The following is a 140,462-nucleotide window of genomic DNA, read 5'->3' on the forward strand; positions in this document are numbered from 1 at the left end:
TACATATAGGAAACCCTGGTGGCGCAGTGGGTAAGTGCTACAGCTGCTAACCAAGAGGTCAGCAGTTCGAATCCACCAGGCACTCCTTGGAAACTCCATGGGGCAGTTCTACTTTGTCCTGTAGGGTCGCTATGAGTCGGAACCAACTCGACGGCACTGGGTTTGGTTTGGTTTTACATACATATAAAAAATACAGTTTTGTTTTGTGATATTTTGTTTTATTTTTGTGTACAAAATGAGATCATATTGTTCATTTAGTCTGGCAACATCTTTTAAGTTTATGTGTCTTGAAAACATTTTCAGATCTCCAAGTAAAAATCTCTCTTATTCTTTTGACTGCTGCATGATTACTCCATAGGAATGTATCATAACTTATTTAACAGTATCCCCAGGTACTGAGCAATTTTTAACTCTTAGCAGCAATGATGAAGTGAATATTCTTGTAAATGCCACTTTGTACATATGTGGGAGGTTTTATCCTAGTGTAGATACTTATTGTAACAAAAATTGCCAAGTATCTCTACAAAGCTGCCTGACCAATTTGCATTTCCTTTACTTTCTGCATTCTCACGTCACACATAAATAATCTCCATTTTTTAGTTATTTGCTCTGTAGTTGTAAAGAAGGAGCCCTGGTGGTGCAGCGGTTAAAGCGCTCAGCTGCTGACCAGAAGGTTGGCGGTTCTAACCCACCAGTCGCTCCACGAGGGAAAGATGGGGCGGTCTGCTTCCATAAAGATTTACAGCCTTGGAAATGCTGTGGGGTCGCTAGGAGTAGGAATCCACTCCGCCGCAGTGGGTTTTTTGTTTGGTTTGGCCTTTCTAAAGATGCTAAAAAAAAAAGAAAAAAAAAACCCTCATGTTTGTTTTAATTTGCATTTCCCGATTGCTGATAAGGATAAACTATTTTTCAAGTGTTTATTTTCCACTTGTGTTTCCCTTTTAGTGAATTGCTTGTCCTTGTCCTATGCCCTTTTGACTATTGTTTCGTATTTTTTCATGTATTGGCTTGTAAGAGTTCTTTATATATTCTAAAATTATGTATTATAATTTTTCATCTGTTTTCTATTACAAATATTTTCTCTTAATCTGTTCCTTAACCATCAACTTTGCTATGATTTTGGAACTTTGTAATTTGTATGTTTTTAAATAGGATATATATTTTAAGGACATCTGCATTTTTTGCACCTTTCTTAAAAGACTTTCCCCAACCCAGATTTGTAGATATATCCCCTCTTACTTTCTCCTGGAAACCCTGGTGGTGTAGTGGTTAGGTGCTACAGCTGCTAACCAAGAGGTTGGCAGTTCAGATCCCCCAGGTGCTCCTTGGAAACTCTATGGGGCAGTTCTACTCTGTCCTATAGGGTCGCTATGAGTCAGAATTGACTCGGTGGCAGTGGGCTTTACTTTCTCCGAGCCCTCTAGCAGTTTTAAAATTTCATTTAACTTTAATCTATCTCAAGTTCATTCTTGTGCATACTTTAATTTAAATAATTTACTTTTTTCCCCAATGGATAATATCTACTGAATAGTTCACACTTTCCACATTGATTTGAAATGCTACATTTATCATTTACTAAACTTCAATGTACGTATTGTTCTATTTCTAAACTCTTTATTGGGTTCAATCAGTAAATTGTTCCATTTGCCCGCTAATGTTAAAAAAAAAAAAAATTTTTTTAGGCTGTTTAAATTACTATAATTAATTAAAAAAATACATGCTTTAATACACGAAAGCTCAAATTTTCCTTTATTTAAAAAAAAAAAAACAGGTTTGTTTTCCAGGTGAAATTTTATATTTAGCCTGTCAAATTTCATAACATTTCCTGTTGGAATTATGATTTACATTGCTTTAAACTTATAAATATCTTATTACATTTTGTACAATACACATTTTTTTAACTACATGTTAAAAACAAAAAAAAAAACAGAGGTTTAATTCCCATCAAGAGAAAAATTTCTTTGCAATCTTGAAAACCAGGAAGTAGATTTTAAATTTAATGCATGAGGTAGTGGGAAATCTTAAGGAATGGGATGATGAGATGAAAAACTTGATTTTAAAAAGTTTCTGCTAAGTGCTTCAGAACCAAAAAACCAAACCTGTTACTGTCAAGTTGATTCCAACCATCGACTCCATAGGACAGCGTAAAACTGCCCCATACAGTTTCCAAGGAGCACTGAGTGAATTCGAACTGCTAACCCTTTGGTTAGCAGCCATGGTTCTTAACCACTGCACCACCAGGGTTTCCATTGCTTCAGAATCTTCCTAAAAGCAAGAGTTAGGTTAGAGTTAGGGTTAAGATAGGAACAGTCTTGCATTAGGGCAAATGGCGAAGAGACCTTGGCTAGTGTAGTGCCAAGGAGTCCAATGGGAAAAAGGCAAATGGAAAATATTCCCAAGGAAAAAATGGGCCAAAATCATACCCTTTTTTGAGGATTAAGGCCCTTAGGACTTACAGAGAAGTATCTTGGTTTCTTTGTCCTTGGATTAAGCAATAATCAGCAATGATTATTCCTATTTTTTTTTTTTTTTACTTTGTTTATATATCTTTGCTATGCCTGCTTTGTCTTCAGGAATATTGTAGGATTATAACACAATATTTTCTGACCTTGATCTTGAGCTGTTGCCTGGGGTTTTCACATATGGACAGTTTTTTGACCTGTTATAATATGTTTGGACAATAATGTGATTCATTAAAAAAAATAATAAAACCAGCCAGTATCATTTCTGTCATTGTTTTAAAATCATAGAACATCAAAATTAATCCTGACTATTTTATCACAGTGCTATGGATACTAACCAAAAGCCCAGCAGTTCGAATCCACCAGGTGCTCCTTGGAAACCCTGTGGGGCAGTTCTACTCTGTCCTATAGGATCGCTATGAGTTGGAATCCACTCGACAGCAATGGGTTTTGGTTTTATTTCATTACACAGAAGGTTTGGAATCATCCAGGATTATAGGTACTGGGGTCCTAAGGAAGTTTGTTTTCTAGATGATAGTAATCACCATCATCATCATCGTCATCCTTAGAACATTCGGCACGTGTGTACCAGGCACGTTGTAAAGTGCTTTGCACATACTATCTAATTTAATCCACTCTTCCCAGGAATATCTTCCCAGGAGATAGATACTACTAGTATTCCCATTTTACAGATGAAGAAACTGAGGTGACAAAAATTAAGTACCCTGCTTAAAGGCATGCTGCTGCTAAGTGACACAGTCACTATTTTGAACACAGCAGTTTGACTTCAAAGCCTAGGCTTTTAATGGTTATACCAAATGGCTAAATCAGCAGCGTCTTTTCTTAGATATGGAGGTCTTTAAGAAGTTGCTAGTTACCACTCACCCCTATCTGTTAGTTTATTAAAGAACCTGTTTTCTTTCCCTAGTGACATATTTGGAGCCATGGCGGCGCAGCGGTTACGAGTTCAGCTGCTATCCAAAAGACTGACTGTTCAAACCCACCAGCCACTCCTTGGAAACCTTATGGGGCAGTTCTTCACTGTCCTATAAGGTCACTGTGAGTCAGAATTGACTTGACAGCAACAGGTATGGTTTTTAGTGATATATTTAGGTGCATTAAAGACCCATATTTGTTGTCAGAGCTTTTATTTAAGTGAAAGAGAAAGCGACTTATCAGGTTTCAGACACTTCTTTGGAGTGTTCTAACTTCGTTTGTTCTCCCTGGAAATGTGCAAACATCCTGAATGTCTATGTGACTGAAGCTGCTGAAGTTAGAAGCATCTCTTACGTCGCTTCCCATTCTTCACCCTAATGCAGTCACTTAACTTTTCTGCAAACTCCATTCACTGCCATACTACGTTAGCACCCAACATCTGGTTGCCAAAGATAAAATCTGTTATTCTTCCCCTGTTTCAAGCTGCCTTATTTTTTATGCATTTGAGGTTTCAGTAACAGCTACTAAAAGTCAGTTTCTTTCTTGGTTCACATGAAGATGAAAATATTTGGAGAAAGCAGACCCCCACAAGTGATTTGCGGTTTTGAAATCATTCATGGTATTTGATGAAGTATAATTTTTAAGTTCAAATTGAAGACAGTTGCAACATGTCAGTCTAACCCAGAATGGTCTAGTATGGGGGTGCCACTGCTGCTCAATTTACTGGGTAATGACTTAAGAGCTCCTTAAGGGGCTCAGCTGCAGTCACCTATCTGCATTTACAGCAAAAGAACAAATCACTTCCTGGTCTGCTTTGCTGGAGGCACATCTGGAAATAAAATTGCATCTGGGCGAACATACAATTTAATTTAAATAAAGTGAGGAAATTACTGCGTTGAAGTTCTCACTTCCTTTTGGAGAAAATGTCTAGCAGTACTGACTTCAGAAATAAGGATCCCACAAGCCATCTGTGCTAAGAGCTGTTTAAATGTGAGCACTCAGAGTGGAATTCCACGCAGCCACCATCACAGGCAGCACCACCGGAGAAAAGCTCCTAGAATTTCTGTTTACAAGAGGGTGGGAAAGTTGTGAAACGGTCTGCTAATTGGATGTGAGGTCCTGATTTGATGAGCTTGCGTACATGCTTTTCCCTCCGGGGTTTATTTGCTGCAGGAGCGCAGAGACTCTGGAGACATCTCACTGCCTGAGGCAGCGTTTTCAGGCCAAGCTGTTATCCCACAAGTAAGGACCAACTAAGTCCAAGCTTTTGGAGTGTATCCCTTCTCTGGTCCTGCCCAGACAGAGAGATGCAAAGGGGAAGGGCTAAAAGTTCAGAATGCCGAATAAAAAAATAAGGAGCTACAACCCTTTCTACATAGGTTTGCATCCAGTTGAGTTGTTTATCTTTACTCAGCTCACTCACTAACTTGCTCACTTACTCACTCACTCATATACAGATTTTAAAGTCATGTTGGAAACATGGCTGAGTAAGTTAGAGGCAAATATAATGCCAACACTGGAAGCAAATTAGGGCCTGATACTAATCTAAGTGGAATCATTTGTTAGGAGAGTTTGCCTTCTCCCAGACAGAAATGAGGTAATGCTCATGTTTAAAGTCATAATGAAATGAAATGAGTGATAATTTCTCACAAGTCAAGACCAAGAGTTTATTAATGAGAATTCATTAATAAGACTGAATAACACAGCATCGTGTCTTCTAGATCATCTTTAGTACAATTACAAAAGTTAAACTGTTTATATAGGATGAAAAAGAAATGAATAATTCTGAATTATAATTCATTTCTCAGCTTACAGAATCCTAAATCTGAAAATTGATTTACATTCATTTATAATTCACTGGGTTTTATAATTCAGGAATATGTGTTTCCATTATATTCCCAACCAGAATCCAACCACGTTAAAAAAAAAGCAAAGTAGAAAGTGTAAACCAGGGGCTCAAGACTGGGCCTCAGCACTAACTGGTATCACATAAAGTATGCAGTTTTTTTTTTTCCCCGCACATTTCTTCTGTGACAAAGAGATAAGGTATCTGAGTGTTTTTCTTCTTTCAGGCAGCAGGACAAAACTTACCAGAATCACCTTTTTTTTTTTTTTTTAGGCCTATTGCCGGTGTTTGAAATGATGAAGTTATAGAAGTCTGGAGTCATTATTTTTTATCATAGAATAATTACACGATAGGATTAATGTGAAAAATCACATTTTTATTTTGTTAAAAATAACTAAGGTGTTAGTATCAATATATAAAAAAAAGACAGCAGAAAGAGCTTTTTTTCCCCATTTAGTGTTTATTTGGCCCGATATCTAGGCCCTCTTGACTTCTTATTTCTAGTTTCCTACTGCAAACACTAGAAGTCATCTTTTTATTCCATCAGAAAGTTGGCAGTCTCCTGGAATGGATCTAGTCCTGCCACCTGCTATTAGTAAGCTGTGGCAAGTTGTATTTTCAAAGGACAGCTGCAGCGTTCTCTCCCATCCCACACATTCCTCTAGAACTTTGCAGTTCCCCCTTTAAAAGAGGCAAAATCTAATTCCCTCCCTTTGAATCTAGGCAGGCTTGCGACTTACCTGAAAGCAACAAAATGTGGAAGAAGTGGTGCTGCATGACTTCTGAGGCTAGGTCATCTTCTGCCCTGTGAACTGGAATACTCATGCCAGAGCCCTGAGCTGCCCTATAAGAAGTCCAACTGCCTCAAGGCAGCCACGCTGTGAGGAAGCCCAAAGCGGCCATGTGGAGAGACCACACGTAGTCCTGAGACTACATGAAGAGACCAAGATGTTCAACCAGCTGCCAGCTGCTCCAGCCACCACTTTTCCAGTTCAGCCACTGTCTGCCCCTGCAGAAGCACTCTGAGCCATGACCACCCAGCTGAGCCCTTCCTTCCAAATAGCTCATCCACAGAAACCATAGAGATAATAAAATAATTGTGTGTTTTAAGTTACTAAATTTTGGAATGATTCGTTATTGTTACATCGCCATAGTAACTAGAGTGTAGATTAAAAATAAATAAGTAAAACTAGTTGCCATTGGGTCAACTCCGATTCATGGCCACCACATATGCATCAGAGTAGAACTGTGCTCACAGAGTTTTCAATGGCTTATTTTTGAAAGTAGATCCCTAGGCCATTCTTCCAAAGTACCTCTGGATAGATTTGAACTTCCAATCTTTCGGTTAGTAGCTGAGCGCTTAACTATTTACGCCATCCAGGGATCCTTAGAACACAGGTACAGGGAAGAACTTAAATTACAAATCAAAGCAGAACCCCTGCCTTCGAAGTTAACTGGCAGAAGAACTTCTGGGGCAGATCTATGGGAAGACAGCCACTCTTCTTGATGAATTTCCCATACCACCATTTATCATTAATTTGTTGAAAACTCTAGACCATAGCTTACAATATTAAGACGCTAGAATCCAAAAGGCTAGTTTTATTTTGTCTATAACTATCCCAGGTGAAATTGCAAAAGAGTTAAAGCAAGAAAGAAAGTGAAGTTATATAGCAAGTGGGTTAAAGTTACTCCTGTTGTTGTTGTTAGTTGCCGTTGAGTCAATTGCAACTCGTGGAGGCTCTAAGTGTGCAGGGTCGACCTGCTCCATAGAGTTTTCAAGGCTGTGATCTTTAGAAGCAGATTGCCAGGCCTTCCTTTTGAGGTGCCGCTGGGTGGGTTTGAATCACCAACCTTTCGGTTAGTAGTCCAGCACTTAACCATTTGCACCACCAAGGGACTCCAGAATTACTTTTTATCAATCAAAAATTTTCCTGAGCACTGTCTCTGGCAGGCGAGTTCTCTCCCCACTTTCTAAGTGGCAAACTTTAACAGAACTCCTACTGTGCTTCCAGGATTTCATGCTCCTCCTTGGGAAGGAGGGCTATGATTAAAGGATAAAACAGTCTAGGAGAAAACATTGGAATCACCCCTCCCTGAAGAGTAGTGTTTTCAATTCAGATGTATTAACTTGTGTCACTGAGTAGGCTGCTTTGTTAATAAAAGGGTCCTTCAAGGCTTGTCTTGTATGGGTTGTGTGTATGCTGTATCATGTAAGCAGCTCAGGGAGGAAATTTTCTTGGCTCCGGTATTCCTGTTGCTCCTGACAGCACCTACCACAGCTTTGCACGCAGGAAACAAGTGGTAAATATAATGTCCGAATGGGAACATTTCAAGGAATTAGCAATCCAGCCTTCTCCTTCAAGTGTTTACAAGACATAATAATGATATCCAACATAATCGTTGAGTACTTACTCTGTATCAGGCATGGCGTGAAATATTTAAAAGCCTTATCTCACTTAACCTTCACGATATTCACTGAACTGGTATTTGGAAAAAAAACCTGGTGTATGTGTGTGGGAGAGGATGACTACACTCAGACTTTTGGCTATCGCTCTTGAATTTTCTTTGCAGCTTCACGATGTAGTGAAGGCATGGGAAGAGACTGTTTTTTGTTTTTGTTTTTTCTATACAGTCTTACTGGGCACACAGTAGTCATGGGAGGGTATGGAAAACAGAACATAATACAGCAGGATCAAGCCTACCACAATAGCTATCAGAGCCAGCCTCACCTAAGACAGATAATATGGCAGTCATGTGGATGGAAGTGGAAAATGGGATGAAACGAAAGGAAGTGTTCTCTCCTCAAAGATGTCTTCCCAGATGATTTGGTTTAAAAGCCCCCACACCTCCCCCAGCCCCTGCAGGCCCTGCTCTCTGTCCCTTCATAATTTTCACTCTCACCCTCATTGTTTATTGTCGGGCTTGCACAACGGGCTTACATGCTCCGTGAGATCAGGGACAGCAGGGACTCTGCTGTGTCCCCAGTGCCTGGAACTGTGCCTGGCACAGTAAGTATTCGAAGAATATTTGTCAGATAACTTAAATGAATGCAAACAGACTTTAAGAATTGAAAAGGGGTAATTTGATGAGAGAACAGTTTAGGAGAAAAGAAAGGAGAAGCACACCCAAGTTAGGGACTGAAAGCAGACAGACGCTTGAGGGAACACATGAGATGAAACTAGACTATTCCCATCCCTCTGTCCCAAGTGTCATTTTTTAAACTGCAGTAAATATGACTTAGTAAAGGTTTTTTTTTAGTAAAGCCACAGGCACATGATCCAGGAACCTGCTGTTTCTAACCATCCAGGAAGCTTCAGTTTCAAAGCAACTTCGGCTGCCACAGAGGAGTTGTCTTCATTTTCCCTTCTGATTTAAAGACATCCTTAGGTGGTCCAAACAGTTAACACACTTGCTGCTGACTGAAAGGTCGGCAGTTTAAGTCCAACCAGAAGTGCCTCAGAAGAAAGCCCTGGCAAACTACTTCTGAAAAATCAGCCACTGAAAACCCCCATGGAGCACAGTTACACTCTGACACATGAGGTCACCATGAGTTGGAGTCAACTCCAGGGCAACTAGTTATAGATATTGCCTTTTCATTTTTATTGATTGCTTCCTAGGTTTGCAGAAAATGACCTGTTGGAAAATGGCCCAGGTTATTCCTTTCCATGTGCATTTACAAAGACCTACTGTATGCAAGGCAGGTGTTAGGCAGTGTCATAAAAGCCAAGGTAAATCAGATATAGGTACAGTCCTCAGAAAGAGCCATGGATCCTACCAGGCTGTACCATTTTCAGTGAACACCTGGACAATGTTTCTTTTCTGTAGAAGCAAGTGACAGTTTGGATTAAATCACTGAGTTTATTTTCACTCCTCTCACCAGCTGTATGGAAGCTTTCATGATATTCTTTAATGTCATAGAAATTTTCCCGTGGGTTGTGTTGGCCCGTCCCTTTCCTTCTCAAAGCAGAATGCAGGGGGGAAAAAGTATTAGGACATCTGATAAATGTGCCTGTGGGAAATGAAGACGTGTTCCTCCCATATCTGACTTTACCACCATGACAGTGTATGAGTCATTTCAAGGAGTCTCCAGATTACAGTCATTTTTTTTTTCTTTTTGAATTTCTGTCTTTACAAAGACAATTTTATAGTCCTGAATATCACATTAATTTGCTTGTTCATGCATTTATTAATTGAACATATATGTCTTGAGTAACTATTCTATGCCAATAATCCCCCACTCCGAAGGAGCCTAAAGTCTTGAAGGAATTTAGACATGCAAACCCACAATTTTAATACAAGAAGATATTTGGTTTAATAAAGATAGGTGTCAGCCTGGGGAAAGCAGAAGGAAGGAGCCTAAGTTGTGAGACTCAGGGAAGCCTTCACCAGAGAGGTAACAATTGGGCTGAGACCTGAAAAATGAGTAAGAGACGGCTGGCAGAAAAGTAAGAAGGCAAAGTGCACCCCAGGCATTTGGAAGGGTTAGGAAAGATGGTGATGCATACATGTCTCAGTGTAGCTGTAGTGGAAAAAAAAGAGGGAAGTGACAGAAGAAACTGGAGAGGAAGGTAGGAGTCTACTCATGGAAAGGCCTTGTATTTCATGAAAAAGAGTTTAGATATTTATCCTGGAGGGCATGTGAAATCACTAAAAAATTTTGAGCAAGGGAAAGATGTAATTAGTTTGTTTTATAAAGATCTTCTGGCACCATAATGAGGGCTGAATTAAAAATAAGGATGAGAGATGTAGGGGAAGGAGGAGGGACAAGGGACCAGTAAAGAGGCTGTTGAGATAACATAGGTGCTGTTGTTCTGACCTGAAGAAGTTTTGGTGGAAATGGAGAAGCAAGAGACAAACCTGAGAAATAGTTAGAAGGTGAAAGTTACAGGGCTAGATGTTGATTAGATGGGAATAGTCAAGGAAGAGGGGGATGACTAGAAAAAAACACTCAAATTGTCTTAGGCAGCTTGGCTTGTGATTACATTACCTACTGAGATGTGGCACGTATGAAAGTGGCTGCTGGTAGCATAACTTTTTTTCCTCGAATTTTGACAGTGAAGAAAAAATGTAGAATGGCATGTAACCAGAGGGGAATGAGAATCAAGGAAGGCTTTTTCAAATTTTCTTTCCCTTTTCTAAAATGGGAATTATAAGAGAGATATGCGGACGTCTTCAAGGTCAGGAGAAAAGCTCAAAGGGATGGAAGCTTGGTCCTGGAAGTGGTGGCAATGAGAAGAAGCTCAGAGCGCAGCTGGCTCAGAGCACAGAGCACAGAATGGCCTCAGGTTGGGGAGGGACACCTCCTGTTTGTTGGAGGCTGGAAGAGAATGGCTGTTGTTAGTTGTCATCAAGTCGATTCCCACGCATGACAACCCCATGTAAAACAGAACAAAATGTTACCGGATCCAGCACCATCCTCACAATTGCTGGTATGCTTGAGCCCATTATTAGAGCCATCTTGTCAATCTAACTCATAGAGGTTTTCCTTCATTTTGGCTAACGTTCCACTTTACCAAATATGATATCCTTTTCTAGAGATGGATCTTTCCTGATGACATGCCCAAAGCAAGCCAGACAGTCCCGCCATCCTTGCTTCTAAGGAGCATTCTGGCTGTACTTCCTCCAAGACTGATTTGTTCATTCTTCTGGCAACCCATGGTACATTCAGTATTCTTTACCAACACCGCAGTTCAAATGTATGAATTCTCCTTCAACTTTTTTTCATTGTCCAGGTTTCACATGCATATGTGGTGAACGAAAATACCATAACTTGGGTCAGGCACACCTCAGTCTTCAAAGCGACATCTTTGTTTTCTAACACTTTGAAAAGGTCTCACAGCACAGAGGGAGTATTACCAGGTAACCTCAATTGTGAAAGGCACAATCAGGCACCAGGCAAGGGGTAGGTGGAGGGTTGTGAAAGACTTGGGAGGCATGATGAAGTTTGGAAATTGCACAGTGAAGGAGAATTTATCAGAGACGAGGATGGATCTGTCAAGCTATTATACATTATTATAACACATTTTTTTCTAACTCTCCATGCCTAAATTCACAGTAAATATGTATTTTTTTCTTAAAGGATTCCAAATTTATATCTCTTCAGAATATGTTTTGGTCTCACTTTCTGCCAGAGACACCCCTACAATTATTCCCTCCACCACCAACACTCCCACCCACTGAATTTATTCTCCTATAACAGAGCAGGGTCTCAGGATTTAATGAACCTAAAAATCACTGAAGTCACTTGTTCAACTGACTTGTTGAAATAAACCTTAGCTCAGAAATTCTGGTCAAGTAGGTCAGGTGTTAAACAACCACCACAGATGATTTAGGCACAGATGGTCTAAGGACCCAAAATGAGAAGTGGAAGGAGGACTCGGGCAGCACTGGAGATTGTTCAAAATCATCAAACATGAGAACGTTTCAGAAACTTGTTTCCTCCACTAAAATGAAGAAGGGCCAGCAGGACTTCAAAGAAGTTTTTGAAGTAGGTTTGCAGATCTAAGCTACGTTTGGTAGAGGTAAAAGGCAAATTGGAATTGACAAGGAGAGATGACTCTCAGTCTAGTTGGGAGAACAGAGGTGTGAATAAGTTACTGTAACATATGGTCAGACATAATAGTTGCTTTGAACACAGTAGTTGCTGGAATGTGGGTACTGCCTTTAATGGCAGAGGGAGATGGGTGGAAACCATTTTAACTTATAACGATCAACTGAATTCTAACCACAGAGTGATATGTAACTACATATTATTATCGGGGAACCACAATATTGTAGTTGGTAATTGTTGGCTTGATAATGGTGTTATTTTCTACAGACTTATAAACACAGAAGAAAAGTAAAGATATCTATTCCTATACCAGGAGATGTACTAGAATGTTCACAGCATCATCGTTTATAATAAACTTCAGAACGACAACAGAATAAATGTCTATTTTTTTTTTTTTAGTTTTAACCATAGAATGGATAAATAAACTCTGGTATATTCAAATAATGGAATATGCTACAGAAATGAAATTATTGAAATACTCCTTCATTAAACAATATGATTACATCACAGGAATATAATATTGAGGGGGAAAAAGCAAGATATGGAAGAACATATATAGTGTGATCTTTACTATGAAAAGTACAAAGAAACACGCAACACCAACAGATGGTAAAGCTAGATAGAAATGTAAGAGAATGATAAAAATTCAATATAGCAACTATCAAGACAGAAGGAAATAAAGCTACCTTAAGGAGGGGCTCACAGGACTTTAAAGATAATGGTGACATTCTTTTTCTTAAACTGAATGGGGATACTGGGATTTGTTGAGCCATTATTCTCTAAAAATTACGGTATTTCATAAATGTGCTTATGTAGCCACTGAACACTCAATGAAATCAATTAAAAAGGGAAAATTATATATTTGGAGAATCTTCAAAAGAAGATATGGCATTTTCTTGGTTTTATTCACCTTGCATCTGGCCTGGACTGGACATGAATCAAGTTTAAAATCTGCCTTTACCAATGAACGCTATGCACAGCTTTTAGGAATAAACACAAACTTATCACAACTTAACTTCAATAAATTATTTTCATAGAAGCCAATGTTCATTTAATACTTACATTATATGCCCAGCTTGTTCCATACTTACTGGGGAGTCTTAGGCTATATGAAAATGTCTAATTGGAAAAAAAAAAAAAAAAAGTGGCTAGAATGATGTTAAATAGGAATTTAACATTTATCTTAATCACATCCTATGGGTATACGTACAATATTGAGTGCCTATTATATGTAAAAAAAAAAACCAGTTGCTGTCCTGTCAACTCCATCTCATGGCAGCCGCATGTGCATCAGAGCAGAACTGTGCTCCATAATGTTTTCAGTGGCTAATTTTTCAGATGCAGAATGCTGGGAGTTTCTGCCAAAGTACCTCTGGGTGGACTGAACCTCCAACCTTTCAATTTACAGCCAAACATATTAGCCATTTGCACCACCCACCAGTGGCAATCATTGAAAATCCGATGGAGCACGTTCTACTCTGACACAGGTAGGATCACTGGGAGTCAAAGTTGACTCAGCAGTGACTGGTATTACGTACAAGCACTGAGAATGCAACGTGAACCTGCTGAATAAAGAGAAAGATCATCTATATCTTCCTGGGGTGATCCAACGTGTTTTTTTAGAGAAGATGAAGGTTGAACTGAGCCTTGAAAAAATGAATTGAATTTAGCAAGAGGAAGAAGAGGTAGAAGGAAGGGACAAGGCATTCTGGGTGGAGAAGGATTTAAAGGCTCAAAGCTAAACCAAAAAAAATCAAACCCTTTGCCATCGAGTTGATTCTGCTGTAAACATTATTATGCAAGCATACTGCCACAACTTTCTCTCACAGAGCAGCTAGTGGGTTTGGACGACTGGCCTCTAACCAATCACTTAACCACTGTACCACCAGGGCACCTTACACACAAAGCTAAGAGACAGTAAATAGTTCAGCAGAACTAGACTACAGACATGTGGAAAATTGGTAGGATGTGAGAGGCTAAAGGGCATATGTACTAAACTGTGAAGTTTGACTTTACCCTGAAAGCTATGGGAAGCCCATTGAAGTACATCTACCACTCACTTATCAATTATCTCATTATCTAAAACCTCACATTTACGACAATGGTAAAAAATCTACCATCTGACTATTTTGCACATTAACCATGTACTTCTGGCAGTAATGAACGAATGCCACGTGCAAGGCAAGAGTAACGCTGGCTGTGATGGTTAAGGTTATATGTCAATTTGACTAGACCATGATTCTCAGTGGTTTGGCAGTTATGTAATGATGTAATTTGGCTGTATGTAACGACGGGATGTAGTCATCCTCCATTTTGTGATCTAATGTAGTCATCCTCCATTTTAGCATAACACCAATTTTCGCCTAATGACCTGGTCTGTAAGTCAACCACGTCAATAAGCGAAGAGTGAGTGTATTTAAGAAGAGTGGTGTCATGGTCAGACTTGTGTTCAAGAATAGTCACTGACATGAGTTTGCAATATGAACTGAAGGGTAATCACATTAGATGGAGATAGGGAGACTAATTTGAAGGTTTCAGCAGATAGGCAAGCACTTACACTATAGTCCCAGCTTGTCCCCTACTTAGTGGGGAGTATTAGGCTATATGGGAATGTTTAAGTGGAAAAAAAAATGTTGGCATGAAGTAAGGCACTGCCTGCAGGGATGGGAAAGGGAAGCAAATTGAAGAATCATTAAGGAGGTAGACTCTAGAGGACTTGGTAACTGACTGGATAAAGCGGCCATGGATACACAAGGAGCAGAAGGAGTCTTGAAGGATCCCAAGGTTTCTGGTAATGAAATTTAGAAAAATTATAGATAGATTCAATTTTGATTCCTTTTGATTAGCTGAAACCAGATGGCCAATAAGAAATTTAATGAATAGGGAATAATTGAAATACAGGCATTACTTTAGCAAATACTTGTTAAATACTGTCTTAGTTATCTAGAGTTGCTGTAACAGAAAAACCACGAGTGGATGGCTTTGACAAATAGAAATTAATCTCTCAGTCTAGGAGGCTAGAAGTCTGAATTCAGAACACCAGCTCCAGGGGAAGACTTTCTCACTCTGTCAGATCTGGGGGAGGATCCTTGTCATCAATCTTCTACTGGATGTAGGTGTTTCTCAGTACAGGGACCCCCAACCCAAAGGACGCACTCTGCTCCTGGCTTTTCTATCTTTGTGATAGAAGGTCCCTCTCCTCTCTGCTCGACTCTGTTTTATGACTCAAAAGTGATTAACTCAAGATACAACCTAACCCTGCAGATTGTGTGTTGCCTCATTAACATAACTGCCTCTAATTCTGCCTCATTAACATCACAGAGGTTAGGATTTACAACACATAGGATAATTGCATCAGATCACAAAACGGAGGACAACCACACTATAACGGGAAAGATCGCCTAGCCAAGTTGACACACAATTGTGGGGGGGGGATGAAATTCAATCCATAACAAGTACCTATTATCTGTCAAATAATATGGTGGTTGCCAGTAACAGAAAGATGAATAATGCATGGTTCTTGTCCTAACTAAAAAAACAAAAACTTCGAGTCTGAGGGGTGGTACACATCAGGTAAACACGATCATTAGGATACAATGAGATGCTAATGACACATGATAAAACCTGGTTGTGGTGAAACTGTAGTAGATGAATACTAAAGAATTTACATTCTCTGATCATCACAAATACTAATTAAATAAATAAACACTAAATAAAGTCCCTTTATAGGGACTGGCATGTTTTGAATACCCACTATGTGCCAGACTTGGTGAATGTGCTTTGTGTATATGATCTCCATAAAGGGCAAGATTCTAAAAAATTACTTTTAAATCAACTCAGTCTCCTTTCCCCCAAAAGATCTTAATGACCCCAACACTATTCTAATTAATTACATGGTGGCTTATTTGGAGTAGATTCATTTCTGTTTGACTACGCAATAGTACTTTTTCAGTATCCCCTTTGGCTATGATTAACCAAAATACACAATTACTTTAATGAACAACAAAAAAGAATAAAAGATAACCTTTTGCAAAGGTGCACATTTAGACTGCTAATTACAGCACCTAACTAACAATGTTCCCAGTGATGGATTTAGTTCTCACTTAACAAGATATAAGAAAACATTAACAGATTGCATACACAGTCCGTGCCTCTTTGTTCTCTTTAACAGACCCAGCTGAATATTAACTACCAACAGTGGTTTCACACATGAAGGAGCCTGGGGTCACTTGAAGCAGCAGGTTTGATCGGTGGACCTTACATGCATTCTCTTGGTCCCTCCAGAGGCCTGGCTAGTAGGTAAAATGGATACGTTTTTCAAGGACACACATTCTTTGCCTTTGCAGTTACATTCAGGGCTGCATGGCTGTTGGGGAGACGTAATGCATGGAGACGTACTGCCTCTGGGCTAAAAGACATTTTCTCTCTGAAATTTTCTCTGAGATCCTTTGACGACAGATGTTATGATTGCACCCTTGATCAGTGAAAAGGTTTGATGTTTTATACTTTACATACAGTCTCAGTCAATTCAGTGAAACAGCCTTTTATGAGGTGTGGAGACTGTCTGGTCCCAGGGGAGGCTATTTGGTCCCAGAGCTGTGTTCCATCTACCATTCCAGGCAGGCTGTTTTCTTCACATCAGTCAACGAAACTGCAAGTTTCTTTCTACATATGTCTAATATTTATAGGAGCCCTGGAAAAGGTGGTGTGCTGGTTTAAGCACTTGGCTACTAACCAAAAGGTCAGTGGTTCAAACCTACCCCTGCTCCTTGGGAGGAAGATATGGCAGTCTGCTTCTGTAAATATGTACAGCCTTGGAAGCCCTATGGGCAGTTCTACCCTGTCCTATAGGGCTGCTATGAGCTGGAATCGACTTGATGGCAGTGGATTTGTTTTGTTTTGTTTTTTCTGCAAACTCCAACATGCTGCATGTGAGATATGAGCAAAAGAATTCTGAATTTGGCTCTGCCACTTGCCATCTCTGTATCTTAGGCAAACTTCCCTCGCCTCCCTAAGTTTCAGCTTGTTTAGATGTAAAAGAGGAAATGATATGTTTTTCAGGGTTAAATTAGATAATACATTTAAAATGCTCTATAAATGTTAATAAGTTACCAAACAAATGTGATATACAGTGCGTTAGTAATATGTGTATCGCCAAGCATAATACTCATGTGAGTATAATCTTTTTCTTTTCATGATTATGAGCAATCAGTGAAGGCAGCCCCTCATGTCTTATACAACAAAGCTTTCAGAAAAGAAATTTCTGAAAAGGAAAAGTAGATTTGTTTTACATGATCTGTAGACTACTCATGACCTTACATATTTTTGATAATAAAAATGTCATGCTACCAGTTATCTATAGAAATTGTAGTGCTGAGAAAATCTATGATGTTTACCAAGAAGATATCTGCTATAACGTAAATTAGAGTTCATTTAAAGCATCTTCATTATAATTGGAACAAAAAAATATATAAAAAAGATTTTTATTATCTGCCAAAAGATAGGAAGAAAAAGAGGTTTAAAGAAGAGGAAAATATGAAATTAATATATTCAAAGCAATGGTCATCTACAAAATAAACTCCTGTTCATAAAATCACATCAGTGAAATGAAAAATATTTGTGAGCATAGTTGTTGTTGTTGCTAGGTGCTATCGAGTTGGTTCCGACTCATAGCGAGTTTATTCACAACAGAACAAAACACTGCCCAGTCCTGCTCCATCCTCACAGTTGTTGTTATGTTTGAGCCCATTGTTTCAGCCACTGGCACAGTGATGACATAATCCATCTTGCCCAGGGTGTTCCTCTTTTTCGCAGACCATCTACTTTACCAAGTATTATGTTCTTCTCCAGGGACTGGTCCCTCCTAATAACGTGTCCAAATCATGTGAGATGAAGTCTCGCCATACTCACCTCTAAAGATCATTCTGGCTGTACTTCTTCCAAGACAAATTTCCTTGTTCTTCTGGCAGTCTATGGTATGTATATTTAGTATTTTTCGTCAACACCATAATCCAAAGGCATCAATTCTTCTTTTGTCTTTCTTATTCATTTTCCAACTTTCACATGTGTATGAGGTAATTGAAAATACTATGGCTTGGGTCAGGCATGCTTTAGTTCTCAAAGTAACATCTTTGATTTTTAACACTTAAAAGAAATCTTTTGCTGCAGATTTGCCTAATGCAATGCGTCATTTGATTCTTGACTGGTGCCTCCATGGGCATTGACTGTGGTTCCAAGTAAAATGAAATCCTTGACAACTTCAATCTTTTCTTCGTTTATTGTAATGTTGCTTATGTTGAAATGTAATCCATACTGAAGGTTGTGGTCTTTGATATTCCTCAGTAAGTGTTTCAAGTCCTTCACTCTTCACTTTCAGCAAGCAAGGTTGTGTCATCTCCTATCTCAGGTTAATTCGTCTTCCTCTTGTCCTGGTGTCCCGTTCTTCTTCCTGTAGTCCGGTTTCCCAGATTGTTTGCTAATTATACAGATTGAACTAAGTATGGTGAAAGGGTACAACCCTGACACACACCTTTCCAGATTTTAAACCATGCAGTACCCCCTCGTTCTGTTCAAACGAGAGCCTCTCGGTCTATGTACAGGTTCCTCATGAGCACAATTAAGCGTTCTGGAATTTGCATTCTTTGCAGTGTTATCCATAATTTGTTATGATCCACACAGTCAAATGCCTTTGCATAGTCAGTAAAACATAGGTGAATATCTTTCTTGTATTCCCTGCTTTCAGCCAAGATCCATCTGACATGAGCAATGATATCCCTTGTTCCACATCCACTTCTGAATCTGGCTTGAAATTCCAGAAGTTCCCTGTCAATGTACTACTGCAAATGTTTTTTAATTATCTTCAGAATAATTTTACTTGCATGTGATATTAATGATATTCTTCAATAATTTCCAAATTCCACTGGATCATCTTTCTTTGGAATGGGCACAAATATTGGTCTCCTCCAGTTGGTGGGCCAGGTATCTGTCTTCCAAATTTCTTGGCATAGATGAGTGGGTGCTTCCAGCGCTGCATTTGTTTGTTGAAACATCTCAATAGGTATGCCATCAACTCCTGGAGCCTTGTTTTTCACCAGTGCGTTCAATGCAGCTTGGACTTCTTCCTTCAATAGCGTAAATTGTTGATCATATGCTATTCTCCTGAAATGGTTGAATGTCAACAAATTCTTTTTGGTAGAATGACTCTGTGTATTCTTTCCATGTTCTTTTGATGCTTCCTGCATCGTTCAATTTTTTGCCCATTGAAGCTTTCAATATTGGAATTCGAGCCTTGAATTTTTTCTTCAATTCTTTCAGCTTGAGAAATGCTGAGAGTGTTCTTCCCTTTTGGTTTTCTAACTCCAGGTCTTTGCACATTTCATCATAGTACTTTGCTTTGTCTTCTTGAGCCACTCTTTGAAATCTTCTGTTTAGTGCTTTTTCTTTGCCATTTCTTCCTTATGCTTTAGCTACTCTATGTTCAAGACAGAGTTTCAGAATCTCTTCTGACATCCATTTTGGTCTTTTCTTTCTGTCTTTTTAATGACCTTTTGCTTTCTTCACATATGATGTCCTTGTTCTTATCCCACAACTCATCTGGTCTTCGGTCATTAGTGATCAATGTGTCAAATCTGTTCTTGAGTTAGCCTCTAAATTCAGATGAGGTATACTCAAGGTGGTACTTTGAATCTTGTGGACTTGTTTTAATTTTCTTCAGCTTTACCTTGAACTTGCATAGGAGCAATTGATGGCAGTTCCACAATTCGCCCCTGGCCTTGTTCTGGTGATATTGAGTTTCTCCATAGTTTCTTTGTACAGATGTAGTCGATTTGATTCCTGTGTGTTCCATCTGACAAGATCCACATGTATAGTTGCCATTTATGTTGTTGAAAAAAGGTATTTCCAATGAATAAGTCGTTGGTCTTGCAAAATTCTATCATGCAATCTCTGATGTTGTTTCCATCACCAAGGCCATATTTTGCAACTACAGATTCTTCTTTGTTTCTAACTTCTGCATTCCAATCACCAGTAGTTTTCAATGTATCTTGATTGCATGTTTGATTAATTTCAGACTGCAGAAGTTGGTAAAAATCTTCAACTTCTTCAACGTTGGCATTAGTGATTGGTGAGAAAATTTGAATAATAGCTGTATCAACTGGCCTCCCTTGACTGTGTATGGATACTACCCTATCACTTACAGCCTTGTACTTCAGGATAGATCTTGAAATGTTATTTTTGACAATGAATGTAATGCTATTCCTCTTCAATTTGCCATTTCCAGCATAGTAGACCATATGGTTGTCCAGTTCACAATGGCCAATACCAGTCTATTTCAGCTCAGTAATGCCTAGCATATAGATCATCAAGTGTTCTGTTTCATTTTTAACAACTTACAATTTTCCTGGATTCATTTCCACATTCCGACTAATAATGGATGTTTGCAGCTGTTTCTTCACATTATGAGCCACACATTGTAGTTCCTCTGTAATATTTATTTGCTTTCTAAGAGTTCTTTTTTTTTTAATTGATAGACTACAGCACTATTAAAAATAAATGAAATTGCTTTTGAGAGGTCTAGGATCAAGCCTAAGGCACTAAGTCCAGAACCCCTCACCGATGAAACATCTACTTTATACAACTTGCTCTTTTTTCACCTGGGAAGTCAATGATCTTAGTGACAGAAATATAAAAGATATCATCCAGGGCTCGGAAGTCAAAGCAGCCAGCAGGATCTATTCCTCACCCAACTCCCATCCATATATTTTAGGGTTCAAAAATCCCACAACTACATATCTTCCATTTAACCAGATACTAGCAAAAAAAGGCTGTTCTTACCCAGTTCAGTATTTAATCATTTGGGCTGTATTCTTGCTCCAAATAAGAATATGCAACAGGAAGGTATGTGTGGGGAAATAATCCTGTATTGTCATGCTCCAAGGGGCATTTTTACGAAATCAGTTCATTTTAAAATCGCACAAGCTAATGCGGACACCAAAGGCTTGGCTGCTAGAAGGTTCCCTTAAGGACTGGTCTGCCAAGTGTTTCCTTGAAGAGCCAGTGGTTCTGTCTTGTTTTTTTTTTTTTGTTTTCTCTTAGTTATGTTACATTTTCTCTATGCAAATAATTTTGAATTGCCATTGTTGGTTTTTCCTACCCTGTAATCAATGAGCCCTGGTGGTGCAGTGGTTAAGAGCTCAGCAGCTAATCAAAAAGTCGGCAGTTCGAGTCCACCAGCTGCTCTCTGGGAACCCTATGAGGCAGGTCTACTTTGTCCTAGAGGATTGTCAGAATTCACTCGACAGCAATGGGTTTTGTTTTTTTTTTTTTAATCAGTGATTTTATAAAAAGGTGATAACAGCCATACTATGCCTATGATCTATCTTATTGCCCAACACTGTGGCGATCATCCTTTGCCTTTTAGAGCCCCTGAGTGATTCACCTGGTGAATGACAGCTGAAGTTATAGTGATATGTGGGTTCTGGAGACTGTAAGCTAAGGAAGATCCTCCCATTTTTTACTCATGTCATAGAACTACAGCACCCAACTTTCTTCCGAAAAGGTGGTATTTTCGAAATAGCCAGATTACACTGGTAAAATGCATAGGCTCTTGAAACACTGGTTTTTATTTTTAGACTAAGTATTTCTTCAAAGATTAGAGAAAAAGGGAGGGGCCTCTTTTTTTTTTTTTTTCTTCTCTTCCACCTACGATGCCTAGGTACCTAATGCTAAACTATTTGCAATGTGAAATCTTTCATTATTTTTTTTCCTGAAAATTTAATTCTCCAAGTTTTAAAGAGAAACATAAAGCTTTATGACAGATCATTTTTGTTGAAAATAAAGCATTGCACTGTGATGTAAAGTGACCAATGATACTACAATCAAATGTTCTTTATATTTTCAGTTAGGGATTGATTTCTTTCTAGGAGTAAAACTCTTGTCAAGTGAATGAATAACCATTCATGCACCCATTAATCCACTGCATATTTATTATGTTCTGTACCAAGCTTTGGATCGCCCCGCACAACTTGGGGTAGTGAGCGTATCCTGAGTGGTTTATGAATGGGTTGAGGTGAAGATGATGACTAATTAGGTAGGGATGGAGCTGACAATCTTTAGAGATACTGAATGCAAAATGAGGGCAACAATAAACATCAGAAAGGAGACCTGGTGGAAAAGTGGTTAAGTGCTCAGCTGCCAACCGAAAGGTCAGCAGTTCGAATCTACCAGCCTCTCTGTGGGAGAAAGATGTGGCAGTCTGCTTCCGTAAAGATTTACAGCTTTGACAACCCTATGGGGCAGTTCTACTCTGTCCTATAGGGTCATTATGAGTCAGAATTGACTCCACAGCAATGAGATTTTTTTTTTTAATAAACATCAGAAGATTTCAAAGAGAAGAACACAATTGGCTCTTTAATCTCCCATTCCTTTTCTACCTACCTACTACACCCCTAGTCTATCTTGCTTAGGAGGTGGCCTGATTTTCTAAAAATATCCTAGATAACCACTGAGTGTTTGTATGCTTTGGCAGATGCCTAATAGTCAAAATGATAAATGGCTAACGTTACAATAAAATGGTGACTACAACTGTTGTTCATAAAATTCCACACTGTGAAAGCAATCAACATGAAGCCAAATTTAGTTTTTCAGTTTATCCAAAAAAGAATGGTGTGTCTTTAGAGAGAACCTTTCACTTCATGGCTCCTCAGAGAGGAAGGAAAACACCGACCTCATATAAGCCCTTTCAGCTGAGTGTGGTTCTTGTTCTTCTCCACCGGATTGTTCAGATCATGCTCCTTCTCCCTGTATTTTCCCTGACTGAGGAAAGGAAGGTACTAAAGAATCATTAAAAGAAATACAGGGCAAATCAAAACCACAATGAGTTACCATTTCACTCCCACTAGAATTAAAAAAAAAAAAGCAGAAAATAACAGAAGTTGGCCAGAATGTGGGGAAACTGGAACCTTTACCCACTGCTGGTGGGAATGCAAAATGGTACAGCCATTGTGGAAAACGGTGTGCTGGTTCCTCAAAAAAAATTACAAATAGAGATACAATATGACCCAGAATTCCACTCCTAGGTATATACCCAAAAGACGTGAAAGCAGAGACTCAAATAGAGACTTTTACACCAGTGTTCATTGCAGCACTGTTCACAATTGTCAGAAGGTGGAAACAACCTAAATGCCCATAACAGGTGAATGGATAGACAAAATGTAGTACGTCAATACTACTCAGCCAGTAGGAGAAATGAAGTCTTGATACATGCTTGGATGGAGCTGGAAGAAAGACATTATGTTGAGTGAAATAAGTCAATCACAAAAGGACAAATATTTATGACCTCACTTATATAAAAAGTCAGGAAAAGACAAATGTATAGAGAACAAAATTTATTAGTGGTTACCAGGGCTGAGAGGGATAGGGAAGACAGGTGGTTAGCGGTGATGGAAATATCATGTTGATTAAGGGTCAGGTTGCACAGCCAATTATTATTGCTGTTGTACACCTGTAAAAAGTTGATTTGGCAAAAGGTGTGTGATAGATATATTCACAACAATGATTTAAAAAAAGAGTAGTTGCTGAGGCTGCTTATGTACAACCAAAAACCGCATAGGATTTGGTTCCTTGGTTTGGAGGTCATGGCTTCGTAGGACATCCCAGTTAATTGGTCTAATAGCAAGTTTAGTGCTCCTGTTCTACCTCCTAGTCTGAGCTCTTAAAAGCTTGCAAGCAGCCATCCAAGGCACAACAATTGGTCTTTATTCACCTGGACAGGAATAGAAGAAGGTTATGGAATGTGTGGCTCATTGCCTCCATAAACAACTGTCTCCTTCGCCAGGAGACCAGGAGAACTGGATGGTGACCAGCTACCGTTTCTGAACATTTTGATCAAAGATTCTGCGGAAGAATCCTAATCAAAAGGGGAGGAATGCAGGGAAGAATTTCAAATTCTCATGGATTCTAGACTTCCTGGAGCCATGAAGGTTAGATGAATCCCTGAAACTATTGCCCTGAGAGAATCTTTAAACCATAAACCAAAAATATACCCTGAAGTTTTCTTAAAAGCAAACAATAGTTTAGCTTAACTAGTAAAAAAAAAAAGTCTGCCTTGAGCATTATGTTCTTTTAAGAACTATCTATATGGGATCAAATTGATAATAGCAACTTGAAAGATTAGATAGGAACCTTAGGGAGCAGTGAATTTATGTTAATGGGGAAGGAACAACTCAGAAAAGGAGGCTGAGGATGGTTACACAACTCTAAGGATATAATCAATGTTACTAAATGGTACATGTAGAAACCTGTTGAGTTGGTGTATGTTCTGCTATGTCTATTCTCAACAACAACAAAATAAATAAAGCTTAAAAATTCATCAAAAAAAAAAAATGTAGTAAAGTCAGGGTTGATAACAGCATCCTGAGTGAAGGAGTAAACAAACCAAGCCTTCCAGCTCCATGGCTACCATGAATCCCATTGGTGGAAAGGGTGCCAGGTCAAAATGCTTGCATCTAAGTGTGGAAATAAACATCATGATAGTGGGATTTCGTGGATGTTATTTCATCCATGTGCTTGTTATAGGGCCATATCCAATTTTGTTTTTAATTCAAAAGCCTAGTATTTTAATATGTTCTGAGTCCAGTGTAAAAATAAGAATTGGGTGTTTTTAAGGTGTAATAGCTAAAAGCTAGTCGAATCTATTTACTTGAGGAAAAAAGTAAAGAAAAGCACTCCTCATACAGTGAGAGGTAATAAATTAGTCTACAGTGCACATTAGCACCTATAATCTCACCACCATCTTTTGACTCAGAAACAGGAACTGCAACACTGGAGAGAAGGAAAACTTATGGTAGCCCTCCCTTGCACAATGCCCAACTCCAATTGCCACCACATGTTCTGCATAAATGAGGTTTCATTCCTCTTGCCCCTTCGGCAAATATAATGTTGCCACACGCCCTTAAATGCGGAAGCTGAACATAATTCTATTTTAGAACCAAACAGGAGTGTGTATATACATGTGAATACTCGTGGGCGCAGGCGCCGATACCGCTCTGTTTTCTTTAGATGTCACAGAGCTGCCTGCAAAGGGCCTTGACAATCGACTACAATTTGCAGAAGAAAAAATGAAAGTTGTAAAAGAATAAGTGACTTCCCTTTGAATGTAGGATTTATCCTCATGGGATTTCCTGGTGGTACAGTGGTTAAGAGCTACAGCTGCTAACCAAAAGATTAACAGTTCGAATCCACCAGGTGCTCCTTGGAAACCCTACGGGGCAGTTCTACTCTGTCCTAGAGGGTCGCTATGAGTCCGAATTAATTGCACGGCAACGGGTTTTGTTTTTATTTACTGAACTATCCTGAATTTTAGAATACCATAATTTTGGTTGACCAGATGACTGCTAGAAAGTGGGTAGATGGCTATTTATGACTATTTCTATTGCAAACCAATTGAAAATTAGGAAGGAATAACTATTTGAAGATTCTAGCAGGTTCCAGAAAATACACATTACAATTAGAGAAAGCGGTTGTTTATTGGAATTTGTTTGTCAATGTCTTCTCCAAAATGCCAACGTTGGCTACAATTGCAGGCAATATCATTTTCAGAGAAAACAAACTCTCAGACAGCTTTTGACTATTACTCAAATCTTTAACTCGGTTTAAGTAGCTGTTGATGTTTATTCTTAAAGAAAAAAGAATGGAACGAGAAACCAACCCACGCTCCAAAAGTTAGCAAGTCGCTGTGTAGAGTGTTACTATCTTCAAATGAGTCCAAATTCTACCTATATCTTTCTTTGTTGAATTCTTCTTCCTTTTGTTTTGGGGCAATTCCTCTCAGGAAGAGATTTGGGGTGTTTGCATAACCCATGCACCATCTAGTGGCAAGAAATGGAAAACCCGACCTAGGGGGAAAAAAAGCAAAACACCCGAACATGACAGACAGCCCTTTTAAGAGAGGACAGCTGACAAAGCATAGTAGTACTTCACCTTTGAAATTATGTTTAATAAGATATAACATTTCTTCTGGAGAATCAAATAATCAGAAATGATTTTGTTAACCTTTCAACTACCTGCTTGCCATCATCTGTTATTATCAAGTGGGTAATTTGTGGCAAGGGGAAGGAGTGTTCCCGGATTTACATGTGAAAATTCTTTAGGGGTAATTCCTATTGCATTTTAGGTGTGATAGTGGTCACATTCTTCCTTTATAGCAATGGGTACAGCCATTGCCAGAGGTAGAGTAGTTCATGGATCAAAACTGGGTTAAGACTATGGGGCCAAACTAGCTGGGATCAAATTTCTGGCTCTGTTTCCTGTTACCTTGAATGACCTTTGGCAAATATTACTTAACCTCTCTGTGCTGTAGTTACCTTTCCTGTAAAAAATAAAAAAAGTAAAATGAGAAAATACATGTTAAGCACTTGCAAAATGCTTAACTATATGTAACTTACAAAATGATTATTATATGTAACCACTCAATATGTAACCACTCAATACATGTTTCCAACCAAAGGGTTGGCTGTTCGAATCCGTCAGGCGCTCCTTGGAAACTCTGTGGGGCAGTTCTACTCTGTCCTATAGGGTCAGTATGAGTTGGAATCGACTCGAAGACAACAGGTTTTTTTTTAATACATGTTTTGTATTATTAACTATTTTCAAACAAATCAGAAAAGCATGTAACACTTCTGTATTTTCCCATTTCTCCCATCAAATTAATGGCTGAAGCTAAAGCTGTTCCATTGATGCCGTGGGCCTGTCATTAGCTATGGTTAGCTGCTCCCAGAAGGCACAGCATTTACAAACTCCTATAGGAATTGCAAAGACCCAACGGGGGACACTAGAACCCACTTAGTAACTCAACGGCAGTGCATCCTTAGGATCATGGATGTGGAGGGGCATTGAAAAAATACAGTTGCTGTTCCAATGAGGATGGGGCCAAACACACTCTCCTTTCAATTTTTTAATGGATATTCGTCCATTTCTGAGTTATTCACGAAACTAATTTTCTGCTTTCTGCTGTAGCTTCCTTGAGCCAGTCCACGCTTATTAACTAGCTGAGCAGTGAGCAAGGGAGGGTGATAATAAAACACAGTCTAATTTCTTCCTATTGCTCTGATTGCCTGAGAAGCCGGAGAGGAGGAAATGCCTGTGACTACTGAAATCACTCGTTGTTGACCTCAGATAGTCAAGTCAATGGACCCTAGAAGTAGGCGCAGGAGGCAGCTCTGTGTGCGTTCTTAGTGGAGGCTGAAAACTGTCCCTAAGAAAGAGTCCACTCACTATTTGAGTTACTCCTAGGTCCCTGTTAGAATGTTTGTTGAGAAAATGAAATTTTCATAGGTTGGAATCAACTCATGTTTGCATTTAACTTCTGTGAGTTCAACTATATTAAAGAAATATATATATATTATATATTTAAAATTTTTTTATTATTATAGATTTACATTAATGAATATATTATACATTTATAAATACATATAATTGTACAGGATTATACATACAAATAAATATCCTTTATGGGTGATTTAAGAGATTTTCAAGGGTAGTTGTCTCTTTTTTAATTAAGATGTAATTTTTGTACAGTGAGGTAAACCTTCCTTAAGTGTACATTTGATCAGCTTTGAGAAATGCATATATTCATGAAACCTATAGTCCTATAAAATATGGGACATTCATCACCTCAAAAAGTTCTGTTGTGCCCCGTCAGTGAACCCCACCCGTCAGAAGCAATCAGTTATGGTTTCTATCACCAAAAGTTAGTTTAGCCCATTTTAAAACCAAACCTGTTGCCGTGGAGTCAATTGCAACTCATAGTCACCTTATAGGACTGAGTAGAACTGCCCCATAGCGTTTCCAATGAGCAGCTGGTTGGTTGGAACTACTGACATTTTGGTTTGCAGCCGAGCTCATAACCACTAAATTTCATGTAAAGGGAATCATACAGAATGTACCCTTTTGTGTCTTGGTTTTGTTCAGTACATTGCCTGTGGGATTCACCCACATCATTCTTTGTATCAGTAGTTCATTTCATTTTATTGCTGAGGAGTATCCGTTGTAGAAATATATCACAGTTTATCATTTCTGGTGAACATTTGAGCTGTTTCCAGTTTGGGGTATTATGAATAATGTGCAATGAACATACCTAAACAAGGCTTTTTTATGGACATGTGTTTTCATTCCTCTTGAATAAACATTTAGTAGTTGAATTTCTGGGTCCCAGTGTAAATACATATTTAACTTTATAAGGAATTGGCCAGTTTACCAAAGTGGTTGAACTATTTTGCTTCAAGGGGAATTTTGATTTTCAACCTATTTACTGAATTTAGAATCGAACTCTTAAATAAATGTGATCTCAGCATGTATTACTATAGAAGGACAACCAAACAACCATTCCCTTCATAATAGCCATCACTTAATATATAGTATCACCTGTCTGTCAATTTGTCATATTGTGGAGGCTTGTGAGTTGCCATGTTCCTGGAAGCTAGGCCAGCAGTATTTCAAATACCAGCAGGATCATCCATGGTGGACAGATTTTACCAGAGATTTGAAACTAAGACAGACTAGGAAGAAAAGCCTGGCAATCACTCTGAAAATTAGTCAATGAAAACTTTATGGATCACAACAGAACAGTGTCCAACTCACTTCTTTTGGACACTTCATCAGGAGGGATCAATCATTAAAGAAGGACATCATATTTAGTGAAATAAAGGTTCAGCAAAGGTGTGGGAGACCGTCGATGAGAAGGACTGGTACAATAGCTGCAACAATGAACTCAAACATGCTGATGATTGTAAAGATGACACAGGATTTGGTGATATTTGTTGTGTTGTATAGATGAGTCAGAATTAACTTGATGGCAACTAACAACGACAATATATAGCAAGGCTTTTTGGGAAAGGGACATAACGATAGGTAAGTTTTTTATTCATTTTGTTATTGTTGTTGAAAATATACACAGCAAAACATTCACCGATTCAACAATTTCTACATGTACTGTTTAGTGACACTGGTTACATACAGTCTTTGAGTTGTGTAACCATTCTCACCCTCCTAAAAGAGCATAATGCTCAAGGCAGGTGTTTTTTACTAGTTAAGTTAAACTATTGTTGGGCTTTAAGAAAACTTCAGGGGGTATTTTTGGTTTTAGTTTTAAAGATTATCAGAAGACAATAGCTTCATGGCTCCAGGGAGTCTGGAATCCATGAGCATTTTAAGTTCTGCTCTGCATTTCCCCCCTTTTGATCAGGATTCTTCCATGGAATCCTTGATCAAAATGTTCAGTAATGGTAGCCCAGCACCATCCAGTTCTTCAGGTCTCACGGCAAAGGAAGCAGTTGTTCACGGAGGCAATTAGCTACACGTTCCATATCCTCCTCCTATTCCTGACTCTCCTTCTTCTCTGTTGTTCCAGGAGAATAGAGGCCAATTTTTGTGCCTTGGATGGCAGCCTGCAAGCTTTTAAGAACCCAGGTACTACACATCGAACTAGGAGGTAGAGCGGAAGCACTAAACATGTTATTAGGCCAAGTAATTGGGATGTCCTGTGAAACCATGACCCTAAACCTCCAAACTAAAAAACCTACTCCCATGAGGTTTTTGGTTGTACATAAGCAGCCTCAGCAGCTACTCTTTTTTTTTTTTTTTTAAGTCATGGTTGTAAATATATCTATCACACAACTTTTGCAAATTCAACTTTTTACAGATGTATGACTTATTGACAGCAATAACAATAATCAGCTGCGCAACTCTACCGTAAATCAATGTGATATTTCCGTCACTGTTAACTCCCCCCCCCCCTTTCCTCTCCCTCTCACCACTGGTAACCACTAATAAACTTTGTTCACTATTCATTTGCCTTTTCCTGTCTTTTTATACAAGTGAAGTCATACAATATCTGTCCTTTTGTGACTGACTTATTTCACTCAACATAATGTCTTCCAGCTCCATCCATATGATAGCATGTATCAAGGCTTCATTTCTCCTACTGGCTGAGTAATATTCCGCAGTATGTACATATCACATTTTGTTTATCCATTGATGGGAATTTAGGTTGTTTCCACCTTTTGGCGATTGTGAATAGTGCTGCAATTAATATTGGTGTACAAGTCTGAGTCTCTGCTTTTAAGCCTTTTGAATATATATCTAGAAGTGGAATTCTGGGTCATATGGTAGTTCTACTTTTAATTTTTTGAGGAACTGCCACACTGCTTTCTACAATGGCTGTACCATTTTGTGTTTCTACCAGTAATGGGTAAGGGTTCCAATTTTCCCACATTCTCACCAACATTTGTTATTTTCTGCTTCTTGTTTGTTTTTTATCTTAGCCATCCTAGTGGAAATGAAATGATATCTCACTGTGGTTTTGATTTGCATCTCCTGGTGGCTAATGTCACTGAACATCCTTTCATGTGTTTAGTGGCCATTTGAATGTCCTCTTTGGTGAAATGAAAACCCTGGTGGTTTGGCAGTTAAGACCTATGGCTGCTAACGAAGAGGTCGGCAGTTCAAATCCACCACACACTCCTTGGAAACCATATGGGGCAGTTCTACTCTGTTCTATAGGGTTGCTATGAGTTGGAATGGACTCAACAGCAACAGGTTTGGGTTTTTTGAGGTGGGTTGGTGAAATGTCTATTGATAAGTAAGTTTTGATAGAAAGATCAAGAAGCAGAATGCAGGAGCTGCTAAAAGAATCAAGGCTCAGAGTCCCAGGAGAAGGTACTTGGGCAACGATGGGTGTGAAGAGCCTTGACATCCTCTGTTTACTACATTTTGCCTCGGCCTTAGTCTGACTTTGATAAATTGCTTCTGAAATACATTCTCAGTGTTTATGACTCTGCCCTCAACTACAAACTAAATTGGCTCCTTGCCCTTTGATTTATTCAACAAACATTTCCTGAGCACCTTCTTCACAAACATCATTAAGTGATTTCTTTATAGATAGAGAGCATTCTAGAAATAAGTCAGTGGCTTTCTATTCTTTGTCTTCTTAGTGTTGGAGCATGATCTGCACATTTAAACATTCACACAACAAATTTTTTTTGAATGTCTGCTATGGACAGTGCACACGTGTGTATGTCCCATTGGGATTCATGACCCAGATGGACAAAGTTCCTGCTCTCAAGAAGTTCACATTCTAGTGGGGAAAACCAGACAAATCAACGAGCAAATCATACAAACAAACAAGAAGAAGACGACTACGTGGTGATAAAGGCTACTTTGGACTGGTAGTCAGGAAGTAACTCTGAGAAATTTAATCTAAGATCTGAACAACAAAAATAACAAGTTGTATGAAGATAAGGGGGAAGAGCATTCCAAGAGAAGGAACCACTAGTGCAAAAAGTGGAAACGACATTGGCATGCTCAAAAGTTGACATCCCCCAATTGAAAATTGTATTCATTTCCCTTTTTGGATACCTTATCTGTTCCCCATGAGAAGGGATTATTTATAGTTAGCAGTCTCTGGAGCTAGGGTTATTTTCTGCCCTCTTCAGAAAACACCATAAACAGGAGTCTAAATATTGCTCTATACCCAGAAAAACAGCCTAGAAAAGCATATTGTTTATTTAACCAACTGTCGAGAACTTGTTAATAGTCCACTGGCTATACAGTAGACACTTCACATGCATGGCCTCATTTAGTCCTCACATCTCTCTTATGACACAGAAAGAAATATTATCTCTATTTCATAGATAAGGAAACAGGGGCACACAGCCATTAAGTAGCAAGACTGGGATTTAAAATCAGATTTCTCTGGGCCCTTCTCAAAAAATACAGAAGCAGAGCAGGTATGAGCAGATTTGCTCTGCTCAGAAGCAACCTCCCATCACTGGCTACCACGCAGGTGAGTAAGAGATCAAGGAAGGTCTCGGGCTGTGCACCTAGGACCAGTACACACACACACACACACACACACACACACGCAAAGAAAACTCCAGCTAACTAAGCTCTTCTTGTTTCTGATGGGTGATAGTCCCACACTAGTGTTGCTAAATATGGGGCAGTTGTTTTGTCCGAAGCCCTGGTGGCACAGTGGTTAAGTGCTACAGCTAACCAAAAGGTTGGCAGTTTGAATCCACCAGCCACTCCTTGGAAACCCTCTGGGGCAGTTCTATCCTGCCCTGTAGGGTCACTATGAGTCAGAATCAATTTGATAGCAACAGGTTTTTTGTTTTGTTTTGTCTAGGAAATTGGGGACTCAGAAGTGGAAAAAAAAAAAGTGTAGGAGAAGGGGAATAAAATTAGGGAATGCAAAATGGGAAAAGGAAATTATCAATTAGTTTCTGTGTTTAGTGAGAAATAGCAATCTCATTGGAAGAAAAAAAAAAATCAAGGCTGACCTCTCAAGAAGTTTGACATCTACATGGGCAAAAAAATAAACAAGTATAAAGAACTGCTTCTGCTGTTCCTACTGTGTACCAGGGGTAAGCAATTTTCTAAGAATAAGGATTTACATGTTGGAAAAGGAAGCTGAAGAAATGAGTATCAAAAAAGACATTGAACAGCAACCGTTAATATAAGCCTTCATTTTATTGACAGAATGGTTCACTTAACTAAATTTTGTTGAAACTTGTTAAGCAAAACTGCCATTTTGAGTGCAACTAGGTCTGGAACATCAAGTATATTGTGAACACAAGAGCGGTTCTTGGAGTAAACAGTCCCTGTTGTCCTAGAAGACAAAAGCAAGAGAAACTTAAAACCTCATAGAATGGCACGGAGTACATTCTATTATCTATTAGATATAAACTGGTAGTTACTTTTAAGTTACCAGAACCATGACCTGAGCTTTGATGCAGGCCCCAGAGAGCTATAAGGCTGTGTTGTCTCACAGTCTCCAGATGAAAGCCTGTCAATAACAATACATGTTGATTCAGTGCAGGGTTTAACCTACCTGTGTAATCAAGCAGGAAATCATGGCTCACCAAAGGAGAAATTGTAATGGTCATGTCCTTGCTATTTTTATAATTGCTCTTTTGTACCACAACTTACTAAGACAACAAAGCCTCATTCATAGATAACAAATACTTTTTTGTATCAGCTAACCAATTATGCTAGCTTTGGAGGATTTATCTTTCTCCAAACCAGAAATGCCTGATAATGTTTTTTAAACAATTGTTAACACTTACAATAATTTTACTTATACTCTGTTCATCACACATCTATCACTTGGAAGTATGTATGGAAACTATGGAATTTATATACTATATATTTTTTTTATTCAGAGAGATATTGGACATTAAAGCAAGAAACTCCAGGTTTCTATTTTCAAAAAGAAACACAGCAAGTAAGGGCTCTTGGAAAATAAAAAATGATAGCAGAAAGATACTCAATAAAAGGCTTCAACAATAAAGTTGAAGAAAATTGCTAGAGAGTATAAAATTCTGAAAGAAGAGTTGACAATAAGAGAACAAAAAATAAGAAAATTAGAGGATCAATCCAGGAGGTCAAATATCTAATAATCAAATTCCAGAGAGAAGAAAGAAGGCAGATGAGAAGAAATTATCTCAGGCATAAGTCCAGAATACTTCCAGAATACGACTTGAAACCAAAATAGGAATCATCACCATGAAATTTCAGAACAGCAGGAATAAGGAGAAGATCCCAAAACTTTCAGAGAGAACAAAAAGGTCATCTACTAAGGATCAAGTAAAAAATAATATTGTACTCTTAAAGCAGCACTCATGAAGATGGCACAAGACCAGGCAATGTTTCTGTTCTGTTATGCCTAAGGTCGCCATGAGTCAGAGCTGACACAACAACAACAACAACAAAGCAACACTAGAAGCTAGAAAAAAATGGAGCAATGTCATCAAATTCTTTGCAAAATGAATTTTCAACTTTGCATTCCATACCCAGCCAAGACATTAATCAAGAATGATGGTAAATACATTTTTAGATGCCCAAAGTCTTTGAAACTTCACCAATAACACATCCTTTCTCAAGAAGCTACTGGAGGACAGTCTCCATCAAAACTAAGGAATAAACCATGAAAGGGGAAGACAGTCTCGGGATACAAAAAATAGGAACTACAACAGAGAAGAACATCAAAGGGAATTCTCTTGATGGCAGAAAAGAGAAGTCTCAGTATAACAGCTTTACAATAAGCCAAAAAAGCGACTGGTATAGGTTTGAACAGGATGGAAGAAATCTCCAGAAGGAAACAACCATCCAGAGAAAAATGGAAGTGATAGAGTTCCTGATATATCTGTGAGGAAACATTCATTAATAAACAACTGACTACTCAGCGATAGGTAAAAATAAATAGATAAACATTAATTTAAAATATTTTAAACAGAAGATTATGGGATTTCAAATAGAACTTAATTCAAAATCTGATTCGGGCATTTACCAACCTGAGAAGTCTCAGCAGTGACTTAATCTTTCTCAGTTTCTTCATCTATAAAACATACACACAAGATAGGTTTAATTTATGCTTCTTATTTTAACAAAGTTTTGTTTTAAATACGGAAGGTGTAACTGACCATCCAGTATTGCTAATTTGTTATTTCTCTCTCTGTCACACACATGCACACATACACGCAACCCCAAAGATGTTAAAGGATGCCCCACAATCTAATTTAAGTCTACTAAAATGCAGAAACAAAGGAACACAGAAAACAAAAGGTAAATTATATAAATTATATGCATATAAAGTGAATTCTTGCTTGAGATGAGCTGTATCTGAAGTAGTTTTTTTCAGTTGTGTGTACTGCTCCCTGTACCCATGGAATGGTTTATTGTTGGTTTACCGTTGCTTTACATATTTTATACTAAAAGGTAAACTATTTAGACTCAGGCTGCATCAGTTCCAAATTGCTGTTGACTCACTATCCATGGCCTTGAACAAGTTACCTGGTTGCCTTAATCCTCAATTCCCACATCTGCAAAATTCGGATAAAGACAATTGTGAGGCCTAAAGGAGCTAATTGACACTGTGCTGAACACAGTGCCTACGTGGAGTACAGGCTCAGGAAATGTTAGCTGTTTTCATCGTAACTGTTGTTGTTCTGTGCCATTGAGTTGGTTGTAACTCACAGGGACTGCATGTGACAGAGTAGATAGAACTGTCCCATAGGTTTCCTAGACTGTAATATTTACGGGAATAGATCTCCAGGTCTTTTCTCCCATAGAACCACTGGTAGGTCGAACCAGTCAGAAGACGCACAACATTTATCAATAAGTTTGCCGTCTTATATGGGAGCAGTTTGTAGCACCCAGGTTAGCAGCTGAACACTTTAACCATTCTGCCACCAGGGCTCCTTTATTATTATAACTTCTTGTTGTTGTGTGCCATCGAGTTAATTCCAACTCATAGCGACCCTTTAGAACAGGGTAGGACTGCCCCATTGGGTTTCCAAGAAGCCTCTGATGGATTTGAACTGCCAACCTTTTGGTTAGCAGCCTGAACTCTTAACCACTTCACCACCAGGGCACTACAGGGACTTAATTTAACAAAAGTTTGTTAGCATTTACTGTATGCCAAACACTGCTCTAATGCTTTGCAAATATTAATTCATTTATTCTTCATAATAATACTATAGCGCAATTATTGTTATTATTATAGCAATTTCATATTTGAACCAGTTGAGACAGAAAAGTTGAGGACGTAGTCCAGAGTCACACAGCTAGATACAGAGCTGGAGATTGGATGAAGATGGTCTGGCTGCAAAATGCATGCTTACTACCCTCCTTTATTCCCTGCTCTCTTCTCTTCTCCCTTCCTTCCTCCTTGTTCTAATTGTTCCTAGCAAGTACCTGTTGCCATAAAGTTGATCCCGACTCATTGCAACCCTATACCCAAACCCACCAGTGCCATCGAGTCGATTCCGACTCATAGCGACCCTATAGGACAGAGTAGAACTGCCCCATAGAGTTTCCAAGAAGCACCTGGAGGATTCGAACTACCATTAGGTATTAAACAAATATTTGTTAAGTTGCACTTATAAAGAAAAGAAAGTTTATAGTAACTGGCATGGAGCTGATTTTAAAAGAATTCAAGGCATTTTGGTCATCCTTACTTCAAAGAGGAATTTTTAAATTTAAAACAATAATATTGCTGTTCATTTTATACATCACTTTCTAAAATATCAAGTTGCCTATATTAGAAGAGAAAGCAAAATTTGAATAATCTACAAACTATTCTTGGCACAGGGGTTAAGAACTCAGCTCCTAACCAAAAGGTCAGCAGTTGGAATCCACCAGCTGCTTCTTAGAAACCCTATGAAGCAGTTCTAGTCTGTCCTATAGAGTCACTATGAGTCAGAATCAACTTGACAGCAACGGATATTAACTTATAATGAGTGTTCTCAATACAGGCACACCTTGTTTTATTGTGCCTCACTTTATTGCACTTCGCAGATATTGCATTTTTTTTACAAATTGGAGGTTTGTGGCAGCCCTGCTTTGAACAAGCCTATCAGTACCAATTTTCCAACAGCATATGCTCACTTCATCTCTGGGTCACATTTTGGCAATTCTCAAAATATTTCAAACATTTTCATTATTATTATATCTGTTATGGTGCTCTGTGATCAGTGATCTTTGACGTTACTATTGTAATTGTTTTGGGGTGCTACAAATTGCTCCCATATAAGACGGCAAACTTAATTGATAAATGTTGTGTGTCTTCTGACTGCTCCGCCAACCCACCATTCCCCTGTCTCTCTACCTCTGCAGTTTCCCTATTCCCTGAGACACGACAATATTGAAATGAGGCCAGTTAATAACCCTACAACGGCCTCTAAGTGTTCAAGTGAAAGGAAGAGTAGCACGACTCTCACTTTAAATCAAAAGCTAGAAATGATTCAGTTTAGTGAGGAAGGTATGTTGAAAGACAAGATAAGCAGAAAGCTAGGCCTCTCAAGCCAAACAGCCAAGTTGTGACTACAAAGGAAAAGTTCTGGAAGGAAATGAAAAGTGCTACTCCCCACGAACGCACGAGTGGTAAGGAAGTGAAACAGCCTTATTGCTGATATGGAGAAAGTTTTAGTGGTCTGGATAGAAGATCAAACCAGCCACAGCATTCTCTTAAGCCAAAGCCTAATCCAGAGCAAGGTTCGAAAACTATTCAATTTTATGAGGGCTGAGAGAAGTGAGGAAGCTTCAGAAGAAAAGTTTGAAGCTAACAGAGGTTGGCTCAGGAGGGTTAAGGAAAGAAGCCACCTCTGTAACACAGAAGTGCAAGGGGAAGCAGCAAGTGTGGATGTAGAAGCTGCAGCAAGTTATCCAGAAGGTCCAGCTAAAATAATTGATGAAGGTGGCTACACGAAAAAACAGATATTCAGTGTAGACGAAACAGCCTTACATTGAAGAAGATACAAGCTAGGATGTTCGTAGCTAGAGAGAAAACAATACCACCTGGCTTCAAAGCTTCCAAGGACAGGCTGACTTTGTTGTTAGGAGCTAGTGAAGTTGAAGCCAATGCTCATTTACCATTTTGAAAATTCTAGGGCCCTTAAGAATTACGCTAAATCTACGCTGCCTGTGCTCTATAAATGGAACAGTAAAGCCTGGATGACAGCAGGTCTGTTTACAGGACAGTTTACTGAATATTTTAAACCCACTGTTAAGATCCACTGCTAAAAAAAAAAGATTCCTTTGAAAATGTTACTGCTCATTGACAATGAACCTGATCATCTAAGAGCTCTAATGGAGATGTACAAGGAGATTAATGTGTTTTTATCCCTGCTAACACAACGTCCATTCTGCAGCCCATGTATCAAGGAGTCATTTTGACTTTCAAGCCTTATTATTTAAGAAATACATTTTGTAAGGCTACAGCTGCCATGTAGAGTGATTCCTCTGATGGATATGGGCAAAGTAAACCGAAAACCTTCTGGAAAGGATTCACCATTCTGAATGCCATTAAGAACATTCGTGAGTCATGGCCAGAGGTCAAAATATCAACATGAACAGGAGTTTGGAAGAAGTTTTCAACCTTCATGGATGACTTCGAGGGGTTCAAGACTTCAGTGGAGGAAGTAACCGCAGATGTAGCAGAAATAGCAAAAGAACTAGTATTAGAAGTGAAGCCTGAAGATGTGACTGAATTGCTGCAATTTCATGATGAAATTTAATGAATGAGGAGTTGCATCTTATGGATGAGCAAAAAAAAACAAAAAATTGGTTTCTTGAGATGGAATCTACCCCTAGTGAAGATGCTGTGAACATTGTTGAAATGACAACCAAGGATTTAGAATATTGCATAAACTTAGTTGAAAAAGCAGTGGCAAGGTTTGAGAGGATTGGCTCCAATTTTAAAGAAGTTCTACGGTGGATAAAATGCTATCAGAGAGCATCACAGGCTACAGAGAAATCTTTTGTGAAAGGAAGAGTCAATCAATGTCCCAGACTTCATTGGTGTCTTGTTTTAAGAAATTGCTACAGCCACCCCACCCTTCTGCAACCACCACCCTGATCAGTCAGCAGCTATCAACATCGAGGCAAGACCTCCACCAGCAAAAAAATTATGACTCGATAAAGGCTCAGATAATGGTTAGCCTTTTTTAACAATAAAGATTGCTATATTTTTTATTAAGGTATGTACATTGTTTTTCAGATTTAATGCTATTGCACACTTAATAGACTATAGTATAGTGTAAACATAACTTTTATATGCACTGGGAAAGTAAAAAATTTGTGTGACTCACTATACTGCAGTGGTCTGAAACCAAACCAGCAATATCTCCAAGGTATGCCTGTAATCTCCATTATTTTTTCACAGTTAGCAAAGTCTCTAGTTATTTAAGGTAGAAAAACTCACCCATTATTATCATTTATAGGAGTAAAGATATGCTTTTCACTCCAAGACTGAGGTATGAAACAGAAGAAAGCGCCTAAGATAATCAGTTTGGGGCAGAATTTGAAATTTAACATATTAACATGGAATTTATTTGCAAGCATTTCATCACCTCTGACCAACAACCTAATAAAGGTAGGGCTGTCCCTTATTTGGAAACCCTGGTGGCATAGTGGTTAAGTGCTACAGCTGTGAACCAAAGAGTTGGCAGTTCAAATCCACCAGGCGTTCCTTGGAAACTCTATGGAGCGTTCCTTGGAAACTCTATGGAGCGTTCCTTGGAAACTCTATGGAGCATTTCTACTCGGTCCTATAGGGTCGCTACGAGTCGGGCACTGGGTTTTGGTTCCTTCCTTAAATATCTAAAAATCTACTGTTCCCTGAGTGACTTCCCATATTAGTACATGAGATAGGCAGAGTTGACAGTTTCCAAAGCCTTTTTAGATATCACCACTTGGAATTTTACATTGTGATGTTGCTACTGGGGCTGCTAAGTAGCTTCCATCTGGTCACCTTTATGTGCATTCTAAGCGGCTCTTTAAAAATATGCATCACTCGTATTTGCAGTATCCCATAGGTAAATGGGCTCCAGGCACCTGTAAAATAAGCACAGACATAATTAAACAGATATAAAAATGCTTATATGCTGGTGGGGTGGTCTAGGCCCTAGGTGAAAAGCTAAAGATGATAAGTCAAAATCCTAACTACTGATATTGTTCTAACAAAGAAGATTAAAAGAGTTACTACAGACTTTCTTTTTCTTCTTCATTTACATCCATGAGCTAAGGTCAGTGTCATGTATTCAGTTATGTCCCCCCAAAATGTGTATATCAATTTGGTTAGGCCAAGATTTCCAGTATTCTGTGGTTGTCCTCCATTTTGTGATTGTAATTTTATGTTAAAGAGGATTAGCGTGGGATTGTAACACCCTTACCAGGTCACATCCCTGATCCAATGTAAAGGGAGTTTCCCTGGGATGTGGCCTACAACACATTTTATCTCTCAAGAGATAAAAGGAAAGGAAAGCTAGCAGAGATGGGGAAATTTATACCACTAAGAAAGAAGCACTGGAAGCAGAGCATGTCCTTTGGACCTGGGGTTCCTGCTCGGAGAAGCTCCTGTCTGGGGAAGATTGACGAGAAGGACCTTCCTCCAGAGCCAACAGAGAAAGAAAGCCTTCTCTTGGAGTTGACGCCCTGAATTTGGGCTTCTAACCTACTAGACTGTGAGAAAATAAATTTCTCTTTGTTAAAGCCATCCACTTGTGGTATTTCTGTTATAGCAGCACTAGATGACTCAGGCAGTCAGTTAAAAGAGACACATTTAAAGATATTGTTTTGTATTGACTATGTTTTACTCATAATAAACTAAAAACTCATTGCTAAATGATTATTTGAAGAGATAGAGTCAACAAACCCGGGGAAATTATTTAACCTCTCTGGAGCTCAGATTTCTTAACACACATAGACTGCATTTAGTCAGACTAAATTATTTCATTTTCTTAAAAACCACAGTGGTTGGTATTTGTGTTTCCAGCTGCCACATCTTTGCCTGGTGCTTAGCTGGTTTTTAGAGTTGAAGGAAAATCTACTATAATAAACAATTGGGAAAGAGAAGGAACATAGCTGCTCTTTCACTATTTTCTATCTGTGTCTCTCATTACACTATTAGTTATGCTTGTATGAATATACAAGTCCTGGGAAAGTAAATCATTTCCAAGAATTTATTAGAGCAAGAGATCTTTGCCTTTGGAAGAGGTCAGAGAGTTCCGGCAATGTCTTGGTCACTAGTACACTAGACTTGTACTTTGTTTCTGTTTGGATTTCACTTTTACAATGAAAAGTAAAGATGTAAAGAAAGTCTAGAAACCTGAAACTGGCCAGAATAAAAAAATAAACTATCAGATGAACCATAGCACTTATCATATCACATTGCTCTTATTTGCTTGTATGTCTATGTCATCTACTAAACTGTAAGCTTCTTTAGGGGAGGAAATTGTGGCTTATTCATCTTCAATCAGAATGGGTGCTGGCTGTAACTCATCAATATGGCCATAGTTGTGCATTGGTTAAATATCAGCCCTAATCTATTCCTAGTGCCTAGCACAAAGCCTGGGAAAATACTAGATGTTCAGTAAATGTTTGGTGAATACATGAATAAAGGGATGAATGAGTGAATAAATGCCATAGCATCCCATCCCATCAAAGCCTATCTCTACCAGGATTGTCCTAATTAAAAAAAGGAGATTTTAAGAGTGTCCTAATATCAGTCTTAAAATCTCCTTTGAGCTCAATGGCCTTCCACAATGCAGAAAGAAAGATTACAGGTATTATGGAAGCCACCGTGACCCCGCAGTCCCCTGGCAATGGATCCAATTAGCCCAGGGCTCTGTGGTAGGCACTACAACCTTCGGTGTATTGGGAACATAATCTCAATAGTAAACATAGAAAGAACATCAAAGTCCTCCTATGCAATGAGAATTGTGATTTCAGAAAACAGGCTGTTGTCTCGGTGCTTTCTATATAAAAAATAAAAATAAAAAAACTGATTCATAAGAGGCGTCTGATAGTTACTTTGCCGTTAAAACAGAATTCTATTGAAAAATATGTATATCTCCCCACACTGAAATTTTGGATAAGCATTGTTTTATGTTTGTTATAAATTAAAAAAAAAAAACACCCAAACCAAACTTGTTGCCATCGAGTCCATTCCGACTCATAGCAACCCTATAGGACAGAGTAGAACTGCCCCATAGAGTTTCCAGGGAGCACCTGGTGGATTCAAACTGCCCACTGTCTGATTAACAGCTATAGCTCTTAACCACCATCCCACCAGGGTTTCTGTGTTTGTTATAAGAAAGTAGAAAAGTCTTAAAAATTAGCATTAAAGTTTATGAAAAGATACTCTTTTCTACCAGATAAATTTGGGGAGAAAATTCTTAACCCCCATATTTGCTCATCATCATCAATAAAAGCGTCAAGTGTTTATTGAATTGTCCAGTGAGCATTTGCCATTGGGGACCACCCAGAATTCATTCCCCTTTCATAAGAGCAATCCTACTGTGTGTAGCTCTAGTGGGGAAGGAAGTCTAGGGGCCTTCCCCTGCCCAATAAAGGACAAGGTTGCCAAAAGCTGCCATACCCCATCTCTTACTGCCCAGGCAGAGTCAAGGTATGTGCGTACCACCTAAGCTTATCCAGTCACTCTCTACCAAGGGATTTTTGAATTGTAAGCAGAGCAACAGAAGCATGGAAGAAGCAGGTGTAGTTGATTGATTCCAGCGTTGTGCCTATTGGAGAGTCAAACGTTTCCCACTACAAAGGCCTCCTGGATGGATGATTTGTCCCAAGCTTGGATCTTCAGCTCTCTTTAAACTTTTAAGCCCAAGGTATATTTTCAACAATATAATTTTAGTTGAAATTAAACAAAGTTATTTTCTGCTGTTTGCACCAAAGAAATGCAACTATTTTATTGGGCATAAACTATTGGAAACACAAATAGGTATATGGTACTATCCTTGCCCACAGTAAGCAGACAACCTAGTTGAAGAGAATATAAGAGTGGAACAAGAGGCAGAAAAGGAGCAAGAGTGGGATGGAGAAATAGAGAATTGAGACAGCCTGGGAGTCAGATTGTCTGGGAGAAGGTTCCTTCCACTTCTCCACCATCCTCATTCTTTGACATTGCTTCATTAATTAACAGTCTTGACTACCAGGCATCCACATAGGCCAGATGATGGAGAAAGAAAAGGAAAAAATGTGGTGCTCAGAGAAATTGTTGCCTAGGTAGAGAGATACATTTCACACATTAAAAAATTAGAAAATAATACAAGACAGGACATAGCTCCGGACTGGATTTGGTTGTGCAAACTTTTTTAAGCCTTATAGGACTTTAAAAAAAAAAAAAAAGGACATAAATTAGAGATCTCAGTGGACAGAAATTAGAGAGCTCAGCCATCAGCTAGCTCAAAGCAATCTTTAATTTTGTCAAGTCAATGAAAATAATCAATTTGAATTTTTTCTTGACATCATATATACTAAAATAAAAATTCTATGCTTTACATTTTTTAAAATCTTATTGCTTTTAATATTATGGATATCTGCAATCTGAATTAGATTTAATAAAAATAAATGGGCCAAGCTGTCTGTTCGAAATAAACAATTTAAAATATATATATAATAATAGAATTTACATTTAGTTTTATCCTTCAGTAAGAGACTGAACAGAGAAAATGGTTATTATTAATTTTATTTCTTAAAAGTAATAATGTCCTAGGAAAAAGAATTAAAAAAAATAGCTAACTTTGAAGTAGAGGCTACTATGTGCCAGCCCTGTTCTAAGTACTTTACATACATATTGACCTATTCAGTGTGTGTTGGTAAATGTTAAAACAACCCTCCCTTGGTGGGGAGGGAGGGGAGAGCCTTGATTTGTAGAGTTTGCCAATTTCTGTGGTGTAAATATTCCCAGTCCACCACCAGTCTATTGTTTGTCACACTGTGGTGGCTTGACTGTTGCTATGATGCTGGAAGCAATGCTACCAGTATTTAAAAAAACAGCAGAGTCACTAATGGTGGACAGGTTTCAGTGGTGTTCCTAGACTAAAACAGACTAGAAGGAAAGGCCTGGTGATTACTTTTAAAATTTAGCCAAGAAAACCTTATGGATCACAACAGAACAGTATTTGACTCATTTGCTTTGGACATGTCATTAGGAGGGATCAATCACCAGAGGAGACACCAGGTTTGGTGAAATAGAGAGCTGGCTAGGGCAAGGGAGATGGATTGGCACAATAATTGTAACAATGGATTTGAACATGCCGGTGATCATGAGTGTGACACAGGATCAAGCAACGCTTTGTTCTATTGTACATAAGATCGCCATGAGTCAGAGTTGACTGGATGAAACTATCTATATCTAAATAGTCCCACTAAAATTTCTCCACTCACTCTTCTGGACCTTGAAACATTTTTCTGATTTCCTAATTCTAATACTACAAAGCCTTCTGGGAAAATAATTATTTTTCATAAATTAAAGAGAGTCTAAAGCTGATAAAAAGTTATGGAAATCAACTGTTTCAGAGATTTGAGGGAAAAAAAAAAGCTCATGATCAAAAAAGAAGTTAAGAAAGCCCCATAAATCAACTTCATATATTTCATACTTTTGCCTATGTTTGGAACTCATATCAATAGCAACTCTTTTCCGTACAGCAAGATTTTAGTTATGAACCCTGCTAAAATAAAATCTATCTGTTAAAGAACTCTCATAAGCAGTGGTAAGTGCTGTTGAGTCAGTTCCGACTCATAGCGACCTTATGTACAACAGAACAAAATACTGCCTGTCCTGTGCCATCCTCACAATGGTTGCTATATTTGAGCCCATTGTTGCAATTGCTGTGTCAATCCATCTCTTGAGGGTCTTTTTCTCACTGACCCTCTGCTTTACCCAAGAATGATGTGCTTCTCCAGGGACTGGTCCCTCCTGATAACATGTCCAAAGCACATGAGATGAAGCCTCACCATTTTCGCTGCTAAGGAGCACTCTGGCTGTGCTTCTTCCAAGGCAAATTTCTTTGTTCTACTGGCAGTGCAAGGTATATTCAATATTCTTCACCAACACCATAATTCAAAGGCATCAATTCTTCTTCTGTCTTTTTTATTCATAGTCCAGCTTTCACATGCATAGGAGGTGATTGAAAACACCATGGCTCGGGTCAGGTAGACCTTAGCCCTCAAAATGACATCTTTGCTTTTCAACACTTTAAAGAGGTCGTTTGCAGCAGATTTGCCCAATGCAATGCATCGTTTGATTTCTTGACTGCTGCTTCCATGGGTGTTGATTGTGGATCCAAGTAAAATGAAATTCTTGACAACTTCAATCTTTTCTCCGTTTATCATGATGTTGCTTATTGGTTAGGTTGTGAGAATTTTTGTTTCTTTATGTTGAGGTGTAATCCATACTGAAGGCTGTGGTCTTTGATCTTCATCAGGAAGTGCTTCAAGTTCTCCTTGTTTTCAGCAAGCAAAGTTGTGTCACCTGCATACTGTGGGCTGTTAATGAGTCTTCCTCCAATAGTGATGTCATGTCCGTCTTCATATAGTCCAGCTTCTCGAATTATTTGCTCAGCATACAGGTTGAATAGGTACGGTGAAAGGATACAACCCTGACAAACACCTTTCCTGATTTTAAACCAACCAGTATCCCCTTGTTCTGTTAGAACAACTGCCTCTTTGCCGTCTTGCCTCATGAACCGAAGGAAATCAATATTTTTTTCTTCTTTCTTTGCTTGCTTTTAAAGATAATAATGCTTAAGAAATGTCTTCTGTGTTGCTTTGACCTCTCCCTCCAATGATTTTATTTTTTTAATTAATTTATTTCTTTTGTTTATTTTAGGATGCCCCAGCAAAGCATTTTTTATATAACGGCTGATAGCCCTTGTTGCCAATATAGAATTTCTTGGGCTTTAGAACTACTTTTGGGTACAGGTGGTGGGGGCGAACCATTAGAGTGAACTGGCTGGCTATTAGCCTCTGAAAGGCAATCGGCTCAGCTGACTGCTTAGCCTGGAGATTGTTTCCTTTGGAAGGCGACAAAAAGCAATATATATTTAGTATAAAGAGTAAGCGTATCTTTACATCCCTGAGTGGATGAAAAATGATCTGTTTATCCTGAGAATACCAAAGCAGCACTCTCACAGTCTCAGTAAAAAGACAAATATATATATGTATATATATTTGATTGATGCCATGGTGGCCAGGATCATACACCATGTAAGCTAAATCTCTACCATCCCGCCTATTCTCAGATCTAATCCTCCTCTGCTTCCTCCCTCCTGTTCTCCCCAAAGCTGCAGCCTTAAACCAAGTGTTAGGGATTGAATTATGTCCCCCCAAAATATGTGCTGTAAATCCTAATTTCTCGGCTTCTAACCAAAAGGTCGGCAGTTCAAATCCACGAGCCGCTCCGTGGAGAAAGATGCTTCCAAAGATTTACAGCCTGGGAAACCCTGTGGGGCAATTCGACTCTGTCCTATAGGGTCGCTATGAGTAGGAATCGAATCGAAGGGAGTGTGCCTGGTTTTAGTTTGGTATCTTGAGCCAATCTCTTTTGAGATATAAAAGAAAACAAGCAAGCAGAGATGGGAAAAGACAGATGCCAAGCCACATGAAGATTACCCAGGAGCAGAAGCTCAAAGAGACAAGGACCTTCCTTCAGAGCTAACAGAGAGAAAAAGCCTTCCCCTAGAGCCGGTACCTTGGATTCAGGCTTCCATCCTCCTAATCTGTGAGAAGATAAATTTCTGTTTGTTAAAGCCACCGACTAGTGGTATTTCTGTTATATCAGCGCTGGATAACTAAGACACTAAGATATTGCCCTTACCCTTAAGATAACATGGGATGGGACCCTTGCTTCAGGAGAACGATTTTACAAGCCAGAAAGTGCTCCTCTGTGGTGAGGCTCTAAATACAGGGCCAGGACAGCCCCCAGCACCACTTTCACCTCATGCTCCCTCCTGTGGAAGTGGCCAGACACACCACTGTGCCCTCCACTGGATGACCCTTCCCGAAATCCCAGTGCTTCGTGGCTTCTGGGAGGTAATTCATTGATTTTCTTTATGGTTTGCTTTGCTACCGTCCCAGAAGAGTTACCAAAATAAATAAACAAAGGTAAGGAGATACCTCAGAAAACATTAAAAATACATTAAGAACCTGAGGTAATTGTGTGATCTCAGGACACTTTAAATTAATATCTGTGCTGCATCCTTTCTTGACCTCAGGGAGTTAAGGTCCATAAACAGGATTAGAGTAGAGACAGGCAGGGAGAGATTAGACGTGCTCTGGGTTAAAAAAAAAAAAAAAAAAAAACAGAAGCAGGGCTATGCTTTCAGATGGATTAATTTAATTTTCTAGGAGGGAGGAAAGGATTGTTTTAGGGCTTAAATCCATGGGAGTATCTCAGATACAGATGAACTTTGACCACTTATGGATTTTTTTTTTTTTTTTTTTTTTTTGACAGATACATAGAGGTGGGCAGAAAAATGACCCATCACCTCCTCTGGGAAGCAAAGACTATAGGGATCTATTTTAATTATCAAAATTTTATCTCCTTTCAGTTAAAATTCACCTAAGGGCTGTAGGGAGAAAGACCTGGTCATTTGCTCCCGTAAAGATCACAGCCTAGAAGACCCTATGGGGAGGGGCAGTTCTAGTCTTCACATGAGGTTGCTATGAGTTGAAAACGACTCAAGGGCTCCTAATAACAACACTCCATAAAATACTCTGCATAGACAATAGGTTTTTAACTCACTGTTGGAAATAAAGGGTGATATTCCATGTGATTCCTTCAAGATGACAATAATTCCTTAGAGATAAGGAAATGTTTGCCCAGTAAATTTTTATTCAGAGCATCGCTAATGAAAAATATTCTAATAAGCCCAATTTTACAATTTACACATGGAACGAGAGATTTCAATAGGAGGAAATATTAAAATATTGAAATGAGGCTTTGCTCAAATACTAAAGCAAACTCCAGCGCCAGAGAGAGGCTGGGGAAAAGGAGGGGGTGAAGGGGCTTGGTTCTCCCAGGCACCTAACATAGTCCAAATAGGAAGACTCCCTCCATGGGAAGCATGGGTTACTCTGGTGGAGCTGAGGAGCAGGAAGAGCACTGAGCAGAGGGCCAAGCAGCCTTAAGTCCTCTCCTGCTCTTGCTCTATCACTGACCGGGCTGTGACCTTCTTCACAGGAAACTTCCTCTTTCATTTCCTGAGGTGCAGGGGGAGAAGGAAAGGAGTGTGAGAAGCACGTGAAAGATCAATGGCATTACCGCAAACACCTTTCAAGAAGGTTCTCTGTGAGGGAAACTAGCATCTTAAAACCAGCTTCTAAACACACATAAAAGGGTGTTTAGGAAACTCTCTGCTCTCTTCAAGCCTAATTTCATAGGAAAAGTTTAGAATGTTTATTAAGCAACTCAGAAAAATAATACCAAAAGAGGGAAATGAATGACAAATCACTCCCTAGTTGTAGGGACTGTATCTAATACCCTAATTCACATGACTATCTACATTATGTGTATATTTTCCTGCAACAAATTCAGTCTGTATCATCTACTGGACACTTAACTCGTGATAAGACACTTAATTCACAGTACTTCCATGGAGATATGAAAGACAGTTTGGTACACCTTGCTTCTCTGAGATACTTAACATTTGAGCATTTCACAGCATTGTGGCTTTCTGGGCAACACAGGAGAGGAAGCAGCTCAAATCATAGGGTCTTAAGTGAGTCACTTCACCTCTTAGCCCTCTAGCTTCATCTGCCCCAAGGAAATCGTGGTCTCACAGATGATCTTACGAGTAGATGGAACAGCCACGTCTGTTCTGCTTCAAGGAATATAGAATTGGCTCTTCACTTCATCAAGTTTTGTTTATTTTTAGCAGTTTTATTGACATTCCATAAACAGCACGTATTTAAAGTGTACACTTTGAGAAGTTTCTTTTATAAGTTTTGACCCATGAAATCATCCTCACGATCAAGATACTGAATATATCAATCGCCTCCAAAAGTCTCTTTGTGCCCCTTCGTAATCTCTCCTTCCTACCCCGCCAGCCCTTGCCCCTTCCCCAAGCAACCATAGATCTGGTTTCTATTACTATAAACTAATCTGCATTTTCTAAAGTTTCTTTAAGTTGTATCATATAAAAAAACGTGCTTTATGTTGGGAATGGGGCTGGTTCCTTTCATTCAACATAATTATTTGGAAATTCATTTATGTTGCTGTTTGTAATAACAGCTCATTCCTTTTTTATTATGACAGTTTTCCCATCCAATCTTCTGAAATATTTAATCCCACCAAGAGTCAGCCCTTTGTGTCAAGAAAAGTTTTTGATACTTAACCTGCCACCCTTAAAACTGCAAGTCCTTCTAAGGACCATCACCCCACCCCAAGATGTGTCTGTGAACATGTTTGTTAGAATGTGAAGTGGTACCTAGCTGTGAATCAAATGTAAATATCCAAGAAAAGAATATAAACATTGATTAGGGAAACAGGAGGCCCAAAGATAAATTTTGAATTTTTGTTGCTTTAAAGATGCCCACACTCACCCTATCTCATATGAATGTTCTAATTAGGTTACCTATTTATAAAACAGCCACTACCTATCTGTCAGTTTGTCACACTGTGGGGGCTTGTGTGTTGCTATGATGCTGGAGGCTATGCCACCAGTACTTCAAATACTAGCAGGGTCACCCATGGTAAACAAGTTTTAGAGGACCTTCCAGACTAAGAAGAAGAAAAAGACCTGGCGATCTACTTCTGAATGAAAACTCTGTGAATTTCAGAATATTGTCTGAACTTTGACTCGCATAGTTTGGGTCCAGAATCAGGAGGGATCGATCGCTGGAGAAGTACGTCATATTTGGTAAAGTAGAGGGCCAACGAAGGTGAGGAAAATCCTCAAAGAGATGGATTGACACAATGGCCACAACTCAAACACACCAACGATCGTGAAGATGGCACAGCACTGGGCACCATTTCATTCTGTTATGCACAAGGCCATCACGAGTTAGAGCCAACTCAATAGTAACTAACGACGACAACAACAAATTTCTAAAAGCTGGATTATTATTTTTCTTTCTTTGTAGATTTCACTGCTCTTCAGTCCCATCCAAGCTCAGGATTGGAGCTCTCCCTTTCACATTCCCACCTCCTTTTGAGAATCACACGTACGTAACCACCTTCCATTGCAGGGGCTTAAATGTGTCCTGGATTGCTGAGAAGATATGTATGAGGCAGCCACAGTTTTCACTGGCCAGTTTAACTGGACAAGCAAAGTCTCCTGTCGGTAGAAGGCTCTACAGTGAAGAGCTGCTGGTTTCTTTCCCCAGGCAACATGCTGTGCTTCTGGGAAGGGTTTGCCAGCTTTGCTCAGCCCCCGTGGTCAGCCCCTGTGATCCTCAGCCATCTCCCCACTGCGTGGGGTCTCACCAGGTTCCCTTTGCTCATTGCCCATCCCTCCAATCTCCAACTCCTGCACCTCTGCCTATCTCCTACTTCTTAGGTACACAGCTTCTGATCTAAAGGGGTGGGAAGTTAATGTGTGTAGAGCCATCTGGTTCTTCTATTTCTTCCCAAATCTATTGTGAATTCATAGCATCTGGGCTTGTTTATCTCAGATCTTCCTACTGCTTGTCAAGAGCCTAACTTGGAAAATTAAAAAAAAAAAAAAGGATGGACAAACTATTTCTTGACCTTTGGTCCCATTATAACAATGCTATTTCTCCAGTTAATGTGGAAGAAAGCTCGTGCATGGTAAGTGGGGAGAAGCTAACACAAACATTAATATTTCAAAGTATTATCTTACCACATGTATTTAAATTATGCACATGTATTTACAATCTTCTAATATTAATGGATTCAGAGCCATTAAAAATGGAATTTAGTAAAATAGTCCCAAGTCCTAGAAATCAGTGCAACATAAGAAACAATAAGATTTACCTAACAAGGGATGACTTTTTGACCCCAGGAAGCCTACTTCACTGTGGTTAAACTAAAAGATTACTTCACTGCACTTTAGAAAAAAAAAATGAATTTTTAAATCGATGTTACCATCATCATCCAAAACCATTTACCAAATAAATGCGGTTCTGTGCTATCCTGAGCCAGGGCAGCCCTGAGGCCCAGAGGGCCACTTTAATGCCATTGCTTTCCATTAATGGGATGTTTTCAAACCCTCAGCAAAGCAGGAAGTTTGTTAGAGAAGAAGAAAGAGCCATTCTGTGTGAAGAAAGAGCCTGCTGCTAAAGGGAAACTGTGACTCTTTTACCACACTTGTTTCAAGGTTTTCTGAAGGGTTGGCAGCATCTCATGTGCCCATGAACATCACTGAGACTGAACTGTTAAAGACCTGCGTATCCTGGAAACCCATCAAGAAACATATCAGAGGATTTGATCCAAGGGTTCTGTGGTGTGATCGATTTCAGCGGCAAATGTAACCCCCCCCCACACACTTGAAAGTTTCAAAATCCATTCATTCATCAAGTGCCATCTCTACAATCAGCTCAAAGGGAAGCCAACAGGAAATGGATGTTGCTGTTCACAGGTTCACAGGATAGTTGTCCCTCCTTGTTTCAGAGGTAGCTTCAGCTCAGTACCATACTCCCACCCAAACCCACTACTGTTGAGTGGATTCAACTCATAGCAACCCTATGAGACAGAGTAGAACTGCCCCATGCAATTTCCAAGGCTATAACCTTTACAGAAGCAGGCTGCCACATCTTTGTCCTTCGGAGCCACTGGTGGATTTAAACCACCAGGTTGGAACCACCAACATTTCAGTTAGCAGCCCAACACATAACCACTAGGCCACCAGGGTTCCTTGGTACCACACTACAAACATTTCTTTATTTTCTTTCAATGTACTTGAGCATGCTTGATCTTTCAGGGGCAAGGAAGAGATTAATAATCTAGGAATCATAACTAATACTCCTCTCATATTTATTTTTTCATGAAATGATTAAATGCCAACAGAAGTCTACTACACTTGGCAGCCATGACATCTTCAATCTATTCTTCCTTTTCTCAGAAAAGAATTTCCTTGAGATTTTGAAGATATTGGCAAAAAAAAAAAAAAAAATGGATAGTATGTATAACTATAGGAACAAAAAACAGATCATTGTTTACCAGGGGTTAAGGGTGGAGGGAGGGCTGACTACAAACCGGCAGCACACACAGGGGAATTTAGATGAGCGGTGATGTATCTTGACATAACTGTATCTTGATTATAGTTGTGGTCACCTGGAAAATTAAAAAAACAAACAAATAAAAAGAATGAACAAACTATTCCTTAATCTTTTGCTCCCGGTATAAAAATCACACTTCTTGAGTTAATGTGGAAGGAAGGTCATGCATAATAATTGGGGGAGGCTAAAATACAAGCACTAATATTTTACAGGACTATATGCATTTGTATATGCATTTGTCAAAACTCATACAACTGTACACCCCAAAACCTGAATTTTAATGTATGTAAATTAAAACACAAAGCAAGTGCACCGAGCCCTATTAAACTGGTGTCTCTAAGAGAAGGAGCTTGGGGACAATAGTTGAAATGACAGGTATTCAACTCCTGTTTTCCTTTATGATGTCTGGGAAAATCATTTACCTTATGTATTATTATGAAAATAATTCTTGATTACCTTCTTAAAAATGAAAATTATTGCACAATAAGAATAGCAATATAAATACTACAGCCATGTCCAATGTTTACTGAACAATCTTAAATATTATTCAAACACTTCTTTACCCTTTTCTTACCAGACCTTTCTCAGCCAAAGGGGTTTAGCTAAAAGGAATTTTTTTTTCCAATCATGAAACACTTGATGTTTACCAAAAAGTCATACCCACTCCATTAGTGGAAACTGGAGACCAATTAATCAGGTTCACATATCAAGTCATTTAATGATAAAACTTGACCATATTTTGCTTTCTTATTTTCATGTGTGTCCCCAAAAGTTCTTCAACTTATGTTAGTAGCCAGAGACAATTTCCCTTGGGTAGAAACTGTGAATTTGCCAGTTAATTAGCTAATTTGTTTCCATGCTTTGTGAACAGTGCTCATTTGTCCTTCTTTGGGTTTATGCTGCCTTATTCTCCTTGGACTCATGATGCCTTATTCTCCCATTTGCATGTCTGCCCCCTACCCAACACCCACACAAGGCAACTAAGATCAATTCATTTCCTATAATTTCTTTGTATTTTATTTATATATACATGTATATTATCTCTAATTAAAAAGATGAAGAATGAAGTAGGCTGGAATACTTTTGTAAAGGCCACTGGCAGAACCAACAGTATTTTTTTTTTTTTTTTAAGAAAGTTTTCATTTGGTACATGGAGAGAAGCAACGTCAACTGAGATCAGTTTATGGTGGTATTTCTCAACCAATTAAAAGGTGTGTTTGCCAGTTCTAAACCAGATATTCCTGTAGGAATATTCCTTGTAGTTCTGCTTAGTAGATGGAAACCAAATGTGTAAAGGTCCCCCAGCTATTACTCCTCCTAGTTTTGTCTCAACTTATTTGGCAGCTATTTCCCTTTTGTTAGCTCATTAAAGAATTAACTTCACAGTGAGATTTATTATGGTAGCAAGATCTCAGTAGCTTTTAAGATTCTTTAAACCATGATTTTCCCCTACACTCTTCCCCTGAAAACTGTTTAAACTCTATGTGAATATTTAGAAAACCTGATCTTATACAAGTAACTGACTTGTTGCAAGAGAAAAGAGGTTGGCTGGAAAACAGTGGGGTAATTTTGGTTTTGGTTAATAATTACACCAACTTAAAAGCTGTTTGTGAAAACAAATGGCCCAGATCAACACTGAAACACCCTAGAGACAATTTGTGTTCTACAAATTCGCATTCTTTTTCACCAACTTCAGAGCTGGGATTGTATTTCTTCCTGGCCTGAGAATGTGTCATTGTAGCCTTGACTACAATGGAGCCATTGATTCAAAATACAAAGGGGGAGGCTAGAGATCCCTGCACAACCGACTCCCTGTGCCTGCTCTCACTCTTTCCTGGACCTGAGCAAACCAGAACTTCACCAAATATTTTTCACGGTTCTAAACTTAATCTGACAAAGAATTCCTCCTACTGAATAATTCAAGATTTGTCATCTTAGGTACAGGTTGTTTTCCAAAGTATCTACTTATAAAACAAATCTCCTACAATGAGTTCAGAACGTACTATTTTTATGTTGCATGGTTGGCATGGTGACAGATGAAAAGATATTTAACCAAGCTTCAATATTCCTTGATGTCTCAGTAAATGTTATGTATTGGGATTATATTCTCTGTCTGGGAAAGAATATAGTTCTAATTTTTTTCCTATAGTAGATGATAAAGAAATGAATATGTACTTAAATACATAAATAGAAAGCTATAATATGGGAAAAACAAAGAAAATTGGAAAATGGGTGGGATTTCCCACCATGTTTCTGAGTTCTTTTATTACTTTTGTAATTGATTCTTAATTACGGATTTCTAGGCTCTGGAATTGAAACCCTTAAGACCAATCTTGCTACGTGATAGTATATGCCCCACATTTTCTAGAAAGAGGGGGATGGGGCGGGAAAGTGACTTAAGAATAACTTTCCCTGTATCTCCCTAAAGATTCACCTAGAGCAGACTCTAATTAGACTGCATCACTCTCTCTTCCCTCTTGAAATGCATACCAAATATTTTGTATATAACCAGAAGCACTGGAATCTTTAATTTGAACTCCTTATAATTCATACATTTGCTCAAACCAGTAAGTTTCTAAGACTTCACATCATGCCAGGCATCAATCCATTGTCATAAACAAATCAATTGATTCTAATGGAAAAGCAGTAATTCATTTACAGTGTAGCTGTGTGCTAGACCAGAGCCATATAAGGTCAGGTGAGCCTACTAAAAGTAACCACAATATCTTTCGGTCTCAGTACAAGGTAGATAACAAAGCTATTGTAAGAGTTTTAATATCAGTATCTTGTCTGTCCATCTCCTTTGTTACTATAAATTCCTTCAGCTTCTCTCAAAATCTGAGGTTTCTGGGAACTGCTAAGGGGTATCTCCCATGAACTTTCAAATCATTCTGGACCAGGGCTCACCTCTCATTACTATTGACCAAAGCTTTGTTCTGATAGGCTACCACCAGTCCTGTCAACACTCCATTTTAGGCTGCTGCTTTTCTATGCTGCCATCTCTGACGCTGAATTCCAGACCAACTTTCACCTGCTGCAATATGGCTGCTTAAACTGTCACAATGAATCCACTCAAGTTGGTGGCTCTGGGACTACTTAGAAGTTGATTGCAAATGAAAAGCTGAAGACTTTCCTCTTCTCCATTATGTCTATAGAAGGAGCCCCTCACCAGGTCTCTGAGGAGCAGCAGAATTACACTCAGATCTCTCATTTTAGTTGACATTTCTCTACCGAGATTGTTCAGATAACGGTCTGCGTGTTGTACCAAAGATGGTCACCAATGCTCAGGTCTTATTTATGCCAGGCCTGAGACTGTATTTCCTTAGGATCTTTTCTCTCTGACAGCGCCCTTGGAATTTAAATTGTCTCCCCATCCCAACACTCTCAATTCTGCAGATAAAGATATATATGCCTGAAATTCATTTGTGTACATAGTTCAAATGCTTTTCCCAGGAAACTCTAGATCCTGTGTACAATGGTGGCTGCATATAGATGCCTGGGCAAGGGGTCTTGCCTGATTGTATCAACAGATATTCCCAAAGTTTAGTCCCTTCCCAGTTGGGACAACCGCACCCCACCTGCAACCTTCTCATGAGGAGAAATCCTATGGGGCAGTTCTACTCTATCGTATATGTTGCTATGAATTGGAACCAACTTGATGGCAGTGGGTTTGGTTTTGGTTTTTCCTCATGAGGCATTGAAGGTCCCTGGGTGGTGCAAATGGTTTTTGTTCAACCAAAAATTTGGCAGTTCGAACTCACCTAGAAGAAAGGTTTGGTAATCTGCTCCCATAAAGATTACAGCCATAAAGACCTTATGCAGCAGTTTACTCTGTAACACATGTGGTCACCATGAATCAGAATCAACTCCAAGGCAACAAGTGGCAACAGGTTTGGTTTTTAATCTTCTTCTGCGGAGCTGCTGGTGGATTAGAACCACCGACCTTTGGTTAGCAGCCAAGTGCTTAACCATTGCACCACCAGGGCTCTTTAGAAAATTGAGTAGTAAAACACAAGTCTTCTGGTTCCTAGTTTCCTCCATAAAGCTACAACAAAATACATAATTTCATATTCCATGAGTCTATTACTATGCTTATTTTTTTCAGCTCAGTGACCATACTTACCTTCCCCTGAATTTTAGACCAAATACAGTGAAACCTGTGAGAGCCAGAGCTCAACAAAGACTGCCTTGTTTTTCCAGGTCTCTCAAGTCTTCCACCTTTGACAGGGGGCAGTCTTACCATTTTTCTGTAGCTCTTTATTAGTGGAAAATATTTAAATTTTCCTTCTGACAGGTTTCTACCTTACCCAGTTTCCAGCTTTTCCAGGTTTTACGCTATATACAGCCCTTCTGCTTTTAAGAACATTCACACTTCTTCCCTGTCCCAGAGTTTTTTGTTTGTTTTCACTGCATATTCATTTTTCAATCTAGGTAGATGCAATCCTTATTAGGTCCCTCGTTTTTTCTCATAATCTTACTTTCTTTTGTTCCTTTATCCAGCTGCATGTGAATGAAATACAAATCCCTTTTCAAATACCACTTTTCTTTGGAGCCAGCTTCATGCAACTTATGATTTCCAGGGTTGCCTGAATAATACTGAGTATCCCTGCACTCTTGTCTATCAAGAGCCCTTTTTCCTTGAGTGACTTCAGCCCTTTCTCTGTGTCTTGCTTGTTACTGATTCAGATTATAAACCCAATGGGCAAAGAACGTGTCTAATGTTGTGCTCACTATAGAATCCAGCACACAGACTGAACAATATTGCCAGTAATAGCTACGACAATAATAGCATTCAGAATTTCAATTAACTTACAGATAATTGCATTAATGCAGTTATATTAAAACTCTCTTGAAACATATTTAACTCATTTTAATCATTGCTGAAGTAATGGGCACCAATGGAATGCAGATGCAATGTTGTAGACTCAGGAAAATTTCTCTGGAGTAGTCTTCAATGTACTTTTATGTCTCAGAACACATAATCAGTATTACTGCTAAATCCTTTCTATTCTGGAAATATCTGCTCTTAAGCAGCTGAAGTGATATTGTAGATTTATTCCCATGATTTAGAGATTATGCATTAGTAGATAAATATGTGGGTTAATGAGTAGGAAAGTTAACACAGAAATTATGTTATTATCAATGAGACTTACCTCCCTCCGAGTGACAGGGAAAATTTACACCTGAAACGTAATTATGACTTACTACCTTCTCTGTGGATGAAATCATAAGACAATTATTAAAGACTCATAAACCTTTGATTTTCTACCTTGAAGGGCAGGTGCAACATCACAAATGTCATTGGACAGATAGTGTTCTGTAGTTAATGATAACAGAAAACAGGAGGCTATGGACAAACATATCCTTGATTTACTCTGAAAATGAAACTGTTTTGTGTTATGCATAAGAATAAATCTTTATTTGAAAGGGAATTTGCCTTGTGTAACAAAAATTTATATAAGAGGGTAGTCCATGGTCAAATCTTTTCTTAATTTCCTGGATAGTAGTTAAAGTCCAAGTGAACAAAATCAATTGTTACAAATTTATAATAGTGGAATAAAATCAGGGTATTTAGATTATTATTATTAAATCACATTGAATGGTCCATTTCTATAAAGAAAATAAATTTTTATTTGAACCGAATTTTATATAATTTTCTTGAGTGCTTGCACTAGATGCTGGTATTATCACTCTGGGTAAGCAAGCCACTGTGGTGGTCTTTGGCTTCATGGAGTTTACAGTTGATCAAGGAAAACACTTTAAATGAGTAATATAGGAATGATGAATCTGTGAAGAAGGGCAGGCACCTATAGGAGCATATAGAAATATAATTTAACTTAAACAAGAAGGCCATCACTTCATGACCTAGAACATAGTTTACTTATACCCTCATCTGTGGCTGATAAACCTCTCCATTAAACAATGCCAGAACAAACTCTTTCCACACAAGCCAACTGAGTCAACCCAAGGACTAGTTAGCCCCGTTAGTTAGAAGCTGGAGCTATTGAAGTCAAAAGTTTGATTCTTTTTTGGGTTCCTTGGCTTCCTTCACAAACAGAAATCTATCTCCTCTCTCCCTGCTACCCTGGCCAGTTGCCTAGGTCTCTAGCAAAACACATGAGATGAAACAAGGTTGAGAGAATATGAATGATTCGGCATAAACACCTCTTCTACTGGCGAAACAGTATCTAAGAACATGTCTACTCATGGGATCAGTAGCTCCATTTGCCTGTGATTATTCAGAAACACCTTGAACATATCATTGAACATAAATGAGAACTTGAGATTTTGCCAACTTGTTTATAAAAATGCTCTTAAAATAACTGAAGTAAGGGAAATAGTGATATTTCATAGTGTCTAGAACCAGAATTTTTCAAAACCATTCTGCCTTCTAAGGAGGAAAATAAACATACACAGGTTTTAATTAAAGCTTTTGAAGTGGGCTCGCACAGTATTCCTTACACATAGTCAACAATCAAAAATATCTTCTCTTTATTTATTTATTTATTTCATTTTTCATCCTACTGGGATGATTTGGGCTATGAGAAATGTGTTTGTTTCTATTAAGAAAGCGTGATGTGTTTCTAGATCAGCATTTGAAAAAAAAGAACCATTGCCATCAAGTAGATTCCGACTCATGGTGACCCTGTAGGACAGAGTAGAACTGCCCCATAGGATTTCTAAGCCTTTAACCTTTAAGGAAGTAGACTGCCACATCTTTCTCCTGAAGAGCAGCTGACCTTTTTGTTAGCAGCTAGAGTTTTAACCACTGTGCCATATCATTTTTTCTCTTGAAAACCTCTCTTCAGTGGACATTTCAGCTTCAGTTTTCTCCCAAGGAGAAGGGAGAACACACCAGGATCCTTTCCAGACACTCTTCCCCCAACTCTGGTGAGATTCCAGTAAACCAGTTGCCACTAAGTCAACTTGACACCTGGCAACCCCGCATGTGTCAGCACAGAACTGTGCTCTGGAGCATTTCCCATGGCTGATTTTTCAGAAGTAGACAACCGGGCCTTTTCCTGAGGTGCCTGTGCGCAGACTCAAACTTCCAGGCTTCTGATTACCAGCTGAGTGCGTTAATAATTTGCACCTCCCAGGGACTCCTTTAGTGCGGCTGTTGTTGTTAGTTGCCATGGAGTCAATTCTTACTCATGAAGCTCCATGTGTGCAGGGTAGAACTGCTCCATAGGGTTTTCAAGGCTGTGACCTTTCGGAGACAGGTGGCCAGGCCTATCTTCTGAGGCACTTCTGGGTGGACTTGAACTTCCAACTATTTGATTAGCAGCCAAGTGCTAACTATTTGCACCACCCAGGGACTCCCTTGGTGAGATTACCGACTTGCAATAGAACAACCACCTTTCAATAGAGCACACAGTAACCATGCTTGTGGATCCCTGGTCAGGAAGCGGCAGCACTCCAGACATGATGTGCTGCTCCTAGCTCTCTCTCAACTGACAGGCTACCCAAAGAGAGTAAGAAGAAGCAGAGAATAAAGGAGGAAATGGTTGCTTATTCTCACAATGACACTTTCATTCTCACCTTGGATTTAGCTGAGGTCACGTGTTCTGTTCAGAGAATCAGATGGTACCATTGACCCAAGAATAATGAATAATAAAGTGTCCTGGCAAGGAAGTACAAGGCCCAATGTCTTCAAGCTAGACAAATGCCCACAAAAAAAGGGTCAACGTGTAATTTTACCTAGAAACGAGGAGTTTATCACATATAACTAGGGATTGTACAAATCGTGCCAAAGAAAGAACTGCTCCAGGGCCGAGAAAAAGAAAATTTTACAAGAAAAATGGATAGTGACCATAAGACACTATTTTACTAATATTTGTACCAGGGCCCACAACATCTTAGCATCATATTACTCTTCCTAAAGAGAGTTATTTTTTTTCTTAATTTAAATGGCTGACTGATACCCTCTTCGGAATTCTCAACAAAGAAAAGGAATCAAGCATGAAATGCCAGTGCTCTATTTATCTCCTACAGGCGTCAGTTAATGACTTTTGTTGCCATGTGACCATCAGTGTGCATGCTTTGTAATGGAAACTGTACCTGCTAATGCCTGCCAAATAATAGATATCTTGATGTTATTGTTATATTCCAAAGAAATTGACCTTCAGTCCCTGGGTGGCACAAATGATTAAGCACTGGGCTACGAACTGAAAGCTTTGCAGTTCAAACCCACCCAGAGGTAGTTCTGGAGACAGGCCTGGCAATCTGCTTCTGAAAGATCACAGTCTTGAAAACCCTAAAGAGCAGTTCTGTTTTGCACACACGGGGTCTTTATGAGTCAGAATTGGTTTGACAGTAACTAACAACAACACAATATAACTATAGGTACAATAGCAAGAATGAAAAAAAAAAATTGGCCTTCATGAATCACACAATTTTGATAATATGCCAGCACGTTTACAGTAGGCATGAATGATACCAATATTTCCTTTGATTACAAGTTCATAGGAAATCAGAATTGTGAGGTACAAATAAATGGGTAACTACTGAGGATGAGAAACCATTTTAATTCTCCTAGAATCCAGATTTCTGAGTCCATGGAGTTGGCCGTTTGCCCTTAGGTGTCCTTTTGAACCTTGAGCCTTGAAGAAACCGGTTTCTAAAGAAAGTCACCTTTGAGCCAAATAATGGTCTAGATAAACTGGCAGGACCATTTTGCCTTGGGCATTGTGCTGTTCTCCCATGGCACTGGATGGATATTATGCTCTTCTGAAGAATTCAGTCCATTTTGGGAAACACAGACTCCGAAGGTCAAACCGGGAGCTATTTTAGGGTAATTCAGTAATTATCTTAATTGTTCTTCAAGATAATCCTTTATGAAATTTTTCCTGACCAGAAATAGTTTATCCTTTCTGTTGCCCTTTTTTCCATGGCAATGCCGATAGGATTTGGTATAAAAGTGTTTTGAGGTTCTCTGACCTTCGAAACATTTTTGACTCTTGTTGTAAGGTAAAAACATCACAAAGTTTAGTAAAGCAAAAAGAAAGTTTTATTCGGCATATACCCAAAAAGGCGAAAGTAGGATAACAGACAAACTTACTGCCAGAGTCATGTCTACCTGAGTACAAGGAAATAGAACAGACGAAAGCAGGAAAATAGACACGTATGCTGCTAGAGCCATGTCTGCCCAAGTCTAGAGAATATTACAGAATAGGCAAGAATGGGAAAACAGACAAGCATGCTGACGCAGCCAAGTCTACCTGAGTCCAAAGAACGTTATAGAATTATCAGTATATATTAACTTACAGATGGGCAAAATCATTGAAAGCTTCATCTTTTCACTCACTGGCTAAACCAAAACCAAACCCTTTGCTGTCGAGTTGATTCCGACTCATAGCGAACCTATAGAGCAGAGTAGAACTGCACCGTAGATTTTCTAAGGAGTGCCTGGTTGATTAGAACTGCTAAACTTTTGGTTAGCAGTCATGGCTCTTAACCACTGCACCACCAGATTGGCTAGAAGCTGTGATTCTACATTTTGAATTGCCTTTCTCAACAATCATTGATACAGGTTTCAGTAAGACAGTAAGAGAGTCTTCATTGGCCCAACACATTTTTTATTCACTAAATGCTAATAGAAAAAGATAAGAGTGGAAAGTCTTTTGTGTTCTGTTTGAATGGTCTATGTGAAAGTTTCCCTAAAAGGTATTTTCTAAGATTATCTCAGCTATTGTCTTTATACCTCAGAGCCTAGTCGATGTGTACTTGTGCATCCTTGTGAGTCCTTGTGAGCCCTTGTGAGCCCAACTCCAGCTGGATCACATTCTCTCTGCCCAAGGGCAGGGAATAATGATTCTAATATTATTTCTGTTATTGGCTTAATATGATTTTTGTTTTAACAAGGATATCTCTAGATCTGAGGACAGAAATAAGTAGCATATGTCTTTGAGTAGGACTTTTCTGGATAAAAAGCAAAATACCAGGGGTAATTGCTAACATGTTAACACCTTTGTTTTTTTCCTTGTGCTGGCTTCCCCAGTATCGTGTACTGTCTTACCCTTTGCCAAAGTTACCACTTGTCTATTATCTATTTCATGTTTTTCCCTCCCCATCCTTCCTCTCCCTCGTAACCCTCAAAGAGTGTTTATTTCTGTGTGTTTTTTTAAACGTTTTCATGAGTTTTTAAAATAGTGTGCTCATACAATATTTGACCTTTTTGTGACTGACTTATTTCACTCAGCATAATGCCTTCCAGACTCATCCATGTTGTGTCATTTAATATCTTTTTTATTATGCCTATTTTATTAATTCATTTTCATTATTGTACTTTAGATGAAGGTTTACAGAACAAACTTGCTTCTCGTTAAAAAAATTAGTACACATATTGTTTTATGACATTGGTTACCAGCCCCATGACATGTCAGTGCTCTCCCTTCTCCACCTTGGGTTCCCAGTCACCAGCTTTCCAGTCCCCTCCTGCCTTCTCGTCCTTGCCCCAGTGCTGGTGTACCCATTTGTGGTTGTTGTTAGGTGCCGTCGAGTCGGTTCTGACTCACAGCAACCCTATGCACAACAGAACGAAACACTGCCCGGTCCCACGCCATCCTTATAATCTTTGTTATGCTTAAGCTCATTGTTGCAGCCACTGTGTCAATCCACCTTGTTGAGGGTCTTCCTCTTTTCTGCTGACCCTGTACTCTGCCAAGCATGATGTCCTTCTCCAGGGACTGATCCCTCCTGACAACATGTCCAAAGTATGTAAGACGCAGTCTCGCCATCTTTGCTTCTAAGGAGCATTCTGGCCGCACTTTTTCCAAGACGGATTTGTTCATTCTTTTGGCAGTCCATGGTATATTCAATATTCTTCGCCAACACCACAATTCAAAGACGTCAACTCTTCTTCAGTCTTCCTTATTCATTTTCCAGCTTTCACATGCATATGATGCGATTGAAAATACCGTGGCTTGGGTCAGGCGCACCTTAGTCTTCAGGGTGACATCTTTGCTCTTCAACACTTTGAAGAGGTCCTTTGCAGCAGATTTGCCCAATGCAATGCATCTTTTGATTTCTTGACTGCTGCCCATTTAGTCTCCTTTTTTTAATGGGCCTGTTTAATCTTTGGCTGAAGTGTGACCCTCAGGAGTGACTTCATTACTGAACTGAAAGGGTGTCTGGGGGCCATACTCTTGAGGTTTCTCCAGTCTCTGTCAGACCAGTAAGTCTGGCCTTCTTTTGTGAGTTATAATTTCATTCTACATTTTTCTCCAGCACTGTCTGGGACCCTCAACTGTGATCCCTGTCAGAGCAGTCAGTAGTAAGTAGCTGGGCACCATCTAGTTATACTGGACTCAGTCTGGTAGAGGCTGAGGTAGTTGTGGTGCATTAGTCCTTTGGACTAATTTTTCCCTTGCATCTTTGGTTTTCTTCATTCTCCCTTGCTCCCAATGGGGTGAGACCAGTGGAGTATCTTAAATTGCTGCTGACAAGCTTTTAAGACCCCAGATGTTACTCCCCAAAGTAGAATGTAGAACATTTTCTTTATCATCTATGTGTCTTAGTCACCTAGTGCTGCTATAACAGAAATACCACAAGTGGATGGCTTTAACAAAGAGAAATTTATTCTGTCACAGTCTAGTAGGCTGCAAGTCCAAATTCAGGGCGTCAGCTCCAGGAGAAGGCTTTCTGTCTCTGTCAGCTCTGGAAGAAGGTCCTTTTCATCAATCTTCCCTTGGTCTGAGAACATCTCCGGCCAGGAACCTCAGGTCCAAAGGACTCACTCTGCTCCTGGCACTGCTTTCTTGGTGGTATGAGGTCCCCCAACCCCCTACCCCTACTGGCCCCGTCTCTGCTTGCTTCTCTCTTTTATATCTCAAAGAGATTGTCTTAAGACACTATCTAATCTTGTATATCTCATCAATATAACTGACACTAATCTATCTCATTTCATCATAGTGATAGGATTTACAATACATAGGGAAATCACATAAAATGGTGGACAATCACGTAATACTGGGACTGACGGCCCAGATAAGTTGACAGATACTTTGGGGGACACAATTCAATCTATGACACTGTGTTTTGCCAAATGGGCTAGACGGCCCTCAAGACCGTGGTCCCCGCAGCCCTCAGTGCAGTAACTCAGTCCCTCAGGGAGTTTGGATATGTCTACGGAGCTTCCATGACCTTGCCTTGGACAAGTTGTGCTGGTTGGACAAGTTGAAAAAGTTGTGCTAAATAGGCGATAGATAAGCGGTAACTTTGGCGAAGGGTAAGGCAGTACACAATACTGCGGAAACCAGCATGTTAACACATTTTTAAATACCTCACTCACTTTCATTCTCTTAGCACCCTCATCCCTACATCTTCACCATTTAATCTCTTGAAATTATCCCTTTCATGGAATTCTAGGTATAATTTATCAAACTGTGGAAAAAAGAGGGAAAAGTCCTCCACTTTTCTATACATTATCATGATCTCTGTAATATTATAATGATGAGCTTTACATCACTGTATGTTGGTGGTGGAGGGAACCTGCTGTTCAGTCAATTATTTGACATATGAAATTTTCATTCCCACTTAATGAACCTGACCTATTGCAATAAAAGCACCAAATGTAGTCATTATTTTTTTTAATTTTTAATTAATTCTTTACCATGTTTCTAGAATACTAGCGAATTTACATATTTTCCTTGTTGATATATAATGTATACCAGCTACAAAATAAGATATCTTTTTCTTTGCTATTCAAATTAAAACTGGCTGAACATGCTGTATCACTTATCTCTGGAATATTCTCCTCTTTTCTCAGGTTCTCTGCCCTGATAATTCCAAGCTGCCTTTTTGGTCAGTTCTGTTGGCTCTCACCTGTTGTTTGATCAGATCTAGTATGATCCATTGTGGTCAAGAATCTTCATGAGCTGCAGAACACTGTTACTTTTGATGACACACATGTCTTTGGAGTCTGTCCAAACTACTACAGTTCAGGACAGCTAGAGCACCTGTTGACCAGCTACGACATCAGAGAGAATGATTTTGGTCATTGCTATGAAGATGAAGGCTGCTGCCACTGCAACCTTAGCTGTAGTCTCTCAGATTACATATGTCTAGGATCAGGGAGACTTTCCTCTGAGGGTTACACTCAGCTCTGGTCATTTCATGCCATTCTCAGTCTGGAAATACAGTCTTATTGCTCCTTGTTGAAACTTCACAGTCTCATTTTCAAAGCAGGCTCACGGAGCAAGCAAGATTGACTGGGTCTGGAGAAGTTTGCAGCCTCCACCACAGGCTGTGCGTGGGACTCACCTCCTTCAGGGCCTTTTGACCCTGACGTTGAGCTTACGTAGCAGGCTTTTCTCTCCTTTGCAACCAATACTCCTTGGAAAGATGTGATATTTTCTTCTGCTGTGTGATTTCAGGCAAGACCTTCTTAATCCATCAGACAGCATCTAATAAATAGTACTGATTCTCAAAGGAAGGGGAATTATTTTCTCAATCTTTTTCTTCCTGGGTGACTAACTAGCTCCTTATTCAAATCTCCTACTCTTCCTAGGCAGCATTCCACTTTTACAAACCAAGGAATGGCTGGGGATTACATGATGAACAAAAAATACTGCCCTCTTACACACCTCCCAAGGATATTGGATATCTCTTTCTAAAATAAAACCTTAACAAAAGCATTTCAAGAAAATCTTCCCAGAATGAAGCCATTCTGTCCCCAAATGACTTGCTGTTCCTTCCTCTAGGCCAACCAATTATTGGTAACTTTTATACTGCCACTTCCTTAAATAACAACATAAAACAAGACAAAAAGAAAAACATTTTTGTCCTGCCTACTGGGCATTCCAATGTAGAGAGTGATTTTTCAAAGACCTTCTGATTACTTGCACATGTGAAACTGAGTCCTCTAATTTCCTGTCTTGTCTTTACCTAGAATGTGAATCTACACGACCTACATGGGACTTTGTCCTTTCCTTCCCTCATCTCCCTTTCCTTCGGTCTGTCTTCACTGCCTCTAAAACCCAGTGTCCTATTCTTGTTAACCTTGTCATATTTTTCATTGGCAATGCACTCACTGGACATCTAAATGCTAGCAGGTGGGGATAGTAACAAACTAGGATGTGATATTATTTTTATTAGCAAACAGCAATCATCTCAAGGGTATTAATATTTTTTAACATAAAGAAATCTTCTAAACTAATACCAGACAAAGAACATGCTCTCTCCTGCATTTATTCCTATTAAATCAGAGACATTAAAGTCAGAGGGAAGTGATATATGATAAATAATTGTGGATATATAGTTGGCACCTAACGGAACTTCCGGTAGATGAGCAAACCCACAACAGAACATAACCAAGACCTCTCTGGTTTGGAGCAGAATTGGTCAAAAAGTAAATAAATACATTTTTCTGTTTTCAAGTCATGATATTATTTCCTAAAGTAATCATAATTTAATTTCAAGTATTCAATGTAATAGCAGATTGCTGTAAACTGATGCATCCTTATTAATGAATAAAATTATGCTTCAATTAATTTAAAATCTTAGAAAAACAGTTATTACCAAACGAACTTTTCAAAAAGAAAAGTACAACATTATCTCTGGGAAGTTTAATGAGACCCAAATTACTGAATTTTTACTTCCTGAGATTGGTCCTGACAATGAATTCTAGTGAGCAGCAAACGTCTTGCTAAACAATACAATTTAATGAGTTTTAAAGAGCAGAAAATTGAATTATTTACACCAAGTAGGTCTTTCAGTAATAAGACAAAGCTTATTTTATAAGCTTTTCTTCTAAAAATGTATCATCAGTATGAACTCTTGGTTATACTGCCAACTTCACACTTTAAACTGGAGTGCCTGCTTCTTGAACACTAGGGTTAAATCTTTTCTACAGTTGAAATTGCTTATTGGAAGTCTCCTGAAGAACATAAATAACATCTTATTCAGCTAAAAACTCCACTCAGAGAGCTAAATATATAGTCATTGTGTTCATATTAACTCTCTGTTGACCTCAACAGAGACCAAGAGAAATAAGTATTAACTTCATGGGATCCTGAAGTAACTGATTTATTCAATGCTTATTTTATATATATATATATATATATATATATATATATATATATATATATACGCCCCTATATACTAGTTTTTTTTTTATATACATACACATACGTACACATGCACACACGCACATTCATAATTTAATTCTCTCAACAATCCTATTTTGTAAGTGTCATTATTCTATTTATCAGATGGGAAAACTAATACCTGGTCAGTAAAAGGTGGATCTGAGATCAAGACCTGGTTAGATTAACTCCCAGCTCCAGACTTCCCCATTTCCCTTCGGTGCTTCTCATTATGCTTGTTAAGGGCTCAATGGCATTCTGGAGTCTGTGACAGGTTTAAAACAGGCATAAAGAATTTTCAATATCTTTAACAAATTTTAAATTTTGCTTGCTAGCAAGATAAATGAAACAAAACCATAATGAAGAATTACAGTAGTAGCTAAAATTTCAAGGGCACACTCAGTTCTTTATATGTAATTGACTCATTTAATCCTTGCAATAACCAATAGAGTTGGTACTAATTATTCCCATTTTACAGATAAATATAAAACAGTGATTAAGTGGCTAAGCTGGGATTTGAACCCAAATAGTCTGACTCTATAGCCCATGCTCTTATCCACTGTGGGCAGAAAGGCCTTTGGAGGACAAATTGGGAAAAAGAGTATCTAGTGGTCAGAAATGGATTCTCCACCCAGGACAAGAAAAGATGAACAGTACAAGAATTAAATCTCCCATCCCTCCCACTGGCAGTACTATGCATTGGAAAGACATGGGGACATAGGTACACCAGAAAGAGAGACAACAGGGAAAACACTAGCATTGGTTCAGTTCTTACTAGAAGTCAGATGTTGGCTCAGGAAACTAGCCCCTGTGGAGAGGCACAAGGGCTTCCTGACTACCTCTGAGATTTGGTATATGCAGTGGAGTCTCAAGAAACTCAGGAGGTTGAAGATGGGAGCAAAATTGCTCCAAAGTTCACATGCCATCTGGGAAAAGAATAAAAACTAGGTGGTTTCCGTGAGTGGATTTGAGAGAGTACAGTCTCCTCCTAGGGCCAGTATACGAAGGTTAAATGAGTTATTATCTGGAAAGTACTTAGAACAGGGCCTGGCACATGGTTTAAGCTCTACACCAGTGCTTGTTAAAGAAAATAAGTAATTTGTGTACTCAGTGGGCAGGCTTAATGTCTTCAATTGCTCATACTTCTCTCCTTCTGAATATTCACTATCTCGTTTAGCCTTTTAGGTTTCCCACCTGCATCACTGAAAGAACTTCAGTCCGGCTCCTAGCTTCATGGAGAACATACTATAGATGAGAGAAAACTGGACATACACTTCTAAAGCTCAATAACAATGCAACGAAGCAAACCTAACCACCATGTGGGTGTTGGCTAAGTTGTGATGAATTTATAGAGGATGGAAGAAAGAATAGAATGAGACACGGAAAGGATATGAAGGGGCATCTAAGAAGACAGAAAAATGGGAGAAAGATTCAGAGGCTGAATAAGTCCAAAACCTTTCAATTCTCCAGGTGCCCACTATGTAAAACTCTTGAAATGCCTCATTTATCATTAGTTCAGGTCAGAAAACATACACTAATGCATCAATGAGATGAATGCATTTATTTCCTAAAAACTGTCATTTTCCGTGGCCTTAAGCTTAGCCTCTCCAAACTCTGATTAAAATAATTTTTTATATCAAAAACAAAATCTCAATTCCTTGAGCCTCAATTCTCATTTTTTTTTTTTTTAAGTATGCTGTTTACTGATTTTTTTAGTATCTTAGGATTTCTGTTTCATATCCATCAGTCATTTCTGGGATAATGAAATTATTTATAACTTAAAAGTATTTCTTTTGTTATGTAGTTTGTCTTTTAGGATTCACAAAAACTTTTTATTTTTTGTTCTGGAAATATGGCTTTTTCCCCAAATTTCATCCCTAAGCAGCTGTTCTTCACTTGGTTCCCTGCAGACAGTCATAGAAGCACTTTCAGTTTTCTGAGCTACCACAAGTTAGGCAAAGAGCTCTAGTGGTGCAGTGGTTAAGGGCTCAGCTACTAACCAAATGTTGGCAGTTTGAAACCACCAGCTGTTTCTTGGAAACCCTGTGGGGCAGTTCTACTCTCTCCTATAGGGTCTCTATGAGTCAGAATAGACTTGATGGCCATCAGTTTGGTGCGATTATAGATTTTGTTATATTCAGTAGGAAAAAAAAAAAAAACGCTCCTAACAGTCTCTGGTATTGCTTTTGCCATTTATAAAAAGGTTAGGAAAATAGCACTCTAAAAATGCTCTCACATTCTACTACAGGCAATAAATGTCCATGGGGAGACTGTTATAGGCTCAATCACAGATCCTAACTCATTCCGTGTAAATGCCATTTCCAAATGGCTTGTCAGTGGCTAATTTGGGCTCTCTTGTTCCTTCAAAATAATTTATCCCTTCCTTTCTATCACTGCAATTGTGCATGTAAACCTTCAGAATTTTAAGAGTTTTTATTTTGTATGTATCTTCAGAAAAAGATGGACTAGTCTTGCACTTTCTCTACAACAGTATTTTTCATGGATTGGTATTAGGCTTCGATTAATCAGGCCAGGCATACAATAAAGGGGCTTTAAATCAATCGCCAATTTCACCAAGTGACTCCTACACTGGACTTGGTGGTAGATGAAATGCAATTGATCTGCGCTGCTCTTTGTCCTTCTCTGCCCTTCCCAGTTCTCACCTCCAAATAATGAAGAATGCCTCTTCACATCAAGTTTATCTTTGTTTTATTACATATGCTGATTTTTTTTTTTTTAATGTTTCGCTCCTGCCATTTGAAACTAGATGCAAACATTTAATAAATGGTGGTATTTTCTCTTTTCTCTAAGAGAGTTGATTCAGGAGGAGTGTAGGCCTTGGGGGAGTACGGACCTATATAAGTTCAGTCAGATCCTCTCCAGCTCGGATGCCCTGAATCTAGTCATGGGCTGAAGCATATACATGGAGTTGTCCTCCCCACAAGTCAGTTTTCCTCTTCTTCCCAAGCTCCCTTTTAGAACCTAGTTGTTACAGCCACCCTTGCAGCGAATGATGTCCATGTGACTGAATTTCTCAGCCATGGGATGCAAGCAGAAGTAATACATTCAACTTCTGCTTCACTTGCTTAATAGGAAATTATTTGCCCTGGACTTGCTCTATTTCCCCTTCATGCTAGCTGAACACAGACATGCCTGAGGTGCAGCTTCAGCTTTCCAGACAAGCCAATATCCTAGGAGATGAAGTTTTAAAAAGATAGAAGCAACCTCCTGTGTCACTGCATGACTATATAGGGTAGAGCTACCCTACAGCCTTAACTGGCTAGACTATCATATAAGACAGAAGTAAGTCCCTATAAATCAAATATTTTGGTCTCTTTGCTTCAGCAGCTTAGTCTTTATTCTGACTGTTCCCCTGAGCCAGAACAGATTTATTCCTTCTCTTCTCACATTATTCCACAGGGGATGTAAATGCCTTGTGGACGTCGGAAGGAAAACACATCTCTCTGATGACCTCCACTACAGTCAATCCTATTAGATCAATCAATGAGTTTATATTACGTACAGTGCTCTGGGCTGTGGATTGTGTAGAAATGATACCAACCTTATTTGCTTAGAAAAGAGAGAAAAACGTGACCAATAGGAGGGATTTGGGGAGATCTCAAAAAGGATGTGGTGTTGAATTTGGGCCTCACGTATGGGAACAATTTCACAGATGGGGATGAAAGAATGGAAATTCTAGGCAAGAGAGACTACATTAGCAGAGGGATAAAATCCCAAACCAAACCCATTGCTGTCAACTCCTACTCATAGTGACCCTGTGGGACAGAGTAGAAATGCCCATAGGGTTTCCAAGGAGTTGCTGGTGGATTCAAACTGTTAACCTTTTGGTTAGCAGCTGAGGTCTTAATCACTGTGCAACCAGGGCTTCAGCAAATGGATAGAGGCAAGAAAATTCTTCAACTTGAATGGAGCATGAAGAGAAAATGGAAGATAAGACCAAAAAGATACAGTTGGAGGCCATTTTTGGAAAAGTGGAAAGTCGGAAAGGCAGGTCCGGGGCAAAACGTGGAGAGTCAGACAATGAGAACAAATTAAAAACCTCAGACTTCAGGTGTCATAATTTAACCAGGTCCAGGCAAATGCTCTTTTCCTCTTTTTGTTTGAAATGACTTTTGTTGCTGATTGGTAACAAGTGAAAACATATATTTAACGAATTTCCATGAAGTTAAAGGATGCTTTATAAATACTGATTGTAAAGCATTAATTTTAGTTTTAAAGACAGCATAGACTATGCATCTGAGTTACTTACTATTCTTGTGAGAATGCCAACTTTTTTCATATGTATTTTCTAATCTGATCAGTGAATCATAAGGGAAATGCTAAGCTGATTGAAATCTATTTAGAACGACATGAGTTCTAAATCTGTACACTGTCTTTTTTTCTTTGTTGGCCACACTATCAAATCAAAATGCAGTATATACATGCTTTTGAACTACCATTTTTTTTTTTTTTTGGCATTTTTTTAGATTGTATTTAAAAACCCAAGTAGGAGGAATAAACATATTTCCTATTCACTCGTTTGGATTACAGCCTAAATGGTGATTTCTTTTTTCTACTTGCCAAAACAACTCATCATTCTTTGTAGCCCTATTAAAGCAGTGCTGATGGAATAGGATTGACAAGAATACCTAACATAAGATTCATAATAAAACTCTTACTTTTGTCTGAGTTATTGAATGATAATGGGAAGAATTATCTTGAAAAATGGACTTCAACTGACTATTTTTAAAGGAATATGAGAAAATTATGACTCACTGAAAATTTTATCCAAAGAGTATTCTGGCTTCTGAATAAGATTGCTTTCAAACTCCTTAGTTTATCATCAGTAAAAACTACCATAATACAAAATATATATGTATATATGTATATGTGTATTTTAGACAGAGAGAGGCTCAGCATGGCCAGAAACATATATTTACCCAACACCGCCGCCACTTTCATTCCTGAAAATCATGAATCTTTCCTATTTTCTGGTAATATGGAATAAGAACACGTGAAGGAATTAAGACACTAAAAAAAAAAAAAATCAAAACCAAACCCATTGCCATTGAGTTGATTCCAACTCATAGAGACCCTACAGGACAGGGTAGAACTGCCCCACAGAGTTTCCGATGAGCGCCTGGTGGGTTCAAACTGCCAAACTTTTGGTTAGCAGCCGTAGCTCTTAACGACTATGCCACCAGGGTTTTTATGATACTAGAAATCATCAATGACCTACTTAGGGAAAAGTCAAGAACATGTGAAACATTGTTATTAACTCATTTTCTTTTTAATTATTTTATGAAAATAATTATTCTTAGATGCGCCACCCATCTGCACATTAATTTCTCAACTCGGCTACTGCATATTCCCTTGCTATTGCCCTTGGAAATATCCCAGTTGCTTTCTTACTACAGAAAAAAATCTTCCTTAACCCATCCTGTTGAGTTTTTATTTTTCCCTCTCCATCACTTTTGTTGCTACGTAGGATAATCAAGTATAATTCAAGACGGTTTCCATTACATAATTTCGGGTGAATTTGCTACCCCTGGAAAACTTTAATGAAATGGAAGTCCCTGTGTGTGCATCTGTCAACATGTCACAAGCACAGTGGTAGCAACTGTTATAATTAAGGGGTCAAATGCCTTTTCTTTGCTCCAGGCATGCTATAAGAATGATTTTTAAATTTATTTGCTTCTAGACCCTCCACTTAATTTCTGAACTTTGTATAATATTTGCTAAAACATAAACTGACATTTATCTGTTTATCTTTCTCCCTTCTATAGAAAGCAAATTTTCTGAAAATGGGGGCCTTTTTTCTGGTACTGACACACAGTTGGAAGTCAGGAAACATTTGTTGTATGAATGAATGTTCTAGACCAAAGACAGCATTGATGTACACACAGTCATTTCCAGCTTATTCTATTCAAAAGAAGAAAGTCACTAAGTCCAGTCCACATTCAGTTTTCATAGAAAATAAATAACATATGATAAACAATAACATGTACTTAAAGAGAAATAATAAGAGTTAACACCTGGACATATTTCCACTAATGAGACTGACTTGCTGTTTGACGGCTTTCTTTGCTTCAGGTTTCCCTTGCCTTTCCCCTCACTATTTTTCTTCTATATCCATTGGAAATTACACCTCTGGAATTTTAATACTGAAGTATTAATACTTCATATCTTCCACTGACCTTCTCTCATTATTTCCTTCTACAAACTGTGCCAAAGTCCCAAGCTTTCCCTCGGCTCTGACTTTTTCCAAATCTGAAAGCAGTTCTTACTCCTGCAGCTGTTCTCTGTGATCCCTACTATTACACCCACAGCCAGCCTACATGCTGAGCGTTTGTTGTCTGCACTGTGGCCTGATTGCCTGATCCCCACTTAGTGTTCAGTAAATGTTAGCTGCTCTATCATCGCCATCACCATCATCATCACCATCATCACCACCATCGTCTATAGGAGCCCGGATTCCTTGTGGGTATTTCTGATCCTTTGTTCCCTAGCTGGTTAGCTTAGGTTAGCAATCCTGTCTACTTAGTAGTATGGACTTTCATCCTTGTTTGCGCAGAATACAGAACCCACCTGACCACTCCTCATCTTAACCAACTTCCCTGGCCTTCACCCCCATGCCTTTCTGAACCTTCAGTATCCTTATCTCCACCTTCCTTAGAATCATAAGTTGTTAAACATAGAAGGCGCTTTAAAGCTAACCTTATTTAACCTCTGCATTTTTAAAGGTAAGAGAAAAAAAATTAGAATTAGTAGGTAGAATAACCAGGAATGGAACCTCCTCTTTAATGGAACCCCTCTCTAAGCCCAAATTGAGAAGAGGAAGTGGCTCCAACAAGGGGTGCTGAAACCTGGGCCAGGTCTCGAGAGGAGTCCTGAGAAGATGCAGTCACTCAGCAAAGAAGACGATGCTATCTTGCAGAGAACACTGGTAACTGGAATAAGTTACCACATTTATCCTCATTTGAATAAAAACTTCATGAGAAAAGAGAGCCATTTCCTGGACTGTGCACAGAGGCTATTTCCTCTGTAACTTGATATGTCCTCAGTGGCCTTCTAGCCAAAAAGGGAAGGCTTTTTGTGTGCTCTTAGAGGCAGAGAGCAGCAGGTCCACAGAGCCCTGAAAAGAGTGCAGAGGAGAGGACTTTAAAAAAAAAAGACAAAACTAGAAACAAAAATCTCCCAAAACGATCTTTCAGAATTTTATGCTGTCAATCACCTGCAGGAGACAAGAGAAGCCAAACGAAACCCTTTGATTTCTATGATTTTTGTCAAGAGAGTGTTGCTTATATTTTCGTTGCTGATACTCCTACATTTACCACTTTTTGGACTCAGCAATCAGCACCCATCTCCTCTGTCCAACCCAGAGTCTCATGTTTTGTTAATGATTCAAAGTGTATTCTTTTCATTTTTTATGTCATATGTGAAATCTATACATACAGATGTAGATTGCAAAATCATCATAGTATTTTAGTAGAATCATGTTGCCTCCCACTAGATTCTGATTCATGATTTGAGTTCAAATCCTTGTACTTACTTGAGTGATATGAGATCTAGAATAGTCAGAAGACCAAAATCTTCCCATAATAATACCATAATTACCATAAATAATATCTTGAGGAAGCACAGCTCCATTTTCCTTTATCTTGACCTCGTATTGTTTCTAAAGAAACACTGATATATTTTCAGTTTATTTATTTACCTGACTGACTCCTACCTGACTAACTCCTTCTAGAAGCTTATTAATTCCTTGAAAATAAGAATTATGTTCTGGTTTTTTTCTTTAACCTCAGAGCCTGGGACATTACCTGGCATAAATAAAGTGCTTAGTAAATATTGATTGAATTCTCTAATGAATGAGAAAATAATTAATTGCATAAATGAATGAACTAATAAATAAGCCACAATCACTGGACTTCTCCATGTTTTACTTGCCAGAAATAAGGCCACAGAGCCCACATTTTTGCCACTTGCAGAGTATCAAAGAATAAGACAAGGGTGGAGTCTCTGAAATGCCAGAAACTTTCTCTGGAGTGAAAGCTAAGCAGCTTCTGAACGCCTTATTCGGAACTCTGAATAAACATGCCAGTTTTCTAGGGCTGTATTTGCTGCGTACACTAGTTATCCTGAGTATTACACTACCAAAGAAAAATACGCTCACCATTCCAAAACCTCAACAGGAACTAAAAAAAAAAAAAATGAACTAGAAGAGCCAATATCGTTCAAGCCCAAGGAGTTTTGTGTCTTTTACCTCCCAAAGATTAAATACCTGTATGTTAGTGGCTGGATGAACCGGATATCACTTCGATTCCTTGGAGCTCCAACATTCTGTCATCATCAAGGCAAATAAATGAATGCTAGGAATACAATTCTAGAATAATCTTTATACTAATGTATCCATTCTGTTCAAAGTCTCAGCATGACAGTTGGCAAGCCATTTATCTCCCTACTCGCAATTTCTTTGAAAAATGGAGAATAACAAATGAGTGAGCTCACAGCACTTGGCATAAAGCCTGGTACACACTAAGCAAATGTTGACTGCTAAGATTTGTAATATAGTCCCTGACGCTAAAGACACAAAAACCGATCATTACAATGTACTAAGTGTAGCCACAGCTGGAAGTTCAGAATACTACAGGAACACAAAGAAAGTACCCAACCCAGCCTGGGCATGGGGCTGCTGGAGAGGTCTCCTGAAAATGATGCCTGCTCTGAGACTTTGAGGATCGTTAGGAGTTTAGGTTTAATCAAGTAAAAGAAGAAGGTGGCGCTGGTGGCATAGAAGACAGCATGAGCAAAGAAATAGAGCTTCCTTTATTGGGCAGGAAACCACAAGCTATTTGGTGCTGCTGGAGTGCAAGGCTAGAGATGTGGTGGGAAAAGTAAGCTAGGTGCGTTAAGAAGAGTGTGGACTTTATCCTGTGATGAGAGCCAAGACGTGTTAAGCAAGCAGTCACTCCATCATATCTACCATTCAGAAAAAAAGTGCTAGCAGCTGAGTAGAGATGGCTTGACCAGGAACAAGACCGGAGACGATTGCAATCATCCGGGCCAGACACAATATCTCAACCAGGACATTGAAGTGGTATGGAGCAGTATGAAATGTTTAAGAAGTAGACTTGGCAGGAACTGGTGATGTATTGGACATGGAATAGAAGGAAGAGACACTTTTGCTTGGATGTCCACATCATGTGTGTTATTTCTCCCTGGGAGCTCCATTCAGAACTAGCCAGTGTCTCTTCCACGTCCCCTCTGCACCCATTGCATACTTAAGTCATTACACGCGAAGCTTGTAGTCATCCATTTCTATAACTGTCTCCCCTGTAGACTGTGAGCTTTCTGAGAAACAGGGTTAATGATTAATCACCCCTGACTCTCAGCACCAAGAAGAGAGCCTGTTGTCATAGAAATGATCACTAAGTGTTTATCGACTTGAATTAGAGATTAATTCATGTTCAAACGGATGATTTCTTAAGCAGTCCATATGTGTACAAGTTCTCAGTAAACAATTATAAAGTGTTTAGAATGGAAGCCCGCTGCCTTCTGAATTTACATAAACGACTAGGAAGATAATGTTAAATATTTATTATATTATTTAAATAATATTAAATATTATTTATTCTGCAGTTACTATGTGCCAGGCATTGTGCTAAGCACTTTGCATGCATTATCTCTGATCTTCACTAAAATGCTAAGAAATTAGTGTCATTACTATCACCCTTACTTTATGATGGTCAAACCAAGACAAAAAAGAGGTTAAGCAACTTTCAGTGAAGTAGCAGAGCTGGGATTCTGACCTCAGAGCTCCCACATTCAACCCCTACACGCTACTGACTTCCTTCAGTCTCAGAAATGGCAACCAGCTCCTTAGAGGAGGGCCTGCACCTCCTTCCATATAAAGGAAGATCTGAACAATTATATGTCAAAGAGAGAGGGATGATTAAGATGAGCAATGGAGCTTATTCTTTCCAGCAAATGCCAGAGAGACAGAAATGGCTGGAAAATGTGAACGCCACATTTACGATTCAATAGAAATGCTGACTGCATAATGTGGGTTGCTGAGGGCCTTGAAGTTCTGTGCTAACACTCATTCACTATAATAATTATCTTCCAAAGAGTTGCAGCCAGGGACACAGAGAAAGCTGAAAAGCATCGGTTATGCACGTATATTTCCTTTTCAAAAACACTCTGTGTGCATTTTCTTGGAACATTTTTGTATTTCCATAGCTAGAAGACTCAGGGATTTGTGACAGCAGGCGTCATGCACTCTGAAACCAATTGTTTGCAAATGTGATACTTTACGGGGAACAGTCACGTGGTACCATACGAGGTGGCTCTAAGAGTGACCAGCACTTTAACTCCACCAGAAACATATTTTAAATTATTGTAGCTAAGACACATTCCAGAATGATCACTTAAGTGTAAATAAAGCATGATTAATGTTGGCCTTATGCCTGGTCTGTGAGCCGTGGTGGTGCAGTGGTTGAGCACGCAGCTGCTAACCGAAAGATCAGCGGTTCAAACCCACCAGCCACTCTGAGGAAGAAAAGTGTGGCAGTCTGCTTCTGTAAAGATAACAGCCTTGGAAACCCTATGGAGCAATTCTACTCTGCCCTATAGGGGTGCTATGAGTCAGAATCAACTTGATGGCTTTGGTTTAGGTCTAGTCAGCTTCCAGGAAAGAAAAGAGACAAGATGATACCTGAATTGTCTTCTCCTGAGAGGCACTGGACAAAGCTCTAACCTTTCCGAATCTGTTTTCTATTCTTTGAACCAAAACCAAAAAAAAACACATTGAGGTCAAGTTGATTCCAACCTATAGCGACCCTATAGGACAGAGTAGAAAGGCCCCATACGGTTTCCAAGGAGCACCTAGTGAAGTTGAACTGCCCACCTTTACGGTTAGTAGCCATAGCTCTTAACCACCACACCACCAGGGTTTCCATTCTTTGAACAAGGCCTAATAAAGCTCTGTTTCCGGGGGTTATAAGGGTCAGAAATGATAGATGAAAAGGACTGAGGTCAGTAGCTTGTGTATAAGCAATATTTACCTGATGCTTTATAGTTTTTCTTGTTGTATTGGCTTATGAACTGAACTTTTTTTATTGTGATTAAGTGACAATTTACAGAGCAAATTAGTTTTTCGTTAAACAGTGAATACATGAATTGTTTTGTGAGTTTTGTTGCCAGTCCCTCCATGTGTCAACACTCTCCCCTTCTCCACCCTGGGTTCCCTGTTTCCATTTGTCCAGTTTTCTTATCCCTTCCTTCCTTCTTATCTTTGCTTTTGGGTTGTTTTGCCCATTAGTCTCATGTACCTGATTGAACTATGAAGCAGGTTCCTCACGTGTGTTATTTTTGGCCCCATAGGCCTGTCTAATCTTTGGCTGAAGGGTGAACCTCAGGAGCGACTTTCAGCCAAAGATTAGACAGGCCCACAAAACAAAACGAGACTAAAGGGGCACACCAGCCTAGAGGCAAGGATGAGAAGGCAGGAGGGGATAGGAAAACTTGTAATGGGGAACCCACAGTCAAGAAGAGGAGAGTGTTAACATGCTGTGGGGTTGGCAACCAATGTCACAAAACAATACGTGTATTAATTGTTTAATGAGAAACTAGTTTGCTCTGTAAACCTTCATCTAAAGTACAACAAAAATAAATAACTAATAATCAGGTTTATTCATTGAAAGTATAATCAATCAAAATTAGATACCTTTCAGTAAGTTTGATGAAAACATAACACTTAGGTGATGTGATGAGAATAATTGTTGATCAGGAAGTCTTTGAGGAGGTGGTGGGGTCTGAGAGGTCTGAATGTGAGACGTGGATCTGAGAAATCTTTGTGAGGTTGAAGAAGCAGGGGGGCCAGTGGAAGGCCGTAGTGGTAGTCAGGACAAGAGTCTGCAGGGATAGTGAATGGATCAGGGGGGCTTGGAGTCCTGAATTCTAACCTTGCCCTGTCCAGAAACTTCAGAAAAGGCACTCATTGCACCTCTGCCTTCTCCTTCTTAAAATAAGTCCCTTAGGCAGCTCTGGTCATTAGCAAATCAAACATTCATACTGTTTTCATGTTTCCATGCCTTTTCACTTTGAGCAGCTTTGCAAATTAGTTCTGACTCCTTCAAAATTCCAAAGTAGTGCTCTTCACTGCAGATTCCCTCTGTTGTCTTTTTTTTTTTTTTTGGAAAAGTATCTTTCCCTGTATACTGAATGAACAGATAGACAACAATAACAACAGCAAAAAGGAGTGATAAAAGAAAGGCCTTCAGTTTCACATTTGTTCCCCAACCTGTACCAGGTTGTGCTCCTAAAACCATCTACTCTGCTCCCAGGTTGTTTGCTTTATGATTGCGTTCTGTAATGTTACAATGGCATCTGGAATAAAACCACAACCACAACAGAGCTAAAGAAAAATGTAGAACAAAATTCTAACTCACACACACACACACACAAAAAAAAAAAAAAAAAAAACAGACTTACTGGTCTGACAGAGACTGGAGAAGCCCCGAGAGTATGGCATCTGGACACTCTTATAGCTCAATAATAAAGTCACTCTGGAGATTAGACAGGCTCATAAAACAAAATGAGACTAAATGGGCACACGAGCCCAGGGGCAAGGACGAGAAGGCAGGAGGGGACAGGAAAGCTGGTAATGGGGAACCCAAGGTCGAGAAGAGGAGAGTGTTGACATGCCGTGGTTGGCAACTAATGTCACAAAACAATATGTGTATTAATTGTTTCATAAGAAACTTGTTTGCTCTGTAAACCTTCATCTAAAGTACAATAAAAAAGCACAACCGTAATTAGTTCAAGATCAAAATCAACACAATATTTATAAATTAAGCAATTGCTTACAAAAAGAAGCAACATTTTATTTTATTTATTTTTTAAATTGAAACCAGATTTATTCTGAGTAGTTGCTCTATCTTCATATAGGCAGAACATTCTGATTACAAAAAAAAAAAAAATAAATGGCTCAAAGTAGGCTAGTTACAATCAGGCTTATAAAGAGAAGAGGAAGGAGAAGAACAGAAGATCAACCATGGACTGGCCTTAACATGATTGAGTGGACCACGCCTTCCCCCTTTTACTGAGGTCAACTGATAACAGAAACTAGGTCTCTGGCCTGCCAGCTAAAAAGTCAGTTTTGTGGGTAAGAAAAAAACCTTATAGTCAAAGTAAGATGTCCGTTATTAATTTTTCTCTTTGACAGTATAATGTTTTTTGTTTATTTTTGTCAGAAAAATTACCCTACTACGAAATAGGCAAAGAGATTACTATTAAAAAAGAGATTACCGTCTTTTATTGCACTGCTGGATTGAATCTCTATGGGGGCAAAGATTAACTTTTTTATTTTCATCCAGTAGAGATTTTTTTTTAGAGATGCAGTGTATTTTGTCTAGCATAAGAGATAACCCTAATGATTATGTTTTATTGTCCGATAAAAGTCATTAACCAGTTTTTACCTAACCCAGCAATCTGATCCTAGCATGCCTTTATTAAGTTTCACATAGGTATGTATATACACATACACACACACACACACATATATGTACATATGCCCAGCTTCTTGAATGGTATTTGGACTGGTTTTTAAAATTTACTGATGGTACAATGGTTAAAGCGCTTGGTAGCCACCGAAAGGTTGGTGGTTGGAACCCACCAGCTGCTCTGCAGGAGAAAAGACCTAGCAATCTGCTCCCTTAAAGACTTCAGCCCAGGAAACCTCACAGGGTGTTCTACTCCCCACAGGGTCTCTACAAGTCGAAATCGACTCAAGGGCGCACAACAACAGTTTCTTGATTGCTGTTTGGGCTGGTTTTAACATCTTACTGATTCTCTCATTAGTAAAGGAATTAAGTAAAATCTTTGACACGTGTTCATTTTATATTTGCCTGAGACCTCATTCTAACTCTTTAAAAAATGTTACATTCTAACGGCTTCTTTCTTCCCCCAAAGCCGACAGAGGGCGAGAGCCTTCCCCTGGAGCTGGCACCCTGAATTCGACCTTCTAGCACCCCAGACTGTGACAGAATACATTTTTGTTCATTAAAGCCATTCACTTGTGGTCTTTCTGTTATAGCAGCGCTGGATAACTAAGATATTAACAAATATCTAAGAAACATTTACTCTGTGTAAAGCACTGTGCTCCTACTTCTAATAACAAACATTTCCTTGGGACATACAACGTATCAGGCACTGTGATACCCCTGTACTCATATCATTTCATTTCGATGGCACTGGGTTTTTTGGGGATCATAACAACCCAATGAGATTCCTACCTTTTACTGCTATTATCCATATCCTACAGATGATAAAACCGTAGCATAGACAGCTTAAAATACCTAAAAATGCAGGGTGTTATAGGGACACCAGGACATTTCTTGCCCTTAAGGAGTTTAAAATCTAATTGGTAAAAGCTAAAATATACACATATTACTTTATTCATTTATTGGTTTTACTTTCAATGTTTTTTTTTTTACCCCTGATATATTAACTCAAATTATTCAACAATGGCATCTAGAGAGGGTGAGATTGAGAGACTATGCAGGGGGCAGTGCAATTGGTTAGCAGGCCTAAGAAATATAAGTACAAGCCTGCTAGATTTCTCATATACTCATCATATATGAGAACAATTCATTTTCATAATGAATTCAGACTCACATCAAAGTTTTGGTTTGAGGCAATTTTCTAAGCTGACACTGTCCTACTTTTTCATGGAATTTTTAAATTCTTCTGCCTACATTTTCACATATCCGGGCTGCCATACACCCAGTCAGTGTGTATTCTGCACAGAACTCTCTCCTGTTCTCTGTGTTTACCCTCACAGAGGGTGGAGATGGGACTCCATAAAAAAAAAAAATCCATTCACGATAAAATGTGAAGAGCTGCCTTTCACTCACTTTACTAAAATAATGGTTTACATATTTTGTTTTGTTTTCTCTTCTTTGTTAAAAATTCAAGATGTCTACGAATTTTTTCTAGAAGTTATCATTGTGCTTGGCTATGATAAGCCAGTCCTTAACCAGTTCCTTCTCACTCCATCTCATCCTCTACTCCTTCAGAAAAAAAGGAGGAGAGACCAAGAGAGACTAATATCTGTTCTTATCAGCCACTTTTTAACAACTCTTCTACAATGGCCTTTCTTGTGCATGTCCTTCCCCTTGGCTAACTACAACTTTTCTTTTGAATTTCCTAAGCCACCAAGTACAGGATTTGTGCATGGTACTCCATTAATTTCCCTCTCTTAGTTCATTTTATTCTTTCATTATTATGATGACAAGAGTAATGAGTCCTCCAAAGCAATTCAATCTTTTGTGTTTCACATTAACCAAAATGTGATTCTGGAAGCTCTCAATTGTTCCAAAAAATAATTAAGACAAAACTACTTGTCAGATCACTTTAATGACTTCAAGGCCTCAGGTGGCGGATATACACAGAAGCCGTTGCTCATCAGCCCCTGAAATTTCTGTGTAGAGCCTGGGGGGAAAAGCTGAAGGAACGTTTAGCAAGGACATAGAAAGCAAGGTTCATTTTGAACCTCGGTGAATTTTCAGTGACGAAACTCTCAGTTTGAACAATGACTGATTCAGGTTCCTTGAAAAGAGATTAAATTCTGATGTGTACTGAATACATCTGGGATAATAGTTGGACCATTTGGTAAGCTAATATTTATTGAGTATTTCTGTGTACTGGGGGCACCGAGTTAAGTGCTTTACAAGCATTATCTCAATCCTTACAGCAACTTCATGATTTTCATATCTGTTTCACAGATGAGGAAACTGAGACTGTAAATGATTAAGTAGCTTACTCAAGGAGGATCCAGAATTCAAAACCAGATAATTTGAAGCCAGAATTTTTTCTGAACCACTATACTCTACTGCTTCCCGTCTCTTCAACAGAGGAATCAGAAAATCTGCTACTGTGTTTAAAACCTTCTTGATGGACAGAGTAACAAATACAGTCACATTTACTGCTGAGTAGCTCTCTTCTTGTGTTTTCTAGTGTGAGAGTCTCAGAAAGGAAGATTTGACCAGGGATATGCCTTCCAGGAACTATATCTCCCAGAGGATAACTGATTGCCATGTTATTTTTTAATAGATGAAGTAAACTGCTTGCCCATCATGCCTGAGGTAGCTTACATATTACTTAGCATGGCATACAGCGCTCTTCATGACCCAGCCACATCCTAGCCTCCCAGCCTCATCTCTTATCACTACCCACTGCCCACCTCTACCCCATCAACACTAAATGTCTCTCTGGTCTTCAGATAAGCCATGCTCCCTAATCACTTCAGGCCATCATTTGTACATTCCATCTTTCAGGAAATTCTCTTTGCAAGCTGGCAATTCTCTATTCATCTTTCGGGACCTAGCTCCCCACTATACACCCATCTCTGACACTCCCAGGGAGAGTTATTCACTCTCCTCTGTACTATTATGCATATCTATGAATACCATGATTATTGCTCTTATTTGTTTTATCATAACTATCTCTTCAGTTGTCTATTGTCCCAAAAGCTTGTTACGTAGTATAAGCTCAGTAAATATTGGCAAATTGTAAACCCGGCAATGGAAAATTATGATTGCAACTGCTATCCCCTGCATTTCAATTTCCTGCTGTCAACATGTGTCTTTCTATTCACTGTGCTGGTGAAACATGAGCCCTTATATCCACAAGATAACAGACATCTTTTTTCCATATCCCAGGCCCAACCAACCTATTACCTTTTAAAATCTGCTTATTTTTTCAACTTCTTGTTCATGGACTATTCATTTATACCTTAATAATTAGAACTCTAAAAGCTATTTTCTTGACCAATAAGGAAATTTGTCCTGAACTGTGTAGATTTAGTGAAACCAAAAACATATTTTTAAATATTCCCCTTCGTCCCCAAAAACCATTGCTCTTTGAAAATAACCACAGTTAATTATCAGAACAATTTCTTAAAGGAGCAAGATTCATTAGTGTCTTCACGAAATAGCTGTTTACTGCAAGCCTGCTATGCACCAGGTACCGTGTGAGATACTGAGGGCACAACAGCCTCAGAGAGTTTGCAGTCCAAAGGAAAAGAGATTAATAAATGACCACTCAACTAAGCATATAGCTCCAACTGTGTAAGTGCAGTAATGAGAATGACACAGGTGCTCTGAGAAAGGACAGCAGGGACTAGGGATTCCTGACAAGTTCCTCTCAGGAAATAACGTTTAAATTGAGACCTAAAAATGAGCAGTAGTTAACCAAGAGAAGAGTGAGGAGAATGTCCCAGGATAGGGGAGCAAGCAGCTGCTCAAAAATGCTAACCATTGTTGGCGCAGGTTTTTAGCTTGGCATCTATCTAGCCATGATTACTAAAATATAGAAAGTTCTTTCCAAAGACACTGGTCACATCTCATAGTCTTGGTGTTTTTGTGTTCTGTTAAATAAAACGTTCACTGCATTTAGTTACTGCTTGATCGATTATTATTCAGGCAAAATGATAGTTATGCTTAAAAGAAAAGTAGAAAAGAAAGGTGGGGAAAGGCAAGGGGGTGGGAACTAAGACTGGTAATTCTGACATGGTCTTGGGTCTGTGAAATCTAGTAAGGATGTCAGTTTCTCCATATACAAGGTGATCTATTGAAATAGGAATTATACTATTTCAAAATTTTCTTTAGGGACTGCTAAATGAGATTTATGTTTGGAAAGCTCTTAGCCCAATGTCTAACACATAGTGTCACTCAATGATTGTTTATGCATTCAATCCAAATTTATTTAAATAATCAGATATGTTTATATTGTAATCCTATACTTCTGTTATGTTTAGTTTCCCATATTATTTCTACCTCTGGAAATGTTTTCTGAAAATAAAGAGGCCCATTGGAATATATTTTTTTTAGCACTAGAAATAACACTGTTTTGACTTAAAATACACTCTTACACTTACAAGGCTGTGAATATTTAAGAGTTGGTTCTGGAAATCTAAGGAAAAAGCGAAATTTTGCTATATGGTAATAATAATATGGAGCCCTGGTGGGGAAGTGGTTAAGGGCTTGGCTGTTAACCAAAAAGTGAGCAGTTCGAATCCACCAGCCACTCACTGGAAATCCTGTGGAGCAGTTCTACTGTGTCCTATAGGGTCACTATGAGTTGGAATTGACTCCATGCCAATGAGTTTCAGTTTTTTTTTTTTTTTGGTGATAATATATATTCATATATAATTCTCAAATGAAAACCCTATTTTTTATTGTAAAATATATACAAAAAAGCATTTGCCATTTTAACCATTTTTTAGTGTACAATTCAATGACATTCGTTACATTCACCCTGCTGTACAACGATCACCACTACCCAGTTTCAAATATTTTTTTAACCATCTAAACAGAAACTCAATACCCCTTAATTAGTAGCTCCCTATTTCCCCCTCCCACAAGTCCCTGATAACCAATAACATACTTTAGTCTCTTTTGCCTAATCTAAATATTTCATGTAAGTGGGGTCATACTGTAATTGTAAAAAACCTGTTTTTGAAATGATCTAAAATGAATGTCTAAACCCACTTAATTTTTGAAAAATATGTAGACTTTGTGAAAGTAATAAAATATTAACTTCATAAACTACAGCTTTTGTTTCATAAATTTTTTCAACCTCAAGCTTCATTGTTAGCTGTACTTTTTTATTTTTATCATGGTGAAATATATGTAACAAAACATTTCAACCATTTTTATGTGTACGATTCAGGAAACATATACATTCACCACCTTGTGCAACAATCGCCGCTATCCGTTTCCAAATTTTGTTACCACTCTTAACGGAAACGCCAAACCTCTAAAATACTGACATATGAATGCCTTCTGGCTCCATCTAGCGTCCTATGGTTAGTAACACAACCTGCTCCATTAGGAACAAACGTCCCTATTAAGGTGGCGAAAAGGCGGGACTCGTCCGTGTATCAGAGGTGCATCAAGAGATTCCATGAACCATTCGTTGATTGGAAGGGGCCCTGAATGCCCGCAGTGTTAGTTAGAAGTCCTTTTGCTCTGTTAACCTCATGGTCTGTGCGTATTTAAAGGCACTTATATAGGGTCGCTACGAGTCGGAATCGACTCGACGGCACTGGGTTTGGTGTGGTTTTTATAAGGTTGCTGGAAACCCTAGTGGCATAGTGGTTAAGTGCTACACCTGCTAACCAAAAAGGTTAGCAGTTTGAATCCACCAGGTGCCCCTTGGAAACTCTGTGGGGCAGTTCTACTCTGTCCTACAGGGTTGCAATGAGTCAGGATCGACTCGGTGGCAATATACGTTTGGTTTTTTTGTTTTTATAAGGTTGCTGGAAACCCTGGTGGCCTAGTGTTTAAGTGCTACTGCTGCTAACCAAAAGATCAGCAGTTCAGATCCACCAGGTGTTCCTTGGAAGCTCTATGGGGCAGTTCTACTCTGTCCTGTAGGGTTGCTATGAGTCCGTATTGACTCAATGACAACTTATTTTTTAACCCGTTTTTGAGGGGGTCCTGGTGGTGCAATGGTTAAGCACTTGGCTGCTAACCAAAAGACTTTCAGTACCACCAGCCGCGCCTTGAAAACCGTATGGGGCAGTTCTACTCTGGCCTATGGAGTCACTATGAGTTGGAATAGACTCAATGGCAACAGGTTAGGCTTTTTTTTTGGTTTGCTGGGTCAGTGTGCTTTTTCCGCAGCCCCGATGGGAGGAACCTAGTCTCATTCACCTCTGTGACCACCATGCTTTACACAGCACCTGGAACAAGGGAGGTGCCAAATAATTTTGAATGGAGAAGAGTAGAAACATCAACAATGTGGTAGGGTTACACTGCCATTCAAAATGAAAAATGTTGTGGCCAAAAAATGATTGCCTTACTAGATAGAAGTATCTTTATGTTACAAGAACCTTCATCGTACCATTTATTTACAATAGCAAAGTTTTGGAAAAAACGTAAATGCCCCAAAGTAGCATAATGGCTCAATAAGCTGTGCTATACCGACATAATGAAGGACCACGTAGTCATAAGAAAGTGTATGGAAGAATATTTAAAAAGACAGAAAAATTTCACAATATAAGAAGTGGTGGGGTGGGGCGAGGGGTGAGGGGGACAGGCTACCAAGCAACATGTGTATCTTTATAAAATATGACAACGTGAGCAGTAGCTATCTCTGGGTGCCGTTATTATGGGTGCTCTGATTTTCTCTGGAGGTATAACTATATAAAATCATTTTTTCTGTAAGTTGCTTTAATTGATGCTTTTTGACGTTGATAGCCCGATTGTGCAATTGTAAAGTGTTCTTATCACAGAAAATGGTATTCTAGGCAGAGGTATTCTAGGTAGTGGAACGGATATTCTAGGTAGAGAAACTGAAGTCGGAGATAGGCGATGACAGCATCGGCCCAACCAGAAGCATTTACGTTTTGATCTGCATCCTTGGGGATGGAAAACCCAGTTTCAGCGAGGAATAGCTCACTCTGTTGGTTTGCTAGTTTCCTTGTTTATTTTGCAGGTATGGAAATTGGCTTCTTAGTTGTAAATGAACTGTCTCAGAGAGTTCAACATCTGAGTAAAAAACGGTATTATTTACTCTACCAATAAAGTTATATATATATATATATATATATATATATATATAGTATTTTCCTTTTTTATGAGAAGTTACCAGCTACTGATGGCAAAGACTTTTGCATTTTCCATTTCTTTTATAAGGAAGTGCCTGTTAGACACCAGTGACTTCCCAAAACTGAGGGAAGCCACTTGGCTGCAGCCTCCCTGGAAGCATAAACTAACTGTCAGACTCACAGAATTTCAGTGAAAATAGTTGTGGGCACTACAGAGACAGAAATAAAGGCAATTTTCTTTCTTTTTATCAGCATTTCAGTTCACAGAAATGTTGAACAATTGAACAGTCTATTCCTGCCTCAAGTTGAAGGTCATAAACCATCACTACTTGTGATGCTTCAAGCCCGAGTTTTAATAGAGGGCCCTGCAGCCTTCACTAGGTTGTAGTGTTGGTTGGCAGCAAAGGGCAGGAACAGGGAGTTACCAAGAGTGTTACATCAAAATAAGTCTATTTAGGTCAATCTTTTAATAAATAATAGAACAAAGCATTTCAGCCCTGGATTTTTTGTTTGTCTTATTCTTTGTAGGTGACAAAAAAGGGGTAAAAAAAAAAAAAGGGGAGGGGGAGTTAAATAAAGAAATCATGTCAAAATAATATAACATGCTGTTCCTGTACGCATATGTCCTTAATTGTATTCTCCGCTCTCGTCTTTGGGATCATTTGTAACTAGAAAGTAAAAAATCCAAATTAAATCAAGATATCACTTTTCACCTGTCTGAGTAGGTCAGATTCTTTTTAAACTATCAGTCCCCAATATATTGGCAAGGGTATGCAAGGTGTAATTTTTACAAACTTTATAGAGAGTAAAAAGTACACGCCCTTTGACCCAGAGATTCCATTCTGGGAATATATCTCAAAAACAAATGTGGGAAAAAAGGAGAAATTTCAGTATATCATTTAGTATTTACAATAGCAAAATTCTGGAAACAACGTAAATAACCAATAATAGGATAATAGCTAAAGAAGTTGTGATATATCCACATGATGAAGCACCAAGCAGTTATATAAAAAAAAAGTATATGGAAGAATATTTAGAGAGAAAATTTTACAATACAAATAGTGGGGGGTGGGGTGGGGCTGGAGAACAAATGACCAAACAGCATATACGTACTTATGAAGTATAACAATGTGAGTAGTAGATATCTCTACGTGTTGTTATTATGGGTGCTTTGATCTTCTCTTTGAATTTTTACAGATTAGTACCATGAACATGGGTATCCATTGTATATAAAAAAGACAATGTTATATGTAAAAAAATTGAAAAGAAGAAGAGTCATGTGTTGGATTAATCATGGGCCTGAAAAAAAACAAAAGCATTCATTGTTCTTCCAAACTAATCATGACTCTGTAACTGAAACTTGGCAACGGTACCAGGGGCCAGCCAAGTGTCATCACTGCTGAGAATCTAGTAGGTGAGTCTACTTCAGATTTTATTTTCATAATAACTTATACTAGAGTTGTCCTGCAGCAGGACTATAGTAGGCAATGTGCGTGCGTGAAGTTTATGCTGAGACGTATGTTCAGAGTGACACCTGCACAGCTGTGGCAAGGCTTTACAGCCAGAGTCATTGGAAGAGCGACAGCGTGCTCTGGAGGTTTGTGCAACCTGGAGCTGCACGTGACCACGGCACAAGATGCTTAGTGCAAGGAGGAAAGGAGTGAGGAGACCGAAAAGATGGCTTTCAATGTCTTGAAAGATGAAAAAGATGGCTTGAAAGAACTTTGTGTTGGAGTTTGGGTATATTCAGTGGGTTATTGGTTTTATTGGTAGGACTTTTTTGTAAAGGACTTAAGCATACTGATGCCACCATCAAGATCTGTAATTATATATATATATAGTTGTTGTTAGTGTTAGGTGCCGTCCAGTCGATTTTGACTCATAGCGACCCCATGTGACAGAGTGGAGCAGCCCCATAGGGTTTTCTCGGCTGTAATCTTTACAGAAGCAGATCGCCAGGTCTTTCTCCTAAGGACCCACTGGGTGAGTTCGAACCGCCAAACTTTCAGTTAGCAGTTGAACTCTTAACCATTGCACAACTAAGGTTCTATCTCTCTTTATATACATATATATACACACTATATATATATATAAAGGAAAAAAAAACCCACCAACACCAGAAGCAGAGCTACCAGTCTGGAAGCTACTGCAGTAGTGCGGAATAAGGAAAATAAAATAAATTAAAAGGCTTGAAGTGGAGATATAACAACAGGAATGGTGAGAAGAAAATAATTAGAGAGACATTGTGGAGGCAGAGAGCACAGAGCTTGGATGATCAAACGGAAGCAGAGGGTGGCTGAGGGGGACCTTTGGGAGGTGACTGACTCCACGCGTCGTGATGATGCAGTCAGCACGAGCCTTGGCTGAACTGATTATCACAGTTCACGTAAAACAGTATCTACAGACCACTGACTGGCTTCCCTTTAACAAGAGAGATGTGCCACTCCTGGCCTTCATTACTGCATGTCCAGTTACCTCTGTAATAAGAGCAGTGACATGAATAATTGAAACAGGAGATTTGTAAATGTTAGTTTTAGAACATACAGAAGCAGAGTTTGACCTGGTCTTAAAAAAAAAAAAAAAAGAATTCATTAAATGTATAGGTTTTATTGCTGCTGCTGCTGCTGTTTTACTATCAAGTAATGTGTGAAGCACCTAGTAGGTACACACTGAACTCCGGCTGTCCTCTCCATTTCCCCGCAGCACTCCCTTGCCCATCTACAGACAATCTCCAATGAGTAGTAATTTTAACGACCCTGAATTGATTTTTGCCCTATCGTTTTTCCTCCAGCAAAGGCATGTTTTATATAAAAAAAAAAAAAACCTTAAAGAAAAACCCTATTTTCAGGATCTTCCATATTTAAGTATAAAGTACGATCCCTTCCGTTAACACTGCTCTTCCACTGAAAATACTTCCCATTGCGGCAACGTGCTTTCCACTGAGAAGACTGCTTTCCGTCTCTGGCTTTTGCACAGAGCCTTGCACAGCTGGCATTGTGCACCGCCACATTTCCAAACTGCCATCTTCCTCCCTGGCCTTCCTGCCAGAGAACAATGAACATGGTCCCCTTAGCTGTTCGTGTCTCCTGCTTGCCTGGGAATGCCATTGGAAACCGGCCATCCTTCTGAAAGATGCCAGTCTCGGCCCCCTCAAACCCAAGCTGTGATTCACAAATCACTCTTGGATGGCGTCTTCATTAACATGGGGCAGCTTTGTTTCAGATTGATCCTGGCTGGGGAAGAAGAGCCCCTTGGCTTCCTTAACTTAATTGGAGAGTTGCTAACAATAGCCACGCCCTTGACTCCCCTTCTTGTTTCCCCTTTCCCTTTGGGGCACAAAAATCAACGCTAAAAGACTGTGAAAAAAGCAGACATGCTTTCTCCCACACCATCCATCCCCTTCTCACTGTTCTGCTTGTCCCTTACCCACGGTGGTGAGCGTTTATTGTGGCGGAAAGGTGCTTAGCCCTGAAGCCAGGCTAATGCAAGGCGTCTGCTTCTGAGCTTCGTTAATCACTTTAAAACCAGGTCAGCCCTGGCACGGAGTGAAGCAATACTCTTCTGAAGTTGCTCTAAACTGCGGCCAGAGCCGCCACACCAAGCTGGTACCAGGAGAACTGCCTGGGTTATGAATCTAGATGGTTTGTGAGAACAAGCAGAGCTCTGCCTCCAGGTCTAGAGGAGAACTACTCAACTGAACCCGGCAAGTTAATCCCCTGGAAGGCTCCAGAGACACGGAGCAGCACCTGCACCCCTGCTACAGGCACTCTGTTCCATTTTTAAATGCTGGAGATATTGGTGTTCAACGGGCACGAGGTGTATGTTGTACGGGAACCAACATAAAAGCCCACAATCCTTCCACCCATCTCAAAGGTTCACAGCAGCATTGGAAGCAAATGAAATTGACTTTTCTCAGGTCCTGCTGTGGCATAACATATTCAAGAAAAAAGTTCACATATCCTGACCTTTTGCTGAGACAAGGATTCTCCCTTGCTAATAAGAAGAGAATCTTATCAAGAAAATCTGTTAATAATTGATAAAGAATCCTACGTGAGATAAAGTCATAGGTAGGCACTTTTTTAAAATGTGGATTAAGAGCCTCAGTGGTCACAAGCTAGGTATGGTTTTAAAAAGTAAATAGCCCTACTGTCTGACATCTACTGAAAAGAAAGGCTAGCAATCTGCTTTTACATCAAAGTCATCATTTTTTGGCAGATGGTCCTCAACTTTTTAGCTAGCATAGATTCTATCTATACAAGTGAATTTATTCAGTTTCCCTAGAAATATTTCTTTTTCCCGTTTTATTTTAGAAGAAGGTCCACCAGAAAGGGACAAGATTTAATAGTAAAGATTCTGTGAAACATTAATCAGTTGTTTTTACATCTGAGATAAATCTTTGCCAGACTCACCTTAAGATTTTTCAAACATAGAATTATTTTAGCCAAGCCATTTGCTGTGGTATTCTGGAGGTGGCCTGGATCGCCTTTTCTTCAGAACACTGCAGCACATTCCAATTTCTGGAGAAAATCCTGGCCACGTTCAAGGATATGCTCTCATCCTACCTCCATGGGGAAGGAAGGCACCTTTCCTCAGCATGTGTCAGGGGTAGGTAGTCAGCCTAGCTCCAGGTTTTTGCCAACTAATGGTTGTATCATGAGCTGGCGCTCCAGACAGCCTGCCCTCCAGGTACTTGTCAGGAGGACAGTCCAGGGTTCATTCACTGTTACCCAGTATAAACAAAAATCGCTGCTCAGAAACAATATTTTTGGAATATTACTTAAAAGACAAGTAATGCCAGACACTTGTGGAGCTCTGTATCTCAACTCTATTCTTTTGAGCCCCTGAAACTGTTTTTACCAAATTACTCGTTGGCCTACATTGAGGGACATTAGGAACAAGAACCTGTTGAAACATCTCACTGTGAGGACTGTAAGCATGTTTCTTCTTTACAGGGAGGTGTCGCAAGAAATTTGCTTTTGAGTCTAGACTCAGCAGTCAATGTGCTTCTCCCCCAAACAACTTAATTATTAATTTTTTAATTGAAAATTAATTTATTTTAATTTTATGGGCAATTTGAAGCATGTACCTGCTTTTCTTCTTTAGACGGATGGCTGGAAAACTCAACTTTTAAGTTTATCCTTAGCAAATTTTTACCCACAATTCATAATTTTTAATATTTTTATTGATAATTATTATGTAACAACTTTACCTCTTAACTCCTTTCTATCCCTTTTACAGTTGTTTTTATCTATTTATGTAGTTTACCTTGAAGCTCTGGTGGCTCAGTGGTTGAGCATTTGACTGATAACCAAAATGTCAGCAGTTCAGATCCACCAGTCGCTCCTTGGAAACCCTATAGGGCAGTTCTACTCTGTCCTATAGGGTCCCTATGGGTCAGAATGAACTCTACAGCAACAGGTTTTTTTTTTTTTTTTTTGGTAATATACCTTAAAACTTTCTGGAACAGGGAAATAAATGAATAAATATTTGGTACTTTTAATTAATTATTTCTCTGAGGCAAATAAAAATTTTCCCTTTTCCTGAATTGATATACCAGGAAATATAATGCAACTATATATTTTTTTTATATATGGTGTTTTGTTCTGTGGTACATAGGGTGACTATGGGTTGGAACTGACTCCACGGTACCTAACAACAATGACAAATAAAGCAACTTTTGAATTTTCAATTACGTAGAATAATGGTCCAAACAAATCCACTAACTAATGCTGAAAGCACCAATTCCTTAAAGATTGAAAGTGAAGATCCCAAAAAAACAATGGTTCAGGAAGCCAGATCTAGGAGAAGATACCTAGTGTTACCTTCAGAGCTGCCAACCATGGGTGGTAATTCCCATGTTTGGTCTCAAGATTTAAATTCATATTAATTCATGCTTTAGGGTTTAGAACTCTTCTCTGTGAATTTAATTCTTGGTTAAAGTGACTTTTTAAAAGTGAAGCTTCTCTGACAGACTGAAAAAATATCTTAAGTACAATAATTATTCACCATATTACATTGAAAAATGTCTTCCTATGTTAGCCAGAAGAGTTTATGTTTACACACTTAAAAAGGTATTCACCTTCACATATTTATATGTGGCTAAATAGGTAATGGTATGATATACAATGGTCTGAAAAAATGAATAAATACAATTCATGTATGTGTTATTTCTGATTCTCAGATTATGCCACTCAGACTCCTCAAAATATAGCCATCAATCTTCTCTATACATCTTGGAAAGTAAGTCTTTCTGAGAAACATTTTTAAAATATGGAGAGCAAATATTATAGTGAACTACCAGTTAAATGTCCAGAGGCTGGGAGAAAGAGTAAGAAATAAAATAGTAAGATAAGAGAATTCAGCAAAATAATAACACTAGACAAAACCTAAATTGATATTAGACAGTCATGAAAGAGAAGGTTAGTATTGTTGTTCAGGAAAATTTTTTATTGTTTTTTTAATTAGGAAAAAATAGAAGTGATTTCATAAAAGTAATAAGAGAAGAAATTGTTTAAAGACATTTGAAATTTAATGTGTTTCTTATAAAATGATCTGGGTGTTCTGTTAACTCTATTGCTATCAACCCTGGTTAAGCAAAGAAAATATTCAAATATTTACAAATTGGCTTGCAATACCGAATTTCACCAGAGGATGGCAGAATAGGGTCAAAAGATATGAAAAGATGCTTTACATTTTCTCTCAGAAGTTCACAACAATGCTAAATGATGTTGTCTAATTTGTTGAACTGCCAAAACCTTTTTATTAGAAAATAAAATTTAGAAAGATGATATGGTTGACCGGTTGGTGGGTCAGTTGATTGGTTTGTTAGTCTGTTTTGTTTGGGGGAGGGTTGTCTCCCACCCTGGGAGATAAAATATGATCTCTGAGTTCTTTGTCACATCAAATCAATTTACCAAGAAATTAAGTCCATGAAAGAACTATGAACGTCTCAGAGAAACGGTTCAAAATAAACTGAGATGATTTGGAAGAATTTTACAAAAAAGGAGGGAGAAGGGGACTTTTACCTAATCAAAACCTGCATTCAAAAACCTTGAAAAGTGTGGGAACAGCTAGTGAGTGTTCAAGGATTACTCAGCAGGAAAGAGAAGAGTTGTTGTTTGGGGTTTTTTCTCTAATAAAAAGTTCCAGGGTGCTCCTTGCTAGGCGTTTTGCACCTTCCCTGCCATCACTCTCCCCCTCCATCGTATTCACACAACTTCTACAAAAGCCCAAGTGGTTTAGAAGCTCTTCAAAGGGAACTTTAGCTGCTAAACTAGAGAAACCGTGGGAACAGGGAATAGGCACTTTTCATTTTAAACACTAACTGAATGCCTTCTATGTGTCAGCTACCAGGTTCTGGGATTTCAAGGATAAATAAGATCTAGTCTCTGCCCTTGAGAAGTCAAAAATGTAGGCATCAAGAGCAAGCTGTCCATCTCTCACTTCTTCCACCCCTTGGGTTCTCTTGCTAATGGTTTCCCACTGATGTGTAAACAAGCATTCTGACCCCAAAGAACTACTGGCTCAGTGTCAAGCTCCTCTCTGGAAGCTCTGATTCATTGTCTCTCTTCTACATGGGTTCTTGACCCTTTCTTGTCTGGATCACTTCCCTGGATTTCTTCTGGTCCCTTCCACCCCAGACCAAAACCAAAACAAAAAACAGTTGCTGAGTCAATTCCAGCTCATGGTGACTCCTGTGTGTCAGGATAGAACTGCGCTCCACAGGGTTTTCAAAGGCTAATTTTTCAGAAGTAGATCACCAGGCCTTTTTTCCAAGGCAGCTCTGGGTAGACTCCAACCTGCAAACTTTTGGCTGTTTAGCAGCCAAGCTGGTTAACCATTTGCACCACCCAGGGACTCCTCTGCCTCATCCAGCCTCCCTGAATTTTAAACTATTTGCCTTTGTTGATCTCTGAGGTTTGACTCATCTCCCTAGCCTGGCCCCAGCTCTCCTGGGCCTCTCCCTGTTGCGCGTTCAATATCCTCTGTTGACCCAGCAATAACCTAGTCCCGTTTTTAGACTGGAAGATGCCTGCAGGGAGCTTCTTAAGCCTGGCATTGATAGAAAAGCACCTCAAGATAACCTACGCAGGCAAGGGATGTGCAAGTCTATGCAATGTTCCATAGAAATGACACTGTAACTTCAACTAATATTGTATCTCACTATTTGTTTGAGGCTGTATAGACAAAACCGAAGGTATCAGAATCTGTCTTCTGCATTCTTATCTCATGGAAGTGATCCAACATAGAGGTTAAAGGACAAATTCTGAGTTCCTAATTCCAGTTCTGATATTTACCTGCTGTGTGACCTTGGGTAAGTTGCTTCACATCTCTGAGCCTCAGTTTCTCACCTGTAAAACCAAACAAAGAATAATACCTACCTCATAGGTTAGTTGTGAGCAGTAAATGAGATAATATATGTTAAAGTACTTGGTATAGTGGTTGGCACAGAAATTATAGGATAAAATAACATGCTATATGTTAAAGCTATTTTCTAATCTTTTAAGAAATATGAAAGTATTAGCATTCTACATTTTTTATTACTTTTTTTAACTCTGAAAATTTCAATTGACAAATATGTGAAGTATCTGTTATGGAGAGAAAGCCTTCTCCTAGAGCCAGCACCCTGAATTCAGACTTATAGCCTTCTAAACTGTGAAGAAATAAATTTCTCTTTGTTAAATCCATAGACTTGTGGTATTTCTGTTATAGCAGCACTAGGTAACTAAGGTAAAATTTGGTACCAAGAAGTGAGGGTGCTGCTCTAACAAATACCAAAAATGTGGAAGTGGTTTTGAAATTGCATAATGGGTAGAGGCTGGAAGAGTTTTAAGGCGCCTTTAATAGTAAAATAGTAAAAGCCTAGATTGCCTTGAAGAGACCGTTAGTAGAATTATGAACCACAAAGGCACTTCTTATGAGGGCTCAGAAGGAAGTGAGAACAGCTATAAAGTCTTTATTGTCTTAGAGAATACATATGGCGCCAGAGGCAGGGCGTTGCTAGAAATGTGGACTTTAAACGTGCTTCTGGTGAGGCTTTGGAAGGAAATGAAATAATGAACGTGTGATTGGCCAATGGAGGAAGGGTGAAGCTTTCTATGCAGTGGCAAAGAACTTGTCTGAATTATGTTCGAATGTTTGGTGGAAAGCAGACCTTGCAAGTGTTGAGCTTGAATATTTGGCTGAAGAGATTTCTAAGCAAGATCTTAAAGGGGCCGCATGGTTTCTTCTTGTTATTTATAGTAAAATGTGAAAATGTGAGAGGAAAGAGATAGCCTTAAAAATGAACTGCAAAATGAAAACAGTACTTAAAGGTTTGGAAAATTCTGTTGCACAAACTAAGCACATGTGTCCTAGAATGTTCACCAAAGCTATGGCTACACAATCTTTTGCTAAAGATATTAAGCCTGTGACTGATGCATCTGACCAAAAACCACAGCAGAAAACTCACCAGTTTAGAATGAAGGAGATGGAGATGGAGATAGAGCAAAAGGAAAGACCGTGCTCTGATTCTTGAAATTCTATAGGCAGGAAACAGGCCAAAGGAGCTATGCTGGTTTTTCTCAAGGAAAAGAAAAGAACCATCCCTGGAGCAACCTGGAGATCAGCAGAACTGTGGGAAGGAGCACAGGGAGCAGAGTTGCCTTGGTTTCAAATGGTAAGGCCAAAGTCTCTGGGGTCTCAAAGGGTAGACTCACGGCCTTGTGGGTTTCAAAGAGTCAGCTTTTCACCAACTCAGCTCTGGAGTGTGGGGCTGCCGTTCAGCTTGGCCAAGAGAATGGGAACACTGCCCAAAGCTGGGGGACAGGGCTACCATGCCCAAGGGGCAGAAGAATGGGGTTGTCATTCAGATAAACTCAGAGAATAGGGCAGCCCAAAACTGAGGGAGCAGAATTGTCATTCCAGTGTGCCTAGAAGGCAGAGCTGAAGCCCAAAGCTGAGGGGCCTCCACCCAGAATCCAGAGAGCCTGTCCAACACCCAGAGTCTGGAGGGCAGGACCCGGGCCCAGATGGTTCCAAAGAACATAGGATTATTTTCAAGCCTTGAGAGCTAAGTAAATTGTTCTGCTGGATTTTGGACTTGCTCGGTGCCCATTATTCCTTCTTTCCCTCCAATTTCTCCCACTCGTAATGGAAATGTCTACCTTGTGCCTGTTCCACCACTGTACTCTGGAAACAGATAACTTGTATTCTAGATTTCACAGGTTCACAGATGAAGAGGAGTTTTGCCCTAGGATGGAATAGGCCTAAAGTCTTAACCATATTGGATTTGGATGATTCAGAAGATGAGACTTCGGACTTCAAGTTGATTTAAGACTTTTAATGTGATGGGGTGAATACGTTTTGCCTGTGGGAAGCACATGAATTTGGGGGTGGGCAAAGGGTGGAATGTTATGGATTCAACTGCATCCCTCAAAAATGTGTTATAGATCCTAACCTCTATGCCTGTGGTTATAATCCCATTTGGGAATGGGTTTTCTTTGTTACGTTAATAAGACAGGATTAATATAGGGTTATTTCTTAAATCAATCTCTTTTGAGATATAAAAGGGATCAAACAAGCAAGGGAAAGAAAAGCATATGGGGGAAGAGATATGCCAAGCCACATGATGACTGCCCAGAAGCAGAAGTTCAGAAGAGACAAGAACCTTCCTCCAAAGCCCACAGAGAGAGGGAGCTTTCCCCTACAGCCAGCACCCTGAAATCAGATTTTAGCCTCCTAAACTGTAAGGAAATCAATTTCTGTTTGTTAAAGCCATCCACTTGTAGTATTTCTGTTACAGAAGCTCTAGGTAACTAAAGGAGCCCTGGTGGTGCAGTGGTTAAGAGCTACGGTGAGCTATGGCTACTAAACAAAATGTCAGCAGTTTGAACCTACCAGCCATTCCTTGGAAACCCTATGGGGCAATTCTACTCTGTCCTGTAGGGTCTCTATGAGACAGAATCTACTTGACGGCAGTGGGTTTGGTTTTTAGATAACTAAAACAATGTACAATTATAAAGAGCCAGTTTCTACATCTGGTTGGTCAACCTCCAGTTCCTCTAGGGCTAGTAATTCAAGCTTCTTTTTCAATTTTTCCCTTCTTCCATTTTGCATTGGATTTTCTTCTTACTGTAGATGTAGGGCAAAGACATGATTAAAATGGAAATGGGCATAAAATGAAAACAAACCTTTTCCCTCTCACCCCAAGTTTCCTATTCTTTCCCCGAGATAGTTACTATCTTTATCAAATTTCTTATTTATCTTCATAGAAAGGTTCTGAGCATATTTTTTCACACAAATAAGGTTGTACTATAATACTCCTATACACCTCACTTTTTCATTTAACACAATAACATATTGCATTACATAACACATAGAACTACTTTGTCAGTTTTAATGGCTGCATAATAACCCTTTGCATAGGTGTAGCTTCCACACTTTAAGGAGTTCCCCTACTGAAGATCATTTACTTGTGATTCCTTGTGATTTATAGAAATAACAATGTTTTATACGTTTTGCATGTACATTTTGTCATGCTTCAAGTACATGTGTAGGACAATTTTCTAGAAATGCAAGTATTAGGTAAAAAGTGTATGTATTTTGAATTTGAATAGATTGTTGTTGGTAGGTGCCGCTGAGTCAGTTCCGACTCATCGTGACCCTGTGTACAACAGAACGAAACACTGCCCAGTCCTGTGCCATCCTCACAATCTCACAATAGTTGTTATGCTTCAGCCCATCGTTGCAGAGATTGAATAGATAGTTGTTCAACTGCTCTCCCGCTCCCCAGGAGTTTACACCAGATCACCCTCCACGTAACAGTGTATGAGAGTATCTGTTTTCCTGCGACCTCTAACATATGTATTATGCACATGTTAAATTTCATCAATCGGATAAGTAAAAAGTACTATCACTTTTTTATTTTAATTTTTATTTTGTAAATTATGAGTGAAACTGAGCATTTCTTCATGTATTTTTTAGCCATCTTTTTCTTACGAACTATCTGTCAGACTCTTTGCTCATTGTATCATTTTTTAATGAACATTTAAGTGTTCTTCCTATATTTAAGATAATTAGCTCGGTGTCTGTTATATGTGATGCAGCATTATAATTAAAGAGAAAATATTTGTCACTAATTACACATTCATACCTATATATCATTTATGTACTTGTTCTACATATGTAACTTAAAAGAGAAAAATATAATTCAAAAATTTAAGACGGATTTTATAGTTGTAGTAAAAGTCACTCTAATGTTTCACTATTTTATTTAATAAATTAAGGAATATCTACTAGTGAACTATTTATTTACCATATTTATCCATTCATACAGAGAGACCCATAAAATTTCAGTCTTTATATCATTTTACAAAAATCTGTTGTACTGGGGATTAGGCTATGTGTGCCTTGCTTAGACACCTGGGTTTTGGGGCTTACCTTTAACAAGCTACTTATAGTTCTTCCATGGTGGATATTTGGAGCCATCAAAGTATGTGATTAAACAATACTAAACCAGAGCTTACAAAAAAAGTTGGCAGTAGACGAGCAAAGCAAGATGATCGCAAACTCTTTTGTAAACTCTGGCGGGTGATGAATGCTAACACTACACCAAAAAGGATATTGTCTGATTCTTCCAAATCCCCATTTTCCAATGTTTAATTAGACCAGAAGCTTCTAATGGATACAGACTATATTTAAGCTTCTTTACATGCCCCGTCATTAACAATCTTCCATAAATATTTGCAGGCTAAATATGAAATTAACAGACACTTTTAACTATTTTGAGTGTTACAAAGCACCATATATTAACACCATACATTCTAACTTAAATACAAATCTGTAATCTCAGGGTAAATACATTTATTCCCCATAGCTACCTATTCCTGCTAGGTCTCTGATTAATCGTTCCTTCACATACACATTCCTTTTTCCTATAATCTCATAATTTATGTAATCCATTCATCTACAATTTCCAGTTAAATAAATGCCTGTAGTATTTATTTAGTATTACTCTTTTGCCACAGCATATTTTGGGGAAACAGATACAGACACACAAAAACATATAGATCAAAAATGGTAAAAGAAAAAGTCTACATTATCCAACAATAACCACATATTTCCATATCCTTGGAGCTTTAAGGTGCTTTAACACTGACAAAATGGGCCTCTGTTGACCTAATGCTGTTAATGGTGTTAATGAATCTGACTTAAAATTGAATAAACTGGTCTTAAAGTTTACCTGCTCACAGAAGTGCGGATACCGGTGATTCTTCTACTCCTAAATTTCTCTTGCTCCACATAGGCCTTGACTGGTGAGAACAACGTGACTTAGAAGATTGTGCAGATCCAGGACTCTGGGAGTGGGGAGACGCCCTCCACCTGAGGTTCCGGGAAATAGCCCTCTGAAGATTCTTCATGGAAGTCCCCTCCACCGTGGTGAGCACCCAAGGGTGATCCAGTGCCTGGCCAGCTGACATGCGATGGCTAGCGTCCAACATCAGTAGTTTGTCTATAAAGTCCTTCGCCAAGTGGGAAACATTTGGCCAAGGCTGAGAAGAAATATATTAAAAATTTTTAAAGGCGCATACTGTATACACAGAAAGGGAGAGGGAGAGGCAAGGGATCATATTCTTAATTATATGGATAAACGCGTAACAAATCCAAAACACTTTTTCAAATCAGTGATTTGAATAACATACCACAAAATATATACAGTTAACAACTCGAATGTAATCCATGTCACTGAATTTACAGGTAGAAATGGCTGAATTGGTGTATGTTTTGCTGTGTATATTCTCAACAACAAAATTAAATACATATATATACGCACAGTTGCTGTTGTTAGCTGTCGACTAGTCAATTCCTGCTCATAGCGACCCCCTGTGTACAGTAAAACTGCTCCGTAGGGTTTTCAAGTCTGTGAACTTTCGAAAGCAGATGGCCAGGCTGGTCTTCTGGGGAGCCTGTGGGTGGGTTCCAACTGGCATCCTAGTAGGGGAGCACTTAACCGTCTGTGCTGTTCAGGGACTCCGGAGATGGGCTACACTGCTTTTTAAACTAAGAGCGATGCTTATTCTGCCTGACGAAAGCCACTGAAGTATATTTGAACAGGGAAGTGACAGGATTGGGTTTGCATTTTTAAACATATAGTGACTCTAAAACTCCACTTTTGCGCGTGCGCGCGCACACACACACACACATCTTTTTAGCAAATAAAAACAAAATAGGAACACAGAAATTCTCTGTTCAGGGAGTGAGAATTCCTTTCCAGAAGTCTGTCAGGCGTGCTGCGCCATCAGCAATTCCATTTCCTACATCACATTTACCTGGGCTGGACAGGGCAAAGCAGCTGTCATTGGTCAACCACACAAACCTCTGGTTGGTGTCTGCCACATTCTGGACATTTCATAGAGTCCCTGTGACTTTAAGAATGAGCTAGGGTAGAAGGTGGAATGGATGTCGAATTTATCTGCTTTTGTTTCCTGTAAGCTTCCTCTGGACTTGGGACACCTACATCTCCTGGGAAAAGAAGGGGAAGGAAGGAGGCTTCAGGGAGGGACCCTCCTGCAGTCCATTTTCTCTGGACACACAGGGCCCTCTGTGTTCCCAGTCAGCTGACTGCAAGAGGGATTCACATGTAGCAGAGACATGACACAGCAGAGTGTGAGCAGCTAGCTACTTGATGTTTTAGGGATTTGTTCTGGCAGGATTTACAGTGTTTCCACACGCTTTAAGTACACTAGCAGCAATTCATTGATGGTTTTGTATGGATGGGGACTGTTGTTTTATATTCAAACTTGTTTTCTGCGTGACCGATAAACACAGAGCATATACTTGGAAAAAAATACATAGTTTTGTATCCTTCATCATCTACAAAGGAGAAACACCAAGAAACTTGCCCATGCATTTGCTGTATTTCAAACATAATTTCTGGTTGATGTGGTTTTTTTCAAAAATGTATTTCCCAGGAGAGATAAGGGACTCCTTATGACCTACTGTCTTTGCCTTGCTGTAAGGAAAAATCAGACTCCATATGCAGATACCACACTTTTCAATCTTTTAGCACTCTGCTATTTACCTAAGGTTTGAATCAAAAGAAACCAGTAAAGGAACTGCTTTTTTTCCTTTCAGTTTATTTATGTAAATGAGATGTGAAAAATATTTACCCCACCCTTTAAACTATGTACAGAAACCACACCCAGAGGTTACCTATCAGCTAAATAACACTTGCTACATAAAATAAACAATACCACCCATGAGGACTGTGCTCCTTTAAAAAATCATCTGTAGGAGACCAAATGGTCAACATTTACCCTAAAACAAAGATGAGAAGGTAAAGGTGGGGAGAGAGGCAAGGAAACTAGATTAATAGAAACAGAACAACCAGAACAGAAATAATGAACATGCTGACACATTATGAATAGTGTAACCAACGTCACTGAACAGTATGTATAGAAATTGTTAAATGGGAACATAATTTGCTGTAAAAACTTTCACCAAAACCACTACATATTATAATCAAAAAAGAAAGTTTATTGCAAAAATGAAAGTCATAAAAAAAGAACATTTTTTGCTAAATATCCAAACATAGGGGGGAAATGTAACTTCTACAAGTCTAGACACAGCAGGTCTGTGGCTGACATGGTAGCATGCCCTGACTCTGGCTAGATATCTACTTGGCCCTGGATCAAGACACACTTATCTGGGCTCAAGAGTATTTAAATGATGGTTAAATTAGATGTCTCCAATAGAACATTATAAGACAAGCAATTGAATCTTTCTGGAAAGAATATTAAATACGTGCGTTGAGGTTTATGGAGAGCTCATTAAGATGACTACAAATGACTCTACCTTTAAAAAGCAGCTGCAGAAAATAAGGTAACTGGTGTCCGGGAAAAAAAATTCTTTAGCCAAAGCTCATTATTCAAACACAGCCTATAAATTACAGAATTCCTGAGCCATCAAGAACTAGAGAGTATCTTGGAGTGAATTTCATCTTGCTTATGAAATAACGGTAGTCTTCACACTGTGTCACCAGATAGGGGACAGTGGCTCCCAAGCACAGTATCTAAGACCATTAATTAGGGTACAGGAAGAAAATGTTAGACATCTATTTTAATTTTATCTCCCTATCCTAAAAAATTTTTTTTTACCCTAAAAACATTTTTATGTTTTATAATGTGTAAAATGGGCTAATCTATTATATAGATGAATATACTTTATATATGAATAAATACTGAGTGTGCATACTCAAATTTTTGACTAATAGTGGTATGTAACCCAAAACATTTGGGGGTACCATGCTTTCAGTCACATTCCCACTCTAGACTGTCCCCTGATGACATCATTCAGTCCTCTCAGCAACTTTCACGTCCACTTTATCTCCAATGAAGCTTTCCTTATCATTTCTCCTCCTAGGCTCAGTCATCCTCACACCTTTGCCGCACAACATTCTCCTTTGTTTGGCTTTGTTCCACAGTCTTGAGGAGACACTCACCGAAGCAACCCGTTACTCATCTGAATGTGGAAACAGCATGAGACTGAGGTCAGTGCATCTGGAGTCCCTGGGTGGTGCAAATGGTTAACATGCTTGGCTGCTAACCAAAATGCTGAGGGTTCAAGTTCACTCAGAGGCACCTTGGAAGAAATGCCTGGCAATCTACTTCCCCCAAAAATCAGCCATTGAAAACCCTACAGAGCACAGTTTTACTCTGACACACATGGCAAGTCGACTCAATGGCAACTGGTTGGTTTTCGGATCTAGACTCGAGAACCACATACAACCTCACTTTTCTTGTCAGCAAAATGGAAATCATCATATCTCTTTCATCAGATTGTTATTAAGATGAAATCAAATCAAGTGTGTGGAAAATGGTTTTCAAAGTTAAGTGGATGGTTACTGTTGCTGTTGCTATGAACTCTTCCCAATTTAACTCCTTCCTCGGTTCTTTTGTGGACGTATTCACTCACTATATTTAGGGTACTGGAAAGAGGAAAATCATCCAGAACTTCTTAAACTAACTGCACTTAGTATGATCATGATAAATATCGTCACCAGCGAGTAGATTCCGACACCTAGTAACCCTATAGGACAGAGTAGAACTGCCCCATAGGGTTTCCAAGGAGCACCTGGTGGATTCGAACTGCCAGCCTTTTTGGTTAGCAACCAAGCTCTTAACCACCGTGCCACCAGGACTCCATGATAAATACGTGCCTCCCGACCCCTGTAAAAATCTTCTGTGTTAAGAGGTAATGAACCATGCACAAAGTAAGATAGTGCTTTCTTTTGTTCTAAGATCAATTAATTTAGTTACAAGTAAACTGATATTTGTGAATAATTTGGGCCTTTTCTTTCTCTTTTTTTTTTTCCTTTTTCTTTTCTTCCTTCCTTTCCTCATCCGGTTCTTTGCCTATATTATCTGTGCTCTTCAACAGACACTGGGGAAAACTGTACAAAACAACAACAAAAAGCTATAAAACTAAAATTTAATACTAGCAATTACACTACTTACTAGTTTTAGAGGAATACAAGAAATTTGGAGGGCTCGTGTCTTATACTCTGTAGTTGTCTTAACCCTTCCTCTCCCCTTCAAACAGAGAATTAAGAAATGTTGCTTTCCAATTTCTTGATGAACAATTTTGTCTTAACTGTGGCCCCAGTCCAAGCTCTTTAAAAGTGTCTGGCTTCCTTACCACTACACATCAGTTGAGCCTCACACAGTGAGGGCCCTGCTGGGTTATTCCCCAGGACAGCCCCCATGTTCCTCTCAGCTTATTGCTCCCTGGCCCATGTCCCCAACTTCGCATTCCCTTCCTCTGTATTCCAGCACCATCTGTTCCTGCCCTCTTCCTCCTGTCAACAACGTCCTACTTCCTTCTCCAATTTTCTGCACTCAGCTTCGACATTAAATTCTCTGCCTAGAGTTCTCTTTATCTAGGATCACCTGCGGCGTTCTGTGCTATAGTCCCCTTTACTCTCGTCCCTACCCTCAGCCCTAGGAGTCTTCATGGAGCTAATTGGTCCCCCATTCCTGTCCAATGGACAACAGAGACATCCATTCAAGATTCACATTTTTGTTCTCTTCTGATGAACCTTGATTAACAGAATAAATGTACTAGCTTGTGCAAAAGATTTAAAAAATGCAAAAACTGACAAAGTACTATTTCATATTTCTTGATTACTTTGCAGAAATGTTCATGATCTGTGGAGAAAAGCCCACAGAGAGTTATTATTAAAAATCACTATTAAAAAGCCGGACACTACATACACAGACACACGCACACCCCTCCCACCACAGACACAGTCTCTAACATTCCAGATGCAAAGCCTTAAATTTTAAGCATTATAATTGCTAAATACACAGTTTATTGAAGTATAGCTCTTAACCACTGTACCACCAGGGCTCCAATAAAGGGTAAAAGGGGTAATAAAATGGAAGGCCCCCTGTTGGCAAAGGGCAACATTTATTGCCCCTGTTCGGGCTATTCTAGATTTATTGGCACCAGAGAATAGCCCTTCCTCCTTTACCCCACTAAGACAGAGTTCTGGGTTTCTTCAGAAGGCAATCATCATTCTCTAAAGCATACAGTTTATGTCCATTTGTAGCTATTATGTTCATTAGCAGCTATGGAGACGGTGAGGGGGCAATTATAATACAGCACACCTGTGCATCCAGTAGACCCAAACTCAAATTCTTAAGTCCAGACTTGAGACTAGCAGACTCCCCAAGACTACTGCCCTGAGATACTCTATAAACCTGGAACTGAAAATACTCCCTGGGGTTACCTTATAGCTAAGTAATAGATTGGCTCATAAAATAAAGAATATTACCCGTAAGTACTGTGCACCTTTAAAAAAAACATCTACATGAGACCAAATGATCAACAATTACTCTAAAGCAAAGATGAAAGGGTAAGGGGATAGGGAAACCAGATTACTGTAAAGGTAACATTCGGAATGGAATGAATGAGAATGTTAACATATTGTGAAAAATGTAACCAATGGCCCTGAACAATCTGTGTAGTAATTGTTAAATGAGAACCTAATGTGCTGTGTCAACTTTCACCGAAAACACAATAAAATATTATTTAAAAAAATTATTGAGCACTACATTTTTAGTGAGCGTAAGCATTTAGAAACTAGACCATAGGCATGGAAACCAAATTACAGGAATTATAACTTGGCAAGCCTAATTGGACTATTCATTACTGAAATTCTTATCACCATAGGGAAAGAAAATAAAAGGGAATTAACGCACAGTGTCTTCTGATCTCCCCCCTTTTCTTAACCTGAATAGAGAAGGAATATCGTACAGATGAGATAAGAGGAATGAGTGGAAATAAGGAGACAGAAAGAAATTGGGGTCTTTGCTGGAGGAATAGAGCATAATCACATCAGATTTGTTACTTCTGCGGAAGTGTAGCAATAAACTTTTCTCCTAACAGTATGGAATCATAGATAGAATATGTCATTCTTCTAAGCAAATGGTCACGATTTTCTGTCATACTCATGTGGTGTTTTTTGAAAATGTGCTTTTAATATCAGTGTTTATCCCAGTGAATATGTTTGTAAGACTTACTGTACTTTCAATTTATTTCGCACCCACAAAAAAAGTCTACTGTGACATAGGGCAATATAATTAAACCAAAAAAAACCAAACCCACTGCCGTCGAGTTGATTCTGACTCATAGTGACCCTAGAGGACAGAGCAGAACTGCCCCATAGAGTTTCCAAGGAGCTCCTGGTGGAGTCGAACTGTCGACCTTTGGTTAGCAGCCGTAGCACTTAACCACTACGCCACCAGGGTTAGACAGGAATGTACAATTCCAAATTGCTTGGCAAGAATATTTGTAGCAAGCAGCCATCTAAGATGCATCAATCGGTCTCAACCCACCTGGATCAGAGAAGAATGAAGAACACCAAGGACACAAGGAGATTACGAGCCTAAGAGACAGAAAGGGCCACATGAACCAGGGACTACATCAGCCGGAGACCAGAAGAACTAGATGGTGCCCGGCTACAACCAATGACTGCCCTGACAGGGAACACAACAGAGAACCCCTGAGGGAGCAGGAGAGCAGTGGGATGCAGACCCCAAATTCTCATAAGACCAGGCTTAATGGTCTGACTCAGACTAGACGGACCCCAGTGGTCATGGCCCCCAGGCCTTCTGTTGGCCCAGGACAGGAACCATTACCGAAGCCAACTCTTCAGACATGGATTGGACTGGACAATGGGTTGGAGAGGGATGCTGGTGAGGAGTGAGCTTCCTGGATCAGGTGGACACTTGAGACTAAGTTGGCTTCTCCTGCCTGGAGGGGAGATTAGAGGGTGGCGGGGGTTAGAAGCTGGCGAAATGGACACGAAACATGAGTGGAGGTAGACAGCGGGCTGTCTCATTAGGGGGAGGTAATTGGGAGTGTGTAGCAAGGTGTATATGGGTTTTTGTGTGAGAGACTGACTTGATTTGTAAACTTTCATTTAAACCACAATAAAAAATTGTAAAAAAAAAAAAGAATACTTGTAATTTATCAGAGTGCCAACACCAAACCTTTCTCACTCTTCCACTTAAAAGATTGAAGAGAGTACACTTGATAAATGAAGTTTCTGCTGTAAAGGTAAATTCCATAAAACCACTAATTTACCACTTAAGCAAACTCAAGCTTTCAGTCTCACTATTTCTCACATACTGAATATCCGTTTAATCAACACACATGGGATGAGCGCGTATAAGGAAACTAGCTAAATCCAAGGAACAGGAATACAAAGAGGTCTTATTGCCACACCTCTGCCTTAGAAACACCACGTGAATTAACCCAAAAGGGAAAATCACTTACACTTTGTCAGCCACAAAATCTTGTCCATTCGTATCAGAAATGTCTTTTAACTTTGCTCCCACCATCACTGAGTAGAGTTTAATTTTTGAGCACTTACCCACCCACTGGCTCTACGGAAGAAAGACCTGGCAATCTGGTCCCATAATGATTACGGCTTAGAAAACCTGTGGGGCAGCTCTACCATGTCACATGGAGTTGCTATGAGTTAGAACCAACTCCACAGCACCTGACAGCAATATATGGGGTTATTTAGGCGCTTTACATCTATCAGCCCATTTGATTTCCACGACAACCCTGTTAAGTAGGCATTTTCATTATTACTTATTTACAAATTTAGATGTAGAGAAATCCAAAATCCAAAATGTGTCCAATGTTGCACAGTTAGTAAATAGCACAGCTGGGAGAGGAATCCAACCAGTCCTGCTCCAGACTGAGCAACACTACAGGTTTACCAAGCAAACATAAGCAGGCATGCACGTGCACACATACATGCACTCTTAAATCCTTACTTTTTACTAGTCAATTTATTCTTTCTATTGGAATGTTCTAATCTCCTCTCTTCTAAAAACCCCTACCCCTCCTCCAAGACACAACACAAATGCCTCCTTTGTGGAACCTGACCCTACTTTCCTAAGCAGTGATAGGCCTTCTCCCCTTTCGCCCCCAGGCATTGAGACTTTATTCCAGCTTGTATTAAAGCTCTTACATTTGAAAAGATACATAACAATACTCAGTCCCTCAGACAAAACTGCTAGGTGGCCAAGTGCAGGGATACTGTGTAGTTTTCAGGTGGGTCTTCTCAGAGCTGAGAATAATCCCTAGCACAAGGAAGGCCTGACCAGCAGAAAGGAAGAGGGCGACACAAGGATGCCTTCAAAGAGTCTCCAGGCGATTTAAGGTTGAGTCTTGATTGCTCCCAGTGTGAACTTTGCTACAATGGCACTGGTAATCAAGCAAATCAATGAAGGCTCCCTTGCACACTGGGGAGGAGTCTTTGCTCTCATTGTCCCTTTTCCACCACCTGCTGTGCCTTCCTGCCCTTTTAAAAGTATTTTTTTCCCCAATAAAGAAATAAAGAAAAAGGTTGATAGATTTCATTATGTTGTCGTTAGTTGATTTCAACTCACAGTGACCTCATGTAACAGAATAGAACTGCCCCATAGAGTTTCCAGGGAGTGGCTGGTGGATTCCAACTGCCTACCTTCTGGTTAGCAGCTGAGTTCTTAACCACTGTGCCACCAGGGCTCCAAAATATCCACTAGTGAGCTTTAATAAGTCATAATATTTTTGACATATTTACATTAGTCCTCTCTTCTTATAAAAATAAAATATTGCACAGAGTTGAAGCCCCGCCAACAACAAAAAAGAAGTCATTTTTGGACTTGTCCAAAGATGACTCCAATGAACCACACCCCTAGTATTCACTTCTTTGTGTAGTCCCCTCCCACACTGAGTCTGGGGTGACCTAGGAATCACAGTAACATTAGAACTAGAACTAGAACTAGAACTAGAACTAGAACTAGAACTAGAACTAGAACTAGAACTAGAACTAGAACTAGAACTAGAACTAGAACTAGAACTAGAACTAGAACTAGAACTAGAACTAGAACTAGAACTAGAACTAGAACTAGAACTAGAACTAGAACTAGAAGCGATGCTGAGCCATTACCAAGCCCAGCATTGAGTAGAATTGGAAACTTCCACTTTCTCCCTCTTAGAACACTCAATTTTAGAAGGCTTAACGAGTCATATGAGAAGTCTGGCATCCCTGCTGGAAAAACACATGGAAGACCTCATGGAAAGAAAAAGGCCCTACACAAGAAAGAAAGACCTGGTAGTCCTAGGGTCCTAGCTGAACTTAGCTTTCCAGCCATTCCTGACAATATGTCAGACACATGAGTGAGACAGAACCTCCACAGTGTTGTATTCTTTACCTGGCTTCGTCACCTACAGTGTCATATTACAAAATCATTTCCTTTGCTGGGCTCCTCCCCCCACCCCCACTCAGCTTTGCATTTGAATCTTGCTTTTGTTTGGAAGTTATATATAAACCCCATTGCACCTGCCTAGTATAATTAAGAATGTTGCTGACTGTAACTTGTATGAACTCCCTGCCTGCAAACCCCTTTAAAAGTAACTTACTTGCCCACCCTTGGCTAGCAGTCTTGGCAGCAGTAGCTCTGACTGACTGCATTTCCTCGTGCAATGAAATAAAGTTTGTTCTCCCACCTCAGTGTCTCGTTTATTGGCCAATACAGAGTCATGCTGAGTTAGAACCTGGGATTTCCACCCAGTAACATGAGTGAGTCATCTTGGATATTCCAGCTTAGTCAAGCCCCTAGGTGACTGCAGTACCAGCCAACATTATATGGAGCAGAAGAGCTGTCCAGCTGAGCCCCATCAACCCCCAAAACCATTAGCAATAATAAAATAGTTGTTGTTTTAACCCACTAGGTTTTGGCGTGGTTTGCTGTGCAGCAATATATAATCAAAACAGAAATATGTATTCTTTGTAAATAAGGAAACGAAAACAGAAATACAAAGATATTCAGAACTTAAAGAAGAAAACTAAAATGATTCATAATTCCAAAACCAGTAGCTAAGCCCATTTACATTTTTTTTTTATTTCATCCAAGTCTTTTTTCTACGCATTCTTTTTCCCACGTTTGTGATCATGAATGTATTGCTTTTTTTCCCACTTGGCAGCATAATATCAATATTTTCTGATGTTCTTAAATTTTTAAAACATGCATAATTTAGGAATTGTGAAGTGTCGTGTCATAATAAGATATAAAGCATAATTAAGTTGAGAATTGAGTTTTTTTTTAAATCTTAATTTGATAGACCAAAAAAAAAAAAGTTGTTTTCATTTGCATTTCTTTGGTCTTTAATGAATAGTTTCCACTTATCAATTTTTATGCATTTTTAAAATATATAAATGTACAATAAGGTATTAAAGCTCTGTCAGAGCATAGAAAACTTTTTTTTCAATTTGCTATTTAGCTTTTTAATTTCGTTTGTGATGTTATTGGGCACATAGATACTACATTTTAAGTAGGTATGATCAAGTCTTTTTTCTTTACTAGAAAAAAATAACTCTTAAAATCAGAAGTAAAATAAATTTGATCACTTTCTTAAGATAAAATGAATTTCCCACTTTGTTGGTAATCCCTCTAACAAGCACTGACAACTTCCCTTACATCCCCCAAAGCAACAAAAGTTAGCACATCCGTAACACTGGGAGTCTCAAGTTCAAAGAATGGATGAATATTTTCACCCAAGCTGTGACAGCGAACATTTCACTGAGGAAAAATCACATTACAAAAAAGGTTTGGGTCAACCAGATTTAAGGCAGAAAATCTCTCACTACACACCCAAGCATCATGCTGAGCTTCTGAGTACACACTTGTCTATTGGGCCGGCTCGGGCACATGAAGTCATGTGCTAGTCACAGACAAGTCACTAATCTAGGCACTCCCTACCCACAGACTAGTAGTCCTCAACAGGAGCGATTTTGTCTCCAGGGGACATCTGACCACGCCTGGAGATATTTTGGCTTGTCACAACTGAAAGGGCAGGGGTTGCTACTGGTATCTAGCAGGCAGAGGCCAGGATGCCACTAAACCTCCTACAATGCACAGGGCAGCCTCCCACAATAAGGCTCATCCATTCCAAAATGCCTATTGTGCCAAAGTTGAGAAACTCTACCCTAGGCCCACACAATAGGAACAAAATTGCCTCTTACCTCTCCTGTATAATTATATTTGCCTCTCAGAATCTTCCTGTACAGCCTGGTGTGGCTTTCATCATCAAAAGGCAGGAATCCACTAAGTAACACATACGTGATTACACCAAGAGCCCACATGTCCACTGCGCTGGTGTAAGGTTTCCTCAGCAAAATCTCGGGGGCTATGTACTCTGGCGTCCCACAGAGCGTCCTCATGGTCCAGTCACCGCTTTTGTTCCCAGAGTTTGCCAATCCAAAATCTGTGATTAAAATTTTTGACTCTGCACCTGGATGATAGTACAAGAGATTTTCAGGCTTTAGGTCCCTATGAGTTATTCGCAAAGTGTGCAAATACCTAATTCCATCAGCCACCATCCGGAGGATCCTGACGGCGTCTTGCTCTGTAAAAGATCTCTGAGCAAGGAGCCGATCAAACAGCTCCCCTCCCGTTGCCAGCTCCATCACCATGTAAACGCAATCCTGAGCCTCAAAGACCTCCATGAGCTGGACGATGTAGCAATGGCTAACCCGCCTCAGGACGTTTAGCTCTGATTCACACGCTTCTCTGCCTTCTCTCATTCTGGTTTCCATCACTTTTATTGCAAAAGGCTTCTTGGTGGCTTTCTGCTCCACCCTGACAACTTTGCTGAAACTGCCTTTCCCAATAAGAGCCTTGATGTCATATCTGCTGGGAAGAAAAATCAAACTTGGTATCCTCCTGAAATGAAGAGTCTCAAAATTATCTAAGTCCATGCTTTTCTGTCCTTACATCCTTCCTCCCCTGGTTCCCTCACTTATTATTATTACTGCCTCACTTATTGCTTAGTTGTGTTTAGCAGTTTTGAAAGAGACCCCAAATCTTTTTTTTGAAATGGAGGCAAGTGATAGAAAGCTAATTAGTTGGTAGATAGTCTTAATAACAATAAAAAAAAAAGCTGGTATTTATTAGACATTTATTATGTGCCAGGCATTTTACATACATAAAAAATTGTATCCTTACAAAAACCCTGATGTAATAGCCAGGTGCCGTTGAGTTGACTCCAACTCATGGGGACCCCATGTGTGTCAGAGTAGAACTGCGCTCTATAGGGTTTTCAATTTTTTTTTCTGGGAATAAGATCACCAGGCCTTGGAAGAAAGTAACCAGAAATTTAACGTGAGATGTGTGTCAATAATGTGTAATGTTGATGCATTAATGCTGACAAAAAGACGAGGAAGTCAGCTGGGATTTCCAAGACTAGGGATTTCAAACTTGAGTTATCCATATAAATTTCTACGTAAATTTAGGAATACTACCACATTTTACCTTCTAACTTTATTTAAGAAATGTGGGGAAGGTGCTAGACTTAGAATCATGGTTTTGGAATTGGAAAGAATATTAAGAGAATGATCTAGTTTAACCCTTCATTTTACAGGTAAAGAAATTTGAGGCTCAGGTTAGCTAATTGGTTATTTAAATTGTAACGTCAGGATTAGAATCCAGATCTTCTTATTTGCATCATAATTTGGTATTCTTCCCACTTTGTTAAAAATTCTCCCAAGTAAGGTTGCCAGAAGCAGCCCTGGTAGCTCAATGGTTAAGCATTTAGCTGCTAATAGAAAGGTTGGTGGTTAACACCCACCAGCCACTCTCTGAGAGAAAAGACCTGGCGATCTGTTCACATAAAGATTACAGCCTAGGGGACCCTCTGGGGCAGTTCTACTCTGTCCTATAGGGTCACTATGTGTCAGAACTGACTTGGCAATACACATAACAACAAGGTTGCCAGAGCATGGAAGAAAAATATAAAGTACCCAGAAAGGAGAAAGTAACTCTTTAAGTCACATAAACAAATACTCAATACTGAAGATTCAAAAGTAAATATCAATCTGTGCCTTAAATAGACTTTCTTTCTTTTTTTTTGCTAGCTTATTCTTTCTGTAATTTTTATTGCTGCCTACTTTTTGGTTCCCTGTATTCATGTTCTCACTGAATAAAAATGACATTCAGCTGTACCAGCTTCCAGGAAACAGCTTTGTTTTATACAGTGGCATTGAATTTTCTGGCCAATTACCTTATCAAAACAGATAATAATTTAGTAATCTTAAATAGATTCTTTCCCCTCTTCCCTTTCCAGCTCTGCTTTTTTATTCACATGCACCCCCACTGTGATTTTGAAGATAATCACAGGCATTTCAAATTCTATGGCCCTGCAGACCAACCAAGTTTTGCATTACCTCTAATGTGGATGAAAGCACTTTGCAAATACTAATTTATCGCTAATGCCCTCAAACTGCAAGGCAAACTCATTTGCTCACAGAATAAATCATCAGCTATCAGAGAAATTACCGTTTCTGAGGAACTATAATCTTCTGCTCAAATAAATGAAGTTTTATTCAATACTGTTAGGGGCTTTCATATAATAAATATTTGACAAAATGCTAGTCATTTGGCATGGTAAAAACAGTGGACTTTAAGCCAAAATTTAAAGTAGTAGAAATAAATAGCCTCAGATTGAATAATTAATGTCAAACAACAAATTCCTGAAGCTACAGCCTTGCTCATGAACTCCTGACGACCGTGAAACATGGCCATCTTTATGATTTGAGTGGCTGTATCTAGCGCAGTGCCTGGCGCAAAGGAAACAGCAATAAATGCTTATTGAATGAATCATTCACTGCATTCATATTATTCCCTAATCATCACATATATTGTGAAAACATTAAGCAAGGACTGAATTAAGCAGGGGAAAACCAATTCTTCCCATTTCTTCCATTTTCACATTCCTCCTCCCACAGAGCAGATTCTAAGTCAGTTTTATAGGCAAACAACTGGGTGGTGCAGTTAAGCACTAAACTACAAGCTGAAAGATTAGCAGTTTAAATCCACCCCGAGGCAATTCGGAAGAAAGGCCCCGTGGTCTGCTTCTGAAAGGCCATAGCTGTAAAGACCCTATGAACTCAGTTCTACTCTGCACACGTGAAGCTGCATGAGTCACAATTGCCTTGAAGACAACTAGTTTTTTGTTTGTTTGTTTTTAGGGGGGTCTTTAATTTTCCATCATCCCAGAAGAAATATAAATAAGAATATTAATTTCACCTCATCAGCAGCTACTAACTGGGAATTTTTTAAATATGGACCAAAAATGAAACATAGAATATAATAATTTGACAGAATGCATTACAATAAACTCCCAAGAAGAAAGTGAGTATAGTCAGATTAAAATTCTATCATCTCTTTTCTATGACAGTTATAGGTGGAATCACAAAGGACAGAGAGGAAAGACAACTTTCTAGTTCTGCCACTAACTTAGACTTAACCTCCTGCAGCTCAATTCATGATTAAAGAAGAACACTGAAGAAAAAAAATTTCTGAAGCCAAGATCCTTTGCTTCTATCATCTATTTACACTTTAAGGCCCTGGGACTACTCTGGAAGTGGAGGTTACCCAGATGGACTAGAAGAGCCTTTTCTCCCTGGATACTGATGACCAGAGGTAATGTTTAACCAAGTCAGTCCTGATGAGATCCCAAATCCGCTCTGATTCAAATTGAGTTGCATCAGTTAGTTTTGTTCTTCTCTAAGCCTAGCAGCTACTGGACAGATCTTGAAGCAATTACTGCACTAAAACTTTCCAAAGAGGCCAGTCTCTACAGACTTGGGGCAGAGCGCTGGGATTAAGCAAGCTAACAATTCCAGAACTAGAAGTGTCCCTGAGAAGCCAGCTGAGATAGCCACTGCTGTGTCACACCAAATACTGGAGAGAGGAAGGGGAGTCTGTGAATTCCTCCATTAACACGTCCAATATGGCGCAGTCGGATGCAATTATTTCTCAGGCCAACCAAACTGCTATCCCTGCTCCTTTCCTGCATAGGAGTCAGCTAGGTCCTACTTGTATTTCATGAAGACAATAAATAAGCATTGTACTAAGTTTTTTTTTTTTAAGGTCCAAATGAGGACTTGGGTATGAACTGTGCAACATAATTTACGTGTATTATTTTAATTATCCTCACAACAGCTCTATGAGGTCAATACAATTATTCCTTTTTTACAGAGGTAGAAACTGAGATGGAGAAAGGCTGAAGAATGTTGCCAATGACAAGATGAAAGAGCTAGGAGCGGATCTCAAGTCTGGTGGACTCACAGGTCTGTTTCTATTGCGCTCCCATCTCTTTTTCGTGCATTTAGTAGAGTATCCCTCAGGAACCTAGTCTAGCTGGCCCCAACTCTAGCATACCCTGTAGACCTGGAGGATGGGGGTGGAAAACCTTCCTCCTTCCCCAACCAACCCTGTGGGCAGAAATTCCCTTCCATTCGTTGCTCCTCCTCCTCCTCAGTATCTAAATTTCCTCATCCTCTGCCCTCCCTGCTGAGAGGCTACCTTTTTCGACCTAGCCCCAGGCCAGCCTCTAGGCCGGCGGTTCACCAGGCGCTTTACCTCGCGAGGACCCGGGGGTCGAACCTGGCTCGGAAGCGGACCACCTGCATCCTCCGAGCTGCCTCGGCCACCTCGGCGGATCCCGGCCCCGCGCCGCTGCCTTGGCCTTGACCCTCCTGCTTGACCCGGGCCAGCGCGGGCGGCTCCGGGATCACTTTTCTGCTGGCGCCGCAACCCATCCGGGCTACACGCGCCCCGCGGCGCTCCTGAGAAGGGCCTGCGGCTGGGGAAACGGGGGCTCCGGGTGCGGCGGTCCATTTATCCCCAGAACAACGAGAAGGGGCGGGACAGAGCGACACACCCCTTAGGGCAGGCTCCGGAAAAAGGCCCCACTGTGGGGCCTTCTAGGAAAATAACCCTCCAAACCCCCCGCAGACCGTCAGGACGCCTTCATCATCACTGGCCACTTAGAGACATGTATAGTTTGACGCGGTAAAAGCAAAATGGACTATAAGGCAGGCCGGCAGGAGTCTTGCGCTTAATTCTCTAGGCCTCAGTTTCCTCATCTCTAAAACGAATAAGTTAACATATAAAATCAGCCCAGTCTATGAAAGACCTCTTCACAGGGTTTCTATGTCTCCGTGGCTGAGCACATATCCAGACGACATGAACATTATATTATTTAAAAACTTATGTATTTAAAGGATGAGGTACAACTTGTCTTGTTGCATTAATTAAGCAGCCCACACGGATCTGTGTCTGGCACTCCACCAGCCCTCTTAACAACTCTAACAGACGTGACCCTCCCCCTCTGGTAGTCCATCTAAGGTAGAAAAACTTGGCAGCAAAGACAGATGTCCAGAACCCAAGGCAAAACACTAGGCAAACAGAAGAATGAGATGTGTAAGGAAACCATTGTATATAATACATGTTGTTAGCTGCCCTGGAGTGGATTCCGACCGGTGGTAACACCAGGTGTTCAGGAAAGAACTGATATGTAGGGTTTGAAAAGAACTGTTACATAGGGTTTGAAAAACCTCATCCATAGGGTTTTCAATGCTGAGGTCTTTCAGAAGCAGATCACCAGGCCTAGATTCTGAGGCACCTCTGAGTGGGTTTGAACCACCAATCTTTTGGCCAGTAGTCCAGCACTTAACCACTTGCACCACCCAGGGACTCCTATATGTAAATATAAATACTCCTGTGTTAACATGAGCCACACTACATATTTTTTATAATTTTATATATTTCATTCTTGTGTTCACATATGAGTGTGTGTTTTGGTATGTGTGCATGTAATTATGATGTGTACCAAAAACCGAAATCCATTGCTGTCAAGTCGATTTGGACAGAGAAGAACTGTCTCCTAGGGTTTCCAAGGAGCAGCTGGTGGATTCCAACTGCCAACCTTTTGGTTAGCAGCCAAACTCTTAACCACTGCACCAGGGCCAACAGGAAATTAGCCCAACCTGCAAAAGAAGTGTCACTATCAAGTAAAAGACTTGATAAGGAATCCTCAGAATATTCCAAGTACTAGGAAACTTAGAAGGCTGGTTTTAAGCAAGTGAACAACTCGTGCTTTTGTGTCTCAAGTTTTAACTCTTTCGAAGGATAGACTATATAAACAGAGGGGAAAACAGAAGAGACAACAAATAGAAAGAAATAAAAAGTTAAGATGCAGCTCAAAGAACAACATCCATTCCTCAGAGAACTCTGGTGGAAGGGCTGTTTGGATATGTGCTGCCCAGCAAACAGGAAGCGCCTACAATAAAACCCAAACCTAGACAGAAGCTGAAGGCATCAGGCAGTTCCACAAGGCATTCACTCTGCGTGTCTGGATTCTCCGGGCAGCAAACGGATTCATAGCCAGCTGCAGAAACCTCTCCTTCCTGGCCACAGCAGGCCGCACAGCAGGGAAGGCTTTGTCACGAGCCCTCCCCAAGCCTCAGCCGTGTTCCATGAGAATTGGTTACTACAGTCACTGATCTTATAGCCCTTGAAGATGAAAACATTAATAGAAACCACTGATTAGGGCTCTTCTGGAAAGCATCAACTATTAAGTGGAAGTGTTGTTGAGAATATAAATTCTGTCCTTGGAGACAAAATTTAACTTCTACATTCAGACCTTTGACTTTCAAGGGCTTTCACCAAGCTTTGATGTGTTGAAACGATCTTAATCGTGGTTTGTTTTTTTGTTTTTTTACCCTAAGTAGCCCAGAGGAAGAATAATACCTAAAGTAAACGATAAAATAATGTCCTACTGTTTTTTTTTTTATGTAGAATCTGGCGTAGTGGTTAAGTGCTACAGCTGCTAACCAAAGGGTTGGCAGTTCAAATCTGCCAGGCTCTCCTTGGAAACTCTATGGGGCAGTTCTACTCTGTCCTATAGGGTCACTATGAGTCGGAATTGACTCGATGGCACTGGGTTGGGTTTTGGGTTTTATGTAGAATTTGGGAAACTTGGTGGCGTACTGTTTTAGTGCTATACTTGCTAACATAAGGTCCACAGTTCGAATCCACCACGTGCTCCTTGGAAACCCTATGGGGCAGCTCTACTCTGTCCTATAGGGTCACCATGAATCAGAATTGACTCAACGGCTATGCGTTTGGTTTTTGGTTTATGTAGAGTCTCCTACATTTATTTCTCTTTATTGTGCCTAATTACTTCACTATATGTGAGACCCCTCAAGCATTGTTTGCAATCACATGCTATTTGCACATTAATTATTTGTACTTATTTATATTATATTTTATCCTAACTAATAAAATTGTTTCAATGAACTTCAGATTTAAGGGCAGTTTTAAATGAATTCGAATTTTTATATCAATGTGTTTAGTGCTCGTAAGTGGCTCCCTGTAGCACTCACACCAGCTGAATAAATGGAATCGGTGTTTAGCACCTGGTTCTGTGAATTTTACTCCAATGGTGTTTTTTCAAGAGTAAATAAATTGAACCTCATACTGCTAAACAAAAAATCTGACCTCATTCTTAATTCCCGTTCACGGCCCAAAATCACTAAGATCTAAAAAATAATAATAAAAAAAAAAAAGCCCACTGAAGATCTACTAGATAGTCATAAAAACATTTTTAACAATATGTAATATGTGATTCTAATTGTTCAGTGCCTGGCTCTATCTTATACCTGGTTTTTAAAAAGCAGAGTTAGAAGGGCATAAAGTTAAATCCTACAATGTGTCCTGCGAAATCAAAATTCTGAACCTATGGATAGTTCCCTAGACTCACTTTCCAGTTTATATTTCATAAATTGTTTCAATTAAGTGACTTGAATTGTAAAAGATATACTCCACAGTTACAATCCAACCTCTAAAAAGTATTATACTGAAAGCATTTAAGGAATTACGCCAGTTGAAAACTCATTTCTCTCTTACATGCACATTATTGGTGGGAAACATGAAAACATTTTAGTTGCATTTTATATTCTATGTACTACACTTAGTAAAACAAAAAGAGTAAAACAGCTAATTAGGGCTATCACAGGGACTGGGAAGCCCTACAATTTTATATCCTTTATTAAAAATAGAATCAACAGGTAAAATGAAGAATTTGCATCATTTAGAATTAGTTCTTCTTGGAATAGCTGCAGTTTTTTGTCTGTTTTGATTTTTTTGTTTGTTTTCTCTGTTTCAAACTTCAGTTCTCTTTAGAGCCTCCCTGCTGGGATTTTCTCTAAAGCAAGCTCAGGTCTGAAACATCAGTTTGAAGGTGTTCCTCTTTTTGACTTCCTTTTCCCCAAGGTGTAGAATTTGTGTTTGTAATGACAAGTAGCATGGGTCCTTTTAAACCAATTTCACATGCACCATGATGTGTGAAACCAACAGTGCAGTGCTACTTTGAGAGATTTCCGCATAAACAAATAATACTGTTGTCGGGTGCCATCGAGTCAATTCTGACTCCTAGCAACCTTAAGCGGAAACCCTGGTGGTGTAGTGGTTAAGTGCTACGGCTGCTAACCAAAAGATGGGCAGTTCGAATCCAACAGGCGCTCCTTGGAAACTCTACGGGGCAGTTCTACTCTGCCCTACAGGGTCGCTAGGAGTTGGAATCGACTCGACGGCAGTAGGTTTTGGGTAGCAACCTTAAGTGACAGAGTAGAACTGCCCCTAAGGGTTTTCTTGTCTGTAAACTTTACGGAACCAGATGGCCAGGCCTTTCTCAAATGGGGCCACTGGGTGGATTCGAACTGCCAGCCTTTCAGTTAGCAGCAAAGCACTTAATCATCGCTCCACCAGGGCTCCTAAATGAATAATTACGAGCCTTTAAGTAGGTTGTCTTTGTGTAAAACTCAGAAACCTAGAAACTTTCCTGCTACCCTTGGTAGACTATTTCTCACCACCACCTGAAACGAAGAGGAGCTATAATAATTCAGACAAGTCAGTAATATTATTTCAGACACTAAAAATAATTTTTCTTCTAGTGAATAATTCCTGTTAATTTGCATATCCCCACATTGAGCAATAAAGAAAGAGTATTTAGCTTTTGGAGAATGTCATGTTTTACAAGTTATTTTCCTTATAATTACAAATTAAAAAAAAAAGGGTAAATATTAGTAAATAGTCATCAGTAATAGGTAAGATCTCTACTACCAAGTAAAATCACAAACCTCACTTTTTTTTTTTTTAATAGCAGTGAATCAAAGAAGCCATCAGCCATCATGGTGAATGAAATTTCCCTGTTTCAGTGTGTAAATTAAAGAAGATAAAGTGAGAGACAATTTCACTATATTTTAGCTGATTTGTCTAAGGGAATTGTCCCTTTTCAAGTTGGCAATCTGTACCCAAAGCCTTAAAGGAAATTATGGTTAGAAATACACTTAGTTACGTACAAAAATATTTGCAATATATTGCTGGGTGGAAAAGAAAAGCCTATATAGTGTGATCTCATTTTTAAACTCACTAATAAAATTCATTTTTATGGTAAAGAATGAAGGCCGTTAGACAAGAGACAGGAACTGAGGCACTCACAACCGTGTGAGTGAGCCTGGAAGCAGATTCTGCGGCCCCAGCTGAGCTCTGCAGCCCCAGCCTACGTCTTGACGGCAACCTGGCAAGAGATTGGCTCTGAAAGTAACTTCCCAGGTTCAAGTCCTGGCCACTATATTTACCAGTTTTATGACCTTGGGAGCTAGGAGCCCTGGTGGCACAATAGTTAAGCACTCAGCTGCTAACTGAAAGATTAGGGGTTCCAGCCCATGCAGTGGCTCCAAGGAAGAAAGATCACAGCTTAGGAAACCCTATGGGGGCAGCTCTATTCTGCCATATAGGGTCACTATAAGTTGGAATCAGCTTAACAGCAGCTACCAATGACCTTGGGGGAAAGTTACTTAATCGCTTTGGCCCCCCATTTCCTTATTTATGAAATTGAAATGATAATAATAGCACAAACATAGGGTTGTTGTGAATAACTTGATTCCATGTAAAGCACTTAGAACAATACCTGGAACATAATAAATGATCAATAAATATTAGCTACTAGTTGCTGTCGAGTCAATTCCAACTCACAGCAACCTGATGTGTGTCAGAGTAGAACTGTGCTCCATGTGGTTTTCAATGGCTGCATTTTTGGAAGTAAATCACCAGCCCTTTCTTCTGGGGCACCTCTGAGTAAACTCGACCCCCAACATTTAGGTTAGCAGCTGAACATGTTAACCATACCACCCAGGGACTCCCAAATATTAGCTAGTATAAGTGAATGGCTTTAAGGAGTGTTTTAGTTGTCTATTACTACATAACAAGTTTCCCCAAAACTTAGCAGCTTAAACAATAAACATTTCTTTTCTCACAATTTCTGAAGATCAAGGTTCTGGGAGGGGCCTCCCATTGCTGTTGAGTCGATTTCAACTCATAGCAACCCTACAGGACACATAAGAACTGCCCCATAAAGTTTGCAAGGCTGTAATCTTTACAGAAAGAGACAGCCATATCTTTCTCCCACGATGCAGCTGGTGAGTTCAAACGACCTCCCTTTTAGTTAGCAGCTGAGCACTGAACCACTGCGCCACCAAGACTCCTTGGGAGGGGCCTAGCTAGGTGCATTTGACTCAGGTTCTCTCATTAGCTTGAGCCAATCCATCAGATGCAGTCGTCTCAAGGTTTGATTGAGACAGAAGAATCCCCTTCCAAACTGACTTATGTGACTGCTAGCAGGCCTCAGTTCCTTGCTGGCTGTAGGCTGAAGGCCTCCATTCGTTAATACAGGGGTTTCTCCATAGGCTATCTGAGTATCCTCACTGCCTGGCAGCTGGCTTCCTCCACAGCCAGTAAATAAGGGAAAGAAAGAGAAAGGGAAAGGAGGGGAGAAAGAGAAGACAGACAGATGGAGTGTGTGAGTGAATGAGCAGGAGAGCGCCCCAGATGGAAACTGCAGTCTTTTATAACTTTTATAGCTCAAGAGTGATATAATATCACATTTGCCAACTGCTACTGACCATATAGCACAACTCTGGTACAATGCAGGAGGGGACAACAGAGGGTGTGACCATCAGGTGGGGACTTGGGGTGGGAGGTGCATCTTGGAGCCTGTCTACCACAGGAGTAGAACTAGGACTGAAGGGTGAAATTTCATTATAAAGAGAAATTTTGAAAAGTCAATGATATCTAGAGATGGAACACCCCACTTAGGAAGTTGCGAGTTCTCTCTTACTGAAGCTGTCCAAGCTTAATCTTGGAAGATCTTGGGGAAGAATGATTGGGCTTGAGGAACTTTCAGATCTCTTCCAAGTCTGGGGCTCTATGATTTTTGATTCATGTGTTTCAGTCAGACCTTCACAACTTGGTAGCAAGCCCGTTGATGACAAGGGACACATTTTTGCTTTTGTCAGTATCCCTCATTTTGTCCAGTCAAGTATTGAAAACAAAGGAAGATCTCCATAAAATCTTGTTCATTCAGGCTGAGGCTAATGTGACATTAAAACTATTATCAGACTGAATCAATAAGAATTCATGTGTCCATCTGGATGTTTATATATTTTAAAATACAATATTTATATCTGTACCAATTTAATCAGGTTCTTTGATTTTGGCGTAATAAGTGCCATTTACCCCTGTTGCATTTCCCTAGGGTCTCCCTGTCCATTTTATGACCTTTTTAAAGGGCTAAGACAGCTACCAACCCATGTGATTTCAAGGAATATCTGGCCAGGGAAATGTACAGTTGCTAGGCAACAGAAAAATAAAAACTAAAAAGAAGGTCAAATCATCCAAGATATTTAAAAGGGGAGTGGAAAAACAACGAAAATAAATGAATACCAGTGGCATCTCAGCTCAGTAAGACATTTTTAAACTTTCCATCACTTGCGGTCTAGATTCAAGTTCTGTACTCCTCCTTTATTGAAGGAGAAAAAAATGCATTTCTTCTCCTGAACTTCCAGTTCAACCACTGTGACCTCCAACCAGAATACAATTCTGAGCAGAGAAACTAGCAAAGAGATAACTGTGTTATTCCAGGTTTCAGGGACTCAGATGCCAAGACAGGACTATACCTGCAATGATTATATTAGGGGAAATGTTTATATGAAAAGGAGGGCACCATGCAGGCTAGGAGAACTATGGAAAAAGGTTGGTTCTAGGGTCCTAAGGAGCCATGCAAAAAGTCACAGGGGAGTCCTTGCACCAAAGTCGGCTTACAAAGGAGTCCTCTGTCTCCCCAGGAACAGGTCTGCCTTTGTATCCCTGCCACACTCAGTCACCCATGAGGAGCTGTGGCCTCTGTGTACACACAGGAATGAATTTCAAAGCAAGGCGGCTGTGACCCTCATTCAATTATGCTCCTTATAGTAGGAGGGTCACGAGGTGTCATTCTCATGGACACGGTAGGCAACAAGTGTAGAATGCAATTATTGTAAAAGGAAAGTACCATTTGAATAGCTAGACACTCTATTTTCAATTGAGCATTTTAACATATAAAACTCTTATCTCGGCTTTTTACTAACCAGTTTCCATGGAGTCGATTCTTACTCACGGTGACTCCACGGGAGTAGAACTGTGCTCCACAGGATTTTCAGTGGCTGATTGTTTGGCGTTAAATTATCAGGCCTTTCTTTGGAGCCACCTCTGGGTGGACTTGAACCTCTACCCTTCTGAGTAGCAGCCCAGTGTTAACTATTTTTACCATCCAGGGGCTCTGGCTTCTTATTAATTGAGGAATTTTTGCATAAATTTCATAAACATTTTAAAAGCCAGTGACTTAGAGACAATCAATCAAAAACTTAAATACATTAGCATTTCTTAACTATTCACTGTAACACACAATTGATTTTCCTGCTGCAACGTTCAAGCCAAAGGAGCCTCTAAAAAATACTATCAATGAAAGGAACCGTGTGTTCTTGTCTGACTTGTGGTTCCCATGCATTTTCACAACCTACACAGAATACTTCTTACGTATCTATAAACCCCACACAAGCCTTTCTCTCCAAGAAAAGAGGTTTTTTTTTCTTCCGAAAACACCATCAATTGCATTCTTGGCAGTACTTTTCTCTTCAACTGTTAGACTGTGATCAATTTTCTCTCTCCAACATTTTGGAGAAGTGTGCCGTGGATTGCAATTGGAGGTCACAATTTCTTTCCAGACATTAAGCTCAGAATGTAAGACACAGCCCTACCGCCCAAGAGAAGACAGTTGTCATCGTGAAGCCAGCTGTAAAAGCTTTCAAGGCTCAATTCTCTTTACCCTGTTATCAACTCCTCTGGGATCCAAACTTGTCAGATTTTTAGACTTTAGGGATAGCAGAGTATGCTTAAATCCAGACTTTATCCCTCTACTTCTTGCGGTTTTATTTCTGAAATTCTGCTTCTTAAAGAAATTGCTTCTTGGTTTATTTACTTCAATTTCCAAGTACATGCTGGGTGCTTTAGTGAAGTAGTAAATTTCTGGAATAGAAATAAGCGCTCAGGTTATTAAAATTACATCATCGACTTGTCTGTATATGTTTGTTTCTTTTAAAATGTTGACTATATAACCACTTGCCGGACAATATAACCACTTGCCGGACAAATGCCTCAGACAAGGGATCAGAAAATAAAATCCAGAGTTTAAAGCCTTCAGGATTTTTTTTTGTTTTTTTGCCTTCAGTATTTTGATATATGCATTTTCATTTTTTTCCCCCATGATCTCAGTATTACCGATGTTTCTCACACAAATCTGTATCTCAGAATCTACTTCCTGGGGAACCCAAGCCATAAAACCAATCTTTCAATTTTATGAAGAATTTGGTAAAAACTGTTAGTTTATATTTGTTTGATTACTAGAAGGGTTGAATTTTTCCCTTATCATTTATTGGCGGTTTTTGCTTCTGTTTGTGAATTGTCTTTGCCAATTTTTCTCTCCTTTATTAATTTGCTCTTCATAAATTAAATATATGAATTCTTGGACTCATTCAGGCCTGCCCAAGGTCACATTCCCTTCTGAGGAGATGATCCAAGTCTGTGGGAACTGAGACACTTCTGGTAGTTTTGTCTTTCAGTTTTGTTTACAGAAATTTTCAAACACCAATGTTTTTTAGTATTCATTTAGAAATGTGCCAATTTTTTTCCCTTTATTGTGTCTGCCTTTTGCATTATACTCAGGAAAGCCTGCTGTATTGGATACATTTCTGATGTTGAAATTTACTGTGTAATCAGCACCAGTATTTCTGATATCTGAAATCACTAACGCAAATTATATCTCAAGGTTCAAGAGTCATTAGAACTGCCTCTCACTGCTTTAGAAGCAAAGTGGAGTAGGAAAGTTATAACCTTATTCTTCCCAAGTAAATCTCACTCACCCACATCTTTATAACTTCCTCTTTTTTGTGACTTTGCAATTCACCACTCCTTTCATTGACCATATTATATTCACTACTATATATTTAAAAAGCAAAGCAAACCAAATCAAAGCAGTGGCCATCGAGTCAGTTCCAACTCATATCAACCCCATGTGGATGAGAGTAGAACTGTGCTCCCTACGGTTTTAGTCGGCTGATTTTTCGAAAGTAGATTTCCAGGTCTTTCTTCCAAAGTTCCTCTGGGTGGATTGAATGAACCTCAAACCTTTCGGTTAGATACCCAGGCCCTTAACCGTTTGCACCAAACCAAAAAAAACAAAAAAACAAACCTGTTGCGGTCGAGTCGATGCCGACTCATAGCGACACTGTAGGACAGAGTAGAACTGCCCCACAGAGTTTTCAAGGAGTGCCTGGTGGATTTGAACTACGGGCCTTTTAGTTAGCAGCCCTAGCACTTAACCACTACGCCACCAGGGTTCCCCGTTTGCACCACAGGTCCCTTATTCGGCAACTCAGTAGCCTGCCATCTATTGGTGAAAATAGATAACTACATGTTTCCCACCCCCAGAATACAGTTTAAAGATCAACTGAACGATAACAAATCTAATTTGTATGAAACCGTTTATAGCTTAGGAATCACTTTTAAAATAGTGGAATAAATCATAAACCTGGAGTTAGAGTATCTATTTTACCCCTAGTCCTGTCACTTGAAACAATTCCTTAAGTTTTTTGAAGCTGAGTTTCTCTTTAAGGTAAGAGGGCTGGGTTTGATGTTTCTGAGTCCTCTGTTACCTTCAGGATGTCCTACAGTTCTATTCTATATGACATTTGGAGTACTCTTACATCAAGAAATCTCCAGAAAGAAGAAAATGTGCTTGAAATATTTTTAGGCAGCAATTTTATAATAGCTGTTGTTAGGAAAATTTGGTCAGCCAAATAAGCCAAAAAATAGAAACCAGTATTTTGCAGAAATAGAGCTAGTGGAGTGGAGTTCCATGGGACCATGTTTTGCTTTACTAAGAAAAAGATAATACTTGGCAATACTTGAAAATATCATGATTAGCTTCAAAAAAGTTATGAGTTCTTCCTTATTTCTGCAGTTGCTCTGACATTATGTCCAATGACCTCTGAGGTCCCCTTCTATTCTAAGATCATAAGATTTGTTCAGATAAAAACAACCTTCTCTGATGACAAACGGTTCTTCTGTGATGCTTTTTGTAGCATTATAATCATGTAAAATAATGACCTTTCTACCTACAATAATTCATTTTTCTTAGAAATAATATTCTCATACTTTCTCATAAAAATAATATTCTCAGCCTAATAATGCCATTTATTATTCCCACTGGTGAATTTTCCATCATTATTTCATGTAATTATCATACAAGCGTACTGCTGCAGCAAGACAGGTTTTGGGATGGCAGCCATCAACACAGAGAAAAATTAGAAAGGGGAAAATACTTGGAGGGGAGAAGAAAACACTGGAAAGTTATTAAGTTTTAAAATACGTGCAAAGTCAAAGATTGCATTTTTTCAATTAAAAAGAAAATTGAATATATAATAATATGATGGGTGAGTTCTATCACATTAAAAAAAATTAATGTTATAAATCAGAATTTTCCAAAAAATGTTCCAAAGAAGACTATTTCGTCAGCTTGGTAAAAATATTAATTACCCAAACAAAGGGAGCCATTGTCCAGTCCATGCATTTGGGAAATTCCAAAATGTTAAAAACAGCTTTAATTACTTCTTCTCAGAGGACTTTTCAGAGACTTTACTATGTAAACATTCACTTTGACTGTCCGAGATGGAATATACTCTCTACCGCATTTCTCAAACATGTTTGTCCACAGAGCTTGTTTTTTCCCACAGAGCAAATCTCAGGGATCCCTTAAACAAGGTAAGTGAATATATAGGGTCAGTGAAACCAGATTATGCAATAGCAGAAGAAAAGGTAAAAATTCATTTGTTGTACAAGGATGAAGGGAAATGCAAAGCTTTTGTGATGCATTTGTGATGAAGGCGAGTGGTAGTTTGAGGGTATGGGGTGAAAAACAGGGTGTGGCAGGACTCTGACATTTGGTGAGATGTCTAAAAAATTTCTTAACATGCATAACTGGATATCACTTGTTTAAAGTTTGGTGTGACATTTTTCAAATAAAAAACTTACAGGTAAGGTGAACCTAATGAAAACATGCTTGCTCTAATGTTATGGTGACCTCTTGTGGTCCAAAACCAAAGAGGTCCTCTGAAAAGTTAATTCTGACACATGGAGCACTGAACATTTTGGTGTGTAAACAACCTCTTTCAATGTTCGCCCAAACTGTTAACAATGATTATCATTTCAGAGTGTCATTAGGGGGATTTTCAGTTCATATATTTCTGTAATGTTTGATTTTTTTCAAAAGGTAGTCATTGAGCAGAAAAGAAAACAATAAGGACAAAACAAAATATAATAAAATACAGAAAAAAATATCGTCTCTCACAGGTAATTAGTTATCTGTTTCTCTGCTAGTCAGAATACAGGGTCTGGATGAAATTACCAATGTCTTTTGAACTACTAGTAACCTCTTGAAATCATGACTCCATGATTTTGAACTGTTCACCTTTGCTTTGTAGGTATACCTATATGGTACTGAATCTAAATATTAATGAGTGATGAAAGATCTTTGTACTTACCTAGTAAGATTTGAAATTCTTACCTTAGAACAGATTATGTAATAAGAAATAAAATACTGTCATTGAAGAACAATAAGTTATTATGAAGGAAGACGTTTTAAGCCAGGTCCAGGTAATTAACATACAAAAGCAAAAATATTATTTTGTTAAAGTACAGAAAGTGAACCATTAAGGCAAATAAAAAAAAATAGCACACTGCAAATCACTGACATAAAAGATTTACTAGCTTGCCGACACCTAAAATATGTTTAGTCCTCTCCTCAGGAAGAAGAAAATATTAAAACACCCTTAAAACTTCAAATTATCCAAAGTCAACAAAGCATAAAAGGCCCCACTTCTAACCTCAAACATAAGGGACCCTTCCGGCTGAAGCAGGCCAGAAACTCAATGACTCTGATGACAGTTCACAAATTCTCCTTTTCATAAGAAGCAAGTTCAACCGGGTCTGTGCCTTGGCTGGGTTACACAATAGCTGTTCTGAATCAACGTCAAGGGAGCAGTTTTGGTTTGCCTGCAGTTTTTTTGTACTGAAGACAGTCACATGCTTTCTGGCTTTTCTCTTTGTAATCCACTTTAATCAAATTGGGATTCTCGAAGAATACACACAGCAGTTAAGTTCACATGGCTTTAAAAACTCAGTTTTTCAGCATAAAGTTTTTCTTGGACTGACATGAGGTTTTTTTGTTTGTTTTCGTTTGAGATACTAGATCAGAAAAACTTAAGTACTGAAGGGAAAATTAAGGAAAGACAACACCATACTCACACACAGAAGCACTGTTCCCTATGCTTAGCAAGTCTCAGAAATCTCTTAGAAATCTGCCGTCTGCATGTACTAACCTTGGCTTTTAGACAGGAGTGGGGGCCATCATCCCAACTGCTGAACTGCCGAAGACACTGCAGAGACTTCGTCTTTCTCTGAACAGCATGAAGAACTGCAATGTTCAACCAGAGCTCTTTGGAGAAATGGTAGTGCAGCAGTTAAGCTTTCGGCGGCTAACCAAAAGGTCCGCAGTTCAAATCCACCAGCCACTTCTTGGAAACCCAATGGGAGCAGTTCTACTCTGTCTTATAGGGCAGCTATGAGTAGGAATTGACTCGATGGCAACAGGTTTAATGAGATAGTAGATTTAGGTGGTGATCATAAATGGCTGCTGACATAGAAAAGAGAGACAGATGTTACATTCATCAAGATGGAAGTATTCATTACAGCTATGAAATCATCTTGCAAAAAAATGGAGCATAAAAGTGATCTAGTGTCCAAAGTTAACTACCAATGTATAAGAATTATAGAGGGCAGAGGAGCAAGTTAAAAGACACCTCGGTAGGTAATTAGCAAATTCCAAATGGGGAAAACACTATAGGACATGCAATCCAGTTTCTTAAACTAAAAGTGAGGTTAGGAAGATGGCCAGAGTAGCTTAGAGAAAATTAAGAGACATATAAACCAATTCCAGTGTCTCCTAAGTCACACAAACCGAATGTTAAACAAATAAAAATTATGAGACAATTGAAGAAATTTGGACATTGACTGGATAGCTGGTGATGTTAAGGAATAACCTTAAGTAGTATGGGTTTGGCTTGTTTTGTTTTTGGTTTAGGTATTATAATAGAGTTGTGATTATATTATGAGAGAGCCTATCTTTTAGAGATACTTGCTGAAATATTTAGGGATGAAATAATATGACATTTTAGATTTACTTAAAAATAATTCAGGGTAGAAAGGAAGTAGGGGAGATTATAGGCCAGGGACTGGCAAACTACAGGCCTCAGGCCAAGACTGGCCCAATAAAGTTTTATTGGAACTTTGTCACGCTCATTCATTATGTGCTGTCTATGGCTGCTTTCACACTACAACAGCAGTGTTGAGTAGTTGTAACAGAGACCAGATGGCCCACGAAGCTGGAAATATTTACTATCTGGCTCATTAGAGAAAAAGTTTGCCAATCCCTAGTATAGCTGAACCAACATTGACCATGATCAGATGGTTATTGAAGCTGGGTGTCTTAGTTATCTACTGCTGCTATAAGAGAAATATCACAAATAAGTGGCTTTAACAAACAGAAATTCATTTTCTCAAGTTTAGGAAGCTAGAAGTCCAAATTCAGGGTGCTAGCTTCAAGGGAAGGCTTTCTGTCGGTGTCAGCTCTGGAGGAATGTCCTTGTCTCTTTGACTTTCTGTGCTCTGGGCAATCTTTGTATGGCTTGGCATCTCTCTTCTTCCACTTCTGCTTGCTCCATTGCTTGTTTAATCTCTTTTGTATCTCAAAAGAGATGAATTTAAGACACACCCTATGCTAATAGTGTCTCATTAACATAAAAAGAAAGCCCATTCCTAAACGGGATTACAACCACAGGTATAAACCAAAACCTAACCCTTTGCCATCAAGTTAATTCAGAGTAGAACTGCCCCACAGTTTCCAAGGAGCAGCTGGTGGATTCGAACTTCCGACCTTTTGGTTAGCAGCAGTAGCCCCTAACCACTATAACGTCATGGTTTAACCACAGATGCAGGGGTTGGGATTTACAACACACACTTTTGGGGGACACAATTCAATCCAATACACAGGCTGAGGAATATATGGTGGTTAATTATAGCATTATTTCCTTTCATGATGTATGTTTGAAATTTTCCATAATAAAAGATCAGAAAGTTAAAAAAAAAAAAAAAACTGTTGATAGTGTAACCTAACGCCACTCGGTTCTCGTCCTGTCTTAATAGCCGGTTGAAATAAGACGGACACTGATTGCAACGGAAACAGAAAGTTGCAAGTTTATTGTCTGCACATACAAGGAGCGTGTGGGATCTAGTGACCTTAAGGCCACGTGCTCGCTGACTAAGGGGGCTGGGGAGATTTTTGTTTCCATTGGCGTCAGGGGGTTGGGTTTGGCACCCGGAATTTTCTGCCATTAGCCCTCCCATGCCTACACTTGGGGGTGGGGGTGGGGGTGGGGGCACTTCAAGGATGTGATTTCAACCTGTGCGTGCTGGTGTAACTAGGGCTAGTCAGTGGACAGAGCCACTACCTGCTGTGACTTCCTGCTCAAAACAAGCTTGTGGTTAGCAAGACAAAGGGGAGGGAAGGGGTGTTGATTGGGGTTTTCAATATGCCTGAGCAGCCTGTTTCAATAGCGTTAAGAAAGGGCTTTGACTTGGCCCTTGATTTTATCATTAAGATTGGCATCTTCTTAGGGGACACTGAGCTTCTGTTAAGGTAATGGGAAAATTTGGAAATGGATAAACAACATGGTAAACATAACTAATGTCACTGAATGGTACACGTGAAGAATGTTGAAATGGTGAACAACTTGTTACACATATATATTTACCACAATAAAAAAAAAAAAAGAAAGAATGGCATCCTAGCCCGCCTCAGAGATGCCTCCTATATAACCGCCTGCCTCTAAAGAACCTCTCAGAGGCTGTCTGAAGGAGGGTTCAGCTGTCCACCTTGGCGACAATGTCAGAGTTTTGCAAGGCTTGGCCTTTCTTCGACATTACATATAAACTTAAAGATATATTTTAACGTTATATGTAGTACAACTATTAAAAAGTATGGTTTGTTGTAACTCTAATATGTAGTAAGTTGGGGACTACCTGTACTGCAAGAATGCTTTTTTTTACAATTCACAAGGTCATGACTGTAGACACCACACACTTTTAAGTGCAATTTGCATTATTAACATTTTCCCCAACACTGACTTAAACAAACAGTTGCTATAGAGTCAACTCCAGCTCATGGTAACCCCATGTGTGTCAGTGTAGAACTGTGCTCCATAGCGTTTTCAGGGGCTGATTTTTTGGGAGAAGATTGCCAGGCCTTTCTTCCAAGGAGCCTCTGAGTGGACTTGAACCTCCAAACTTTTGGTTAGCAGCTGAGCACATTAACCATTTACACTCCCCAGGAACATCAGCCAAGCAATAAATCAAGCTCTGATTTGTAGCATTTACTTATTTTTGTGCTGTAAATATTGCCACCATAGTGTCTTTCAAGCTATCAAATTGACATCATTAAACCTGGAGTTGAGAAGAAATGACAATGTTGGATTTTACCTGAATCTGTGACCCTGTAAAACAGCAAAGATTAAGAAATTCCTCTCACACTTTCTATTCCAGAAGACTGCTTATTGCAAAGAACCACCCTTCCGGTAGGACTTAGACAGAACTTACGTACCTCCCTTGATTACCTGTGACAAGGCCACACATAGACTCTCCAAATTTCCATTCTTTTATTTCACTTAACTTGCTGATTATCCCCACTGATCAATCAGAACAAAATCCTTGTTAAGTAAACTGGCTAGGCTTCTCTCTTTTCCCTAAGTCCCTGAATTTTGGCCCATCCTCAGCCTGAGGCAACATACTATTCCTCCTTAAGGGTCCCCTACAGAATAGGCTGGCTGATTCTTTTCAGAAGTAGACAGCCGGGTCGTTTGTCCTAGTAGGGTCCTTCTTCCTAGTCTGTCTTAGTCTGGAAGCTCAGCTGAAACCTATCTGCCATGGGTGACCCTGCTGGTATCTGAATAGTGGTGGCATAGCTTCCAGCATCACAGCAACACACAAGCCCCCACAGTACGACAAACTGAAAGAACTGAAGAAAAAATTCAAGCCTTGAGTTGCAATAGTGAAGGATTCTATTGGGAAAATATTAAACGACACGGGAAGCCTCAAAAGAAGATGGAAGGAATACACAGAGTCATTACACCAAAAAGAATTAGTCAATAATTCAACCATTTCAAGAGGTGGCATATGATCAGGAACCGATGGTACTGAAGGAAGAAGTCCAAGCTGCTCTGAAGGCATTGGAGAAAAACAAAGCTCCAGGAACTGACGGAATATCAATTGAGATGTTTCAACAAACCGATGTAGCGCTGGAAGTGCTCACTCATCTATGCCAAGAAATATGGAAGACAGCTTCCTTGCCAACTGACTGGAAGAGGTCCATATTTATGCCTATTCCCAAGAAAGGTGATCCAACCAAACGTGGAAATTATAGAACAATGTCATTAATATCACACACAGGCAAAATTTTGTTGAAGATCATTCAAAAGTGGCTACAACAGTATATCAACAGGGAACTGCCAGAAATTCAGGCTGGTTTCAGAAGAGGACGTGGAACCAGGGATATTATCGCTGATGTCAGATGGATCCTGGCTGCAAGCAGAGAATACCAGAAGGATGCTTACCTGTGTTTTATTGACTATGCAAAGGCGTTCAACTGTGTGGATCATACCAAATTATGGATAACATTGAGACGAACACTTAACTGTGCTCATGAGGAAGCTTTACATAGATCAATAAGAATTGTTCGACAGAACAAGGGGATGCTGAGAGGTTTAAAGTCAGGAAAAGTGTGTGTCAGGGTTGTATCCTTTCACCATACCTATTCAATCTGTATGCTGAGCAAATAATCTGAGAAGCTGGACTATATGAAGAAGAATGAGGCATCAGGATTGTAGGAAGACTCATTAACAACCTGCGTTATGCAGATGACACAATCTTGCTTTCTGAAAGTGAGGAAGACTTGAAGCACTTACTAATGAAGATCAAAGACCACAGCCGTCAGTATGGATTACACCTCAACATAAAGAAAACAAAAATTCTCACAGCTGGACCAATAAGCAATATCATGATAAATGGAGAAAAGATTGAAGTTGTCAAGGAGTTCCCTTTACTAAGATCAACACCCAAGAAGTCTAGAAATCAAATAGACACATTGCATTGGGCAAATCTGTTGCAAAGGACCTCCTTAAAGTGTTGAAAAGCAAAGATGTCACCTTGAAGACTAAGGTGCGCCTAACCCAAGCCATGGTATTTCTAATTGAATCATATGCATGTGAAAGCTGGACAATGAATAAGGAAGACCAAAGAAGAATTGATGCCTTTGAATTGTGTTGGCAAAGAATATTGAATATACCATGGACTGCCAAAAGAATGAACAAATCTGTCTTGGAAGAGGTACAACCAGAATGCCCCTTAGAAGCAAGGCTTGCGAGGCTGTGTCTAACATACTTTGGACATGTTGTCAGGAAGGATCAGTCCTTGGAGAAGACATCATGCTTGGCAGAGTACAGGGTCAGCAGAAAAGAGGAAGACCATCAACAAGATAGATTGATACAGTGTCTGCAACAATGAGCTCAAGCATAACAACAATTGTAAGGATGGAGCAGGACTGGGCAGTGTTTTGTTGTGTTGTGAATAGGGTTGCTATGAGTCGGAACTGACTCAGTGGCATCTAAGGACAACAACAGAATAGGGTGCCTTCATGGTAAAACCTTCTCTGATTTACTATCCAGTCATAACACCCTTTCATCCCTTCCCCACACCCAGTTCTTTCTTGCCTTGTTTATTCTTATCTCTATAAAAGAAAATTCCTTTTTCCTAATTTTTGAGATTCTTGATGATCTTATGATCAGAACAACTATTCCCCTCTCCTCTTATTGAAATAATCCCATTTCCCTTTCTTCTCCTTGCAGTAATCCTTTTAAATAAAGCCTCTCCCTTACTAAGTCTGGATTTGTTTATTTGACACACACCATTATATACATTATCTCCCATACAGATACAAGAGACATAAATAACCTCAAGTATTTAAATAATAGTAAAACATAGTCAGATGACTAGGAAATGATGAGTTTGTTTTTATAATTTATTCAGTTGTAAGCTTATACCACTTAAAATTTTAAGAATGGTAGTATTTAACAATCAGTTGACAAAATTCCTGAAAATTTAACTTCCATGAGACCATAGTAGCAGGCTGAGCACACCACTGCCTTTTCTGCCATCTCCCCTTCTTCAAATGCCTACACTTGCCCCTCCTTCTTAGGAGCCCCTCTTCCCTAAAGAGGCTTCCTTTGTCCTCTCCTCTTAGCAGGAGAAAGCCCTCCCCTTCCTCTGGCTTTTCCCTTTCTGTCTTCAGTGAAAACATCCCTTGACTCTGCTGCTCCTCTAGTTACTGCATCAGGACAGGGTTAGGAGCCAAGAGGGAAAATGTGAACTAAGGCCCAGAGTCAAGAACAAAAGGACAAGTGCCAGTGGCAGGGTGAGCTAATTCTTTCAACAAGGCTACCAAAAGGCTCTAGCTCAGCAGAATTCATACTACCATGCTCACCCCCATTTTTCTGCTTCTCTAAGGGGGCAGTTGGGAGGGACAAAAATGTCTTGTTTGTGAGGAGGGATGTTTTCTTTCCAATGGAGGGAGGCCCCAAGAAAAGTATTTTTAAAGTTTAAGGATACCTGAAAGAAGGCGAATTGACATTTTACTCCCCCATTACTAAAACAAAAACAAAAATCAAAGCCGTTGCTCTCAAGTTGATTCCAACTCATAGTGACCCTATAGGACACAGTAGAACTGCCTCGTAGGGTTTCCAAGGAATAGCTGGCGGATTCAAACTGCCGACCTTTTGGTTAGCAGCTGAGCTCTTAACCAATGTGCCACCAGGGCTCCATTCCCCACCTAGACATCTACAAAGTCACCATACTTAAATGTCCTGCTCCTGTGCCTCAGGAGCAGCGGGAAAGCCCTGGGGTGAGAGAGGGGAGAGGTTGTGGTGGTTCAGTGGTAGAATTCTTGCCTTCCATGCAGAAGGCCTGGTTTAATTCCTGGCCAGTACACCTCACGTACAGCCACCACCTGTCTGACAGTGGAGGCTTGCATGGTGCTATGATGCTGAATAGGCTTCAGCCTGGCTTCCAAACCAAGATGGACTAGGAAGAGAGGCCCGATGATCTATTGCCAAAATCAGCCAATGAAAATCCTATGAATCACAATGATACAATCCACAACTGATCATGGGGATGGTACAGGTCCAGGCAGTGTTTCTTTCTATTTGTCAGTGGGATTTCCATGAGTCTGGGGCCAACTCAACAGCAACTAATAACAACAAGGTTGTAGGATGGGGCTGCCAGCAAGTAAGAGGATGAGGCCCATCCACCCCAGAAGTCCCCACTGGAAGTTTCTCTTCCCAAGAGACATGGGAGATTGATCCTTATGTGTTTACTAGCCCAGAGTAAAGAACCACAGAAGGCACGAGAGATTAAGGGCTACGGTCCTGCCAGGGCCTGCTGCAGTGTGGGATAAAGAGGCAGGAGCAGCACAAGAATGCTGTGTGACACCAGGGGGTACATCTGAGTCTCCCCGGGGTCCCCCAGTACCTGTGCAGGATGGAAGATCCAAACAAGGCCCATTTTTAACTTGATGGAAGTCATCTTCAGAACACTGATAAGTAACCAGAGTACTGAGGCTCAGTGCCCACGATTCCCACTCTGGGCTCAGCCACATTCAACATCTCGTAGGCCTTGAAACTCACCGTGTTCTTTAGCAACCCCTTACCTCTGCACAGGTTCTTCTCTCTGAAGTCTCTTCTTGCACTGCTTGGCAGACCCCTTTGAGACCGGGAATGAATGTCACCTCTTGTGACCTCCCCCTCACCCTGACTCCCCAGGCCAAGTTAGAGGCTTCTGATTCTCTGCCCTCATATCTCTTCTCCACATGGCGTGCTTCGTGTTGGTTGTAATTGACTGTTGGTGCTTGTCTTTCCTCCCAGTCCTTGAAGGCAATAAGGTAATTCCATAGCAATTTTTTAGCCTCACTGACTATCATAAGCCCCAGCACAGTAGGTTCTTTAACACATACGTTGAAATAATCTAAGAAAGTAGGCCTGTCAAATAACAAGTCACTTTTAATAGCCACTGTGAGGAGTAAAACCTTGGGATAAGCCAGGTGGTCATGGTTTTCTCTATTCCTCTCCCTGCTGGCATCTTTAGGCCTCAGAACCAACCACCACCCCCACTAAGGCCTAATAATTGTTAGCAGGGTTAAAAAAGATATGATTATTCACTTAGGCTGGGGTGTAAAATAGCTGGAAGGGGAAGTTCTCTTGGTCTCTTCAGCTGTGGTGCCGGAGAGGCACGCATAGCATAAGCTTACAGTCTGCCTAAATAGACCTACCTGGCCAGGGGGAGACCAGCAGTAGGCAGGGTACTATTTAAGCCCTTCATCATGGCCCAGAGCGGGGTGTGCAAGGAAGAGACGTCATTTCTGCCCAGACAGCTTTTGAAGCGGGGGGCTGCTCGTGATGGGACTTTTCCTGTTGCCTGCTGTCTGAGTCTTGTACGTAATAAAAGCTGCTTTCCATGTGCTAACTTGTGTTCAGGCTCTGAGCAGAAGGACGTGATGTCTATGGAGAGATCCATGTTAGTTATTGGTGCCCTTTTTCCAGCGGTCTCCTGGCTGTCTTGAAGTCAGGTACGACCTGTGAGCAACATGCAGACTTGGAGTGTTGTCCCTCAGTCACAGCGCGGTCAAGCAGGACATGTTGTTCTACAGCCACCTTGCTGCCAATGTTTACAATTTCACTTTCCCAATTAGTGGGTATAACACACGCCTGAAGTGCTCACACATTCCTCCACTTGCTCCAAACAAAATGTAAAACTTTTGACATCAACTTTTAGTAGGCAAGAAAGAATACAAGGAAATAGGTGATTAGATAATGGGGAAAAATAATACAAAATTCATTTCTAATATATATCATCACTACCAGAAACCCTGACAGCATAGAGGTTAAGAGCTACAGCTGCTAACCAAAAGGTCAGCAGTTAGAATCCACCAGGCACTCCCTGGAGACTCTATGGGGCAGTTCTACTCTGTGCTATAGGGTGGCTATGAGTCGGAATCGATGGCAATGGGTTTTTTATTCATCACTACCAATATACCATCTAAAATATTTAAGAATAATGTACTGTTAATTTACATTAGTTACTATATTTTGATAAAAGACAATGTGACACAATATACAGATCATACACTTGAGACCAGGGAAGATCTAGGTTGAAATTCTGACCTGCTCACTTATTTACTGCTATTGTCATGGCTAAGTTTAATCTCTTTGAGCTTCATCTGAAAGTGAGACAATAAGGTTGCTGTGAGTTTTGAATGACACAGTATGTGGAGAACACTTAGCACAGTGTCAAGTACACAGAAAAAGCACTCACTAGATTGTTATTATTGCTAGCATTAAAGTGGATTGTTTTTAAAATGACAATTCAGCCTCTATATAACTTGAAGTTAAATGAGAAAAAAGAATTCTATGAATTCTTTCAGTTCCTTCTTATTGGTCTTGGTCTTCCCAAATATTTATCAAGAACTTAAATGAAAACAAAGATGACAAACATCAAATTTATAGAGGCCACATGCCTAGGACAGATAGTCAATTCAATGGTTTATAGAATAAATTGCTAACAAAATTGAGCAGTCTGGAACTGGGGGACAAAAGAATCAGATAAAATGAATGGAATTATTTATAAATTCTTACATTTAGGCTCAAAGAATCAACTCCTTGAATAAAAGACCTGGCTTAATATAAATTTTAGTAACAACAAACAGACAAGGGATTTTCATCGGCTGTATGTTTAAAATCATAACAAGTTAAACTCATCATGCTGTTGCGAACAAAGTCAGTCTGGGAAGTGATGAGGAATTTTGATGCCATGTAAGAATGAACTTCCTACCGGTGACAGCTGTTGAAAATGAAATAAACAGCATTTTCCAAATGGAAAGTCCCAATCAGAGCAAGCATTCAAGCAGAAGGCAGCTTGGCAGAGAAGCTGTGCAGTGAGTGGATTTTTGCTCTGATATGAAGACTGTTAGAGAACATTAAAGTCCTTTCCAACTCTTAGATTCTGAATTTCCATTTTTCTACACTTGTTTAGAAATATATATATAAGTAGGAAATAATGAGAATGTTCATGCATTGTACAGAATGTAACCAATGTCACTGAACAACTTATGTAGAAATTGTTGAATGAGAACATAAACTGCTGTGTAAACCTTCACTGAAAACATAATAAAATGTTATTAAAAGTATGCATATACTCCTACTCCTTACTTATCGACTACCTCGTTATTCGATCTTTCACATTTACAACAATAGTAAAAAATCTGCTATCCTACTTTTTTGCACATTAACAGCAGTAACGAAAGCTGAGGTGTGACGCGAGAGTAACGCTGACTATGATAGTTAAGGTTATATGTCAACTTGGCTGGGCCATGATTCTCAGCGGTTTGGCAGTTATGTAATGATGTAGACATCCTCCATTTTTGAATAAAGTCTTTGGAACCTAACCATGTTGATAAGTGAGGAGTGGTGTCTATATATGGAAAAACAGTGAAGAAAAACCAGATAAGGAGGGAATTTGGACAATATCTATTATATCTATTATAATCCCAGGTAGAAATGTAGTCCAGCTGGTAAAATGGAGATAACATTTGTGTCCAGGATCTAAATAAATAATTACAATTACAACAAACAGAAATAGAATTCACATATGGAAGTAATATACAGCCTTTTTAGATAATTGTTTTCTAATCATGTCTCCGTGAATAAAATGTTAATACCAGATATATGCTGTTTCTGTACTGTATGTATATCTGTACTTTATATATAAAGAGGAAGATTTTTTTCACTTCCCAATTTTCACCCCCTTCACAGTGATATTGCCTCCATTGAGAATTCATGTCTTAGACAATATGATCAAACTGAGTCTTGAAAAGTAAGGAATCTTTGAGAAAAACCAGTAAGTAATGATAATAATCAATAACATGCATTGCAATCTGACTCTGTGCCAGGCATTTTTCTAGGCACTTTATTGTATTTACTCTAGAACAGTCATACAAAGGCACTGAGGCACTAGAGCAGGAGGCTTCTGGGAGGATTGTTCGTGTGTAACGAGAAAGAGAAGAAACCAGAAACAACAGAAACAACAAAAAGATCAAGGGCAAACTGGTGAGCAGACAACCTGAAGGAACTTGTCTGCCATGCAGGTGAATTTAGTTTTATCCTATGCCTGCTGTTCTGATCTGACTACCAGCTGGACACCCCTCAACATAGATACTCCACAGGCTTTCCCAAACATGTCCAAATCTTAATAGTTCCTTTCCCATCTTGTCTATTTTACCTTATGCCAGAGCAATGTGTTCCAATGTTCCTATCATGATCCATAGTAAGAATACATCTTACGTTGCAAGGTGCCCTTGGGTGAGTTCAAACTGCCAACATTTTGACCAGTTGTTGAGT

The 140,462-nt window shown here is 39.4% G+C and overlaps 1 protein-coding gene and 1 long non-coding RNA gene across 3 annotated transcripts; one reads left to right on the plus strand and one right to left on the minus strand.

The window, feature by feature from the left end:
- Positions 1 to 17,316: 17,316 nt before the first annotated feature.
- LOC135227620 (uncharacterized) lies at positions 17,317 to 99,261 on the plus strand. Of its 2 annotated transcripts, none has more exons than XR_010317793.1 (3): positions 17,317 to 17,769; positions 96,559 to 96,689; positions 96,938 to 99,261. It is a non-coding gene; the product is annotated as an uncharacterized LOC135227620 (long non-coding RNA). The 2 variants fall into 2 exon arrangements; XR_010317792.1 differs by lacking the exon at positions 17,317 to 17,769 and adding an exon at positions 95,222 to 95,345.
- Positions 99,262 to 100,159: 898 nt separating this feature from the next.
- On the minus strand, positions 100,160 to 116,174 carry PSKH2 (protein serine kinase H2). Its single transcript, XM_003408374.3, has 3 exons — positions 115,996 to 116,174; positions 111,597 to 112,263; positions 100,160 to 100,563 (listed from the first exon to the last, which is right to left on the minus strand). Exons 1-3 carry the CDS (start codon positions 116,172 to 116,174, stop codon positions 100,258 to 100,260), a joined length of 1,152 nt encoding a protein of 383 aa, XP_003408422.1. The 3' UTR covers positions 100,160 to 100,257.
- Positions 116,175 to 140,462: the final 24,288 nt, after the last annotated feature.

The sequence above is a fragment of the Loxodonta africana genome, chromosome 14, assembly GCF_030014295.1.
Source record: "Loxodonta africana isolate mLoxAfr1 chromosome 14, mLoxAfr1.hap2, whole genome shotgun sequence".
NCBI classification, from domain to species: domain Eukaryota; kingdom Metazoa; phylum Chordata; class Mammalia; order Proboscidea; family Elephantidae; genus Loxodonta; species Loxodonta africana.

What these genes read in the sequence shown, in the direction of transcription:
- PSKH2 (XM_003408374.3), bottom strand. Translation starts at nt 116,174, where the DNA reads ATGGGTTGCGGCGCCAGCAGAAAAGTGATCCCGGAGCCGCCCGCGCTG. An exon ending in GACCCCCGGGTCCTCGCGAG is followed by an intron (nt 112,264 to 115,995) that starts GTAAAGCGCCTG and finishes TCTTCCCAGCAG; the next exon opens with ATATGACATCAAGGCTCTTA. An exon ending in AATATAATTATACAGGAGAG is followed by an intron (nt 100,564 to 111,596) that starts GTAAGAGGCAAT and finishes ATTTCTTCTCAG; the next exon opens with CCTTGGCCAAATGTTTCCCA.